The sequence below is a fragment of the Esox lucius genome, chromosome 8 (assembly GCF_011004845.1).
Source record: "Esox lucius isolate fEsoLuc1 chromosome 8, fEsoLuc1.pri, whole genome shotgun sequence".
Taxonomy (NCBI): Eukaryota; Metazoa; Chordata; class Actinopteri; order Esociformes; family Esocidae; genus Esox; species Esox lucius.
In genome coordinates, this window is record NC_047576.1 from 3,754,312 (window position 1) to 3,874,007 (window position 119,696).

The 119,696-nt window shown below is 43.3% G+C and overlaps 4 protein-coding genes across 7 annotated transcripts; 2 read left to right on the plus strand and 2 right to left on the minus strand.

Moving 5' to 3' along the window:
* Positions 1–34,124: 34,124 nt before the first annotated feature.
* On the minus strand, positions 34,125–36,981 carry LOC114839662 (transmembrane protein 275-like). Its single transcript, XM_029121811.2, has 2 exons — positions 36,887–36,981; positions 34,125–36,178 (listed from the first exon to the last, which is right to left on the minus strand). Exon 2 carries the CDS (start codon positions 36,138–36,140, stop codon positions 35,583–35,585), a length of 558 nt encoding a protein of 185 aa, XP_028977644.2. The 5' UTR covers positions 36,141–36,178; positions 36,887–36,981; the 3' UTR covers positions 34,125–35,582.
* A 3,085-nt stretch (positions 36,982–40,066) lies between these two features.
* Positions 40,067–50,158, plus strand: spata1 (spermatogenesis associated 1). 3 transcript variants are annotated; one of them, XM_034293916.1, is made up of 12 exons: positions 40,069–40,393; positions 40,572–40,678; positions 40,967–41,084; positions 41,190–41,243; positions 41,384–41,783; positions 43,828–43,972; positions 45,707–45,767; positions 46,152–46,266; positions 46,370–46,495; positions 46,834–47,012; positions 49,434–49,485; positions 49,686–49,784. In XM_034293916.1, the coding sequence occupies exons 1-11, from the start codon at positions 40,316–40,318 to the stop codon at positions 49,482–49,484; spliced, it is 1,434 nt and encodes a 477-aa protein (XP_034149807.1). In that variant the 5' UTR covers positions 40,069–40,315; the 3' UTR covers position 49,485; positions 49,686–49,784. The 3 variants fall into 3 exon arrangements, with proteins under 3 accessions (XP_028977639.2, XP_034149807.1, XP_028977638.2); XM_029121805.2 differs by lacking the exon at positions 49,434–49,485 and adding an exon at positions 50,013–50,158 and having other exon boundaries at positions 40,070–40,393; XM_029121806.2 differs by lacking the exons at positions 49,434–49,485; positions 49,686–49,784 and having other exon boundaries at positions 40,067–40,393; positions 46,781–47,001.
* Positions 50,155–54,880, minus strand: ctbs (chitobiase, di-N-acetyl-). Its single transcript, XM_010899488.4, has 7 exons — positions 54,650–54,880; positions 54,274–54,412; positions 53,778–53,986; positions 52,880–53,051; positions 52,635–52,732; positions 51,968–52,129; positions 50,155–51,514 (listed from the first exon to the last, which is right to left on the minus strand). Exons 1-7 carry the CDS (start codon positions 54,770–54,772, stop codon positions 51,326–51,328), a joined length of 1,092 nt encoding a protein of 363 aa, XP_010897790.2. The 5' UTR covers positions 54,773–54,880; the 3' UTR covers positions 50,155–51,325.
* Positions 54,881–58,079: 3,199 nt separating this feature from the next.
* On the plus strand, positions 58,080–117,774 carry slc9a7 (solute carrier family 9 member 7). 2 transcript variants are annotated; one of them, XM_013134873.4, is made up of 17 exons: positions 58,080–58,421; positions 63,145–63,347; positions 64,277–64,354; positions 71,917–71,993; positions 72,075–72,187; positions 72,296–72,401; positions 73,847–73,988; positions 74,604–74,709; positions 75,600–75,688; positions 79,211–79,324; positions 80,345–80,456; positions 80,914–81,067; positions 87,588–87,668; positions 90,465–90,528; positions 104,815–104,894; positions 106,561–106,666; positions 114,044–117,774. In XM_013134873.4, the coding sequence occupies exons 1-17, from the start codon at positions 58,127–58,129 to the stop codon at positions 114,302–114,304; spliced, it is 2,181 nt and encodes a 726-aa protein (XP_012990327.1). In that variant the 5' UTR covers positions 58,080–58,126; the 3' UTR covers positions 114,305–117,774. The 2 variants fall into 2 exon arrangements, with proteins under 2 accessions (XP_012990327.1, XP_012990329.1); XM_013134875.4 differs by lacking the exon at positions 87,588–87,668.
* The last annotated feature ends 1,922 nt before the right edge of the window (positions 117,775–119,696 follow it).

A 119,696-nucleotide genomic window follows, 5' to 3' on the forward strand; every position in this document is an offset into this window, starting at 1 on the left:
AAACACCCTGACCTGGAGCCAAACTGCCCATTCATTTACGTTTGTACAAAGGACTTCATTTAATTATATCGTGTAGCAGCGTGAACTCAGTAGAGTGTACCAAGTGAAGAAACGTGAACAGCCATAACTAACAGAAGGGAAATCCTTGTAATGTTGCATTGACCAAGATCGATCTCTTAGGCTATTGTATACCTACAGTTGTTTTTTTGCAGAGCCCTTGGAAAGCAGAGGTACCCTTCTCACACATGGGTGTGGATTCAAACTTAATTTCTCACACATGGATGTGGGTTCAAAACCAAATTTCCTGACCCCATTCCAATTCCAATTTTCTTCTTTGCTCCGTGGCAACTCAAGACAAATCCCAAGTGCAGTGGCTTGGGGAGTTAGCAAGTAAGGGCCTTCCTTTTGTGTTGCTGCCAAAGCATGCCACCGGAGACCTGTGCAGACGATGCTTTGCCAGACAGCAGGATATATGGAGAGCAAGACGGCTTCTCTATTATCCTTGATTATGAACCCGCCTCTCCATTTTGTATCCACTGGACAACGAGTACCTGCGTGATTGTGGCCTCAATCCTCCGGCACTGGACTTTGCATAAAACAGAAACCACAGTGAGACAAGAAAGACAGCAGAAATGTTGACATTAACGAGGCAATACAGAACACAGGACAAACATCTCCCTATTTATCAGATCAACTACAACTGTGAGGACTACGCTTCCCAGAGTGCCCCATGCTGTCCAGAATCAGGGCCTTTACTAGCGTGGGGGGTAATTAGGGGATAATAGGCTGGGGATACTCATCAGGGACCGGGTGATTAGTGATTCATTACTGGGGCTTAGTTAAAACTGGGAAGAGGGAGCGGAGGGAGGGAAGGGACACTGGCCCAGGCTGACAAATTGCCGCTGGATTTATCTGGGGTAATTAAACCATTAACTGGGGGAACGAGGGTTGTGAGAGAACTGCACTAGGACTGGCTGTACCCCAGAGTCTGTCACCCCATCAGGGGGGGGGGGGCGTCCTGTTATGTCATGTTAGTAAGGCAGTGAATTGGGTTTTCGTTACGGGGCCCTTGTTTGTTATCGCCAGTGTTTATTATCACCAGTGTTTATTATCACCTGTGTTTATTATCACCAAATCACATAGTGGTTGATTTGTGTTTTGCCCAGTGAATGTCTATAACTGGGTAAGAAGAGGAATTTGGGAGAAGTGTCCCTAAACATGATTCTGCTTGGGAGAAGTGTCCCTAAACATGATTCAGTTTGGGAGAAGTGTCCCTAAACATGATTCTGCTTGGGAGAAGTGTCCCTAAACATGATTCAGTTTGGGAGAAGTGTCCCGAAACATGATTCTGCTTGAAAGTCTGGAGAAGATTCTAAACAAAAATCTCAGAAGAATATTCTTGAAAATGCAGTCCAGGACTTTAGCAAATGTACTAACTTTTTTAAATTGTATAAACTTGTATTGGGCTGTAAGTGATACATGTTTTATATACATGCAGGTAAGTAGAAGCTCTATCATTTGTCAGCCAGCCATGATATTCCATGTTGAAAGCAAATGGCTTTGAAGACGTTTGGCTCATATTGGCACATGCAGTACATGACTAGTGTGCCATTTCAAGGCACCAGTTGTGTCTTGACACTGATACTTTCACAATGAATGGCAAAAAATTGTGGAATTCATGTTTGGCTTCCAATTCAGATATATATTTTTGGAGCATAATATACCTCCAATGGCCTCGTTTCACCAGCAGGATCTTACTGCCCAGTGGTCAGGCCTCTTTTTCCATTAGACTAACTAGGAAGTACAGGGTACATTAATCTCAGGCACAGGTTCAAGCCTTGGCGGTGAAAGTGTTTGTGGGAAAGATCCATAGGTGATGTAAATTGGCCAGCAACACCCAGGGTGGGGGGAGGCTTTGCCAGCAGGGATTTCCTAGTCTCATTGGTCTTGGGCAACTCCCAAAGGTGGGTCTTTAATTGAGGTCGTGAGGGAAGTGAGCCACACAGATCCAGCATAAGACTTCCGGACTAGAAAAAAACCAGAAAGCTGTTCAGTTTCCCCCCCGTCTGTGGTGGGATGTGTCACGGTTTGACAGGGCCAAATAAATTGGATGCAACTGCAATTGTTTGTATGATAATTGTATGCAACAAAACAAGGGAAAATAAAAATACAAAATATAAAATGAAACTCTCTCTAAAGCCAGTCTACCTGTCCATCGTGATCCTCTGAGGGTGTGTTTCAGCGTCAGGGCTAACGCACTTACAAGGAGAGGTAGATTGTCTTTCTGTTTTCTGATTGGAGAGCACTTGGAGCAATGGGGGGAATTGTCGCGGTGTGATAACAACATCATTCCTGCTTTCCCAGCTACCTCTCTGCACTCAACAGCTGTGTATGTTGCTAAATCTGACCGGAAGTGCTTTACAGCATCATAGGGTCATCTGGTACGAGTCATTTCGTAAAAGTAAGCTCAGGCTTTGAGCTATACTGTGAAGTTGCTCTCCCAACATAAACCACGTTTTGGTCAGAAAGATACAACAGTAGCAGCTCTGTTTTCTTCACACCTGGTGAAGACCAGACACATGGCAAGGTTTTATCTAGTACACCTAAGAACTCTGAGCAAATATGGAATACTACCTATAAGGAATACTCATACACGTGTGTGCATGCAAGCACAAACCCCCCCAACACTCTTAGCTTTGCAAAGTGCTGACACCATCACATCCAAGCAATCCTTTGGATACATGTCCCCTTTACCCTCTTCACTCATAACCCATGAGCATTGTCTCCAACCAGCCAGCTTTCAGAATGTTATCCCACAATTTCCTTGAAACTTCAGAGCCTTAATAACCTAGAGAGTCTAAAGTCTCTTCACAGCCTACAGAGCTTTCGTTGCCTATAGTCTACAGAGCCTTCGTTGTCTATAGTCTACAGAGCCTTCGTTGTCTATAGTCTACAGAGCCTTCGTTGTCTATAGTCTACAGAGCCTTCGTTGTCTATAGTCTACAGAGCCTTCGTTGTCTATAGTCTACAGAGCCTTCGTTGTTTATAGTCTACAGAGCTTTCGTTGTCTATAGTCTGCAGAGCCTTCGTTGCCTATAGTCTACAGAGCCTTCGTTGTCTATAGTCTACAGAGCTTTCGTTGTCTATAGTCTACAGAGCCTTCGTTGTCTATAGTCTACAGAGTCTTTATAACTAACATTCTACAGAGTCTTTGTAACGATGGACCGGTTGGACTGTATAGCAGGTGTTGGTGAGCTCTTGTGGGACAGTCTTCAGAGTCTACAGTCTGCTGAGCCTTCACCTACAACTGGGCTCTTCAACTTGGATCCTGGAGGTCCAAAGTAGGCGTGGTATTGGCTTCAACGTTCAGAGCCTTCTCAGTCTATAACGCCTGCAGAGCCCAGTTATCGGCGCTGTTTATTCAATCCCAACACCCTGTCAGTCCCATTCTGAACAGTGTATTATGGAACAAACATAAGGGATTGTTATATTTTCGTTCACCTAATCTGAGCTTTACGCCTTGTTCTCACAACAAAGCCTTTTCAGAAGGCTTTTACCAGTCTGGTGTGTAGAGACTCCATACACTGCCTTAACCCACTGACCACTGCTTGAAGTAAGGGAGGCAGAACCCGGCCTGTGGCTATAATACAGACCCTGCACACACTCAGACTCAAACCCACCCACTATGCACTACACATGCACTGCAAGGCTTTGTGTGAGTGTGTGTGTGTGTGTGTGTGTGTGTACAGGTTTCACTGTCCTGGACAGACCAGAAATCCCAGCATGGTAATATAAGGAAAGTGTGACCTTGTGTTAATCTTTCTATTTCCTGCTCTGGCTCTTAGTTTACATTAAAAGTTAAAATTATGGTTATAACTTGGTTGGAGTTGGAATATAATTAGGGTTAGGAATAGTTTTTGAGGGATTATAGTTAGTTAGCGTAAGGGGTTAGGGTCAGGGATAGTTATATGGGGATTATCTTTGGTGTTAGCGTAAGGGATAGAGAAAAAGCAATGTTTGGGGTCCCCAAAATGAGACAAATGTCACTGTTTCCTTGTTTCACCATCTATGTGAGCATCCGCAAATAAAAATGGAAATCTGATGAGGAAGAAGTCAATTTAAGGCGCTAAGGTCAGATTTAGGGGTTAAATTTACTAACTGGTCACGTGAGGAGAAAGTTTGGGCTGTTCATTTGTCACTGGGGATACCAGGAGCCTTGCGTTCCAATCGTTACATAATCCCTCGCACACGAAATACACACACATGCACAAAAACACACAGAGACAGCAGCACAGTGGGAGTCTAGTGTGAACACGTGACGGGCATGTACAGCCGATGGATAAAGACACGCGTGTCTACTTATCGTTCCCTAATGATACGTTGATTAGCTGCCCACAGGCCTGGAACACGGTGCTGAATCTCCATGGGAGGTCCTGCCAGGGGACCCCTGCCACCATAAAAATAGAAAGCCAGGGATGTATGTATGAGGGACACAGCCTGTCAAACCACAAGACGTCAGCCGTAATCTATACACAAGAGGTAATTCTACGTAACTGTCGCTGACTGAATTGGTTCTGGGTTTTTCTACTCCTCCGTCGACGTGCAATGACGTGTTGTCATTTGTGATGATTTTGTTTTTTTAAGCACTTAAAAAAAACACAAGAAACGGGTCAACATAATGGGGTACTTAAGCCATTCAAAGGCCCATTAGGCCGTAATAAAAATGCACAGATACACCACACACTCTGTCGGGAATGATTTGTAGGTCCTGGAGTGTATTGGTTGGGCCAGTAGCCTCTAGGGGCCTCCAGTAGAAGGCCCTAAGGGGCTGTAACGCATAAACCTCATTAATATGAATGAAGAGGGAGTTCTCTTGGGAGAGACTGTGCCTCTGATGACAGTGCAGGAAAAGACCAATGGGAATATTACTTGTCAGTCCTCTCAGTTATGACAAAGGCTGACTTGTGCGCATGTGTGTGTGTGTGTGTGTGTGCACGTGCGTGTTTAACAGTTATGCTGCATACAACTGGAATAAAAATTTCAGTTTAAAAACACTTCTCTTTTAAGGTGCCCATGACTGAGCGCTTAAACTCAACCACACTATTAGCCTTGCAGCCTTACAGTTACATTGCTTCCTCATCTACTATGGAATCTACCAGTTTTGTGATTTTTATTCTATGTAAAGCACATTGCCTGTTTTATGTATGTTTTAATTCTAGCATTTGTTATATTCTATATTTGTTGTATTGTATTTTTTTTATACATATACAGCTCCGAAAAAAATGAAGAGACCACTGCACCTTTTTCTTTCCTTTCCAAAAAAGTTGAAAAGGAAGGTTTTGAGTGAGGAACCGAGGCATTCAATTAGCAGTGGTCTCCAAATTTTAACCCTTCTGTTCCTCACTCAAAACCTTCCTTTTCTGGAAAGGAAAGAAAAAGGTGCTGTGGTCCCTTAATCTTTTCCGGAGCTGTATATATATATATATATATATATATATATATATATATATATATATATATATATATATATATATTTTTTCTTCGTAAAGCACATTGAATTGCTGCTATGAATGAATTGTTCTATATAAATAAATGTGCTTGCTTGCTAGGTAACTGTGTGTGTAGCTATCCTTGGTATCCTAGGTAACTGTGTGTGTAGCTATCCTTGGTATCCTAGGTAACTGTGTGCATAGCTATCCTTGCATGCTGATCTGAGTGCATGATAATTAATGCACTGACAATTCCCTGCAGTGTGTTTGTGTGTGTGTGTGTGTGTGTGTGTGTGTACTAGGGTCAGCTGGCTCTGTCACTAGACACACAAACTCACACACACTTGCACCCACACACACACACACACACACACACACACACACATTCTGCCACGCTCCCAAGAGGTGTGGGTGTAGGTTCTCCTGTCATCATCAGTCAAGGAGATCCCACTGTTACCCACAGCTGTGACACGGCGATGAGAGTGGCAAACTCCTCTCTTCAGATCTCATAATTATAACAACACGAAGGCTTCAAATTTGACAAACTCCCACCTAACCCAGCTCATAGTGGCATGAGTTATTTATTTTTTGAAGTGGATAAATTCCAAACTCACACTTTAATAGTTTCTTTATATTTCAAATGTGTCCCTGAAAAGACTCACAGAATAAGCAGAATTAGCAGGGAGTGTAGAGGGAGTATATTATGTTTAAATGAGTTACTCCACTCTTCAACATCACAATGACTGCCGGAAATGTGCAGACTTCACAGGTTGGACATGGGTTTGGGTCAGGGTGGGATGAGATCAGACTTCACAGGTTGGACATGGGTTTGGGTCAGGGTGGGATGAGATCAGACTTCACAGGGTGGACATGGGTTTGGGTCAGGGTGGGATGAGATCAGACTTCACAGGGTGGACATGGGTTTGGGTCAGGGTGGGATGAGATCAGACTTCACAGGTTGGACATGGGTTTGGGTCAGGGTGGGATGAGATCAGACTTCACAGGGTGGACATGGGTTTGGGTCAGGGTGGGATGAGATCAGACTTCACAGGGTGGACATGGGTTTGGGTCAGGGTGGGATGAGATCAGACTTCACAGGTTGGACATGGGTTTGGGTCAGGGTGGGATGAGATCAGACTTCACAGGTTGGACATGGGTTTGGGTCAGGGTGGGATGAGATCAGACTTCACAGGGTGGACATGGGTTTGGGTCAGGGTGGGATGAGATCAGACTTCACAGGGTGGACATGGGTTTGGGTCAGGGTGGGATGAGATCAAACTTCACAGGGTGGACATGGGTTTGGGTCAGGGTGGGATGAGATCAGACTTGGGTTCTGGATGTGAGTGTGAGTCACTGGACCGTCTCCATTCAACCCATGCGTCAGTTTGGATTTAAATCTGACATTCAGCACTCGGGTGTGTGTCTTAAATATGTTTATTGGTGAAACTTTGAATAGTTGCGGACACCCTTCTGGTATGGAATATGATGCAATGTGATGGGTTGTGTTAGATCATGATAGTTGGGGCAGGTTTATGAGACATAGTTGGGTCAGTTGTAGAAATGACGGTTGGGTCAGTTAAATGAAAGACTGTACTTTCCATTGGTTTAAAATCAATCCTCTCCCCGCTCAGGTAACAACTGACACACAATACATTTAGCAAGACTGTGGTTTTGTCAATACTAACATTTTCACACCGTGTTATTATTTTTCATACGGATATTCTCTCTTTTGGATTCCAACAGAGTATCCTGCATCAGTAGGGCATGTGATCTCATCCCACTTTCCGTCCAGTCGCCAGGGGCCAGTTCACCGTGCCAGTTATATGGCTTAAAGGGCCCTTACTGAGATAATCTTTAATCTGACCTGCCACCGTCCCCAGTAGCTTGTTATGACTAAACCCCTCTGACACCTTCGCCCAACGACCTCTGAACCCTGACCCCTGGGACTTGTAGGCTTCTCTTGAGCCTTGAATTGATTTCAGCTTTTTCCATTTCTCAGCTAAAGAGTGTTTAAGTGCAATATACAGGACTTTGAAAGTGATCCTTCAGGGAACTGTTCAACTCTTTCTGTTCAAGCTGAACTGTTCAACTCTTTCTGTTCAAGCTGAACTGTTCAACTCTTTCTGTTCAAGCTGAACTGTTCAACTCTTTCTGTTCAAGCTGAACTGTTCAACTCTTTCTGTTCAAGCTGAACTGTTCAACTCTTCCACTGACTGGAGGAACCCTTATGAATTGTTTGTTATTGAATAAATAAAACATAACTTATTAATATTCTAAAATGTTCAAAACTAATAGCAACCAAAACATGGCACCAATACGTTAGGTGCAAAAAAAAAAAGCCAGGTGTGTTACACATTCATGGACATCCTTGCATACTCACCAGACCACTGTCAGTGTAGTGTATTTAAGATTCGGCATGTACAGGCTCTATGGTGGAAATGGGACAATATATTCTGTGGACTCACAGAAGCTTGCAGCAGAAATGAGAAACATGTGCTTTGGCTGAGTGGAGTAGCCTTGGAACACAGAGCCAAATCCATGATATTGATCAGTGTGTTTCACATTGTTCCCTGCCATCCATCAACCCTATGCGCAGTGGATATGGCTAATTTATATTATCTGAAAGGTGTAATCAAAGATGAATGAACCACAGCGTGATAGAAAAGAATGTGCACTAGGACATAATTTACCAATTTCTTACCATTGTGAGTAATGGTTGTGAAGGATAAATTCAACTTAGACTCAGACTAGTAGTTTGTACGAGTCCATATTAGGAGCTTCTGTCAACTGATTAATTCCTAATATGGATGCCATGAAATGCCAAGACCGTACTGGAACACCATGTTTGAGGCTTTGGTTTGTCATGCTACAGCACACTCTGACCCCAAGATCCTCTTATTTTTAGTTTATTTCTGACCTTTCAGGTCACTAAGGTTTCTGGTGCTGCCTCTCAGTAGTTTCTTCCTGGTTGCTTCCTCGCCTAAAAAAGGTTCCCAAATTAAATTGTATTTCCTGTTTTGGCATGAACTTTGACTTACTGTGTATCTTAAACTTTGGAGCGCCGGCTACTCCCCCAAAACCATGAAGTGAAATATTTCCATGACATCGTTTACAGAACATGGTCATGTAATACAGTTCACTATGCCTGAGGGGTAAAAAATGACAGTTTGGGCTCCTAGACGTGGCTGTGGAGATAGTCAAGGGAGAGTACTCATAGCCATAAATACACTGTATAAATATATATAAATGTTTCCTTTTGAAAAGCCACTTAGGCACTGCAGCCCTTTTAAATAAGGCCAGGAAATAATCTGTTTCCTCCATGGCGGTAGATCCAGCTGGGATTTGCAGAAACATTCGGCGGTGACACAGATCTACATAATCATTTTAAGTTTCTACCCGCTCCTTCGACTGATTCTCCTGCTGTCACTTTAGATACCGCTAAAACTGATTTGGGCTCCTTAATCTCCCAGTATTTCTTAGACTTTTCAAAATCTCTAATATCATAAGGAGATTATTTCATTTGTAATTGATTGAGTGCATTTGCCAGAGTGCCACTTCAAAGTTGTGTGAATTAAAGAGGCATTTAAGAAGAAGGAGAAGCCGGGTGCCGTGAGTCAGGGGTGGGATGGTGAGGTTGTCGAGTGCGGGGAGGGGGGGTGTGGGGGGGGGTAGTAGAGGATGGTAGGTGGCTTGTGAATTCCTGCCGGAGTGAGCTGGAAGCTCCAGTGAGAAGAAGCTGATCTACACATATTGAAGAGAATGGGCTCCAGGGAAGAATGGCACAGGAACACAGCATCGGCAGAAAACCGGATGTGCTGAAGGAGAATATCTGTCCCTTATTGGTTACTTGGACCTTTCAGACAGAGGTTTGCTTCACACTCATTTTTCTCTTTCGGAGCCAAATACAGGGGATATTCTGTCTCACTTCTAGGAATCTATGGTGAAAGAGCCTGTCTGGTGAATCCTACCTGTGAGAGCCTGTGTCCTGAGCCAGCCATGGATATTCCACCTGCTTCTCACTGTGAACCCCCTCTGTACCACCATAAAGTGTGACAATGCTTAGTTTCCAGGAGCCTTATTTTTCTTAAGCTCTCTCTGTGGATTTCCAGCACGGGGACTGGGATATTTCCTCTGGACCAACACAGAAGATTTGAAGCTTCACTATTCCTTCTCTATTCTACCCGTCTCACCCCCCATGTACGCTGCCAATCCTAATCCCAAACCCCAGATCTTTTCTGCATGCCAGGCCAACATCTCTCAATATCGAGCGTCGATTGGACAACTTTTGGGGTCTTCATTAATGCGGACAGGAAGTAAGGAAAATATGCAGGAGGGTCTTCAGAGAAAATCCCCTCTGGCCCAGAATACAATATTGGATATTGACGATAATTGGAGAAGCTCAGGACCCACTGAGTGCTTAGTTCTGACTAAATGAGTCTTGACAGTGAGGAGGATCTTCTCTCTCCCCCTCCTCTTGGTTCTTAACTGGCCCCTGCACACACACCAGCCACCAGCCTATCTGCTTCTCCACACCAACCCAACAATGTAAACCTCAACCCTCTATTCCACCCGACCCTCCACACCACCCCACCCACTACACCACCCCACCCACTACACCACCCCCAACCCTCTACACCAACCGACCCTCTACCCAACCTGAACCCTCTACCCAACCTGAACCCTCTACCCAACCTGAACCCTCTACACCAACTGACCCTCTACTCCACCTGACCTTCTACACCACCCCCAACCCTCTACACCACCCCACCCTCTACCCAACCTGAACCCTCTACCCAACCTGAACCCTCTACCCAACCTGAACCCTCTACCCAACCTGAACCCTCTACACCACCCCAACCCTCTACCCAACCTGAACCCTCTACCCAACCTGAACCCTCTACCCAACCTGAACCCTCTACACCACCCCAACCCTCTACCCAACCTGAACCCTCTACCCAACCTCAACTCTCTACTCCATCTGACCTTCTACACCACCCCAACCCTCTACACCACTCTAACCCTTTACACCACCCCAACTCTCTACACCACCCCAACCCTCTACACCAACTAACCCTCTAAACCACATTGAACCATTTATACCAAACTGAAAATTTATACCCCCAACCATCACCACCCCCCAACCCCTCCTCAAAAGAATTACCCCCACCCATTTGCCCCTCCATTCCATAGCCCAACACCATTATAATCCCTTTAATGCTCTGCTTTATTAACTACTCATCTAGATGACATGAAAGCATGAAGCGACTGGTTAGAGGAGAGAGAGAAAAAAAGAAAATGATCCCCCCGTCCCTTCGAATAAAGTCCCTATCACCATACACTATCACTATATACTATCACCATACACTATCACCATACACTATCACCATACACTATCACCATACACTATCACCATACACTATCACCATACACTATCACTATACACTATCACTATACACTATCACTATACACTATCACCATACACTATCACTATACACTATCACCATACACTATCACCATACACTATCACCATACACTACAGTGCATTTCACATTTGATTATGTGACAAGTGTATCTAAGTCTGCTTGGGTCTCAAGAGGAATGTATTTGAGAGTCCATCAGGCAGACTAGAGAAGCAAGGGAGTATGAAAGAGGGTCCACATTCTCTCCCGTCCACTACACACACACACACACACACACACCCTCAAACACAAACACACACACACCCTCACACGCAAACACACACACACACACCCTCACACACAAACACACACACACCCTCACACACAGACACACACACACACACATACACACCCTCACACACACACAGACACACACACACACACACAAACTCACACACACTCTCACACACAAACACACACACGCACACACACAGAATATGAATTGAATTCCAATTAAAACCATTCCACTGAGGATGAATGGGTGGATGAGCTATTTTCATTTTTTTTCTTTCAATTGAAGAATTTCAGAATAACTGACCCCCCCCCCCTTTTCTCTTTTGGAATCCACTCATTAAGTTCTATTCTAAAATAATATCTTGGCTTCCATTTCCCTCATGTGCCTTTATCTTACCCAGATGCCATCTCTTCTAAGGCTCCTCCTTTTAGAACTTTGTTGCCGTGATACTGGTACCTTTTCATATATTTTTCATCGGACCTTTTCACCCAGCTCCTTTTCCAGACCGGTGATAGAGAGGCCATCCCTGGGCTCCTGACACACCCTGTCAGGTCTCTGGCTGTTGCCAATAGATTTAACAAGTAGGGACATTTAAGGGCTTAAATTAAGGAGGGACATTTAAGGGCTTAAATTAAGGAGGGACATTTAAGGGCTCACGTGCTCCAGAGCTGTTTGATGAAATACCATACTGTGCTGTGTATGTTACAGTACATGGAGTCATTTCTCAGGGACCTGTGTTTCTAAACTGCTTGATTCTGCTCTCAACAAAAAATATAAATTCAGCCACAGATAAATTCAGTGTGATTTTCACACTGTATCAATCACATCTTATAAATATATTTTTTTTTTACTTACACAATTTGCCCCTTTAATTGTAATCAGTTTATTAGATTTCAGATAAAACTTAAAATGTTCCTATTTACATTTAGTCTCTTCTTTAAGAGTAAGAGAGAAAGAGAGTTAAAGGAAGAGAGTAACTCAATCAATCAATCAAATGTATTTATAAAGCCCTTTTTACAACAGCAGTTGTCACAAAGTGCTTTTACAGAAACACCTGGCCTTAAACCCCAAGGAGCAAACAACAGTAGTGTTGAACTCCTCTGTGGTCTTGGCCAGCCTTGTCAACTGCATTAGGTTGCTTCTGAAGACTTGGCGCAGCTCTCACCAGTGTCACTAACATCTGGAGGCTGATCTCTGAGCCCCTCCGTGACTTCTTAGATTTGATCCTGCTGGTTCTCCATTGTTCATTCTCTCCTCGAGGTGAAATGTTAATTCCAAGGTCCTGACAATTTCTGGTGAGAACTGACTGGACAATGAAACCACTTCAACATCTTTTGATTCATATTTGATTTAGCATACTAATCAATACTAATAAAAATGTTCATATAAAAAAAGTTTAATATTTACGAGGTTCAAATAACCTTACGTTTTTGAAGATTTATTTTTCACCTTTTGGGTCTGTTTTTGAATTTCACATGTACTTTCTATCGGTCCTAAGCCAGTTTGGGAACTGTATTATCAGAACCATGTAAGAATTTCACACCTGTACTGCAGAAGTTAGGATACTTCCAATGAGCTTCTATTCTAAAAACCGCTCTACTCCTCACTGACACACATTCAAATCCCCCCACATGCACTCTCATTAATCACATGCACTCTCATTAATCACATGCACTCTCATTAATCACATGCACTCTCATCACTCCCATTATCATTTACTTCACACTAACCCAGAGAGCAGTATAAGAGACACGCCTAAACACAGTGGTATAATATCAGACACAAGAACTAGAAATTATACAATAAATTATACAGTAAAATCAACTAAAAGCACACCTTTTCCCCATGGTTTCATGTCGGTAGCAAGGCCACCATAGATCCCTGCAGGAAACATTTTTGAGTTACATTTCTCAGATTTGTGTTGGACGGACACAGCTCGGCCCCATAAGGTATCCGTGTAGCTTAATGTTCTGCTTCTGACAAAATGAATAGACAAAAAATGCTAATACAACGCTACACTCTGTGCATGAAATACAGCTTTTCTCTATTTTGAAACCTGTTGAGGTTGCGTTGAAAATTGTGTCTCAACTCCCCTCGCCTCTCCTCATCTCTGCTCTAGTCCCTCACTTCACTCCTGTTAAGTTGACCAAACGCACCGTGTCCAGGGCTTTACAGGGGACTTTTTGGCTTGCCCACGTCTTGTTTTCTTGTGGTCTTCGACACTGGTTAAGTCCTTTTCAGGGAGGTTTATGACCAGAGCCTGACTTGTGGAGAGAAGCACTTGACTGTGTTTGCTTTGGGAATAGTGTTCTGGCAGGGCGCTAAAGGAGCGTGTCAGAACACTGCGCCCACAGTGTTTGGGTAAAGAGGGCACGCTACCTTGCGCCACTTGAGGAATCTGCCTCGCCGGGAAAATCTGTCGCACCTCCTTCCAAATAAAATGGGCTCAGAGATTTTTCGCACCAGTCTGTGAGTGTTAATATTTACCCTGGCCCTGAGGTCCAGGAGGAGAGAGTGGAGGAGAGAGAGAGAAAAGGAGAGAAAGTCCACGACGCCAATCCTCTGTGGGTCGTCTGCTGCCATGTCTGTGGCCAGTCCAACCAGCACATGATGTGGAATGACTTGTTTTCCCCTCTCCCCAACTCAGTCCTCGGGACTTCGCAGCAGGCCCTGACAGGGGCTATGTTTAAGCTGTTGTGAAATGAACAATTACATCAATTGAGCCCAACAAACAGACTTACTAGAAAAATGTGGGGTTCTACAATTTTGAACAAGGTCATCAAAGAATTCCTGTATAAATGGTTACACCCCAATATTTTGTGCTTTGACTTAGATGTTTAATCTTGTTCATGGAAATGGCATTCCTGTTCATAATGTTGTGGCCTCGATATTTATTCGCGTCAGGTTTTGTAACATAATATTGTTTGGAATAACATGATGAAAATACAACCGCAGTGATGAGCTGGAATTACATGACTTTAAATGGTGGTCGAAGAATATATCTACAGTGTGCTGTCGAAAAACTTTCAAGTTCTTGGATTTCAACACTCCCATTCTGCTGTGGTGAAGTGCAACGTGGTAAAGCCATAATTGAACATGACAAAAGGTTCCAGCCACACCTTCACTCCCGAGTCCCTCTGGGAACCTGTTAAATGTCCGAGATTTGTCCGAGATCTTGTAAACTAACCAAAGGTGAAAATATGACCCATTTAACAGTACTGGTTCCTTGTGAATCTTTAAGGACCACCTGAGTTCCATGAGACACCAATAATTCGAAGACCAAAGGCCTAGAATCACTGTATGTACGAAAGATCTATGCTGGGATATCATCAGCACAACCATAAAAAATTAAGTTAACTTGCCCTTACTGTCTGCCTGCCTGTCTGTCTATCTATCTATCTATCTGTCTGTCTGTCTGCCTGTATGTCTGTTTGTCTGTCTGTCTCTCTGTCTGTCTCTCTGCCTGCCTGTATGTCTGACATACTGCTTGATGGTACATCTGTCTGTTTGTTTGTCTGTCTGTCTGCCTGTTTGTATGTCTGTCTCTCTGTCCGTCTGTCTGTATGTTTGTCTGCCTGTCGACCTGTCTGTCTTCCTATCTGTCTGTCCCTCTTTGCCCCGCCCAGTTGCGAGGTGCCATGTGTGGCAACAAAAACATGGGAATCATTAATGCAACAGGAACAGGGGAAGGCACCGCGTGTGGAGTGGGTGAACAGAGGAAGGGGAGTTGGGATTTAACGCGGCCAGTCGGAAAAGGCTAATTCCTATGCTGGCGTTGGGAACGCCTCAGCTTCTCTGTGGCTCAGATATTCAGATTTGGGGCAGGGCTGCCATGTGGGCCGGGAGATATTCCTCAGCCAGCTCCACATCCTCAGCACCCCAGCCCCCCCCCCACCCCCCCGCCAGAGCTTCCACGCTCTATTCAGGGTTCGGCGTGGAGCCTTGGGATGGCGTTAAAAAGGAGATTAAGTTTCCTCCAGAGTGCAAAGCTCCTTAAGGGGGTATCTCTGTGCCTCTCAGCCGCCTGGTCAGTGAGCGAGGTGTGTGTGTGTGGGGGGGGGGGGGCCCACTGTGATACGGGGCAGGGTGAGGGAGGGGAGGCCGCGGCTGAACTGACTCCCACCCCTTGATCAACTCCTCCTCTCCCATCGTGGGCCGCTCGAACGCGGCGAGCCACTAAGGTTCACTTCTTATGCTGGAGTCGGGGAAGCTTACGGTGCCTTTGGAACGGCGACGCCTGATAACGGAAAAAATACGCAGAATGTGTGGATTTCCTTGGTTGACACGAAAGGGAGACATAATGCGTTGTGCCTTTTCCGTGTCGGTAAACCCACATGGATGTTGCCTGTGTGCGTGCCTGTGACATGCACAACATCCACGTACCTGCGAGCACATCACGCGTCGCGCACACGTCACACGCGCGTCACAAACCGCCTCCTTCTCGGCCAGGGTTTGTTAGCGTGGACACATGACTCGCTCCTCTGGGTCTGACCCCTGGTCACCAGTCGCTGCTTCACCATTCATCGGCAGATCCCCATGTGCATAGAGGCGGTGAGTGATCTGGATTTAGCCGTACAGCAGGCGCCCATCGCCAGGTTCCCGACAGTCCACCTATCAGATTCTGATAATTAGGTGACTATTTAAAAAAAGAATAATGCTTTGTGTCCTTCACAAACCCACACCAAGGGGTCCGTCTATAGAGCTGAAATCTGCACTTCAAATGGTTCTGATGATCTGCTTTGAATCTGAGACGGCTGAGGCAGATGGGGGAAAAAGCTTACGCATTCCTTTGGTTGATTAGCAATACTGATGACTAGGGTTGAATAAAAGAGGAAATCTAATCACCTCCACACCATTGTGGCTACAGGGCTGCAAAAACCCTTATCTGGTCCTATTAAGAATCAGAGGCTGGTGGGCCGTTCTCTCTCCGACTCTTTCACACAGTCTTCTCCTACAACCCCCCCCCCCCCCCCCCACCCCATCATTTGCTCTGTCCCAGGAGAGGAGCATGATAACTGCTGGCACTATGAGTCTGTCAGGTCCGCCAATAGCCAATAATGGGCTCTAATTCCCCATTAATGCAGTCTAAATGAAGTGTCAGAGGAAGACGGATCTGTGGGAGCGCTGACTTGATGAGGGCTGTCTGTCTGCAGTGAGGGTGCAGATGCCCGGGGCGACGTCTAGTTACCCTTCGTGGGCCCCCTGATGCCCACAGGGCCCCCTGATGCCCACAGGGCCCCCTCCATCCGGAGCCTGAAGGGCAGACAAGTTGGGGTAGGGGTGGGGGGGGGGGGGGGGGGGGGGGTCAGCATGCGTGTGTGTTGGTGGCCCTTGGAGATATCAGGTCAGCAGGTTTACGGCTTGCAGATAGCCTGGTGGTCTGAGCATCGGACCAGTAAGCTTAGGTTGCTAGATCAAATCGTTCAGCAGACAAGGTGGAAGAGACAGTTCTCCGTAATTGCTCCCAGGTTTTTGCAATGTGTTCTCATTCAACTGCCTGGGGAAATTAGGGTACAAAGACAAATCCCAAATACTGTCGTGGTTTCACATGCACATTTACAAAGGTAACCAAACACCCATTTCAGAAAAGCAACTTTCCTAAACATATTACCGCTTAGAGGGAGATGGAGGAACTCTGCCTCTTTCCTTTCATTCATTTCCTGATATTTCCCCAATTTATTTTCTTGAAGGTGTTCCTCCGTTTCCTGTCTGTCTGTGGATAATAATGTCAGCAGGAGCCTTTGCAGCCAGATTCAACACACCTCCCTCCCAATCCACTCCACTCTAGTCTACTCTACACCATTTCTCTCAGTCACATTTCTATCGGCTCATATACTCCTTGTTAAGTGTACGACACACCAAGCATTTAATTTTAGTCAAAAGCACGGAGTGAATTTGACATGGCTCCATGATTCTAGGTAAAATCTAATTTGCCCGATCAATGTTAGTCAGTTTTAGTGTATGAATAATTTGGCCGTATGTCTGACCGACTCACAAGATGAAAACAAGATTTGTGTTAAGAGGGTATGGTTTATTGAGGTCATCATGCCACAAAACCCTGTGTTCTTCCTTCATACCAGAACGTATCCAGAGCGACTTAAGTTGAACGGTTTGTTCCAGGCCACAATGACTGATTTCCCCTCACACTTTTATTAGTTCGGGGATTCAAACCAGGCACCCTTTGGTTACTCACTTGACCCTCTAACACATCGAGTGCCTCCCTGTACCTAAACATCCAGCCATCATTTCAGTCTTTGATCGCATGCGAAGCAGGAATGGAGTCAGCAATGAAGGCAGTCCTGTGGGACGAGCAGTGTGCAGTTGAGGCATTAAGACTCACAGAGGCGGTGGATGTCACAGTTCTCATGCATAAATCTTCTTCCTTAGTTGAGCGGAGAGATGATGGAGAACTTGGTCCATGAGGGCGGGGGGTGGGGGGGGTGGGGGGGTGGTGGAGTGGGGGGGGGTGTCTAAGTCCCTTCCACTCAACAGTGATATTTAACCATGTGACCTAAAGTATTGGATACACTTCCGCAACATCAAATGACGACCGTGGCTGATTTGACCCCGTTAAAAAATAATTAGATTTTGGGTGCGCAGAGTCTGATATTTAACGCTGCGAGATTGTGCCTGTGTGTGTGTGTGTGTGTGTGTGTGTGTGTGTGAATTTATTATTGTGTGTGTGTGTGTGTGTGTGATTACACACTAGGCCCTGGAGGGGGCGTCCCAGGGCGGCCTGGAAGACTGCCGTGTGTGAGGCGGGGTGTGTTTGGCGAAGTCTAATACCGGGGCTTTGGGCACATGCCGTCAGGTTAATGAAACTCAGTCAGAGGGGAGCGTCCCCTGGTTCCCACCCCGCCGCCAAGCTGCAGGTGACGGGATGAGGTTCAGCGGTTCCTCGTCCCCTCCACCAGCCCCAACCCGACCCGCACACCCACCCTCCCGCCCTCCCGCCCTCCCACCCACCAGGGAACAGTCTGATACTCTGGAGGCTTGTCCAAGCTGCTCATGTGTTTCCTACCTGCCCTTTAACCAACTTCTGCCATGTTTTGGGCTGTTTAAAATATTTTAAAAATGGCCCTTGTGGTTTCAAAAAAAAAGAGGACATTCATCCTCCATATAGTAATAGGTAGAAATAGAGCTTTAACATTTTTCTGCAAAAGATAGTGGCCAAATATTTCTGAGATTAAAACGCTAATAAAGAAATGAAATCCTATTACGGACTTGCTCAGGGCGATCCACTGAGTTTTGACATTTGAACTAATTGTGTAAATAACGCACAGAAAAATGTATGAATAATAACACAAATAATAGTATCTAAATACTTCCACCTAAAAATGTGAATAATTGATTAGACTCCGATCAATTGCATCTAGTGAGCATTACCCACTAAATCATACATTTACTGAAGCAACATGTAACAACAATCCCAACAATTCTCACCGTTCAACACATTTTTCATCCTGTCACCTTCCAAATTGACTTTGCTCGAACAACAGAAAAACAAAACCATTGCATGTTCACAGTACTGTCAATAGTAAGCCATTTTAGCAGCCCTCTTAGCATCAGTCTTATTGGCCAAGTATGTACAGACTCTATACTGGAGTTAGCAGTTGTTTAAACACAGGGGTTTGTATCAGGCTACTGAATCATACTATAAACATAGTAAACGCCACATCAAAACCTCTCTCACCCGCTGCACAGGAAGCTAAGAGGAGATTCAACCATTTCTCATTGTCAGGCTGTAGTCTTCGGTACTGTTATTAGATGATAGGTGGGTGGGGGGGTATCAGTACTCTAACACCCCCCCCCCCATATCCACAATGTGTCTGAGCGTTCTTTCTTTATGAAGAAACAGAAGTAGGGCACTCACATGATGCAGAGTCACGTGACTCCCTGTCGATATAACAGGGGCCCTTCCAATCAGCCCCCTTCGATGGAGGCCTGGGATTTATACGTTCCCAGCAATCTGGAATTCTCAAACAAATCCGTCTGGATTCTGAGAGTGTGCGTGTGTGTGTGTGTGTGTTTGTTTGAGAGGAGCACAGGGAGGTGCGGGATGGGCCAGGGGGAGTACTGGGGGGCTGTGGTTTGTTTGTGCTGTCCTTTAGAAAAAGAGCTTACGGGTTCAGCAGAAGAAACGCGGGGAGCTAATGTGAAGATTTAGGACTTTCTCCGAGACTTGGCCTCATCTAAGCTCTGTTTGCTTGAGCCGTTTGTGGGGTCCTGCTCACACTAAACCCAGATTAATATTCCCCCCATATCCAACCAGCCCAGACATCAACTCCATGGTCTCCTCTCACCCCCCCCCCCCCCACCCCCACGACCACCACCACCTCCCTCACTCACCTACCTCCCCTCCCTCACACGGCCATGATTCTCTCCCCCTCCCTCTCTAATCCATGTCCACCCCCTCTCATCTTGCTCTTTATCTCGTCTAAGTAAGCACCTTTCTCATGGCTTCTTCCTGTTATAAGGGGAGGCAAAGGGAGGAGCGTAGATATGTTCCCCCACTCCCTCCACCTCCTCGTGTCTCAGTATCCCCACTCCCTCCACCTCCTCGTGTCTCAGTATCCCCACTCCCTCCACCTCCTCGTGTCTCAGTATCCCCACTCCCTCCACCTCCTCGTGTCTCAGTATCCCCACTCCCTACACCTCCTCATGTCTCAGTATTCCCACTCCCTCCACCTCCTCATGTCTCAGTATTCCCACTCCCTCCACCTCCTCGTGTCTCAGTATCCCCACTCCCTCCACCTCCTCGTGTCTCAGTATCCTCACTCCCTCCACCTCCTCATGTCTCAGTATCCCCACTCCCTCCACCTCCTCGTGTCTCAGTATCCCCACTCCCTCCACCTCCTCGTGTCTCAGTATCCCCACTACCCCCACCTCCTCATGTCTCAGTATCCTCACTCCCTCCACCTCCTCATGTATCAGTATCCCCACGCCCTCCACCTCCTTGTGTCTCAGTATCCCCACTCCCTCCACCTCCTTGTGTCTCAGTATCCCCACTCCCTCCACCTCCTTGTGTCTCAGAATCCCCACTCCCTCCACCTCCTCGTGTCTCAGTATCCCCACTCCCTCCACCTCCTCATGTCTCAGTATTCCCACTGACCTCCACTCAGTGGTATTGTCAAAGTGGCATTGCTAAGCTTTGGGATTGCTTATAGTGATGTTCAACCAGTAGAGGGGAAAATACTTTCTTAACGCATGTTGAGAAAAAGGCCACTCAAGCCTCATAATGAATGGCTTTTCATCCGCCTGTGCGTTAACAGACAAAGCACAATATCGTCTTTGTTCTGAGAGGAAATTATCGAAAATAGTGAACGGTAGACAAATGTCTCGTGAACATCAAACTGTATTAATCAAGTGAATGAGACGCTTTGGGACTTCAATACACACCACGCGGAGGCTCACGTCTTTGGGACGGCTGGGCGTCGCCGGGGTCCCGTTACCGTTAGACCAGCACACACTCGCTAGCTTTCCAACTAACCTGTCGTCATGGCATCCGCAGGCCCAAAGGGAGATCTAACGGGCCCGGCCCAGACAGTTCTGCGGCCCTTTAATGCGTCACACACTCCAGTTGACCACGGACGCCACCTCGCTTCTCCATAAACAAAACCAAACTCTAACCAGACCACAACACTGTTACAATGTGGAGCCCTGGAGGAAAAGACAGACGTTGTTCACTTAACACGCTCACTCCCGATCGCATCACGTCATGTAAGTTTACTCAACCCTGGGTTTCCCCATATAAAATGACCCGTGGTCACCTGTTCAAGGAGTACACAAGGAGACGCCAGCCGATAACACATCCTCCTGACGCTGCACGCGCACAACCATTTCACTCCTTTCAGCAGCATTCTACTGCAACACTTGTCTCACCTTCTCTGCAGCCAGTTGTCACCCAAAGCGTCTCCTCTAGCACTGTCTTTTCTCCCTCCATTTTTGTTTTTTTCCCTTTACATTTTACACTTTCTCCTTTCCAGATCAAGCTTCACTAGGAGAATAACAAGAGACGCATTTGGAGCCGAGAGGTAGAGGAGTACAAGAGAGGGATGAGTTTAGCGTGCTAGCGGAGCGAGGCAGCCTAAACCCATTATCTAAGTGGCCTTTATCTTCCCATATGCTTTTGTTGTTTAATCAGCTTTGTATCTCTTCAAATCCTGGATTGTGATAACAAACAAATGGATGAGCGCAGCAACGTGCCCGAAGGGAGAAAGCCTATTCGCTGGCACGCAGAGAAGGAGAGAGAGATGGGGAGAGAGAAGGAGGGAGAGACAGAGAGAGAAGAGAGAGAGAGATGGATGGATGGAGAGACTAAGTGGAAAATGGACTTGTACACTGGCCTGGATGCCCTTCTATGGACCGCCGGAAAGCGGTACCTACTTTCTTCTTCCTACCTCCTGCCTACCTCCTTCCTGTCACCTCCTTCCTGTCACCTCCTTGTGGTGACAACAGAGAAGTGACTTGTGCATACGGGAGCAGTGGAGGAGTAAAGCCGCGGCACGCAGATTTGCACTCTTTCCCTCTCTCTTCAGCCATGATTCCTCTGGCTTTTTCTCAGTGTGAAAAGGAGGATTGTAGATTATGGCGGGTATTCCAAGCCAGTGAGAGCCAAGGACAGGGAAGTGCTGTATAAAGAGAGGACTTTAAAAAAGAGAAATGGTGTCACAATACTGGTCATCCTTATCTGATTGTATTCAATCCTCGCATGAGGTTTGTACCTTCCTTTGCTTCTGGACCAAAAGACTAAACTTAGACCAGGCCAAAAGACTAAACATAGACCAGGCCAAAAGACTAAACATAGACCAGGCCAAAAGACTAAACATAGACCAGCCCAAAAGACTAAACATAGACCAGCCCAAAAGACTAAACATAGACCAGCCCAAAAGACTAAACATAGACCAGGCCAAAAGACTAAACATAGACCAGGCCAATAGGCTTAACATAGACCAGCCCAAAAGACTAAACATAGACCAGGCCAATAGGCTTAACATAGACCAGGCCTTCTTACTGTGAATGACTTGTGTGTGACATCAACCCCTCTGTTTCAAACACACACATACACACATACACACACACACACACACACACACACATCTCTTCACCACACACCCGTCTTCACCACACCGCACATTATCTGGAAATGTTTTTGAGGAAAATAGACGTCTCTCGTCTTGTTTCCTGCTCAGTTCATCGGGTGTGCAGCCAAAGAACGCCCCCCCCCCCCCCCCCCTCGACGATGTCACACAATTACCTCTTAAGTGCTCAAACAAATAGAGCGGCCCGGAAAGTGACATCAAATCAAAACTGTCACAGGTGATTGAGTCAAGACATCGGGTCGCCCAGCGCCCGCTACACCTGTCAGGAAAATGAGGAGAAGAGGAGAGGTTGAAGGAGAGAAGGAAGGAAAGCAGAGGATGGAGGAGAGGAAAGAAAGAAGGGACGAGAGGCGTGGAGGACACGTAATAATGGGCTCCTCATAATAAAACACTCCCTTTCTTCGCTCAACTCACTTTAAAGTTGGGCACAGTGAGAGGTGGAGGAATACAGTGGCCTTTATAGTCTCTCTCCTTCTATTTCTCCTTCTCTCTCCTCTGCCTCTCCCCTGTTCCCTCTCTCTCTCTCTCTCTCTCGGGACAGAGGAAATGGTCTTGTAATGATACAGAAAATGATAGAGGGCAGATTGAAATTTCCGTCCCCTCTGAACCATGCCGGCTCTGCTCCTGAAAAGACATTGGATACTAATGGGGTTGGATCAGACATGGTGGAGGTTGTTGGACAGAGCCCCAAACTGCGCCCTATTTCCTGTGTAGTATATTACTTTTGACCAGGGTCAGTGGGATGTAAAATAGGGCACTATGGAGGGGGAAGAGTGCCATTTGGGACACTGGAGCTCCACCACAGACACACAGCTAATGGACAAGACAAGAAAACTGTTACGAGGGAAACACAATCAGAGGGTGACTCCCTTATGATCAGATACGATTGTATTTGGTGTGATGTTAATGTGAACGGGAATAAATAGAAAATACGGTCGTGTTCAGCCACAGTTCATTTAAATGCAAGGAATACCCACTGTACATTAGACCAGTGGCTGTGACTGTATACACTAACCTAAATGAAACCCCAACGAAACGCTGCGTTTTATCATTCATTTCACACACACACACACACACACACACACACACAGAACTATAGCCGTCATCCTTACAATGAGCCCAAACCATGGAACTGAGAGGGAGAGACAGACGAGAGTGAGACGCATTAGCAACGACGAAATGATGTTGTCAGAGGCTGATGTAAATTGTAGTGTGTCATAGTCAACAGACACGGGTGACTGGTCTCCTGGAAGCGTTGTGCGGCGTCGCCCCTGACACTGACAGATGGAATATTTTGGGAGAACTTAATCAGAGGAAATGGGCTTCGGTCTGCAGGTGACACCAGTCTCGCTCTGACGCTCACACAAAGAAAACTGATTGCTTGCTTCCAAACACCTCGCCATCCCTCCATCTCCTCCTCTCTCTCTCTCTCTCTCTCTATCACACTATTTCTGTCTATAACCCCCTCTCTTGTCTTCTTTTTCTCTCTCCTGCTTTCTCTCTTTATCCCTCCCTCCTCAGACACACTTCTCTCGGGAGGAAAAGTTTATCGCTCTACTTCTCCCAATGAACACCAAAAAGAGGAAGTCTTGCCTGATGTCTTCACTTCTATCTCTTTTGTCCCTCTAGCCCTGCCGTAGAAAATGTTAAATTCAAAATTGAATATCAACTCTAACATTGTAATAATCCATTCTGAATTGAAGCCCAGACATTCTAGTAACACGTTAGACGTTTGTGTATCCTCAAAAATTATCAATGATCCTCATATGTGCATAGCTGGATAGCTAGTTTACGGTTAATTCCAAACGGTATAATAACACATGCTAAAGCAAGGCCAAGAATGTTAGCCAACACAAGTAAGTTGTCATCCTGAGTGGAGTAGATCATGTTGGCGTTAACTCTAAAAACGTGATGACATATATTAATGCATTTTGTTTGCTCTAAAAAGGCGTAACCGACTAAAAACGAACAGCAAACTAAATAACAATCCATGTTTCGTGTCTGCAGGTGTCGCACCAGTCGAGGCAGCAGGCTTCATGAAAACAAATCATGTTTGCAAGCAGCTATAATTATTAACTGGCTGTGATATTTTCAAACTTCTTGACCATTCCGAACCAGACATTGTGGGTTGATAAAAAATGTCATACTTGCTCATCATACGATGTCAACATTATTTACAGATTTACCGTTACTAGGTTTTATCACCTAATACTGTTGGTCAGCTGCAATGGTTCTCTATGGTCACTCCATGGCAATAGAGAACCATTACCGAATTCTTTTTGGGATAAAAACAGCCATACCATCCTGGCAGTCTTATGTGAAATGGATGTAGGTATGTTCTCCAATTCCTCAGCCTTTACCGTGCCAAGGACTCCCCAACTCTCTCTGCTCCCTCCTCCATTCTGTGCGTGCGTCTCTTTCTCTCACAGTAGATCCGGCACTGTGAGGTCACCTGTGGCTGATCAAGGGACCCAGTGTGTGACACCCCTCACTGTGCCGGCCCGTGCGTGTCATACGCTTGTTTCACAGAGATCCTTTTTGACAAACGACGACGACTCAGAAGCAGACCGGGAAATCATTGTCTTTACCTCTGTACGGTTCCTCGGTCAGCCATGTTCCCTCTCAGGCGGGTTCAGGAAGCCATAACAACGCTCACATAGGCTGATGGACTACGGGAGGAGGATGGTGGCCTGGGCGCCCGGGCAGCCGCGCTCCCCCCCGGTATGAATCACGCAGCAAGGCCCCTGGCTTGGCTTCTGTCACAGCAGCTCCAGATCAATGATAATTACCGCCTTGACACGAGTACGATTATTACTGTACAGGATCAGGGACAGGGACCCCAGGGGCCCGCGAGACGCCGGTGGCCGAGGGGCCCGATCGATACACCCAAGAATAATGGCTCTCCGGGGCCCCAGATTGGGCTTCGGCCACTAAACCAGCCATTATGGTTGTGGCGCATGACAGCTTAGGGTCTGGATGTGTACCAGGACCTCTTACTCCTCCTGCTTCTGGGGCCCTCTCAGAGCTCCATCTGGTGGTCCCCCCATGCTTCGACACTCAATCTTCCCCCAGCCGGGGTGGATGGCGTTGGGGTGGTTGGGTGAACACGCCCTGGGGTTCGGAAATGCTGTGGGAGACATTGTGGCCCTGGATGTGGCTTTGGTCGTGTAATGTGACTTACAGATTGCTAGTGAGCGTTCACATTAAGTTGAAGGCACGCATGGACAGGTACGCAACTTTCAATGAGCAAGCACGCCGATATACACAAGCACACACACACACACGCACAGAAATTCACGCTGATCTGCAAGGTGGCAGGCTGCATCTTCTCCTCTCTTTGAGTACTCCACACTCCTCCTTCAGATCCCCTTGTTCTTCCCCTTGTGTTTTAATCCGGTCACACCTGTAATCAGGCTCTGCCACAGGAAACTTCAGAGAATCAATTAGTCCTCCCATCATCCAGGAGCCAAGACGATTCCCGGGGACTTGAGCCTCAAACTCCTTCTATCAGGAGTCATTCTGCCTTCCTAACACCCAGCCTTCTCTCTTCTGAGCCCGGATAGGTTTGACTCTAAGCTGCTAAAACGTTGACAACCCAAAGCGCCTTTCTCTCTCTCTCCTCTTTCTGCTGGAGTCCCTGCCGCCTGCACGGCTCACCCTGGGCCTTCTCTCCTCGCCCCTCTTCCCGCTTCTCCTGTTTCCATCTGTTGTGGCTAAATAAAGCTAGGATTTGTTTTCCCTTTTTGCAGCCAGTGATAATGGCTGCCATGTTATTTAGCATTTCAACTGCAATTAAGACATAAACAGTCCTTTTGAAAAAAAACTCTGATCACCTTCAAACCCAGTACCCCGCCATCAACCCAGCAACAACACCATCAGCCTGCATACGGTTCTGCCTCCCTCCCGCTTTCCCCTTCCACGCCATCTCAAGGCCTGCTGACTGAAAACTCTGGGGGCAAAGCCAACCACTCAAGCCTTTCCTTTGTCCACCCGGGTGAAATTAGCGGCTGAAGAGGCTTCATTGTGGGCGCCGTTGTTTTTCAACAGCGCAGCGTTCCACAAAGGGAAACGTAAACCTGGAGGCCTCTCCCTCCTCTCCCGGCACTCCAAAGCGAGCCCTCCACCGGGGGAACAAACAGCACATTGAGGGGTCAGCTTTAATCCTCCTCCGCCCCTACCTTTTGTATTCAGATTAGAGAGAGAGGAGGATTTGCAGGAGCCTGAAGCCTCTTGTTAAAAGGCTGTGTTTCCCACTTAACCTGCAATTCACCTGTCACTTAAGCCTCTTGCAATCATAGACAAAGTCCCACCCCCCCCCCCCCCCCACACACACCTCAAAATTGAAAACCCACAGTCCCACACACACACCCATCAAAATCATAAACACAGACACACCTTAAAGTCCTACACACAGTCGCACACACACACCTATCAAAATCATAAACACAGTCACACACAAACACACCCATCAAAATCATAAACACAGTCACACACAAACACACCCATCAAAATCATAAACACAGTCACACAAACATGTACCTCAAAATCCTACACAGAGTCACACAGACACATCCATCAAAATCATAAACACAGTCACACACACACCTCAAAATCCTACACACAGTCACACACACGTACACACATACCTCTAAATCATACACACAAAAATATGTAAAATCTTTAAATCTTTGTTTGCCACAGAACAGTCCGGCAACCATCCTCCAGGGGTTTTTAATGTGTGTTTGACGTCATTGTCCTGCCGGAAGACCCAGTTCCACCATCCTGGCTTGTTTCTGGCCTCCCGTAACTTTCTCTGAGACACTCTATCTACACCAGCATCCCAAATGGCACCCCATTGCCTGGTTAGTGCAGTTCCTTTTGCCAGAGGCCATATCGGGCTCTGAACTACCGCCGGTCCCTACGTAGGGAATACGGTGCCATTCAGGACGTGTCGTATGCTTCGTGTGGCCTGATTAGAAGTGGGCTGAGATGGCCTCCACCATTTTTCACCTCAGAAACAGCATCCATCACTTCCCCCTGGTGAGTCATTCTGTCCCACAGCACCACCGGGTCGCTGCTGGCTAATGACCCCCTGACTGGGGCTCCTCATGTTCACGGAGAACGCCAAGTGGCCCATTCCTTTTCAGTCGCGGAGCCAAATGGGCTTTGGTAGTGGTGTTGCTGAGATAAAGTCAAGGTGTGTCCAAAACCGCATGCTGCTCCCTATCCCCGTTGGGCTTTGGGCAAAGGAAGGGCACTAGCACAGAGGGAACAGGACGTCATTTAGAGTTCACCCGACGCCGGCTGCCAGAGCTCACGTCCAAGCCCCTCCTGCTTCTAGAAGCATGAAGTATCAGGCATCAGTCGATGCCCAGCACCAAACAACCCGATCCGTTTCTGACGGAGCTTTGCGAGAGTCTTTGATTCGCTCTTCCTAATCTCCCCCCAAACTATCCCACTGGTTTTAACTGTAACACCCCGCAGACATTAGCCTATGTCTTATAACTTAACAGTTTATCGTCATGTGGGCTAAATTTAGATACATTTTTTTGTACTTAGGATTTTAAAACTGGGCAGTGTGGCTTGGATGTGCCGTGTGCCCGAATGATAAATCTTCACAATAGAACAACATACTGGGGGGGGGGGGGGCAGCCTTTATTTTAAGCCATCTTGGATTAAAACCATTTAAAACATAACTTCCCTTATAAAATCATCCGGAGGGTGTATAAAATGACCCATCCCTACTGATTAACGGAAGATGCCTACTAGAAGAGATGTTAAAGATAGGCAACACTTAAACACTTCTGTACTAAAGCAGAGTGCCGGCTGTACAGTATCCATGTTTGGACAGTCTGACATAACTAGTCCTTCTGAGACTGATGCCGGCCTTTATGAACACTGCGTGGAGGATCAAAAACAAGGTCATCATCCAGGGAAAAACGCAATTCCTTTCCTCCTGATATTGACTGGGATCAGCAGCTGTTTTATTTTTAGAGCCCCTCTCCTCCTCCCTCCTTCTCCCTGCTCCTCTCTCCTCTACCTCCCCACATCCTTCCCTCTGAGCCCAGAAGACCTGCTCCCGTTCTTGCGGAGGAACCTACCTGTCGGGCAGCGCATCAAGCCTGCTGTCCCTGGTGGGGCTCTCAGCTAAATTCCAGCATTAAAACCCATTACAGAGCTAGCAACCCTCTCAGCCAACTCATTGCGCACATCCCAAATGGCAGCCTATTCTCTACACAGCGCCTTACTTCACACCAGAAACTGTAGACCCGGGTTCAAAAGTAGCGCACTACAAAGGGGATAGGGTGTCATTTGGTAGGTGCCCATAATGCTGTCTAACAACTTCATTTCCCTGAGTGTCGGTGCTGTCAGTCATCGGGAGCTTCGTTGGCCCGGGCCTCCCCCACCAGCCGCCGCTGTCGCCGGCATCTGCCTCCCGTTGGCACCGCGTGGCCTGTCCTCATCAAAAAACGAAACGCTCGATCTGTGGAAATGTGTCAAGGCAAAGCAAATGGGGACTTAAGGGGTTGGGGGAGAGAGAGCGAGAGAGACAGAGAAGTAAGAGAGACTTTGGGCAGTAAATATTACATTCAGCGGTTGGAAATTTCATTTTCCGTATCCACTCTGTTAGTCGGAGCAGCACAGTCAATCAGGTCCCCATTTTGAATTAAACGAAGGTCGGGAAGGAGTGGTGGCGAATTGGGAATGTGGCGGCAAAATGGCTGCCGGTCACAGCCTGGCTATCCTGGCTCAGCCGTATGAGTCGTGAGGAGTGAGTGAGTATGAAAATGGATTATTACGGAAGTGATCAGAACGAAGCTCCATCTCCCCGCCACGGACGGTGCATGCGTGAGCCACGAGTGAAGGAAAGCGTGCGAGCGTGCGAGCCCCTCCCTCCTGCACCGCTGCCTCCGCCCCTCGGCGCCCGGTGAAATGATTCGGTGAATACGCGGAGAAGGCCCTCTAGGCCACCCAGACCCGGACCCTCTTTAGGAGTGGATAATTGACTCTTTTTCCTCCTCCTTGATAATTCATTGCTTGCATATGCTGGCTAATACATCAGCCGGCCCTGTGCCTCCCCTGACACACGGCGCACGTGTGCGCGCGCACACATGAACATGAACACACACACACACACACCACCCCACACCAACCAGGGGAAATCGGTTTGGTGGAAAGACTCGGTCGGCAGAAAAACGGGGATGACAAATGAGAGCACTTCTACATCTATGAATGAATTATGTCTCCTAAATACCTTGAGCAGAGGCAACTGTCAGCCCGCCTCTATACTAATCTGTGGACAGAATATGACCGGTTGGGCATTAAAAGGAGGGGGTAGGGCTGCTAGAGAATGAGGCGAGAAATGAATAGAGCAATCAGGCCATTAGAATACGATGTCGGATTCAGCTTTAGTGGACATTCATGCATCCATCATGAGATGAATAATAACAGTCATATTCTCCTGCCCCGTTCCACTTTAATACTATCTATCTGTTAAAATAGCTGTGGATTATTGGACAAGAAGACGGCGGTACTGTTTGTTTTACAATAGTCAGCACTCCACATCTATGGTAGAGCAGTCATTATGAAGAGGAGGAGGAAGACTAGGGCTTTGCACTGCTCATTATCAAGACGCTGATATTTACATAAGGATCCAGAAACCACACAGATGGAGAAATGAAATACTGTACATTATTTAATTAGTAGACCCATGCATTTGTATATAGAAAAGGCACTCCTGTTCGTTGTTAAATAAGTCTTGTTCCCAGACAGGTCTGCCAGCCTAGGGACAACATTGGTGTTCAATTTCAATTATTTTGTGATAACTTTGTTTAGTTGTTAGGTTTATTTTTTCTGACAAGGGGAATTTTGCAACGTAACAGGAAACTGTAAAAGTGGTGGAATTTTATGATAATTGTCAAAATGATGCTTGTCTTTGAAAATTGACATTGTATGGACTTTTGGAATATATATGTATATTGAGGTCAATTCAAACTCTCATATTCCTGGTCATTCACCTGCAACTGATAGTTTTGTCCAAATATCGTCAAAGACACAGCAATCTGTTCACCTTGCTATTGTTCTGTCTTCCAGAATCATCTCTCATCTGGGTATATTTCCCCTGGGAACAGTATATTTTAGCAACACAAGCTTCTGTACTTTGGGTCCATTGGAGGATAGGTCTATGCCCTCTCGTTCCCTCAGAAATAACGAGGAAAAAAACTGTTTGGGAAATAAGGACAGTGAGAAATATTTGCTTTAATATTCACATTCAGTACTGCACATTTCCATCTGGGATATAAAGAAATCCGCAGGATGTTGCAATTTCTCCCAGACTAAAATAACTTCTAAAAGAAAATAACTTCTAAAATAAAATAACTTCTAAAATAATATCTATCTCAGTACATGAAAGAACAACTCCAATATACATTAAAGAGAGCAATATGCTATGTCCTACATAATTCATCTCTCTCTGCCCTTAGAAAAGTGATTATTTAATCTTTGTATATTATATTAGTACTAACACATGTTCTGAATGTATACAATGTTTCACAAAACTATAAACATACTTCTCAAAACTCACACCACACGGAAACCCCAGACCACTCACACAAAATTTGACCTTATTTTCCAAACTAATTTATCTGGCAATTGAATAAAACTTTGCCCCCAAAAGTCACACGAAGGCATCAAATACAGTGACACTATAGAATACACATTGCATGCTGGTGAGAGGAGTTGAAATCATTATTTAAAAAAGGCATTCATGAATCAACTCTAATGTATACTAGAATTCCCTTTATGGATGTTGCACTTTGCATGATATTAAATAATGTAAATTAGGCCTAGAGAGAATGCTGTAATGTGCAAAGATTTACACAAATTCCACAAAAGTATTCATTTTGTCAGGTGTTTTGTACTTAAATTCGACCTATACTTTAAATGAAGTCTTAGAACACAAGCGAAAACATGTTGAGACGGATTTTAAATACTTTTTTCTGTCTCAGCATCCTGTATTTCACTTGGCCAGGGATTCTCAAGATATATTTTCTGACAATCTTGAAATTATCTTGGAGTATTCTTTTTGACTGGATTTCTATAAACATATAAGGGTGATTTCGAACAACCAACTCATGTCTCTCATTTCTCTCAAGAGAAAGTGCATTTTATAGAATATGAATACAAGTCTCAAGTTCAGGTCATTTTCGTTTTCCTGCGTGTGCTGATGCTGAAAGTGAGGGCAGCACAGCAGTCAGATAGGTTTACAGTAAGTAACCGATTTAACATCTGTAAGCCTGGACAATCAACACAGACGTGAAACAGCTCAGGTTCAAGAACATGGTCAAGAACGGTGTCATTAGAGATCATTGTTTGTCTTCCTCTCCGTTGTCCACCTTCTCTCATTCTTAATCTTCCTCTACCTCAATCTCTGATGTTGTTATCTATTGTTCCAAAACACAATTGAGCTCACGTGTGGCCTTTTCATCCATGCCAACATCCAAATTAATGTTGTTAGTGTTGATATTGATATGCTTATTAGTGTTTACTCCTGGCAGGAATGCTGACAATTTCAGGGCCCGGGACAGAACAGAAAGTTTTAGACTAAAACCACAGGCCCCAAATTAAAAAATATAAATAATGATATACCTGTCCAAAAAACAGGTCATAAATGTTTTATTGTTTAATGTTTTAATTCGTAGCTAGGCCACATTCAAATCACTTTGTTTTCAACACAGATAATTTAATGTCAAGTCTTTTCAATTCATTATCTACTCAGTCATAATCAGCCAAGAATAAACAAGCCACATCTGCGGCTAAATTGCTTCCACCTGTCTGTGCCTTAAGACTCATAAGTACTTCATACAAACAATAAGTGACTAATAAGTAGTTTGACTTGCGCCTGCCCTGTGGGGAGCCTCAACGTTCTTGTTTGTCTCACTTGTCGGGGGCCCTGCCACCTGGGTGTTGAGAGTGTTAGAACTGGAGACTTGTCATTGAATGGCAGTGTTTTCGACATGACAACATGGTCTCAACATTGCTCTACAAAGAGAGCTGTGTGTAGAGTTGTGCAAAATATCAAGTGTAAATGGAAAAGAGATGTGGATGGATAGTGGTAGGCGGCGGGATAGTGCTAATAGGTTTGGGTAAATGGTGTTTGTTCTGAGATTTAGCTAAATATTGTTCATATTCACAGTTTTGGTGCGTGGTCAAAACCTGTAATAGAAACAACCGAGAGCCTTCTTTGATCAAGCTTTGCCGTCACACTGAATGCTTAGAGCTCCCTCTAGTGACAAAAGGACATTCTAACATAAGAACAGTCAGTTGGCCTTTGCCTGATCCTTATACCAATAGATGGAGCCGCAGGCTCAATAAACTCTGACTTTAAAGAGAAATGATGGACTGAGTCATAATAATGATACATGATAGGTTTTTGGATGACAGAAATCACCAGTTCTACATTTACCAAATGTTTTTTTTTGTATTTCCAATAGCTCACTTTACGTCGGTTTTCAATGTATTCTTTATTTACATCACATCTGCATGAAGTTTTGCACTGAGATGGTGTAATGGTCCCGAGCACAAGCTCATGGCCAATGGAGTGCATTCAGGAATTAACCAGCCAATGGAGTTGTGCTCTGCTACTGCAATAACCAATCTAAGCACGGCTGAATCCACATTAAAATGCGCCTCACTAGGCCATGGTTGTCACCAGTGATTTCAAAAAGGGTAACAAATGGATATTACTGTTAATGTATCCTGTTCCCCTGGAGACAGGTGTTACTGTGGAGACATCCTGAATGGCCTATGTGCCCAGGTTGGGAGTAGTGGACTATATGGACTAGGGTACCACTGCAGATGTCCCTGTGGCCAATCAGAAGACACAATCTCCTAGCCAATAAGATCACTGCAACCATGAAACAGCCTACGCCTGCTGTGATAAAAACAAGCGGTAACACTGCATGTCTCATGTCCATGAATGTGTGAATCGGTAAATGGGTATGTCAACTGTGAATTAGTGTCTAAGACATACTTTCATATCTAGCAATTGAAAAGATTGAAATTAATGAGTCCATTAGTTCACAGTGTGTAAATGCATGTCAAATATTGGGGTATTTCATCGCCAAACGTTTGTCTGTCACAAACAGCAGCTTTACTACAAGTAATGGTCTGGGTGTGTGTAAATGTACTTTTGTGCGTAAAGGTGCTTCTGATTCTAAAACAATGCCTGTTGCCAGATTTCTACTGTCTTTTTGAGACACTGTACAGACATTTTGTGTCCACTTGAAGCATCCTCCTACCCAGCGCATGGCCTTGTCTGCTGTGATCTCCGCTCGTTTTATTGTCCTTCCGTGTGGCTAGCTGTGTTTGCTCATGGCAGATGTGTGATGGTGAATAAACAATATCTCCTTGCCACCAGCTGTTGGGTCAAATGCCAACTGGTGGTAGAAAACACACTGTGGGAAAAGCTAAAGGAGCTGTTTGATTGGGCCGACGGGCTCCCAGTGGATAAGACCACATTATTACCATGTCCTACTTGCTCTGGTTTATTCTGTCCTGTGTGAAGCATTCCCAGTGTCTGGTGTCAGATACACAGTCGCCTCATCACCAGGCTATGAGGAGGGATGTGTGGTGAGACCGGACACATTAGACTCCTAGAATGTAACCCTAAAGTCTAGAATTTGATTAATATTTGTTTCCACATACCAAGTCAGGTTTCTAGGGTGAAAACAGTACTTTCTTTATGTACACACATCCTTAACACGTCACACTCACGCTTTTTAACGATTGGACATACTTCACTAGAACCGCATAAACATGTACAATGCATTGCTTTCAACCCATCAAATGTTGTGTTTTACCAAATCTATCTATTATCCCAGTGTATAGAACACATACAGAAAAACAAATACAGTATAGGCACATTAGACAAACCTACTGAACTGTACACTGACATTATAACACAACACAATTAGCTGAATCACCAAGGAAAAGAAGATGACAGCGGTTACCGGGTGCATTCAAACAGCATCCCATCTCCTATTCAACGCAGTACCTTTGACCAGAGCCCGTTTCCACAAAAACAGCTCAACATAGGTGTCGATCAAGGATCAGTCCATGTAATTATACCTGTTATTACCTCAACGGCAAAACTGATCCTGTATCAGAACTATCACTTGCCTTAGACCTTTTTGTGGATACAGGTCATGATCAATATAGGGGCACACTGCATGGGGAAGTGCTGCCGTTCGCGACACAGAAAAACTAAGAGCCAACGACTCAAGCCAATGACTCAGGGGTTCTTACTTTGCTAGACTAAGTTATCTCTTTTACGGTATACAGTAACCTAGGTAACAGGGCTAAATAATAAGCTAAAAATAGATTATCTCAAAACAGAATTTTCTGTTCAGAAGGAGTATGATGGTAATTGAACAGCACTACTTTTAAAGAAAGTGTTTGGTCAAGCAAAACAACAGCACAGACTGCTGAATAACACTTTTAATTGGCCACTTATTTTTTTGAATGTAGGCAAACTGTACCTTTAAGTGCATTAACTGTACTTCACAAGAGTGTCATCTTCACTAGGGAGGGTTTGGCTGTATATGTAGCCATCATCCTCGGCACAGTCCCCAGATCTGAGTAAAACATCTGAGGCATTCAACGAGATTAACAGTATTTATTCTAATATTGAGGACTACTCCCAACCAGACAGGGAGGCCAACAGAATCTACAACGGATAAGAGGCTTAGTTCTCCTCTTTTTCATATTTCTTCATATTGTAAACGTTCCAAATGGCACCTTAACTCCCTTTATAGTGCAATCCCTTTAACCAGAGCCCTATGGTTAGTGTGCCATTTGTGCTGGCGCCATTATCTGACACTGAGGCTGACTGGCGGAGCCTAGTATCTCAGATAATCTGCCAGTCAACACCTCTTTCCACGTTGGAACAAATCCTGTGCCACACACAATTTTCTATTTCTGGTAGCAATTGAGCCCGTGGACAAGATACCGTGGAATATTTCCCGTAACAGTGATATAAAATCAGGCCAATTAGCACATTCGTTTGGTTTTCCTAACATTCACCTGATCACCATTTTCAAGTGAGCCTACGGCCACATTGGCTGCCCACGAGAACAAATCATCCTAAAAACACCCAAAATGACCCTTCTTGACCTGAAACAGTGGCAAGTGTTCATACAGAACCGGTATAGTCCAACCCCACGTTAACCACAGCTGGCGCAGAGCCTTCATCTGGATGTGGTGGTCCTGGGGGACATCAGCGGTCAACACCTGGTCCCTAGATGACCTGGTCACGTGTCAAATCCACGTCACCCTTCTCTGAGGCGGTGAGCTCACAGGACCCTGGGGCTGGGGCGTCCTCATTGGCCCGTGCTGCTACGGTCTCCCTGTGGGCGGAGACACTAGACTTGTGGGAGGAGCTCAGGGAGTCTGTGGGACTGAGCTGCACCGCCGTGGTGTCCTGCAGCGTGTGCTCGCTCGTCTCCACCTCGAACCGGGCGCCCACCCCCACCCTCACGAGCCCCCAGGTCTCGCCCCCTACGGCTTTCCGAGGGTCGCGGGTCGAGGGCCGGCGGCTACACGCGCAGCACGCCGCGAAGAGGGACAGGGACACCAGTAGGAGCAGGGGCCCGATGACAATGGGTGGGTTGCTGGTGGGCACGAGGGACTTGAAGGCGAAGGCCCCGACCAGAGTGATGTTGACGCCTGCCAGCATGACGCACAGCCCGCAGGCACAGCACAGGGCCGGAGAGGGAAGGCTCTGGGGCCGCAGGGCTCGTTTTCTGGGGGCCTTCTTGGGCCCTGACGTCCGGGATGTCTTGTCATGGGGGATCATATCTCCAGGCTTGCTGGCGGCAGTGTTTTACTCAGATCCTTTTCGGGGGAAAAAATATGTTTTTTTAAAAAGGTCTGCTTAATTAGTGGGTTGGGGGGTATCACTCTGTCTACCCTGTTAAACTCAATTACGCCCAGCTGACGTATTTCATTGGGAGTAGTGTTCCTGTCATAGGAAGGGGATTTCCTTCACTTATTGTTATACAGGTCTAAAGGCAAGTGGCATTGGGAGACAAATGCTAATGCATTGTGTCCATGATGACTAATACAACTAATACAGTGCTATACGGACTATAGGTAAATGAGAAATAATTATTATCTTCAAGAACATACTGATGCCAATTCAGTGTTTCTTGGCACAACTCCCAAAAATAAGATGATACAGCATAATGTAAATAAGCACAACAAAATATATTAATAGTAAATAATACAATGTTCAACTAAGTCACATAAACCACCACCTTTACGGTCATATTTTGCAAAGTAGTAACAAGAAAATATAAATATATTACTATACAGACTACAGAAATACATACTTTTAGGTTTTAGACTGAAACAGAAAATAAATTGTAACCTGATGAACATATCACGCTACCACAGCAGTACAAACGTCTCCAAGTGACATTATGTTTTATAGACCAAAATATATTTCAGTTCAACAATTCCTTTAGAACAATTCCTTTTCATAATCTCTTGGTGTACACAACCCTAACACTACGCCTTTTGAAGCACTTGCTTTTTACTTACATGCGATGAGTTCCTTAGTTAAGGAATTGCGCTTTGTAATACCACTATCGCGTCGTCTTCTTCTCACTTGAATGGATTCGTGGACTTCACATTACACTCGCGCGCTCACTCGGTCAAGCAGGTTGAATGGTACGGGAAGTGCGCTCATGAGTTTCATACATGGCTAATGCTGTACCACTAGGGGCGCTATCTAAAACGCACGCCATGGATAAACAGTGATTCATTTTTTTGTACCCTTTCTACCTTTTGTAAAGCAGGTCGGGAAAAATAAAATCCTAATACATTGACGGCCTTTGTACAGTATGGTAGTGTAGTATCTGGAGTAACTGACCATACAAGCAAATTATAAACATGAATCAAAAGAGCACATAAATAATAAAGACTAAATTCCCGAAAAGTGCAATGAACAAAGAAGGCCATACCTTGACATGGCTTTTACAACATTCTATACATGTGTAACCCTCTCAAGGGCATGTCTGTCAGTTCATCAGACGGCTTGTTCCCTGCTAGCGTTTCGGTGGGAACCTAGTCCAATACCCGCGCCTCTTTTTCACTACGTGAGCACGTGAATCATGATCACTCCATCCGTGCTCTGTTCCAATCACAACTCACTCACCATTTTCAGTACAATAAGAAACGGGTGAGTGATGGGCCTAAACTGTGACATCAAAGAAGAGTTTTGCCGTCCAAATAGGGAGAAAAAAAGACCACTAAATGGGGGATAAAAATCGTTTTTATTGGGAAAACTGCATATAATACTGTGAAACATTGTAATAACATATTTTTCCAAAAGAACCACAGCGTGTGAGGTTGAACAACCGAAACTGCGGACATTAGCAGGTATTTGGCTGTCTGGATAGCTTTGCCGATTACTGTATTTGGTCCCATCAAATTTAAGATATGCTAAACAAACTTCCGTTTCAAAAGCCATCCCTTAGCCAAGCCTACACTCGACACTCATTTTTACCAGGGTCCATAGTGCATTTGGGGAAAGTGTGTGATTTAGAACATATGCCACCGCTTGCATTTTGCCTAACATGCCTAACACGACAGTTAGAGGGCTACTGACTGATCTGTGTGTCACACTCTCTGACAGCAATCCACTATTGAGTCGTGCTAGCCTCTGTTGCTATAGTAATTGAGTATCCATGGTAACCGGGTGAGATCCCGTTAGTGGGTACAAGCAGTTTACAATTAGCTGAGGCAATGGGGTGAAGGGAATAACAGGCATCAGTGTACCACAATTTTAAAAGGACAGGTTATTACAGGGGGGAACGGTCCACGGGTAAATTCGTTTTTTTTAAAAGGCTTTTTAAATATTAGAATAGCAGTAGGGTAACTGAGGAGCATTACAGTAAAATGGGGTATTTGAATACATTATGTTGTATCCTGCAGACAGAAATGTCGGTCGGTCTACACTGTAAACCCCAAGCCATTTTTTGTTGAACTCAAAGTTAGTGACAAGTTGTTTTAATTTCAGAATAAACATTTCCCATCATGCTTTACATGTTTATATTTAGGAATTGTTTCATTATCCTTTTTTTGCATGTAAATTGACTGATTTATTAATCGTAGCATCACCAACATCAAACACTTTAAATAGTACAAAAAAACGCACTGAAATGATTGCTAAAATCAAATACAAATTCCCTCTTACTATAAATTATGTTCCTGTGCCTTGCAGTCAGGATTGCACCCTGGATTGCACGCAGTGAACACTGGGAAATTATATTGGAGGTGTGGTTTAGTATATGACACAATTCTTTTAAGCTAATACAAAAGGTTAACTGGTTTAAGTAAATTACTTTCTGTTCATTTCTGGAACATGATTTTATTTCATAGCTACAATTAGATTGTCAATATGGAATTGCAATATCATTTAAACGGTTGTCTTTGTATTAAAGGCAAAAAGGTAATTACATAACGTCAGCAAGGCTGTTCAACAGAGTCCGCGGTCAGTAAGAAAAAGAGCGAGTGCGGGGATTCAGAGTTGACCTTTAACCACTATGCTACTGAATAATGCATGGTTACTGGACATAATTTCAGAATTATTAAAGACATACTATAACCAGATGATGCTGCAAATTCGCGCTAGCTGGACCCTTCTCCCTGTGGAGATTTCTATCAAAATGTTGTAAACTTGTAAGTAGCGAGTCACACATAAATAATGCAAGTGCCTAAACGTATGCTGAATTGTAAAATGTCTAAACATAAACGATACTTATTACCAAACACTTTATTTATACAAGTATGTGCTGTGTAATTTTAAAAGTACATTTTAAACATAGGGGTTCTGGAGACTAAGCATAACCAGAACTGAGAAAGTCCTAATCTGGATCCCGTACGCAACTGATCCGTCAAATGCGACTCACAAATATACCACGCTACTCACAAATATAAAGCAGCCCTCACAAGTATGTGGAGCAACTCACAAACACGTAAGGCCAATCAAAAATGTAATGCAAGTCACAAATCTGTAAGATGCAGGTGACAAATGCTGTAACATTCACCAAACATTTTTGGAACACGGTCTTACAATTAAAAACGGTCTTACAATTATTTGATAATCATAGTTTGTTTTTGATAACGATTCATTATTTATGCATACATTTCTTGAAAGTGATTTTTATTTGACAGTTGCATTATGTAGGCTATTTGTGACTCGCTGTATATATTTGTGAACTGCTACTTGTTTACAACATTTTGATAGAAAACTATCTCCATAGACTACTCTCCCTGAGAGTTGCGTACATAGAGGCAGTCTAACAATTACTTCGAGATTTAAGAACGTTGACAAATCCGACATAGCTATTCGTCGTTATTCCACATTAATAACTTATTTTGTACATAATATCTAGTCACCATTAACATGGTTATCATTATGCTTTGTATTTTATTAGGCGCGGCAGGTGAATAATTTATGCTGCCTATAAAAAGAAATATGTAGTCCCACCCTAGATACATTCACTTACATAAATTACCTTAACAGCAAAAAATAAATAAAATGCTATGCCCAAATGCGACGTAATTTAAAAATGTTGATGTGTACAGGGACAATTTATGTAAATGTTTCGGGTGGGATTTACACTATAAACAGGTAACGGTTATTTGAGCGGTCACTTGCTGTAGTTAATTCGTTCATTACGCCATCTTTCGAGTAGCGCATCAGCAACAGAGCACGTGGCGACCCGGACCAACCACAGCAACAGTTCTTATGTTCTTAGATAAATGAACTGCTTCGACTGGTTACGTTTGCACACAAGAGATTGTTACTTAGCAGTCCACTCCTACAGCACGCTTACTCCCTCAGCAGAACCAGAAATGCTCAATGCGAAATAAATGAGCTGTTGTACTTCTGAGAAAAAGGAAACTACATTTTTGATGGGAAAAACCGGAGATCACCCAATACAACCGATTGTATTTTAGAACATGCCAGGATCGTTGAAAATGGAATACTCGAACGAGTCTATTAGATATTCTAAAGAGAGACGACTACCGAGTTGCAAGGTACGTAGACAAATACGTTCATTGCACAATAATAATTTATTTAACTGTAAACTGGATTTAAGACTATAACCTGACAGTATATCCTTCTTGGTGAATTTGGCATATTGTTAAACCAAAACCTGATTGTGCCAAGTGTAACATACTTTAACGTCTACATACTTACCGTCTTTATTTTTAGTTTTTAGAGCTACATGTTCTATTTGTGCCTGATGAACAGTGGAACCTAAAACTCAATAAAGTGCCAGTTGAAGCCACAGAGAGCTTCATATCTGCCGGATTTATTAGGTGAGTTATTTAATGTGTTTTACCAGCTTTGCTTACAGACTATGTAGGATTATACATTTTTTGAAATAGAGTGATGCGGTAGACCCCCTAGATATACACTTCCATAAGATACCTTGATGGTTGTTGCTTAAAAGGTTTATTATTAGCCGTCCACTATATTGTGATTTGAATATATACTTAAACATTGAATATATGCTTAAACATATCTTAAATCGACACTTTGTATTGAGTTAAAATATTGAATATAGTATATATTGCCACTTGTAAATTATGCTGCTTCCATCATAGGGTCTACCCTGATATAACTCTCAGAGCTCTTAGGAGTGAGCTTGGCAATCTGCTTGGAGCAGAAAGAGATATTCACAGGTTTTCATTTCTAAAATGCGTGGGCCGTAACTTGGCACTGGTGAGTATACTGTAGCTAGCGATACAGTTGCTTATAGTTTGCATTTGATGTGACTGGCACAGGGTGATTTGATTTGTTGCCCCGTTTTATTTACATTCGTTTAAGGTCAAAGCCAAACAAGAAAGAGATCTCAAAGTGAAGTCGTTTGCCCCTCCATACGTATGTACCATACATTCCTCTTTAATTGTTACAGCAGTTCTGTAAAAATGTAATTAAGTGTACAGTGTGTAGGTAAAAGAAACCTACACATGATGAGATTATTACATGTCCTTATGTCACAGTTCTCTTCTGTTCTCCAGGCCCCTCAGCCAGAGCTGTACCTGTTGCCCATTGTGGAGAGTGAAGACAGTGTCTGCTCACAGTCCCTCTCCCTGGACAGCTACAGCACCTCCACAGCCCCCCAGACCTACCGCTCAGCCAGGGGGCAAGGCATGCCAACCGGGACAAAAGAGCAAGTTAAATTACCTCAGATTCCCAAGGGCCCTCAGCTACCCCCTTCTTCCTCCACCAGCCCTAATGAGGAGGAGTCACGGCCGGAGGAGGAGGAGAAAGAGGCGCCTGAGGAAGAGAGTTATAGCTCCACAGAGGAGAATGAGGAAGAGCTTCTGTCCTGTCAAAACCCTAAGTGGGCTAAGGATGAGCGCCTCCGGAGGGAGTCCTACATGGAGGAGACACACGTGCCTGTCACACAGGCTAAAAGTGAGTTAATGGGATAGTTCACTCCAAAGTGAGAGTTAATGGGATAGCTCACTCCAAAGTGAGAGTTAATGGGATAGCTCACTCCAAAGTGAGAGTTAATGGGATAGTTCACTCCAAAGTGAGAGTTAATGGGATAGCTCACTCCAAAGTGAGAGTTAATGGGATAGCTCACTCCAAAGTGAGAGTTAATGGGATAGTTCACTCCAAAGTGAGAGTTAATGGGATAGTTCACTCCAAAGTGAGAGTTAATGGGATAGCTCACTTCAAAGTGAGAGTTAATGGGATAGCTCACTCCAAAGTGAGAGTTAATGGGATAGTTCACTCCAAAGTGAGAGTTAATGGGATAGTTCACTCCAAAGTGAGAGTTAATGGGATAGTTCACTCCAAAGTGAGAGTTAATGGGATAGTTCACTCCAAAGTGAGAGTTAATGGGATAGCTCACTCCAAAGTGAGAGTTAATGGGATAGCTCACTCCAAAGTGAGAGTTAATGGGATAGTTCACTCCAAAGTGAGAGTTAATGGGATAGTTCACTCCAAAGTGAGAGTTAATGGGATAGCTCACTTCAAAGTGAGAGTTATTGGGATAGCTCACTCCAAAGTGAGAGTTAATGGGATAGCTCACTCCAAAGTGAGAGTTAATGGGATAGTTCACTCCAAAGTGAGAGTTAATGGGATAGCTCACTCCAAAGTGAGAGTTAATGGGATAGCTCACTCCAAAGTGAGAGTTAATGGGATAGTTCACTCCAAAGTGAGAGTTAATGGGATAGCTCACTTCAAAGTGAGAGTTATTGGGATAGCTCACTCCAAAGTGAGAGTTAATGGGATAGCTCACTCCAAAGTGAGAGTTAATGGGATAGCTCACTCCAAAGTGAGAGTTAATGGGATAGCTCACTCCAAAGTGAGAGTTAATGGGATAGCTCACTCCAAAGTGAGAGTTAATGGGATAGTTCACTCCAAAGTGAGAGTTGATGGGATAGTTCACTCCAAAGTGAGAGTTAATGGGATAGTTCACTCCAAAGTGAGAGTTAATGGGATAGCTCACTTCAAAGTGAGAGTTATTGGGATAGCTCACTCCAAAGTGAGAGTTAATGGGATAGCTCACTCCAAAGTGAGAGTTAATGGGATAGCTCACTCCAAAGTGAGAGTTAATGGGATAGCTCACTCCAAAGTGAGAGTTAATGGGATAGCTCACTCCAAAGTGAGAGTTAATGGGATAGTTCACTCCAAAGTGAGAGTTAATGGGATAGTTCACTCCAAAGTGAGAGTTAATAGGATAGCTCACTTCAAAGTGAGAGTTATTGGGATAGCTCACTCCAAAGTGAGAGTTAATGGGATAGCTCACTCCAAAGTGAGAGTTAATGGGATAGCTCACTCCAAAGTGAGAGTTAATAGGATAGTTCACTCCAAAGTGAGAGTTAATGGGATAGTTCACTCCAAAGTGAGAGTTAATGGGATAGTTCACTCCAAAGTGAGAGTTAATGGGATAGTTCACTCCAAAGTGAGAGTTAATGGGATAGTTCACTCCAAAGTGAGAGTTAATGGGATAGCTCACTCCAAAGTGAGAGTTATTGGGATAGCTCACTCCAAAGTGAGAGTTATTGGGATAGCTCACTCCAAAGTGAGAGTTATTGGGATAGCTCACTCCAAAGTGAGAGTTAATGGGATAGCTCACTCCAAAGTGAGAGTTAATGGGATAGTTCACTCCAAAGTATTAGTTAATGGGATAGTTCACTCCAAAGTGAGAGGTAATGGGATAGTTCACTCCAAAGTCAACCTTCTTGTAGAGATTCTGTCCTGAAAAATCAAAGCATGCTGTAAAGGTGTCTAAGAAATATTTTAGGTTTAAATAGAGTATCCCTTAAAGCGTTAAAAAGGTTACTGATTACATCCATTTTAAAATTGTTACATTTCCCCAGATACATCACACAGCTTCTTATGGTATCAGTGGCAGGTAGAGCACTTTGCTTTTGTTTCAACTGTTAACTGGCCCTTTAACAGTACGTAAATGTTGTTCCAACTATTTATTTTAAATTATTTTGTACAGAATCAGTCATATTGGAGGCAGCACCAGCTAAAAGTGAAACATCTGTAAAGCAAAAACAGCATTTTAAGAGGCACAGAGCCAGGGATTCAGGGCTTCCAGAGTCCCTTGAAGAACAGGACCCTGTGTTTCCTCCCTCCCAAGACAGGTAATAGAAAAACAGTATCAGAAACAACCCCGGTACCAAAAAAGTTGGGACACAGTGTAAAATTCTAATAAAAACAGAATGCAATGTATCCTTGAATTTAATTGAAGATATTACAAAGACAACCTATCAGATGTTGAACCTGAGAAATTTTATTGTTTTTGGAAATATATATGCACATTTTGAAATTGATGCCAGTTTCTAAAACAGTTGGGACACGGCATGTTTACTACAGTGTTGCATAACCTCTTCTTTTAACAACACTCTGTAAGTGTTTGGAAACTGAGTAGATCAATTGCTGTAGTTTTGAAAGTGAAATGTTCCCATTCTTGCTTGATATAGGACTTCAGTTGCTCAACAGTTCAGGGTCTCCTTTGTCATATTTTTCATTTCATAATGGGGCAAAAGTTTTCAGTGGGTGACAGGTCTGGACTGCAGACAGGCCAGTTTAGCACCCAGACTATTTTACTACGGAGCCATGCTGTTGTATTACATACAGAATGTGGTTGGGCATTTTCTTGTTAAATAAGCAAGGCTTTCCCTGAAAAAGACTTTGCCTGAATGGCAGCATGTGGCTCCAAATCCTTTATGTTGCTCAACATGAATGGTGCCTTCACCAATGTGCAAGTCATCCATGCCACATGAACAAATGCACCCCCATACAATCACAGATGCTGGCTTTTGAACTGTACTCTGATATCAATGGATGATCCCTCTCCTCTTGAGCCCAGAAGACACGGCATCCATGATTCCCATTTGACAAATCTAATTTTGATTCGTCAGACCACAGGACAGTTTTTTCATCTTAAATGAGCTCAGGCCCAGAGAAGGCAGCATAATTACTGGATCTCGTTTACATATGGTTTCTTCTTTGCATGGTAGAGTTTTAACATGCATTTGTGGATGCTGCAACGTACTGTGTTCAGAGACAGTGGTTTTCCGAAGTGTTCCTGAGGCCATGCAGTGATTTCCAATACAGAATCAAGTCTTATTTAACACAGTAACACCTAAGGACCTGAAGATCACAGCCATCCAATATTGTTTTTTGGCCTGCTCCCTTGTGTACAGAGATTCCTCCGGATTCTCTGAATCTTTTAATGATATTATGTACCGTAGATGATGAGATCCCCAAAAACATTATTCTTAAATTGTTGCACTATTTTGCCTGCGCAGTCTTTCACAGTGGTGAACTCCTTCCCATCTTTACTTCTGAAAGTTCTATCCTCTCTGAAATTATCTTTTACTACCCAGTCATGTTACTGACCTGTTGCCAATTGACCTAATTAGTTGTGAGATGTTCTACCAGGTTTTTTTTTAGCATTACACAACTTTTCCAGTCTTTTGTTGCCCCCTCCCAAGTTTTTTGAAACATGTCGCAGGCATCAAATTTAAACTGGGTATTTATTTTTCAAGTAACAATAACATTTCTCAGTTATAACATTTAATGCTGTCTTTGCACTATTTTCTACTGAATATATGTTTAAATGATTCACACATTATTGCATTCAGGTTTTTTACACAACATCCCAACTTTTTGGAAACAAGCTTGTATGTCTATGCAACGCATGTTTACTTATATCACTTTGTGACATTTAGGCACACATCTAGATTGGTGGTACCCAACATTAATGGCATCAGTTTACTTACTACCAACCCATGCCTGATGAGTCGTATGAACCACCTATGGAAAGGCATGGTTGGAAACCATAGCAATTCATTGTTTGTTTTCTTTAAAAGGTTCAGGAAATCTAAAGATGTGCAAACACTGAAATGTATCAGGAATGAACCAAACAATGAGGTAAGAGTTTATTTTTTTCCACTAATGGAAATAGCATTTCAATGCTACCTTTTGTTAAAGCCAGGCCTTTTAATTTTGGCAAGCCTGTTCCAAATGTTTTGCTCTGAACCCCTTGTTTCATCAAATAATGCATGCCAAGTTTTTTTTTTGAGACTACAAGATCTAAGCAGAAAATAACTTAAAATGACCAGCAACTTGTAAGTACCACATAGGGCTTAGTTACTGCTTTTAAATTCAACAGCCAGCAGGTGCTTTGAATTTAAAAGGGGATCTTAGGATTATAGGTCCAAAAGGGTACTTTCACAGTCATCTTAATATGCAGACGGATTTACGTCAACAAGAAAAACAAGGGAATTCAAAACCAGTTGTTCATTTATCATGTAGGTCCCTGAAAACCCAGTTCTGTTGTCCACGCTTACACCAGCCCAGTACCATTTTCCACCCTGTTCCCCAACCCAGTCCAAACGTACAACTGCTGCACCGACCTTCCTGACAAGCAGTAAGCAAACATCTCCAAAGTATTTTTGCAATCATCCATATTGGAGTTGCTGACTTAAAATAAGGAAATTATGATGCAAATGACAAAGTGTTTCCTCTCTTAGGAGATGAACTGATGGAGGAAATTAAGATGGCCAAAGAGGAGCGAAAGCTACTGGAACAGTCAAGGCAAGAGTTGCTAAGAAAAGGCAAGGATTTGCTGGCACAGAACAGGCGTCGTCGAAATCAAGGTGGTGTATATATTCATGTATTACATGAATGTAATACTCTAATGAGTAAAATATACTTTCCACTACTGGGTTGTTGTGGTTATCTCACCCAGATACTACACACTAACTGTAAGTTGGTCTGCATAAGAGCTCCTAAAAATGCTAATGTATTAAAATCTTGTAATGACAGATTAAATAGGTAGCTGCTAGTGGGAACCTGTCACAGAACTTCCTCTAAATATTTTCTTCCATAGCCTTTATCTTTTGTTTTTCAAAAAAAATATTTCTGGCAATAACTGGGTTCAGGTTTGACCCTGGAGCAGAACCCAGTTGCCCTATGGCCTTTTCTGTTCTTCCAGCTCGTGACAGTTGGAAGAAGCAATACTTTGATACCAAGAAGGCCACAGCACCTTTGGAGGTCACACTGAGAAGTCTTCGACAAGAGCTGGAGAAATTCTACAATAAACTTCTACATCAGCTACAGGCGAGGGATGCAAAAGGCAAGACTAGAAGACCTGGAAGAATGTCCAGCACCAAGGTAAAAGGTGTCAGTCATATTCACTGAAGGGTACTCTACTCTACCAACATGTAAACACCTTTCCTTCAGGTAACTGCCCAGTTTTTCAAAATGTCTTAGAAATATGACCCACAACTTATTACATTAAGGTACATAGCGTTATTACCTAATTATTGGAATGTTAAAAGCAACTCTTTTTGTGTTAGAGTGTTGTGTGAGCATATCCCAGTAACCAGTAAGAATATTAAAGCAAGAACACCACTGACTTCCTATCTTCTATTGTACCTACCTCTGACAATCTTCTGATTATTGGCGATTTTAATATTCATGTTTGCTGTCCAGCTAAGCCTATGGTTAGAGAGTTTTTACAACTTGACTTATTTAGTCTCACTCAGTCAGCTATGGAATCTACTCACCAGCTTGGCCACACGCATAGATCTTGTTTTGTCATTTGGTTTTCCTATTTGAATGTTGAGATAGATGATAGTTGTTCGTCTGATCATAAACCTGTTGTTTTCTATGCCACCCTTCCATGCCTAGTCCCTAAACGCAAACTGCCAAGCAATTTCTCTCGCTCTTTTAACCCTTCCAAACTCTTTTCAGAAGACTTCTCCCCTCATCAGCAGTGTTGAGGCTCCCTCCAGCCTGGGCACAGAGGGCTTAGTCACTATGTTTAATTCCACTTGCTCTGACATCCTGGATTCTGTTGCTCCTTTTAAAAAGAGGGGAGCAAAATCTACAACTCAGCCCTGGCTAAATAATGTTTCCCATACTCTCAGACAAGAGTGGAGAAAAGCAGAGAGGAAATGGAAAAAGGACAATTTGCAAGTGTCATGAAATTCTGAGAGATTGTTTAATTCAATATCAACTCTCTGTTATAACAGTAAAAGCCAAATATTTCTCTGATATAATCTCTAACAACTCTAATGATCGTCTTGTTTAGTCTGATAAACAAGGCTTTACATCCGGTTGCTACTGCTTTTCCTGAAGCGACTTCTGAGACTTGTGAAGACTTCCTGTCATTCTTCACTGGCAAGATCTTGCATCTTATCTCCAGATCACGACCCCTCGGATTTAGCCACATGTTCTGCTCTTTTTAACCAGTTTGAACCTGTATCTCTTTCACATATGATAGACATAGTCTCACACATGAAGCCTACTACCTGCCCCCAGGACACAGTTCCCTCACGCCTTTTTAAACAAGTGCTGGATACTATTGGTCCCTGTATATTGTCCATAATAAATAGCTGCCTCATCAATGGCACTGTCCCATCATGTTTTAAACATGCAGTGGTCCAACCCCTTATTAAAAAACCTAATCTTGATTTAACTGTCCTTAATAATTTCCGTCCCATTTCAAAATTGCCATTCCTATCAAAAGTTCTAGAGAAAGTAATTGTTTCCTTTTTAAATGAAAATCATATTCTGCATAAATTCCAGTCATGTTTTAGGGCACGCCATAGCACTGAATCAGCTCTTCCTTAGGTGTTAAATTATTTATTGTTGTTTAAGGACAACGGAAGCTATGCTACTTTAATTATTCTGGATCTTAGTGCTGCTTTTGACACGATGGATCATGCCATCCTTCTAGACCGTTTTAAACTAGAAGTTGGGATTCAGGGTACTGCTCTAAAACTATTTCATATTTAAGAGACAGGACATTTTCTGTAAATATTGGGAACTTCTTCTCTTCTGCATCAATCACCTGTGGGGTACCAGGCCCTATCTTATGCTCGTTCCCTTGGGCGATCTCTTACCATTGCTATACTGATGACACTCAGTTGTACCTTCCCCTGAAAATGTATGAAAAGAAATCCCTGAAGTTAGAGACAGTTATTCATGCGTTCATTTCCTCCCATCTGGACTATTGTAACTCTTTGTATATGGGAATCTGTCAGTCTACCTTGTCCCACCTTCAGCTTGTTCAAAATGCAGCTGCTAGGTTTTTAACTGGTACAAAAAAGGGAGAGCATCACTCCTGTACTGGCTACCTGTTAAATATAGGATAGATTTGAATGTCCTTTGGTTTTTAATACCCTTCATGGATCAGAATCCTCCTATATTTCAGACCTCCTCAGCCAGCACTCTTCCTCAAGGACCCTTAGGTCGCCCAACAAACTGCTTTTGTGTGTTCCACGGTCACGTTTGACGTTTAAAGGAGATTGTGCCTTTTCTGTTGCTGCTCCAAAGTTGTGGAACAGTCTACCTTTATATATTAGGTCCTCTACTAGTAGCAACATTTTTAAATCCCACCTTAAGACCTTTCTATTGTCTTTAGCATTTGAGTCTGCAAATGGGTAGGAAGTTCTGTTTATGTTTGTCATGTCCTATAAATATGTTTAGTTGGCTATATGTTTTGACTGTACAGCACTTTGGTCGACAGAAGTTGTTTTTAAATGTGCTTTATAAATGTCATCCTTCTCTACATCTCTGATTGGTCAGCTCATCAGGAGTATCATTCTCCATGGCAGACTATTTGAGAAGCAAGTTTGAGGTCAGATTTTTTAAAGTGTATTTTCTTCTATGCTTGGGTCACAAGTACAAATAGGACAAGCTTAAAGAATATTTTCCAATAAGGCCATAGCAACAATGCCACAAGTTGGACACCAAAATGTCCACTAGAGGGATTGAAAGACTATATTTTCATCAGGAGTATACCACCGTTAGTAATAGGTATGTTTCTCGCATTTTCAGAATGAGCTCATTATCCAAATATTGACAGAGAGCCATGAGATTGACAACCTAAAGAGGAAGATAGACGATGACAAGATGAAGCTTATCATGGAGACAAAGGTATTAGAACAATATTACTTGTAATTTCAGTAGATATTCTCTCTGATTGCTTGTCTGTTCTTATTTATTTGGGGTAGAACTGCAGTATGTTAAAGCTTAATTTGAAACACATAAAAGCATATTAAAAAAGCAGACATTTCACACACAGGGCTTGGATGGGAGGTGAAGGGATGTTAGACAGAGGGTGGTCAATGTCTTTCATTGATTTTCTCCCTGGTTTATTTCCAGCTCAGGAAGCAGGCTGCCACCGAGCTCAGAGCCCTGAAGGCTGAGCTAGCTCAGAAGAAGACCCAGATGTTTCTCTCTGGACCCATGGGCTTGGGCGGAGGAGTAAAGGATGGGACCTAAACTCAGAGCATACCTACCTGTGTCATCAGCACAACTGTGGCCTTACTCCATAAGAAAATATTTGATTTTCCATTTCCAAACAATTTTAAGTCAGAGAAGTTGCTCTGATATCTACTGGCACAAGCAGTGAAATCCATGATTTGGCTTTTATCCTACATGTTGTTTGGGGTTTCGTAATCTGCCATTTGCTGCATTGAGGATCTTTCCTTGGGTCATTTATCGGAGTTGATACTACGGTCTCATAGCACACTACCAAAGCTTCCGTATCAGCATGACTAGAAGGCCTTTGTTTTCTCCAGAAATCAGATGCCAATATTTTAGGATTTACTTGATTTCTCAAGCACAAACATTTGCATCACATTTTAATTTTAGCTGACACATGTAAATTGACATAAAATCAGGGCTAAAACCGGAACAACTACAACACAAACATTATTCTTAAAAGGATAGTTCGACCTAAATTCATATGTGGGTGAAATTCACTTACCCTGCATAGCTCTTGAAGGCCTAGGAATCATTTTTCACAACAAGCCATTATTCACCTCCATCCCAGCCAGGATTCCCAGGCTGGAATTAGCAGTTTCAATTCATTTTTGGACGATGCTAATAATGCTAATTCCAGGCTGGGAATTAGCCAATCCTGGCTGGGAAAGAGGTGAATAATGTCTGGTTGTGAAAAATGACTCCATGGGCCTTCAAGAACCACTCGGGGTTAGTGGTATTTCACTCTGTTATGAATCTAGGTCAAACTATATCCCTTAAACAATCAACAGGATTTCTACAAAAATCTGTGATAAAATGAGAGAAAACATCATACAAGAGTGAAGTGTTCTTAGTATGTGTTGTTATTTGTTATCTATGTATGTGTCTGTATGTTTTAGTATGCAGTATTATTAAGGGCTTATTCCCGCAGAAGCCAAATCATTTGTAAGATTTAGACAGTAACTTTTTGAGTGCATCTCTGATGGAAATATAAATGTTTCTACAGAACATGGGTTAGGAATGCCCCAACTACTGATTTTACGATTGCAATAAAATAAAATAAAACATGTCATTGAAGTGCAAGTACAGATTCCCTGAGTTCAAGAGGAAGAAGCTTTATGGTTCCTCCGCCCCCTCAGACAAAAGTGTCTATGGACTTAGCAACAAATTAGCCCTGGGATCCGGGGGAGAGACAACCTCAACGCAGTGTCTCATAGACCCATGAGGGCTTCCCACATGTCTTTGGTCTGCTGCTTGGCAACCGGGTTGTTGCTGTAGTCCAGAAGGTTGCCGTTCCACATGCCTGTGCCTCTGAGGCCCTGGTCTCGTACGTAGGCCACCTTCAGGGCAATGCTCTCCGGGTCATCGTACCACACCTGATGGGCCTGTCCACTTTGGTCCTGTGGACAGTGTTTCAGTTCACAAACTCAGTCATGGGCCAAGAACAACAACAACAATGGGTCCCCCTTTAGGAAGGAGGGAAAATACAGCCTTGGCAAGCATTCAACTTTAGCCAGAGTGTTTTATTGGACTGGGGGTGGGCGGGTGTGATTTGTTCCAAGGTGACTTTGTTGGTCTGGGCTGACAACGCCGCAGCCAAACAGCCCCCCCCCCCCCCCCAAAATGGTAGCAGACTGTTCAGTTGTCGTAATTTGTCAGCAACCGCACAGACAAAGGGGCTCACTGTTTCCACAGACTTCCTACACAGCGTGTGCGTGCATACCTGGTACATGTAGTAGGGAGCCAGCTGGACATGTTCCTACACAGCGTGTGCGCATGCGTGCATACCTTGTAGATTTAGTAGGGAGCCAGCTGGACATGTTCCTACACAGCGTGTGCGCATGCGTGCATACCTTGTAGATGTAGTAAGGAGCCAGCTGGACATTGTCCCACAGCCTGCCTGACATGGAGCCGTTGACCTGTTTCATCATAGCGCTGTAAGGTACCTGCCGGCCAACCGCGTCGCTGCAAGGGGCCCCACGGAAGGGGACCTTGGCCAATGTGCACACGCCTTCCTAATAGGACAATGGCATATGGTGAGTCCACCCCGCCCCCCCACGCCGAGTTCGGTGACACGGCAGGGTTATGGAATACAGGCAATCTGCAGGCTGGAACGTGTGATCTTTCTGCAGCGATTCAATTTCGCATGGTGTGCAATGATTTTGCCTAAACTGTCACAGAAACGCACACGCTAAAGCTTGCATGTTAAATGTGCAGCGGCTGGTTGAAATTGTAAGCTCTCTATACTGCACAAATGGGTCTGTCTTATTTGGTAATAATACAGTGATTTGATTATTGCAGTAATGGCTCAAATATGCAAGCTCTCAACATACAGGGATATTGGTAATTTTGTTAAGATTTCTGCAGTGTCAGAATCCTGTAAGGACTGATTATATAATAGCAACTGAGTGTGTAAAATACAATTTTACACACTCCGTTTCCAACAAGCTAAATGAAAAAGCCTATTATACTGTAAATGAAACATTATTTTCCTAATATCTATGTTATTGGGGTATTCACCTGGGAGAGGTCAAGACAAGGATAATCATAGCCATACCATGGGACTCCCATAACAAGCTTCTTTGGATCCACGTTCATCGCTAGATATTGGCGATACGCTGGGAAGAAAACAGAACACGGCAGGCAAGAATGAGTCTGTTCGGGAATGCCAAACAAGCGGAAGGGGACATGTTGATTTTTGTAAAGACTGAATAAGTAGAATAAATGTTGAAATGGCATCAGTGACGTTGTCATAGGCGGCTCACCTGTCAGTGTCTGATTGAATGGGGCGTTCGCCATGGCAACACAGTCGCCCCATATCTGACTCTGCTCGTCGTAGGACATCACGAACAGTAGGTCGCAGGACTCGGCTATGCCGACGTAGTCGTAGCAGCGTTTGTCTATACACTTGGGCGACCAGGCCACGTCAAACGACACCTGAGGACGGGTCAGGATGTAGGTTTGGTGCACGGAGGAAGCTGGGTCTGTTCATTAGGTCAGGACCTTGTAGTAACATGTTTCCGAATTATTTTTTGTTTTGGGGTGTGGCAGTAGGGCAGTGTGTTCTATCTGCACCAAATAAGGGTTTTCGTTATTTTATAGTTTCTTTTCTATTGAGAATACTTGTCTTCAACATTTATTTTCAGAACAATAAAACTTATTTCATGCCCCTCTTGTTGGACAGATTCTGGTATGTAGTTTAGTGCCTAATACATGCTTTCAGTTGAGTTGGGACATCCACAAAACAGTAAGACAGGAGTGGGGATACCCTCATGCTAGCATGCCATCAACACAAAACAAAAGGTATATCATATATTTTTTGGTTGTTTCCATATATACACACACACACCCCCACATATATATATATATATATATATATATATATACACATATACACACACACACACATATATATATATATATATCTATGTCCAGAAAAATTAAGAGACTACTGCACCTTTTCCTTTCCTTTACAAAGAAGTTGAAAAGGAAAGTTTTGAGTGAGGAACAGAAGCGTTCAATTTGCAGTGGTCTCTTAATTTTTATCCTTCTGTTCCTCATGCAAAACTTTCCTTTTCAACTTTTTTGGAAAGGAAACAAAAAGGTGCAGTGGTCTCTATTCCGGAGCTTCATGTATGTATGTATGTATGTATGTATGTTCACCTGGGAACCTGGGATCTCTCTATGAAAGGCTTCAGTGGTCTCTCTGACAAGTGCTGTCAAGGCATAGTACTCTGGGGAGGATTCAGCCACTTCTTCCTCAATGTCTAAGTTGATGCCGTCCATAAACTGTTTCTTGGCCAAGTCCACTTTTTCTGTGACCCATGCTGTCCTGTTGGCAGGGTCCACCATTTCAGAGATGGAAACATCTCCTACAATAGAAAATGAAAAAACCTCAACACTTGACATTACATTAATTGAGCATTAATGCAGACAGAGCTAATTCATTCCTTGATCATTGGCAGTTAGTACCAGCCTCCGTGATGGTCTGGTTGAACCAGTTTGCATATAATCTGAAATTGGTGCTTTTCAGAGATACAACATTTAAAAACATGAGCCTTTGTCCCGATATTCTGTCCTACTTCCTGAAGTGTGTACTCATTCACAACTCCACAAATGCGAATGCATTCGACTATTCGTTGGTTAAAGGGTGGCTAACCTTTTAGCACTAGCCGAGCTCCTTTCGAATGAGCATGGCACATGAGTTCTGAGTCATATTTTCCGAATGCTGCAACAGTTGTCACTTTGTCCCAATCATATGACTTCCATGCTTTCTGGCCCACATCGAAAACCAACACCTGCGAGCAGAGAAACCAATTGCAGATCGTGAATCCTCTCAACTGTTTTCCTGAATGATCACAGTTTATTAGTGAACTGTGCACGCACAAATACGATTTAATTATGCATTATGTGCGAGCCTGTTGGACAGTCAAGTTCAATCACTTCTTAGCCTACTTGTCAGTGAGGATTGCACACCTACATATGCAGCAAAGACATACAGCAGATCTTACGTTATCTTCGTTAACTTACAGTACCTCAAAGTCCTTCTCATCGCGAATTTGTTCACATAATTCCTTGGTGTCACATGGGCAAACTTCTGCTTTGCAAAACAGGCTAACGTTAAACGCCGTCAGAAAGAAAAATAGCCACATTGACATTATTCGCTATTAGTAAAATACAAACGTATTAAAACTTGAACACAGTTAGCGAGGGCACTATTGAAACTGGAACTCCGGTGCACCGGCCACTTTTCAAAGCTATACCGATACTAGATAACAGCACGTGATTCATATGTATAAGAAGCAGTTTTTTGCCTTCAAAATAAATGTCCATTTAAAATAGTTAAAATTGATCAAATATATTATTAAATGAATTAAGGTACGCAGATTATGCTAATCAATTTTGGAAGGTTAATGATTAATTACACTTGATAATTATTTTTTCGGAAGAAATTTTAATTCCACTGTGGATGTAATTTCACTGTGTGGTTTCACTGTGTGATTCAATTTTAATTCTTTTAAATAGGGACTTATATTTTAAAGGCGACAGGAGTAGTAGATTCTTAATCCATTATTATGAATCACGACTGTTGTGGCTGGCTTCTTATCGCTTCTTGTGCGCGTGATTAATGGCGTCCGAAGCTTCGTTTAATCACGTGCTTTTCAAAAGACGCAAAATGTAGGCTCCACACTTGCCTGAGGGCATTTGTTAGTACTTTCAAATACCGACCTCTACTGGGCGCCTTATGTACCAATGTAGGTAAGAAGAAGACTGTCAATATTTGTCAACTGTGACGGAGCATGTAGTGTCACGAAATCGAATCCGGACAAAGTTCAGAAAACGTTTTAGTTGAAAAAGGACTATTAATGTTGTTCAAATAATTCGTTTTATTTAGTGCATCCCATGGCACTTTCTTGTATCATCGAAACACATTACAATGCATGCATAGTTTAAAAAGCTAACTGGAAAGATAAATACGAACAGGTCATTACAGTAGTCAAGCCTGCTTGTAATAGAAGCATGGATGAGTCTCTCCATATCATACTTCGAGAAAATAACATACCTTGGTTATGTCCCAAGGTAATGAAATGCTGTTTTGGTGACATCCTTAACATGTGACAATCTAAAATGACCCCACGGTTTTTTACGTGGTGTGTTATTTTCTCTGCTGAGCAAAGTTGGAAGTTTCTTAAGTGATTATACTTCATAATTATTTCGAAAACAAATAAAATTATCATGTGGCTGTATTGAACTGCATAATTGCACTGACAGCATGCTAATAATAACTAATAATAATATATTGGCTGAACACCAATTACCAATCTACCACACCTTTCGTTTAAAGTATATTAGTCCTATAGACCTATTTTGTTGTTTAATACATTCTACCTTATTCTTGTAAACAATTATGGGTTGATGTTTATGTTTATTTTTCAGGAGCTTGCTCAGGTGTCTTTAATACGAGACCAGCAAATAATTTATTCTCTATTGGCTGAAAATGACTTCTGTTTTTGACTTCGCTCTGAAAAGTACTTTCTATTAATGAATACTGCTTTAAAGATTATTTATGTAATAATTTATTATTATTGTGTATTTTAAATGCAGTTACATTAAACATACAAGGCTCTACAGTATAGGTCAGATACTGAAGTTGAAATTGTTGCTAATGCATATATACATGTGAAAAGGACTAGCATCTATAAAGTAAATCTGCTAATTAGAAAATCGTGCCAGTCTGTCTGTGAAAGGCCAAATGAGATTCAGCATCTTTGTCTTGGCTTTCATGGACAGTCACCTTTTTGGCTTCACCCGTTAGGCAGTAATAGAAGAACCTCTACTGGGCAAACAGATATTCTGCCAAAAGTATAACAAGGGCTAGGATGGTAATATTTGTTCAAACACTTCACAGTCTTATTCTGTGAGTGTCATTGAGTAAGCTAGTACCCCCTTTTAATGGGTGCCCAATATAAAGGTTTATATAATGTCTGTCAGTGTGTAATGTTTCGAATGTCTTTATCCATTACTTCATGACATTTTCATTTCTTTCATAATTTAAAGAAAGCTACTTTTATTTTGAAGGCAAAACTAGGTGAAACTAGGCAAAGCTAGAAATCCGCTACTGTTGCTCATGGCTATTGTAGCTAGCTTCTTATGTGTTGGTCTTAGTTGGTTCGATAAGCCTTGTTGTTCTGTTAGCAACAGGATATTACGCTGGCAGCACAAACACAGATTTATGTTCTTGAACATTAAAGTCCTGATTTCAATGCTTTGCAATATGCTTTGTAATTGTAAAGTATTGTAATGTGAATAGTAAACAAAGGCAATTCATATGGTGTTTGTGAGAAACTGCAAAGAGTAATTAGTGGAAAAATGCATTTCAGATTATATGTCTGAGAAGCTCATCCGTGAGGAACTCGGAGTAGAGCCGCTGCTCCTTTGCGTCAAAAGGAGCCAGTTGAGGTGGTTCGGGCATCTGGTAAGGATGCCCCCAGGACGTCTCCCTAGGGAGGTGTTCCAGGCACGTCCAGCTGGAAGGAGACCTCGGGGTAGGTCCAGAACTAGGTGGAGAGATTATATTTCGACACTGGCCTGGGAACGCCTCGGGATCCCCCAGTCAGAGCTGGCAAATGTGGCTCGGGAAAGGGAAGTTTGGGGTCCCCTGCTGGAGCTGCTGCCCCCGCGGATAAGCGGATGAAGATGAGAGGAGATGAGATGTCTGGAGGCACATTTTTACCCACACATTCCATTAGCACCAATGCAATGCACTACCCGCTAAAGCAGCCTATGCAAATTACCAAATACCAGAAAAGATAGACTATGTGAAGTGGGACATTCAAGAAATACTCAGTAGGGTGTGTACAATCCGTAGATAGTTTGACTTCATGGAACAATACAGATTATTTATGGCAGTATTGCATGGGGCAAATGCAGTGGGCAGGTTACTCTGTATTGCCCCATGAAATAACACTACATACAGATTTCACATACCTTACTGAGTTCTTATTTATCAAATGCCATGTTCTACTTCATATGGAACAGTTTGGGGCCCTGTGGAGTTGGTGGGTTAAAATTGTGCTTCTAGACATATATTCTGTATTGCCACATGAAATGACACTACGTACTACACACCCTACTTAGTATTTCTCAAATGCTATGTTCCATTACACCTTGAACATGGCATATAGTTGCAATAGTTATCGCACTATAATCCGATATAGTTAACAAAGTGATCTGTACATTTTATATCTTAATATTGCACTTAATGTTTTGATATATATACATATATATATAGATATTCCCATAAATCACTCTTTGTATTTGCTTAAAAACAGCATGAAAAATCGCCGTGTGTTACAATTGACTACCTTTAATTAAACACACATTGCAATGAATTGACACGAGGGCTTTTATTTTCAAAGTTTCCTCATTACCATACGAAAGTGACGTCATTGTTAGTGTTGCTGCCTGAATACTAGTCCGTTAGGCTCCAGTAGCAGCATCTACTCTGCACCATGAACGCCGTTGCCAGAAAGCCAAAGCTATGGAGATTCTTCTTTCTGTTGGAAAAACAGATGATGTTTTTCCCCATTTTAATTCTGCTCATAAACCAGGCCTCTAAAATGAACGCGGAGGACGGCGCCATGGAGGAACTGGCAACTGAGAAAGAGGCTGAAGAAAGTCATCGACAGGACAGCGTGAATTTATTGACATTTATTTTACTGCTGACATTAACAATTCTTACCATTTGGCTTTTCAAACACCGAAGGGTTCGTTTTCTCCATGAGACGGGGTTAGCAATGATATACGGTAAGATTCGACACATTAATTAGCCAGACGTTTTCAAAGCATGTAGCCCCCCCCCCATCTTAGTATCAATGATCCTAGGTCGCTAGCCTCCCACGTCAGTCATTCTTTAGTGCGACGCTACTGCTACGTTAAACCATGACGAGTGAGTTACAATGTATCAAAATTGTAATTACATTGTGTACAGTTACTATGTTGCGGTATTACATGATGCGCCATCATGATTCGTTGAATTCCGCTCTCATTCCTTCACCTAATTGGTTCAGTGGGACTGACAATCTCTCTGGAATGTACTATACACTATTTCGAATGGGCATCAGTTCCCTGCACAGATACACACCGAACCATAATGACACAAGCAATAGCCTAAATGACAACGACCATTATATAGACGACTGTTATGTATATAGCCAATTTCTTTATTAGGCTACTAAGTCTTTTCATTTCTCTTGTCACAGATTCGTTCTGTAATGTCATAGCCTGTGTACAACTGTCAGAATAGCCTGATTATTTTTTTTGCAGCAGCTTTTGTTTGTTCCAAATTACCTATTTAATCTTTATTAGCAAAATCTTTTTGTCCCATCTGCCTGGCACAGGTTACATTATGACCACCTTTGTGAAGCTAGCCACTATGATAGTGTAATTTATATTTTGCCTTAAGAATAAGAATACCATCCTTGAAGGGAGGCCAATGGATACAAATTATTAAATATATATTGCGAAGAAGCTCATATATGGCAGGACTGACTATGGGAAATGATTTCCCTAGTAAGCTAGCTGTATCGATATCAATATCAAACTGGGCAGTTCCAAAGTAATGGAATTACTCTTTCATTTAAATGTTTAACATTCTACAACTAGACCACTTTTTGCACAACTTTTGTCTATTCCAATTTTGTTGAACAACTCTCAATGGATGTTTTTGTAAAACATTGTAAAAAGTGTTTAGATGGTTGCCTTTTCCAAAAACTCAGTGACAGATCTGATGAGAAATAAGGTTCTTCAGATAAAACAGTGTTAACTGTGACACCTTGGCTTAGAATAATTTTGGTTGATGAACTACAGGAAGAGCTACAGTAAGTTAGTTGGATTTATTTGGGTACCCCGGTTAGAGTGAGGTAACAAGACCCCTCCTCTGGTTAGAGTGAGGTAACAAGACTCCTCCTCTGGTTAGAGTGAGGTAACAAGACCCCTCCTCCGGTTAGAGTGAGGTAACAAGACCCCTCCTCCGGTTAGAGTGAGGTAACAAGACCCTCCTCAGGTTAGAGTGAGGTAACAAGACCCCTCCTCAGGTTAGAGTGAGGTAACAAGACCCCTCCACTGGTTAGAGAGAGGTAACAAGACCCCTCCTCCGGTTAGAGTGAGGTAACAAGAGCCCTCCTCCGGTTAGAGTGAAGTAACAAGAGCCCTCCTCCGGTTAGAGTGAGGTAACAAGAGCCCTCCTCCGGTTAGAGTGAGGTAAAAAGAGCCCTCCTCCGGTTAGAGTGAGGGAACAAGAGCCCTCCTCCGGTTAGAGTGAGGTAACAAGAGCCCTCCTCCGGTTAGAGTGAGGTAACAAGAGCCCTCCTCCGGTTAGAGTGAGGTAACAAGAGCCCTCCTCCGGTTAGAGTGAGGTAAAAAGAGCCCTCCTCCGGTTAGAGTGAGGGAACAAGAGCCCTCCTCCGGTTAGAGTGAGGTAAAAAGAGCCCTCCTCCGGTTAGAGTGAGGGAACAAGAGCCCTCCTCCGGTTAGAGTGAGGTAACAAGAGCCCTCCTCCGGTTAGAGTGAGGTAACAAGAGCCCTCCTCCGGTTAGAGTGAAGTAACAAGAGCCCTCCTCCGGTTAGAGTGAGGTAAAAAGACCCTCCTCAGGTTAGAGTGAGGGAACAAGAGCCCTCCTCCGGTTAGAGTGAGGTAACAAGAGCCCTCCTCCGGTTAGAGTGAGGTAACAAGAGCCCTCCTCCGGTTAGAGTGAGGTAACAAGAGCCCTCCTCCGGTTAGAGTGAGGTAACAAGACCCTCCTCAGTATTTGAGGGTATAGCTTACAGCAGTGGCATCCCGGGCTACTGGAGGTCGGCCTTCTGTGGGAGAAAAAATTATATAAGAAACATTTGTATCTTTACTGAATTATCAAAAAAAGAAATCACAGCATCGCTTTTACTTTACGTGTCCGACAAGTAGAATCAGTGTTCTTTTTGATGACATCCTAAATGAATCCAACAGGCCTGAGCCAGAGTAGGACCCCAGTGGAGTTGGGGGGGAGCATGTGTAGTTTGGTTAGAGCGCGGAGTGGCTAAATGGTCTACTTAATCACCGGCATAGCCTATGACTTGCTGTTAAAATGTTGAGTGCTTTTTCTCCACATTTGATTAAGATTAGATGATTAAGATTGTTAGCCGAGCGGGGATGTTGCACACCTAGGGAGTAGTGTGAATACAGACCGTTTCAATTTGCTCATATACCCTGCTATGGCCTGTGCTTTGGGTGGCAAGGCAACAGATTCCTACCAGCTCAGAATTGTCAGACAACTTGCAACATCCACAAGGCGTACTGACCAGAGTCCTGAAGTGAACATTGCAAACATAAATGATTAAAACCGAATGCAACACTGCCTGTCTTGCATGGTCAGATGTTATTATTTTTTATAGAAAGCTAACAGCAAGCAAGCTGAAAAAAAAAGAACTTGTACACCAGATTTTGATAATTTGAAACGTAACGTCCCGCTGAAAGTTCAATTACTTTTGGTGTCTTGGAGTTTTGTTTTAATTGCTTAATAGACTCACACTTTACTGGACACAGACCACAGACCGCACAATCTTACTCCCACATCATGGCACTGACCATAACTGTGTCTGTGGCTATAGATGTTAGTGACAACCAGGTGACAGATCGCCAGGTGACAGATCTTCAAGGCGTGGTGTTTCCACTACCTCATTGTGTGCTAGGTAGTCCTCATGTACACAGCGTGCACTCTGCTGACTGTTAAGGGGCAGGATTAGGTAGGGTAGGTTGTTCATGTGTTCCTCTACAGAGTGCTTTCTGCTCCAAATGGCTGTGTATGCCGCTGTTACCTCATGTCAGCCTGTGTGATGTGAGAACATATTTCTGAGTTCACATGGGGACAACAAATTACATGTTTGACCTGGGAAGGAACTTTCTGAAGTTGAGTTGGGTAATAATGTTTGTAGTGTCTGTGGGTAATAATGTTTGTAGTGTCTGTGGGTAATAATGTTTGTAGTGTCTGTGGGTAATAATGTTTGTAGCGTCTGTGGGTAATAATATTTGTAGCGTCTGTGGGTAATAATGTTTGTAGCGTCTGTGGGTAATAATGTTTGTAGCGTCTGTGGGTAATAATGTTTGTAGTGTCTGTGGGTAATAATGTTTGTAGCGTCTGTGGGTAATAATGTTTGTAGCATCTATGGGAAATAGTGTCTCTAGTGTCAGTGGGTAGTAGACTGTTTGCTCTGTGGTTGGAGGTACTTTCCTACCTGGAATTTTCCTTTCATGCTGGTGCTTTCCTGGCCAGTAACTGGTCAATGTGACCTGTTTGAAGCTGGGTGTTTCTGTATCAGTAACACCAGACGCTACTGGCACCAAAGGTCCGTAGCGGTGGCTGGGTGGGAGTGGTTTACCATACTTGTGAAAACAAAAACTCCTCGGCAGCATAGTAACCCCTAGCAAATTTGGAAACTTTGGACTTTTGTCCGGTTCTCACTAGTGAACATTTCTTTTTTAGGCTTGGGTTTAGGGTTATATTTAGGGTTAGTGCTTGGATTAAGGCATAGGTTTAACCGTTAGGAATTTATATTTAGTCTATAAGCGCAAAGGCAGTGCCACTGAGGACGTCCACCATTTTAAAGTTGAAGTCATATGACTTCATGTTGTCAGGAAGGAGCCGCCAATGAAGTCCGACGTTCCACCCTACGTTAACGGACAACATTAAAGGAGCACTCAAGTGCACAAAATGTGACCTTGCCTAAAAGGGACCGATATCTCCCCACTGATCACAGTCACTGTCCAAATGAGGTTCAGGTGTGCAACAGGTCATTTGGGGAGGGGGATCCACTGTTCTCTGTTATAATTGGCCAGACTTTTCAGCCTGTAAGAGATTTTAGATGGACGATCCAATGACCGAAGTGCCCCTTTAACATTGTGGAAGCACTGGATGGTGAAGTCCGCATTAGACTCCCTTTTTGTTTAGGGTTAATGTTTCTCTGTAAAACCGCAAAGGTTGAATTTCAATTCTGAGTGAACATGAGAAGTCAACTTAACTTTCACATTTTGTTTGGTAATCCCCAAAAAGCTTGAATGAGGAAGTGCTCCTAAAAACCCTGGAAAGGGTGTTGTGAAAAGAAGTCAGATTCTCATGAATGACAAAATAAGTTTGTGTTATTCATGCCAATCCACCAAATGTTTAATAGCTAACATTAGCATCGCCAGCTGTTCTTGACGAAATCTGCTAGGCATTGACAACATCACCGTCAAAGTAAATGTGATAATATGATGTCAGTGTCCTTTTACAAAATATTAGCCTACATCAGCAAGGCTGTTGTATTTCCAAGCCCCTATACTGTAATTTGGACAAATCCATTAATTAGCCCCTGTTCTACTTCTGGTCATCAATATGGCTTGTCAACAACGTAAGTGACCGTGGCAACTACGCGGCCTAGTGACTTGAGGTGCAACTCTATGAATAGTACTTTACTGTAGTTCTATCCTGGTGTTACCTGGATGCCCCTTTTTGTCCAGGTCTTTTGGTGGGTGTCATTCTGCGGTATGGGATCCCAGCTACAAGCTACCACAACAAGACCCCACCCAGCTGTTCCCTGAAGGAGGGACCAGTCTCTACGCTGTTACTCAACGTCAGTGGCAAGTTCTTTGAGTACACACTGAAAGGGGAGATCAACTCCAGAGAGATACACAACGTGGAGCAGAATGACATGCTGCGCAAGGTAAAACGAGCAACATGTCGATACGCTGTTCGTGATTAGTCCATCCCACCTCACCTCTCATCCAGGCCTTCGGTTAAACTTTCAAAGCCACCACAACTGAACCTGTCTGAAAATATCCCAGCCAAACCTGTCTGAAAATATCCCAGCCAAACCTGTCTGAAAATATCCCAGCCAAACCTGTCTGAAAATATCCCAGCCAAACCTGTCTGAAAGTCTCCCAGCTAAACCTGTCTGAAAGTCTCCCAGCTAAACCTGTCTGAAAGTCTCCCAGCCAAACCTGTCTGAAAGTCTCCCAGCTAAACCTGTCTGAAAGTCTCCCAGCTAAACCTGTCTGAAAGTCTCCCAGCTAAACCTGTCTGAAAGTCTCCCAGCTAAACCTGTCTGAAAGTCTCCCAGCTAAACCTGTCTGAAAGTCTCCCAGCTAAACCTGTCTGAAAGTCTCCCAGCTAAACCTGTCTGAAAGTCTCCCAGCTAAACCTTTCTGAAAATATCCCAGCTAAACCTTTCTGAAAATATCCCAGCTAAACCTGTCTGAAAGTCTCCCAGCAAAACCTGTTAGAAAGTCTCCCAGCAAAACCTGTTCGAAAATATAATAACTGAACTTGTCTGACAGCCATATAAATATACCATGTTTTATAGTATCACAACTAAACCATTCTGATGGCCTCATGTCTGGTTAATGGCTGACAGGCAGCCCAGGGTACCTCACAAATTGCAAACATTTCCCTTTTTAGTACACTACTCTGGCCAAAGTTTCATAAATCTCTGGCTTAAAGGTAGTGTGACAACTGTTTGCTATATGCTTTACTGAGTGAAACCAAATCACCAGTCGGCATCTCAGTAATAGCATTACCTGGCAACAGTGTCACCTAGCAACCTGGTGAGGATAGATCTTTATGTTCAATCAGGATATGTTTTCCTCTTTCTAGGTGACATTTGACCCGGAGGTTTTCTTCAACATATTGCTCCCTCCAATCATTTTCCATGCTGGATATAGTCTGAAAAAGGTAAGTGGAACATTTCACTCATTGCATTTCATTGTGATTATGTGTCATTGCTTTGGATTGGCCAGTTGTATTCCTAACCTTCAGTGGACAGGGACCTTAAGTGGACAGGGACTTTAAGTGGACAGGGACCTTAAGTGGACAGGGACCTTAAGTGGACAGGGATTTTTAGTGGACAGGGATTTTTAGTGGACTGGGACCTTTAGTGGACTGGGACCTTTAGTGGACTGGGACCTTTAGTGGACTGGGACCTTGAGTGGATAGGGACCTTGAGTGGATAGGGACCTTGAGTGGATAGGGACCTTGAGTGGATCGGGACCTTGAGTGGATCGGGACCTTGAGTGGATCGGGACCTTGAGTGGATCGGGACCTTTAGTGGATAGGCTTTACTGGCATGATTGTCTTTAGATGCGGCCAAAGCAGCATAATTGTCATTCGTGAATGACATTGATACAGTTAAACTGACTAACGTTTCTTACTAAGTTCATCTCCACCACAAATAGCGGCTATGTATTGCATTTGCCACTGGCCGTTTTAACAGCATATTAGCCAGTAATAAGCCTTACCGGTATCTACTAACTTACTGGAATAGTCATAAGAATTGAGCAATTGCTAGCGAGTCTGACAAAGCTATTTCATTTCATGGCATAAGAACATACTTTTTTCTTTAATTTGTGAATGACATTTATACAATAACTACACTGAACAAAATTATAAACGCAACACTTTTGTTTTTGCCCCCATTTATCTTGAGCTGAACTCTTTGTACACAAAAGGTGTTTCAGAGAATTTGGACACGTCACCCATTGAGCATGTTTGGGATGCTCTGGATCGGCGTATGCGACAGCGTGTTCCAGATCCTGCCAATGTTCAGCAACTTCGCACAGCCATTGAAGAGGAGTGGGCCAACATTCCACAGGCCACAATCAAACATTCCACAGGCCAAACCTGATCAACTATATGCGAAGGAGATGTGTTGCACTGCGTGAGGCCAATTGTGGTCACACCAGATACTGACTGGTTTTTGGAGCCCCCCCCCCCCCCCCCCGAACAACCTCAATACAGTGTAACTGCACATTTTAGAGTGGCCTTTTATTGTGGCCAGCCTAAGGCACCCCTGTGCAATAATCACGCTGCGTAATCTTAATATGCCACACCTGTGAGGTGGATGGATTATCTCGGCAAAGGAGAAGTGCTCACTAACACAGATTTAGACAGATTTGTGAACAATATTTTAGAGAAATAGGCCTTTTGTGAACATAGAGAAAGTCTTAGATCTTTGAGTTCAGCTGTTGCGTTTATAATTTTGTTCAGTGTATCAATATAGGCGACAATAACAAACTTTTTCATCAAGTGAAAAGACAAGAGAATCGTGGAATCTACCACAAATAATTAATAAATGTCATTGCTCTCAGTAGATTCAAACTTAGGCCTTCCACATGAGAGAGACTTTCTTTAACCACAACGCCACGGCATTACATTTCAGCACTCGCTAGACTCTATTGAGGATTGTGTTAAACTGACTAATGTTTCTTATTAAGTTTACCTCCACCATAGTCTATGAACTGTATTGCTTTTGCCACTGGCCATTTTAAGAGCTTATTAGCCAGTAATAGGCTTATTAGTATCTACTAACTTCCTAGGAATAATCATAAGAATTGAGCAATTGCTAGCGAGACTAAAGAGTAACTTTTCCATGCCAGAAACAGTCGCAATATAACCGTATACAGTTTCAGTTAAGGCTTACTATAACGTAACTACTGTATGCTAAGCCAGCAAATGTTTGTCTATCCTGACCCAAAACACATGCACAGATGCGTACCTCGAAAATCCACCAGAAATAACCGCATAATTGTAAACTTTTTTATTTCAGGCTTACTATAATGTAGATACTAAGGGTTTTAGCCAGCAAAGTTTTTGTCTATACAGAATAATTAATAATGCGTACTTCGCTTCGCCTGTGAGGAGATACAAACTCGGGACCTATATGTCACAAGTCTGCTTCTCTAACCACTACGCTATTTAACAAGAGTCAGTCAGTCAGCCATTAATCACTCAGTCAGTCACTCACTCAGTAAGAGACATTCGCTCTTCTTGGCCAGCTCCGCTTAGACTTCTCCCTCATCTAGAATATCACATTATTTGCATCTGTAAATGCATAGAATTAGGAATTCGATTGAAATTTGTCTTGAGCATTTTGTTTAGGAGTATTTCTGTCACAGTATAGGTATATATAGGTGTGTGTGTATATATATATATATATATTTATATATATGTATGTATGTATATGTATGTATGTATATGTATGTATGTATGTATGTGTGTGTATATGTGTATATATATATATGTATATGTGTATATAGGTATAGGTGAAAGCATGTACTGGTCCATCTTCGAGCGCAGTGAATACTGTTGATAAAGGGTGAACTGTGAGTGAATACTGTTGATAAAGGGTTAACAGTGAGGGTATACTGTTGATAAAGGGTTAACAGTGAGGGGATACAGTTGATAAAGGGTTAACAGTGAGTATTGTCAAATAAAGGGTTAACAGTGAGTGGATACTGTAGATGGAGGCTTAACATTGAGTGAATACTGTAGATGGAGGGTTAACTGTCTAGGATGACGCTCAAGGGGAAACTTGATTGAGCAACAACAACAAGCCCTCGGATTGGACCAACTGTAGACAAGGGATACCTTTGATTGGTCAAGCTGTGAGTTATCAACAGTTGACTGAAATAAATAGCCCATCTGCGGGAAGTGCAGATCAAATATCTATGATAGTGTCCCAAATAACATCTGCTACTCTATATATAGTGCAATAGCACTCTAGAAAGTAAATAGTGAATATAATAGGGACTATGGTGCCATTTGTGATGCATACTTTCACTTCCTGTCTTTGGTTAACTTGATAATATACATACAGTCCTGCAACCCTGAACCTTCTGGGCATTCATGCATGGTACAGGCCTCCACTTTTAGAATTAGGTGCACATAACAAAATTATGAATGATTAGAAAAACATCAGAGTAACTTAGGAACTCGATCTGGTTTGGTCTTAACCATTTGGGTGCGTGGTAACACATCATACCAAGATCAAAAGAAATATCTCAGACCTTCAGAACAGAAAAGGTTATTGGTGTCCATGAGTCTTTAAGGGAGTACAAAACAATTTACAGGCAGTTGGAAGTACGTAATTCTACTGGCCAACAGATCATCTATAAATGGACAAATGTCCAGGCCACTGGCAATCTACATTGGACAGTTTGTCCCAACATATTCAGACTAAGAGCTGACCGAAGTTGTTTGGTGACAATGCCAGATGCTAACACAAAACAATGCCTTTGAACAGAAGAACGTCATACTCAACATAAATCATGAAAGAGGTAGAATTATGGTTTGGGGCTGCTTCAGGGCCTGGACAACTTTTTGTTATTGAGTCAACCATGAATTCCATTCCAGAAATGTATTGAGGAGAATGTCAGGCCATTTGTCAAAAAGCTAGGGTTGAACCAAACATCTATGAACTGGACAATGATCCAAAACACGAAAAGAAAGCTACAACAGGGTACCTCAGAAATATGTGGCGGGTCATGAAATAAGTCAAAGCCCAGATCTCAATCATATCGAAATGCTGTGGGGGAGGACATGAAGCAGAAAGCCCTCTAACATCACACAACTGAATCAGTACTGTAAGAAATTGTGGCCAAAAATGATTCCCAGTCGATGGAAGAGACGGATAGACAGTTACAAGAAATGGCTACATTGTTATTTCAGCCAATGATTTTTTATACATAAATGACTGCTAAGTAATCTTTCAGTATCATTTGTCAAGTTACATTACCTTTATTTTTCAATAGTCTTGAAGTTAAGTTTAGATACCAATATGTCCAAAAACTTTTTTTTTTTTACCTTTATTTAACCAGGAAAATACTTGTTGAGATTAAAAATCTCTTTTTCAAGAGTGTCCTGGCCAAGACAGGCAGCAGTACAACCATACATACAACACAGAATACACAAGAACATAAAACAACTAAATTAGCAAATCCATCAACCACAAATCCTTAAAATATCATGCAGAACAACTACAGCCAGATGTGGCTTCTTCCAAGTCAATTAATATCCTCTTAAAAGCAACTAATGGGACAAGCTTATTAAGTTTCAAATGTTTCTGTAACTTGTTCCATGCAGAAGGAGCAGAAAACTTAAACGCCTTTTTTCCCAGCTCAGTTCTAACATTTGGTACAGACAGAAGGAAAAGATCCTGGGAACGAAGATTGTAAGTCCCAATATTATTTGCACTGATGTAGGTCAGAAGGTAGGATGGAAGAAGACCTAAAATAGCCTTATATATAAAAACATACCATTGTTGAAGTCTCCGTGTTGATAGAGAAGACCATCCAACACGTTCATACAGTTCACAGTGGTGAGTGAGAACTTTAAGACCAGTGATGAACCTCAGAGCTCCATGGTATACAGTGTCCAGTGCATGTAAACTTTGAGACGAAGCATGCATATATAAAACATCACCATAGTCAAGAATAGACATAACAATACCAGCAACTAAACTCTTTTTAGATTCGAATGTGAGACAGGATTTGATTCTAAAATAAAACCCTAGTTTAAGTTTTAATCTATTTGCCAGCTGCTGAATATGAGAAGTAAAAGAAAGCGATTCATCTATTAAAATATGTAAAAGTATAAGTAAAAGTATAAGTACTTTTCCACAGGACTGCACAGCTTGTCATAGTAACTATGTGATAATTTACATTGTTTGGCCTGGGAAAGTGTGATTAAACAAGAAAAGGAACCAGGCAGGACTAGTTCGACCAGCCCGCGATCAGAAGTAATGAATGTTGTTGCCATCGCTGGATTCTAACCTGGGTCTCCTATGTGACAGACTGTGTCTTTAACCACAGCGCCACTAATCTATGCGTGTGCAGAATGTTCTGCTTTGTTAAACCAATTAGTTGAAACTCCAATGGTTCTCAAAACTAGTTCCCTACATTAGCTAAGACCCAAACCAACAACAGGTAAAACAGGGTTGATACACTACATTCACGCATTAAATTAGAAAGAGATAATTGTAGGGACCAATTGGGACCTACTTCCTCGTCATTAAAATGTAGTCTCGAAATTAGGTCATTTTGTCATGCATTAATATGAAACTAAGTCTGAATGTTTAGCTAGACACCATTAAGCATTGTTAAACTTACTAAAGTTTATTACAAGTTTTACTTCTACCACAAATAGCATCTATGAACTGTATGGCTTTTGCCACTGGCCGTTTTAGCAGCTTATTAGCCAGTAATAGGCTTACTAGTATCTACTAACTTACTGTTTGGAATAGTCATAAGAACTGAGCAATTGCTAGCGAGACTGGAGGTGAACTTTACACTGCCAAAGCTATTTAATTTCATGGCACAACAACATTTGTTTTTCTTTCATTTGTGAATGAATCATGTAAACCCCTCCTCGTTTACTGTGCAAGGGGTTGTGGTCTATATTACCCCAAAAAGCATGCACAGATCCGTACTTCGAAAATAGTTGCAATATAACCGTAAACAGTTTTATTTTAGGCTTACTATAACGTAGCTACTGAAGCTTGTAGCCAGCAAGGTTTTTGTCTATCCTGAACAAATCCTTATGCGTACTTTGTCCTGTCGGAGGCGAGGATTGAACACCGGGCACCCGCTTGGCAGTCTGCGTCTCTAACCATTACACTTTTTAACAATGGATGGATAGTCAGTCAGAAAGCCAGCCAGTCAGTCAGTCAGTGACATTTGCTCTTCTTGGCCAGCTCTGCCAAAGCGGTGTGGCAAAAAGCAGAACACACACGTGAATGGTAACCACCCCTTAGTGCTACCAAAGAGTTGGGCAGGCTTGTATTGTACCATATATCGACATATGATATGATTGTACGCCTTGATATTAAGAGCAAAAAAGGCTGGAACATCACAAATAGGATAGGAAATCTGCATACGTTCAGTGCCAATAGAAAGTCTACGTCCCCCTTAAACTTTACACATTTATAATACTGAACATGCTGCCACAGAAGATGTAAAATGTGAGATGTCCTGGGGGACAGGGTGAACAGAATGCTTTGTTCTAGGAATTATTCTTGAAATAAAAGGTTGATTTTGTGACAATAAAAGCCTGAAAATAAGCATGTTTTCTGCCACTTCACAGTTTTCTGTTCTTTCAGTGCTAAATAAATTGATAAGCATTTTTGCCCTTCCTGTTTGCATCCAGACTCTTCAATGTTTAAAACAAGAGTGAAAGGATGTAGAACAGATAATAGACCTATACATAGTTTTTATTGCTGCCTTTTATTTTATTGTATTTTATTTACAGTGAATTTAGCCCTTAATCCACTTTCCCCAGTTCAGCGGAACTCGAGGAGACAATATATCTCCACATTCAAACAATTTCAAACAAAAGTATATCTACTTTGTAACCGGTTTTCTGTCTCTGCATTCAAACAATTTGTATGGCAGCATTCAGTTTTGAGGAAGTTGTAGGTTGAGTTGGAAGTAAATGCTATTGTTGGCGCAATGACTAGGTTACAACCTGCTTGCTGTTTCTGTAGGCCTTTCGTTATTGCACAAATATCAATGTGTTCCATCAAGTCATATCTGTTGTGTTCAATTCCGCTTTAAACAGACAAGTGTAGTTTCCGATTTACTACAGCACTGTCCTTGGACTGTCCTGTTGTGGAAGGGGCATGTTGTTCTCTGTTGATGGGAAGTGACTGGCAGAACACTTCCTGTACACCAAGATCCTCTTGTGGAGGCATCAAACCAATAGAGCTTATGGCTTAGATCAGTGTGTTACAATACAGTCTAGACACTGCTGTGTCTTTACCAATATAGTCCAGTGGTCCTGACATCCCTGTGTCTTTACCAATATAGTCCAGTGGTCCTGACATCCCTGTGTCTTTACCAATATAGTCCAGTGGTCCTGACATCCCTGTGTCTTCTTCAATATAGTCCAGTGGTCCTGACATCCCTGTGTCTTTATCAATATAGTCCAGTGGTCCTGACATCCCTGTGTCTTTACCAATATAGTCCAGTGGTCCTGACATCCCTGTGTCTTCTTCAATATAGTCCAGTGGTCCTGACATCCCTGTGTCTTTATCAATATAGTCCAGTGGTCCTGACATCCCTGTGTCTTCTTCAATATAGTCCAGTGGTCCTGACATCCCTGTGTCTTTATCAATATAGTCCAGTGGTCCTGACATCCCTGTGTCTTTACCAATATAGTCCAGTGGTCCTGACATCCCTGTGTCTTCTTCAATATAGTCCAGTGGTCCTGACATCCCTGTGTCTTTATCAATATAGTCCAGTGGTCCTAACATCCCTGTGTCTTTATCAATATAGTCCAGTGGTCCTGACATCCCTGTGTCTTCTTCAATATAGTCCAGTGGTCCTGACATCCCTGTGTCTTCTTCAATATAGTCCAGTGGTCCTAACATCCCTGTGTCTTTATCAATATAGTCCAGTGGTCCTAACATCCCTGTGTCTTTATCAATATAGTCCAGTGGTCCTAACTCCTCTGTTTTCCTCCAGAGACATTTCTTCAGGAACCTGGGCTCCATCATAACCTATGCCTTCCTGGGAACAGCCATCTCCTGCTTCGTCATCGGGTGAGTCAGGGGACCGACGGGACTGATTAAATCTTGTCTGGTATTGATCTCCTCGAATCTGAAGCCTACGCCTCTCCACAGGAATCTGATGTATGGAGTGGTCAAACTGATGCAGTTCGTAGGACAGCTCACTGACAAGTTCTACTATACAGACTGTCTGTTCTTTGGTGCCATCATCTCAGCCACAGACCCAGGTACTCACTTTAGCCAGACTGACTCCGCTCAGCCACCATACCCATCTACACTACCATCGCACCAAAATGACACCTGCTCTGCCAGCACTAAGCGTCTGTGTGTTTCAGTGACGGTGCTGGCCATCTTCAATGAGCTCCATGCAGATGTGGATCTTTATGCTCTGCTGTTTGGAGAGAGTGTAATGAATGACGCGGTGGCCATCGTCCTCTCCTCGTGAGTTACTGTCTCCCCTCTCTATCCAGCCTACTGTCTGTATGTCTGTCTGTCTCTCTGTCTGTCTGTCTCCCCTCTCTATCCAGCCATCTGTCTGTCTCTGTCTCCCCTCTCTATCCAGCCCACTGTCTGTCTCTCTGTCTGTCTGTCTGTCTCCCCTCTCTATCCAGCCGTCTGTCTGTCTCTGTCTCCCCTCTCTATCCAGCCCACTGTCTGTCAGTCTGTCTCTCTGTCTGTCTGTCTGTCTGTCTCCCCTCTCTATCCAGCCGTCTGTCTGTCTCTGTCTCCCCTCTCTATCCAGCCCACTGTCTGTCTGTCTTTCTGTCTGTCTGTCTCCCCTCTCTATCCAGCCCTCTGTCTGTCTGTCTGTGTCTCTCCTCTCTATCCAGCCCTCTGTCTGTCTGTCTGTCTCCCCTCTCTATCCAGCCCAGTCACTCTGTCTCTGTCGGTCTCTGTCTGTCTGTCAGACTGTCTTTGTCTTTCTCTCTTTCTGTTGGCCTGTCTTTGTCTTTCTCTCTGTCTGTCTGTTGGCCTGTCTTTGTCTTTCTCGCTCTGTCTGTCGGCCTGTCTTTGTCTTTCTCGCTCTGTCTGTCTGTCGGCCTGTCTGTCTGTCTGTCGGCCTGTCTGTTTGTCTGCTCGTCGGTCTGTCTTTGTCTTTCTCTCTGTCTGTCTGTCGGCCTGCCTTTGTCTTTCTGTCTGTCGGTCTTTGTCTTTCTGTCTGTCTGTGAGCCTGCCTTTGTCTTTCTCTTCGTCTGTCTTTCTGTCTGTCTGTCGGCCTGTCTTTGTCTTTCTGTCTGTCGGTCTTTGTCTTTCTTTCTATCTATCTGTCTGTCGTTCTTTGTCTTTCTGTCTGTCTATCTATCTGTATGTCCATCTGTCTGTCTATCTCTCTCACTCTCTTCTCTCTCTCTCCCTCTTCTTTCTGTCTGTCTCACTGTTTCCCTGTCCCTCCAAATCCCGTTCTCTCTCTTTGTCTCTGTCTCTCTCCATCTTTCTCCGTCTCTGAGGGGCTTTAATGGCATGGGAAACATATTGCATGTTTACATAGCCATGCCAAACCAAGTAGATACATAACCAAAGCTCTTTGATACACAGAAGTGAAAATACTTGACATTTTATATTATTGGTATTGTTAGGATGAATGACAAGGGATAGTTAAAACACTCAAATTGGTGTTATTTACAGGTTTTTTTGTACTCCACTGCTTCATTAACGTTGTCCATCTGCAGCATGATGCTCTGGTGACCCCTACTGGACCCAATAGGCAAATGCTTTCAGTTACTGGTAATACCGTGATCTGACCAGCAGGACCAGATCGGACGAGAAATCAGTATGCGTTCTGTGGGAGGGATGCCCGTTACAAGGTTTTAAACACAAGTGGAAGACGATATCTGGGGGTTGGATGACAGTTTTAACATTTCTTCACGTGTTCTCGTTTGTTTCAGATCTATTATGGCCTATCAGCCAGCGGGAGCGAACACGCACACGTTTGACACAGCCGCCTTCTTCAAGTCTGTGGGGGTTTTCCTGGGCATCTTCAGTGGCTCCTTTGCCATGGGGGCTGTTACAGGGGTGGTTACTGCTCTCATATCCTTTTGCTGAACGAGGCTGTTCAACACGCCACAACATTCACTGGGAATCTCTGTGAAATGTAGTGAAGAAATGCTGCCATCTTGTTTGCGATGTTGAAGGGGTGGAGGGAAGCTAGCCTAGCATGGTCTGTTTCGGATCGGATGGTTTTGACAACTCAACAGTTACAGTGACGCAGACAATCGGGTTAACATATAGGACCCAGCTGTCAAAGTATAGTTCCTTTAATAATTATCCTCTGTCAGTGTTGTTCCTTTAATAATTATCCTCTGTCAGTGTTGTTCCTTTAATAATTATCCTCTGTCAGTGTTGTTCCTTTAATAATTATCCTCTGTCAGTGTTGTTCCTTTAATAATTATCCTCTGTCAGTGTTGTTCCTTTAATAATTATCCTCTGTCAGTGTTGTTCCTTTAATAATTATCCTCTGTCAGTGTTGTTCCTTTAATAATTATCCTCGGTCAGTGTTGTTCCTTTAATAATTATCCTCTGTCAGTGTTGTTCCTTTAATAATTATCCTCTGTCAGTGTTGTTCCTTTAATAATTATCCTCTGTCAGTGTTGTTCCTTTAATAATTATCCTCTGTCAGTGTTGTTTCTTTAATCCGCCCTCCACGTAACCAAGTTCACCAAGCTGCACTGTTTTCCCCTGCTGGAGACGGCACTCTTCTTCCTCATGTCCTGGAGCACCTTCCTATTGGCCGAGGCCTGTGGGTTCACAGGTCAGAACTAGGTTCATTAGTAAAGAAGGGCTAGTTTCTCTGGATATCTGGTCTCGTCAGCACACAGTCAATAATCACAAACATATATAGAGATTACACAGCTATATTAAAATTAAGAGGATTATACATATGCTAATCCTAAATATTTTTAATGTGGGGGTGGGATGACGAGACACTAGGTGTCTGGGACGCCTTCAATATTGCATGCTCCTCACATCCTCTGCTTGTTTACTCCCCTCTGGCCTGGCCTCCACTTCCAAAGGCGTGCAGAGAGGGGATGTGTGGAGCGTGCAGTTGAAATCCTGCCAGAGTTTGCAGTCAAGTGTGATAAGCTGTGCAATGTGCTGTGTTTGTGCCAGTTTGTTTTAGTTCTGTCCTTGGTTTGATTGTCTTTGCTTTGTTTATGCTGGGCTATGCGTGTTCTGTCCTTGGTGTGATAGCTCAGTGTAAATAAAGCAAAGACAATCACACCACAGACAGAACACACATAGCCCAGTGTAAACAAAGCAAAGACAATGTGTGTTCTGTCCTTGGTGTGATTGTCTTTGCTTTGTTTACACTGGGCTATGTGTGTTCTGTCCTTGGTGTGATAGCTCAGTGTAAACAAAGCAAAGACAATCACACCACAGACAGAACACACATATCCCAGTGTAAACAAAGCAAAGACAATGTGTGTTCTGTCCTTGGTGTGATTGTCTTTGCTTTGTTTACACTGGGCTATGTGTGTCCTGTCCTTGGTGTGATTGTCTTTGCTTTGTTTACACTGGGCTATGTGTGTTCTGTCCTTGGTGTGATTGTCTTTGCTTTGTTTACACTGGGCTATGTGTGTTCTGTCCTAGGTGTGATTGACTTTGCTTTGTTTACACTGGGCTATGTGTGTTCTGTCCTAGGTGTGGTGGCTGTGCTGTTCTGTGGGATCACTCAGGCCCACTACACCTACAACAATCTGTCTGAGGAGTCCACTACGCGCACCAAGCAGGTAATAAAATACACCCTAACTGCTAGAACCAGGCTGGGCTCCAGGCATAAGCGACATAAGCGGTCGCTTAGGGCTCCCGACTGCTAGGGGACCTCCGACTGCTAGGGAGCCCCCCAACCGATGGGGGAGAGGGGGCCCCCAAATAAAATGTTGCCTAGGGCCCTCAAAAGGCTAGAGCTGGCACTGCCTAGAACCCTACACCCTAAAGATTTGTTGTGCTAAAGGTTACGGGTTGACGTACTAGGTGTAAAGGTTAAGGGTTGATGTGCTAGGTGTAAAGGTTAAGGGTTGATGTGCTAGCTGTAAAGGTTAAGGGTTGATGTGCTATCTGTAAAGAATAGAGGGTTTGTATGCTAGCTAATAAAGGTTATGGTTTGTATGCTAGCAGTAGTGATTAGCTGTAAAGGGCCATCTCTCCTGGAGGGCCAGATGGCCCAGTAATCAGGCTGCTGTGACCTTAATCACCCTGTCCTTCTGGTGACTGTGACTGGTAGATGAGATACGGGTCACTGCGGAGTTCAGGCTCCCAGCAAACAGTAGGCCATACTATCTGCATGTGGGCACAGTAGATCCGTCCAAGTTGATCCGTATTACAGCCTGTGTCTGTGTGTTTTTCTGTTTTAAAATGAGCGATCTGACAACAAGCTGGATGAAGTCGGCGGCCCTGCAGTGCCTTCCTGCAGAAAGCCTTGCGATGTGTTGCGTTTCCGTAGAAATAGATACAGCCATAGCTCTGTAACCATGGCACCCTGGAAGCTCAATCAAGGAGCTTGCATCTCCGTTCCATTAGGGAAAACGCTGGCGTCATCAAAGCCTCTCCCGACCCGTCTGCCCCCTTCAGAGGGAATGGATGAGCGTTTTCCGTTCCCTCACTCAGGGGTGTTGAAACTGAGAGAGATGTTTTTGGAGATGAGAGGAAGTGAGAGATGATAGAGGGAGGTTTATGTTTCCTTTTTACTCAACCAGGCCGGGACCAAGTCGATTAACAACTCGTTGTAATTTACACTGAAATCCTGGCCTCTGTAGGGAAACAGACTGGGATAATACTGCTTTTCTCTTGCCATCACATTAATCTATCATCTGTCCATTACATATTTATCCAGATTTTTGCAGGCAGGGTCTTATGAACCTTTTATGTCATCCTGTTTTTGAAGCGGACTGTATTTTTGCCCCTTACAGTCTAGCATCTGTAGTTTTGCTGGTGAGTTTTTCGATTGGTTGGTCATGGCAAACAAATCAGCACCTACCTCCTGCAGAATGTTCCTGATCTGTCTGACAATTATTTTTGTTCCTTTGTTATGGTGAGCATTCTTCCGTCGCCCTGTTTAGAGGTCTTTGGGCATCCACTGTAGAGGTCTTCCTGCTAGGCTTTTTAGATTGCTGCGCTCATTGGTTTCCTTCTTTTTAATGATGTTCGAAGTAGGGGTTTTTGGTAAGCTTATGGTTGTTACGGTTCTGTTGAAAGGCCCTTTTGTCTCTAGAAATGCTCCCTCTGGAATGCAGAGTAATTCAACAACGGACTCCACTGAGAAACATATATATGTACAGTGGGGAGAACAAATATTTGATACACTGTCGATTTTGCAGGTTTTCCTACTTACAGACTTTACAAAGCATGTAGAAGTCTGTAATTTTTATCATAGGTACACTTCAACTGTGAGAGACGGAATCTAAAACAAATTAATTTGCATTTTATTGCATGACATAAGTATTTGATCACCTACCAACCAGTAAGAATTCCGGCTCTCACAGACCTGTTAGTTTTTCTTTAAGAAGCCCTCCTGTTCTCCACTCATTACCTGTATTAACTGCACCTGTTTGAACTCGTTACCTGTATAAAAGACACCTGCCCTCACACTCAATCAAACACTCCAACCTCTCCACAATGGCCAAGACCAGAGAGCTGTGTAAGGACATCAGGGATAAAACTGTAGACCTGCACAAGGCTGGGATGGGCTACAGGACAATAGGCAAGCAGCTTGGTGAGAAGGCAACAACTGTTGGTGCAATTATTAGAAAATGGAAGAAGTTCAATATGACGGTCAGTCTCCCTCGGTCTGGGGCTCCATGCAAGATCTCACCTCGTGGGGCATCAATGATCATGAGGAAGGTGAGGGATCAGCCCAGAACTTCACGGCAGGACCTGGTCAATGACCTGAAGAGAGCTGGGACCAGAGTCTCAAAGAAAACCATTAGTAACAACCTACTCCGTCATGGATTAAAATTAAAAGGTCCCCCTGCTCAAGGCAGTGCATGTCCAGGCCTGTCTGAAGTTTGCCAATGACCATCTGGATGATCCAGAGAAGGAATGGGAGAAGGTCATGTGGACTGATGAGACAAAAATAGAGCTTTTTGGTCTAAACTCCACTCGCTGTGTTTGGAGGAAGAAGAAGGATGAGTACAACCCCAAGAACACCATTCCAACCGTGAAGCATGGAGGTAGAAACATAATTCTTTGTGGATGCTTTTCTGCAAAGGGGACAGGACGACTGAACCGTATTGAGGGGAGGATGGATGGGGCCATGTATTGCGAGAACTTTGCCAACAACCTCCTTCCCTCAGTAAGAGCATTGAAGATGGGTTGTGGCTGGGTCTTCCAGCATGACAACGACCCGAAACACACAGCCAGGGCAACTAAGGAGTGGCAAGCATCTCAAAGTCCTGGAGTGGCCTAGCCAGTCTCCAGACCTAAACCCAACAGAAAATCTTTAGAGGGAGCTGAAAGTCCGTATTGCCCAGCGACAGCCCCGAAACCTGAAGGATCTGGAGAAGGTCTGTATGGAGGAGTGGGCCAAAATCCCTGCTGCAGTGTGTGCAAACCTGGTCAAGAACTACAGGAAACGTATGATCTCTGTAATTGCAAACAGGTTTCTGTACCAAATATTAAGTTCTGCTTTTCTGATGTATCAAATACTTATGTCATGCAATAAAATGCAAATTAATTACTTAAAAATCATACAATGTGATTTTCTGGATTTTTGTTTTAGATTCTATCACTAACAGTTGAAGAATAACTATGATAAAAATGACAGACTTCTACATGCTTTGTAAGTGGGAAAACCTGCAAAATCGGCAGTGTATCAAATGCTTGTTCTCCCCACTGTGTGTGTGTGTGTGTGTATATATATTTGAGGGATATATATATCCCTCAATTAGCTTAGAAATGATCACTCGTATGATTTGAAAAAAAAGTTATATAGATCTTTCATACTTTAATGGTACTACTTATAGCTGCTTTAGTTCAAAGGTTAAATTCAGTAAAAGTTGTTAGATTCTATCCACTTTTGATCCATGAGCAAAATCATAAAACCGGAAGTCAGGGGAGAAATTCATTATCTTTATTAGCATGAGTCCATAATCTCACAAAGTGCAGAGTTTGCTTTGCATACACTTTGAAAGTTACTCTGATAGTGATTTGATGGGATGAACCATAATGACAAGCCCTCTCAGATAGCCTTGTGTAATTAGATTGTTTGTGTGGAAATGTTGGCTGAAGTACAATAATTAATCTCTCTGTTACAGCTGTTTGAGGTCCTCCACTTCTTAGCGGAGAACTTTATCTTTTCCTACATGGGACTGGCACTGTTCACCTTCCAGAACCACATCTTCAGCCCAATTTTCATAATTGGGGCCTTTGTATCCTTTAACCCAGAGCAGTCACAGAGTACTAGAACGTTACTCCCACTGCTCAGGTTTTTATGCAACCTCCTCCATGTTTCACTGACACCTCCTCCATGTTTCACTGACACCTCCTCCATGTTTCCTAGATACACTCTTGTCTGAGTCTTTTTCTTTATATTTGTTTTTGTATTGTCCAGTTTGCTCTCCTTAGGTGTTGTTTGTTTTGTACTTGTTCTAAAGCATCTTTGGGTCCCAGAAAAGCTCTATATAAGTTTAATGTATTCTTTTTATTATTATTATTTATGAAATTCTCCATGTTTCCCTGCTACCTCCAGCCCATTTCCCCTTCTACCTCCTCCATGTTTCCCTGCAAATTCTTACATGTTCCCTGCTAAAAAGTCTTTATATTGCATAGTTCTCTTGATGTGATGATAAACTGACATTGTTTATTCTGGGGACAGTGTGTGTGCTGAGGTTATAACCTAGCTTAGTATTTATTCATGTAATCAGTTCCCTCCTGATCAGGATAGTTAAGCTCCAGCGGCACTAATAAGCTCTAAGACTTCCTTCAGGCCCTTTAAATTGTATGTCTGTGTCGCCTAACCTGCCTCCTCACTTGGTTTACCTCTATATCAACAGACCACCTTTCAGCCACCTGTAGGGTAAAAAGGAGGCTGCTGTATTTATTTAACCTTTTTGATGGTTACACTTTAAGGGAGCCTGGTAAACTTGGATTAGGTTACAGTAACCTGATAAACTCTCTGGATAGATTACAGTAACCTGATAAACACTCTGGATAGATTACAGTAACCTGATAAACTCTCTGGATAGATTACAGTAACCTGATAAACTCTCTGGATAGATTACAGTAGCCTGATAAACTCTCTGGATAGATTACAGTAGCCTGATAAACACTCTGAATAGATTACAGTAACCTGCTGGTTGCATTGGCATTGTTCCTGTCTGTTCATCACAAGGATTGTGATATATTTCAGATTTTCCAATATAAAGTGGCCTCCTTAACCCATCCATCAGTTAGCCATCTTTATTGGACGGGCCTCCAACATCTACCCCCTGTCCTTCCTGCTCAACCTGGGCCGCAGACACAAGATCGGGGGGAACTTCCAGCACATGATGATGTTCGCAGGTAGAGAGACATGATCTTTGTGGATGTCTGTGGTGATTAACAGCCTTTAATGCATTCAAGATATACAGTAGGAACTATAGAGATTTTGGGAACCTCCAGCTTGTTGTCTGACTATAGCAAACTTTTCTGCAAACTATTCTGTACTGATGGGCACTAATATGGCAAGTCTGTATTGATGTCTGTTGCCACAGTTATATTAAGGTTTCAATTCTTTATGTGCCAAGCAAGATCTGAACTGAAATGGATAAAACAAATCAGCTAGCTGTGGCTGCCACTTTAAGAGAATATTTAACTAGACCTGTATATATAAAATATGTGCCTGTTCCACCTCTGGATCAAACTCTTAAGCAGTGAATTGTCTCCTTTATCTTTACTAGAGAGAAGGCAGTTTGTTGCCACTGCTTTTGTAAATGTGGCTTTATGAAGACGATTGATTAATTGGTTTGTGTTCATCCAGGCCTGCGGGGGGCGATGGCATTTGCCCTGGCCATTAGAGACACAGCGACTTACGCCCGGCAGATGATGTTCACCACCACCCTCCTCATCGTCTTCTTCACGGTCTGGGTGTTTGGTGGAGGCACCACCCCCATGTTGTCATGGCTACACATCAGGTTAGAACATCCTTCACTTCTGCTCCTCCATTTAAGCATGTGTTCTAAGGAAAACCCTATTTCAGTGGTAGTTTAAGCCTGTGTTCTAAGGAAAACCCTATTTCAGTGGTAGTTAAAGCTCCTCTGTCTAGGCTTGTTTTCTAAATAAATTCCTATTCCGGTGGTACTCACGCCTTTTCTTGGGGACCCCCAGACTGTTCACTTTTATCTCCGAACTAGCTCCCCAAAATCATCTTAAGTGCTCACTGAAATGTTAGCTAATGTTTCCTGGTCCCTGGGAAAGCAGAATTATAGTCTGGTGTAATTTTGAAGAGGCTGTTTAAGTCTGTCCCTCCATGTGAAATTGTCGAATCATACAAGGAAAAGTTGGGATGAAACTCTATTCTTTTTGTTCACTGATGGAACCGGGTTAGTTGCAGTGGCCCTTTTTAATCAAGATTACAGTGATATTTTTTGTTTGTAATCAGCAGTTACTTATTGCCTGTCAGTGTGGATGAGCTGTGTGTTGTCCAGGAGGTGGGGATAGAGAGCACTACTACAGCTTTGCCCCTCTTTCACCTGTCTGATTGCACCTCCATATCCATCCGCCTGCTAGATAGTTCCCTGTCTGTCACTATGGGAACTGCTGGGTGATTGGAACAGTACAGTGTTCACTGTAGTACCAGCTGAACTGAAGTACATCCACTTCACATTGTTGTCATTCCTGAATCCAAGTCCTTTAAAGGATCTGGCAGTGCCAAGTGGAGTGTTGTCAGGTCACTTTGCTGACAGGCAGGGCAGGGCTGGCTGTGTAAACCTAATGAGATATGGCTAATAGTATGTCTGTTCCCTCTGTACCTGTTACTGAAGGGGATTGTGGGTAGTGATGTGTTCCTTTTTAATGACTAATGCTGTCTCAGTAACCTGCCTCAGCACACTTGGGGCTGTGTGTCCAGTGTGGGTTTAATCTGCGTAACAGCATGTGTTTTCCTGGTATGAACAATTAAGTTGTTAGTCCTGTCATTAGTGGTGTCGTTGCTAGCGCAGTTAGTAGGCTCGTTTGTAGGGTTGTTATTATGGCTGGGTTAGGGTTGTTAGTTGGGCTGTTAGTGTGGTTGTTAGTAGCAGCCCCGGTGTCACGAGGGGGCGATTCATGTTCTGCCCCCCCCCAGTTTCAGTTTTAAATACTCCATAGAAAAATAGCAAAAAAAAGATTAGCCCCCTCGCCAGTATTATATGCCCCCTCAGTCACTTCGTCCTTGCGCCGGGCCTGGTTAGTAAAGTGTATTGGACCATATTTTACTATCCGAATAGTATGTGTTGTTATTCGAATAGTATTTGGTTAACCGAAATACATGTTTTTAAAAACTACAGATACCACATGAGCGCTACTTCAAAACGCACGAAGGACTGGGTTTGTTGTTCTCATGTAACATTGGCTCAATGACCTTCCGTGTAACAAAAAAGCGACTGCGTTTATGGAGGAAGCCGTGTGGTTGACACGCAAAACTACAGAACTAGAAGACAAAATTAATCAACACACAAGACTGAGATTATTATATGGAAGAGTCTAGAGAAGCTAGTTAGCTAAGCTAGCCAGCTGTATGCTATTTGCTTAACTCACCGGTTTCTGCACTCTCAACCGCCTTTCGATTCCACAGCTGAACTTGACGTAGCGTTTTGTGGCCAAATATTTTTTCAGGAGGTAACATTAATTCAGTAAATATATTATATCTTACATTGAATTAGTTGACTTTAATCCCCTTGCTAACAGTAGGCTAAGAAGTATATATTGCGTTATTCTGACCGACTGAGCCCGACCTACCGCTTTGATTGAGGAACGTAAACAACAAACACGTGCGCATGTTATAAAAACGACTTAAAACGGTATACTTTTTAAAATGTCATGGTATATCGTCGTCGTATGTAAAAATTTTAGATTGGAATTTTAAATGTATTTAGAAAAATTACATTTCGGGTATTTGAGTATTCGACCATCCGTGCCGTTCCACAGTGGGGATGTTATTAGGGCAGTTAGTGGGGTTGTAATGTGGGGCTATTAGTAGGGTTGTAATGTGGGGCTATTAGTAGGGTTGTACTGTGGGGCAGTTAGTAGGGTTGTACTGTGGGGCTGTTAGTAGCGTTGTACTGTAGGGCTGTTAGTAGGGTTGTACTGTGGGGCTGTTAGTTGGGTCCTCATCTGTTCAGCACCAGCTCTCTGTGGATCATATGCTCTGCCCATCTCCTGGCCAGGACCGATGAGTGAGTGTTTAGTGTGCACATCCCAGAATCCCTGCATGCATGGCTGAGACTGGTGCCAAGGGACACTTTATAAAGCTGAGTGCTTATACTGTTTATTGAACTGAGTCTATAATCCTCCCCCCATTACCGCAATAGAAGTGTGGTTCTAGATAACGACCTACAGCAGCGCACTGAGGATAATGACCAGAGATGGTAACCATAGACACGATCAAATTTAATTCGCTGAGATCAATGACCAGAGATAACATCCATAGACACCACTTGTTCCTCAAGTGGACCAGGGATGTTTAACATAGAACAAAGTTGCCGTCATTGATTATAAAGGACTGATTTCTTATGGGCTGTTTCTGTGCGACTGGGTTCATCTGGGCTGTTTCAGTGCAACTGGGTTCGTGTGGGCTGTTTCTGTGCGACTGGGTTCATATGGGCTGTTTCAGTGTGACTGGGTTCATATGGGCTGTTTCAGTGTGACTGGGTTCATATGGGCTGTTTCAGTGTGACTGGGTTCATATGGGCTGTTTCAGTGTGACTGGGTTCATGTGGGCTGTTTCAGTGTGACTGGGTTCATGTGGGCTGTTTCAGTGTGACTGGGTTCATATGGGCTGTTTCAGTGTGACTGGGTTCATATGGGCTGTTTCAGTGTGACTGGGTTCATGTGGGCTGTTTCAGTGTGACTGGGTTCATGTGGGCTGTTTCAGTGTGACTGGGTTCATGTGGGCTGTTTCAGTGTGACTGGGTTCATGTGGGCTGTTTCAGTGTGACTGGGTTCATGTGGGCTGTTTCAGTGTGACTGGGTTCATGTGGGCTGTTTCAGTGTGACTGGGTTCATATGGGCTGTTTCAGTGTGACTGGGTTCATGTGGGCTGTTTCAGTGTGACTGGGTTCATATGGGCTGTTTCAGTGTGACTGGGTTCATATGGGCTGTTTCAGTGTGACTGGCTGAGGTGCGGTTGTTATTGTTAGATGATCAGCTCCATGCTCGGTAATCTGCTTCTCAATCTGGGTCAGTGTGGTATCCAGCAGGGGGTCCAAAGCTTTTTTATATCTCTGACCGGAGCACATGCGTGGCCATGGACAAGAGCACAGCTTTTTATTGCCACAGTAGCTAATGTGTCACAGCTCTCATCAGCCCTAAAAGCTCATTCCCAGTTACCAGCAGGAAAACCTCACCAGTGAGAATATTAAATGCATTTCAACTGACCATTCTTGGCTCCCTGTTGCCAGCTGGCTGGCTGATAGTGGTTAGCAACATTACACTTAACCGCAGGCTATTAGTTACCGCCGTTCAGTTTGAAGTTCTAATGGAAATATAATAATCTAAAAGATAAATCATGTCAATGGAAGCTTGTCACATTCACAGGCACACTGACTCACCAGCTGGCCGTTGCCATGTCATGTTACTGCCCATATGTGCATTCTACTGGCAGCCAAGTCCTGATGTCCCTGTGCCAATCTGAGGGCATCCCTGGATATCATGTGCCACACGGCATCCTGTTAACCACAGACTTACGTTGACAGGGAAGTCACAACTTTTTAAAGGTCCGCCTTGTTGTTGTGAAGCAGAAACCAAACATGAAACCACACTGGCGTAGCTTTGTCACGACATTTCTCAACAGATAACTAGATTAACTCGGTGTGTCAAAACTAAAAAGAGGCTAGTAATCAATTCCACTAACGTGGGGCTCAATATGTCAGGTCGTGCCTCTCCACAGGGTGACCCTCTCTAGATAAAATAAAAGCTGGGCCCGACCGGGTGTCCAAGACTCTCAGCCAACAGAGCTCTGCAGTGGACAGCGTTCTGTGTTGTAATCTGCCCCCATTGAACTGAGGGACCTGAGCATAGAGGAATTCATGACTGCCTGCTGCATGCATGCAGGTTATATAACCACGGTTAAGTACTGGAAGGAACCAAGCGAGGCAGGATTTATTTCTGTGAACAGTAACCACCGTTTTTTGTTTTGATTGAGGTTTCTGTACTGTTTGTGTTCACTAAAAACACATATACATTAACCAAGCTAAACATCATGAATGGACAGCTGGTCGACCATGGCGAGGCCTGTTCTGAGTGGAACCTGTCCTGTTAAACCGCTGGATGGTCTTGGCCACGGTGCTGCAGCACAGTTTCAGGGTCTTGGCAATCTTCTTATAGCCTAGGTCATCTTTATGTAGAGCAATAATTCTTTTTTTCAGATCCTCAGAGAGTTCTTTGCCTTGAGGTGGCATGTTGAACTTCCAGTGACCAGTATGAGGGAGTGTGAGAGCGATAGCACCAAATTTAACACACCTGCTCCTGATTCACACCTGAGACCTTGTAACACTAACGAGTCACATGACACCGGGGAGGGAAAATGGCTAATTGGGCCCAATTTGGACATTTTCACTTGGGGTGTTCTCACTTTTGTTGCCAGCGCTTTAGACAATAATGGCTGTGTGTTGAGTTATTTTGAAGGGACAGCAAATTTGCACTGTTATACAAGCTATACACTCACTACTTTACATTGTAGCAAAGTATCATTTCTTCAGTGTTTACAAAAATGTGAGGGCTGTACTCACTTTTGTGAAATACTGTATATCACATTGCATCTGTAGCAAAAGAGAATGGTCAGCGGGGTTGTGTTGTTTACATTTACAATGTCCAAAATTGTAATCACAAACTTAATTTTTTAGAAGGTGGTGAGCTGCGATCCAATCTTTTGCAGGAGAGAACTTTCTTAATGGCTGCCTAGTTGTCCCATCTAAAATAATGAATGAACATGTATAGACGGTCTGACCAAGATGTGTCCGTAGTAGATACCTACACTGTATTTTCTATGAATGTTTTTACTGGTCAAAACTGTAGGGAAGGAAATAAGTGCTTCTTGGTCACTTGTTAAAATTCACTCCATTCTGATCAGGTCTCCATACAACACAGGAACCAAGCCACTTTTGGTTGTGAAGCACAAACAATATATTTTTGGAGATTCATGTATTACAATAATGTAGGCTTATGTCAGAAATCCGATAAAACATGGAGCTTTGTCGTTGTACATGCTGATCTTTTAAAGTGAATCTGACTACAGTGATTATGTTATTGTTCACTTACCCTGATGGCCAAGAGTGTCAAATGCTTTTGAGAAGCCAATGCTGATGGCTGCATAATGCTGCTTCCTGTCCAGTGAATTAGCTAAGACATTTAAATATGCTGTACTGTTTTGCTTTATTCAACTGCATATTCAGTCTGACAGTACAGTGTTGTGTGAAAGTATGTGAATAACTTGTGCAATTACACTGTAGATCTTCTTTAGTGTTGACCGTAAACTCTTTATTTAATTTATTTATTTCAGGACCAGTATTTTTTATCTGACATAACAGGTTTATGAATACAAATTCCATCTGTTGGTTTAGAGGTATGTGTGCGTGTGGTAGAAAAACTAAATTAAAAAGGAATTCGTGCTGGTGAGCAAATAAGTAATTAGGTACCAAATGAACCAATCGGTGGTGAGATTCTTTGAAAAAAGTTTGGGACTTAAGAAATCAAGACGTTGGGGTAAATGGCTTGTGAGGCACTGCTGCATGTCAGCAGACAGGATGAAGAAAATTAACCCTCTGTTTCTATAGGTGTTGAGAAACTGTATGTGTCCAACAGACATTGGGTCCCTTATGCTATTCAGGTGATTTGGAAATTTAAATAAAGTTTAACTAGGCATAGTTTTGGGTAGAAGTCTGTTTTATGCCCTCGGTTCCTCCAGTGTTCTACTATAAATCCAGCTTTATACCCGCTGTTCCTCCAGTGTTCTGCAATAAATCCAGCTTTATACCCATGGTTCCTCCAGTGTTCTGCTATATATCCATCTTTATACTCATGGTTCCTCCAGTGTTCTGCTATATATCCAGCTTTATTCCCATGGTTCCTCCAGTGTTCTGCTGTAAATCCAGCTTTATACCCATGGTTCCTCTAGTGTTCTGCTATAAATCCAGCTTAATACTCACGGTTCCTCCAGTGTTCTGCTATAAATCCAGCTTTATACTCACGGATCCTCCAGTGTCCTACCATAAATACAGATTTATACCCACGGTTCCTCTAGTGTTCTGCTATATATCCAGATTTATACCCACGGTTCTTCCAGTGTTCTGCTATATATCCAGCTTTATACCCACGGTTCCTCCAGTTATCCGCTATATATCCAGCTTTATACCCATTGTGCTGGATAACACTGTGTTATTGGGTGCATTTGGCGAAAACTTTGACTGACTTTATATCCATGGTTCTACTGGAGTGTGGATGTACCTGTCGTTCTAGAGTTGGGGACATCAACAATGCCTCTGCAGAAGACAAGGAGATATTACGTCATCGACACCATAAACTTTGGCAGTATGTCAGGTGACGTGTTCTTCTTCACCTCTCACAGTGGTCTGCTCAGGGTGGTGATGGGATGAGGTTACGGCATCACAAGGTCACCTATACTCAGTCTGTTTTGTCACTGGTTGACATTGGTGTGGGGTGTAGCTAGTGGGCTTGTGGTTTTCACTGTGCTAGTCTCAAACCAGTGAGACCAAAACTGAATCCAACATCTGTAAGGTTACATAATATTTGCAGTATTGTAGAAAACAGAACCAGCTATGAAAGCATTGTGCAACATTGACCACATTTTCATGTCAATCAAGCAACAGATGGATTGACATGATTGATTGACACTCGAGGTGGGGTAGTTGGCTGTTAGTACCACACGACGTGAAACAGGGTTTTATGATCCCGCCCACTCAGTCAGCTGTTCCTGAGCCTATCACACGGCAGCATCATGGAGACATCACACCCCATTCCCTGGAAGTTAATCAATAGACCAGTGGGAACAGAGCTGAGCCGTGGAGAGAGGAGGGGATTTAACTCTCCGAATGTGAGCGTTTCAAACCGATCTTTTGCGTTCACTGATCAGTGCGATAAGGTCATGAAGGCCTCTGCTCCTCTCTCCTCCCCTCAGAACAGCAGCGTGTCGGCCTCTCTCCTCCCCTCAGAACAGCAGCGTGTCGGCCTCTGCTCCTCTCTCCTCCCCTCAGAACAGCAGCGTGACGGCCTCTGCTCCTCTCTCCTCCCCTCAGAACAGCAGCGTGATGGCCTCTGCTCCTCTCTCCTCACTTCAGAACACCAGCGTCATGTCCTCTGCTCCTCTCTCCTCCCCTCAGAACACCAGCGTCATGTCCTCTGCTCCTCTCTCCTCCCCTCAGAACACCAGCGTCATGTCCTCTGCTCCTCTCTCCTCCCCTCAGAACACCAGCGTCATGTCCTCTGCTCCTCTCTCCTCCCCTCAGAACACCAGCGTCATGTCCTCTGCTCCTCTGCTCCTCCCCTCAGAACACCAGCGTCATGTCCTCTGCTCCTCTGCTCCTCCCCTCAGAACACCAGCGTCATGTCCTCTGCTCCTCTGCTCCTCCCCTCAGAACACCAGCGTCATGTCCTCCACAGCCACACGTGCTGTACTCATCTCAACCCTGGTTCATATGCTGGTCAGCAATGCACTTCTTAGAGAATAGGGTCCAGTGTGTCTCCGGGATCGGAACCTGACACCCCAGCCTGGACAGACAACCGGGATCATTATCTGAGCCTGTTTCATATAACAGGCCCTTTCCTGAGGCGGCCGCGGGCCCCAGCATGCATTGCTGTTCCTCTTTGTTTTGAGGGCCTCTGACATCAATACGACCTCACCTCTAAAGAGCCGTGTGCAGCCACCTCCGATCGTTCCGTTACCCCCTCTCTCCTTTTGCCCTCCTCCACCGCAGGGGCTTGTGGATGGCCAGTAGTGGGAAGGAGAGAAACGGGAGGTAGATGACTGGCTGGATGGTAAAATGGATGATTGGGTGGATAGATGACGGGCCGGCCTAAAGGTTCTGTGGCTGGCAGTGTTTGGGGTTGTCAGGGGCTGTTTTTACAGTTGCTGTCCTAGCGAACAGACTGCTTCCTGTTGAACCGAAGAAGATGTATTCGTTTTTGCAACCTAGTTCTCCTCCACACAAAAGACATGGGCTAATATAGAGAGGAATGTAGAGAACTGAATGTGTTCTAGCTCTCCCAGTAACAGAAGACATAGTTTGATGTACACTGGAATACAGAGGACTTTAATTTCATGATGTCCAATTTGTTACTGAACCTCTGCTTCATTGCATCAATTCCCACCGGACTCACGTCAATGTCGTGATATGGCTTCTAAGGCACATATAATCACTGTGCTGGTTCGTGTCATGCTGTTTGCTCAATCAGGAAGTTTAAACCCAAAACATCCTTAGGTATCAAAAGCAACGCACTCTCCGTCTTCTACCGTGATTGAGCTGAAAGTTGCCCAAGCCGCCACAAGGAGTCGCTACAGTGCGCAGAGGCAAGGCAACCATATTCAATAAGTAGCCCCCGCAAACCTGGACAGTGCTGGCCAACTGCACCCTGAAACACCTGGGCTTATTTGTGAGCAGTATTCAAACCTGGGTCTGATACCGCTAACTGAGCAGCAGTGATTTCACCACTGGGCTGTTCACCACTTGGCTGTTCACCCCTGGGCTGTTCACCACTACCATGTTCAGCGGCCTCAGAGTGTCCCTTCTACGGTCAGATACAGCAGATGATACTCATAGGGGTTTATTTTCTTTGACCGTGTTTTGTTGTATTCTTCATTCTTAAGTGTTCTCCGTTCTATTCCTTTTCATTCTAATCCTTGTTATGGTGTGAATCCGACTCCATGGTGTAATTACAGACAGGTTCATTCTACAGTAATTACAGAGGAAACACTGTTAATCAGTTAACAGTTTTTTTCCCTGAAAACAACACCTGCTCTGTCTGTGGTTTAACTCTACGTGCAGCCTTTCACAGCTCAAGTTTCCATACACTTCTTTAAACATAGGACTACAGTGTTTTTCTTTTGTCTTTAGGAGGTACCGGACATTGATATCCGCCTGTCTTTCTTGTGTCTCTGCACGAGTGGTTGTTGGTGTGTACTTGTGGTTGATTTTAGCTGAGTAATTGTGGTGAACTGTTAATGCGAGACACTTCTGCAGCTCTTCGTTTGAACATAACTGTGTGTGTGTGTGTTTGTGTGTCTGTGTGATGCTATCTATTCACTGTTGGCCAAAGGTGTGTTTATACAATATACGTTTTGACCTTTGAGGCCTTCTAACTTATTGTATCTACCTGCAGGGTTGGCGTTGACCCAGATCAAGACCTGCAACAATGTGGAGATAACTTCCTGGTCTTACAAGGGGTGAGTCTGTGGTTATGTACTCCCAATGTGCAGGTTCAAGTAGTCTGTGGTTCTGTAAAAAATCCTACAATGTGATTTTCTGGATTTTTCCCCCTCATTTTGTCTCTCATAGTTAAAGTGTACCTATGATGAAAATTACAGGCCTCTCTCATCTTTTTAAGTGGGAGAACTTGCACAATTGGTGGCTGACTAAATACTTTTTTGCCCCACTGTATTTAAAACCTTTGAAATTCAGCTGCAGTGTAATAAAGTGTAATAAAAATATATGTTATTGTGCTTTTAATTAGTGAAGAATAAGGGATTTAGATTACTCTGATATGACTTCCCATTCCTCTGCCAGAAATGACTACTATGCTACAAATGTAAGGTCCCTTATTCAAATATTATATTTCAAGCATGGATTAAACCATGAAGACCACGGCACCTATTGTTTTAAATTCTCATAGGACAGTGATTGGTGAATGGGTAACAATAACCAACCAGTTATTTGGTGTCTCTTTAAGCACGTCCAAGCTAATAATTAAGCTGTGGATGATGTATTAAACCACCCAGAAACATTGAAGACACCATGGTCCTTCTGAATTGCTCTTCAACAGCAACAGAGTTCGGTTGTTGAGATGTGAACTGAGGATGGATCAGCCACATTTTAGCGCTCTAAAAAAAAAAGACAGAAGACTCCTTCAGGTGCACTCTAATGCCCCGCTCTAATGCCCCGCTCTAATGCCCCGCTCTAATGCCCCGCTCTAATGCCCCGCTCTAATGCCCCGCTCTAATGCCCCGCTCTAATGCCCCACTGTTGTCCCCGGCCAAGTGACATCCAAGTGACCTGTATAGAGAACTACTCTTAGTACTCACACAGGGTTAAAACACACAGAGTACTCAACGTTGTGCAGAACAAAACAATATGAGTATTTCCTGAATTTATATATACTACAAAACTGTATTACATCTCCAAGAACTGTGTATGTTGTGTGCGTGCACCTGTGTGCGTGCACGCGTATGTGCGCGCGTGCTTGCATGCGCGCACAGTCCCGTTGTGCCCAGAGGTCTTGGTTTTTCTGTCAGATTGTGCTGCTAGGTAGTGTTATCTGCACCAATCAGAAAGAGATTTATCTTTCTCGATCAGATAAGAATGTGTGAGAATGCTGTTTGTATACTTTCTCAGCATTCTGTGCATTTGACTGACATTACAAACTGACTCTAGTAGCACTTGTTCTGCTTGTTGTTGGATGTTTCTACAGTTCTGGTTGATTTAGGGGTCGTGACCTATCTAGGCAGGCATCAATGGGAAAAGACTCCTCTTTAAAAATCCGCTTCAGATCACAAAGCCATCTTCCGTGTTCGTGGTTCACGGTAAGGTGATGCTCCGAAGTATTTTTCTTTTTATAGATTGCTGACGTGCTTTGTAATTTGGAGCCAAGAAACCAGTGCACAAATTACATGATTATATATATTTTTTACATTTTAATAATTTAGTAGATGCTCTTATCCAGAGGCCGTTCATCTGTGTGGATGTATTTTCGTAGTTAATTCATATCGGCCCCCGTATGAAACCAACACCGGACCCTGGCTGGTACCTTGCTGCATTCCAACATGTAGTTGACCGATATGGATTATGTTTGAGCTGATGCTGATTGTATAGAATTTGGTTGTCGATGGCCAAAATCTACTGCTGATAATCAATATGGGATCAAGAATAAAAATGAATGACAATTACACAAAAGTTTTTTTTGATTTAAGTAGTCTTTTTACAAAAAAAAAAAGAAGGAAAAAAAGGAACTGTGATTCAATAGAAAGAACATGTTGTATAAGTAATATAAAATAATACATAACCAATGTAGAAAGTGCATAACAGGGGAAAATGTAATTACTGATCTGAAAGTCCTTTTGTTATAGTACCATGCGTACCTAGTCGTGTACTTACTGAACTGTAATGAATAACTTTAATCATCCCAATTTAATAATCCCAAATTTAATAATCCCAAATTAGAAATGTTGCCTTAAGGTATTTGGAAAGGAGGAGGTTTGGTCTTTGACTGACTGCTTTGCAAAGTCTGATGTATTCAGTTCTTACATGTACACATTTACGTCTGGAACATCATTGCTGCTATCCCTGGATTTCAGTTGCCCATGTTACCTTCAATTTGTCTTCATTGCACATCTATACAACCCACTTGCAACATACATTATACTTTTCAATACTTGTAAATTTTTGCCCTCTTCTATTTTGCACTTCTGGTTAGTTGCTCACTGCATTTCATTGTACTGTACTTGTACTGTTCAATGACAATACAGTTGAATTTGGATGATTGATGATGATTCCAGGATCTAATGCTGAAAATAATCTAATAATCTCTGTTTCAAAATGCGTAGTTGTGTTCTGTCTTGAGGGTGTAGAAATGAAAGAAGTCAACTGTCAGTTCTCACCTGCGATTCCAAACCTAAGAACGCAAAATGGAAAGTATAGTATTGTCATTTTCTGTTTCCCGGAACCGGCTGGAACTCGTTTCTTTTCCTGACCTGACCTGACGCGGCTATAACGTCTCAGACAGAACATCGCTGACTCTGCAGCCCACAAGAAATTTGAAATAACCCATTTGACAACTTTAGCTGTCTGAAGACATATTGAATTACAACTGTAGTTGGCTACACTCAACTCTTTTAGAGCGCTGCTGCTGTCTTTGTTGCAAGAGTCTTTTAACAATCATAATTAGAAAAGACTATGAAAAGATGCATACTGTAGCATACCAACCTACAGCATATGCGTCCTGAATGACCCCAGTATATTTATAAACAACAGTGTGTGGGCCAATAGAAATTCAGTTCGGGCCAGTAGTAATTTTGGCCAACTGAGCCAGTGAAAGGAAAAAAGTTGATGGTGACTAGTCTTATTAGCTGCTATGGCACAGATGAGAGTACGGTAGCATTAGTTTGGTCTGTTTGACAGGTTGATTTCTTTCAGTTTGTTGAATAGCTCTGTTTGGTTTGCCATGGCTTGGACGGGTCTGTCCCTGAGCACTACGTCAGCCGTGCCCGACCCAGGGAGGCACCGTTCTCTGCTGCAGGGTCATGGGAACATATGGGCCGGCTGACAGACACAAGGCCCCGATTCCTGAATGACTCAGTCTCAGCGCGCACACACACGCACGTCTCTATTAGACACATTCACAATACATTAGGCTCGGGGGGTGCGCTATGTGGCCTGTATAACACGGGGCTAAGAGCTGTTCTCAGGCATGATGAATGGCGGACCGCCTGGACACAGCACTTACATGTGTTATGTTGGCCATTCACCACAAACCCCTGAGACGCCTTGTCCTGCACACCGCTGTCCACGCAATGTGATGTCATACCCCTGATGTCAACCTGCAGTGTGTGTGTGTCTAATGTCAACCTGCAGTGTGTGTGTCTAATGTCAACCTGCAGTGTGTGTGTGTGTCTAAGGTCAACCTGCACTGTGTGTGTGTGTGTCTAAGGTCAACCTGCAGTGTGTGTGTGTGTGTCTAATGTCAACCTGCAGTGTGTGTGTGTGTGTCTAATGTCAACCTGCAGTGTGTGTGTGTCTAATGTCAACCTGCAGTGTGTGTGTGTGTGTCTAATGTCAACCTGCAGTGTGTGTGTGTGTGTCTAATGTCAACCTGCAGTGTGTGTGTGTGTGTCTAATGTCAACCTGCAGTGTGTGTGTGTGTGTCTAATGTCAACCTGCAGTGTGTGTGTGTGTGTCTAAGGTCAACCTGCAGTGTGTGTGTGTGTCTAATGTCAACCTGCAGTGTGTGTGTCTAATGTCAACCTGCAGTGTGTGTGTGTGTGTCTAATGTCAACCTGCAGTGTGTGTGTGTCTAAGGTCAACCTGCACTGTGTGTGTGTGTGTCTAAGGTCAACCTGCAGTGTGTGTGTGTCTAATGTCAACCTGCAGTGTGTGTGTGTGTGTCTAATGTCAACCTGCAGTGTGTGTGTGTGTGTCTAATGTCAACCTGCAGTGTGTGTGTGTGTGTCTAATGTCAACCTGCAGTGTGTGTGTGTGTCTAATGTCAACCTGCAGTGTGTGTGTCTAATGTCAACCTGCAGTGTGTGTGTGTGTGTCTAATGTCAACCTGCAGTGTGTGTGTGTCTAAGGTCAACCTGCACTGTGTGTGTGTGTGTCTAAGGTCAACCTGCAGTGTGTGTGTGTCTAATGTCAACCTGCAGTGTGTGTGTGTGTGTCTAATGTCAACCTGCAGTGTGTGTGTGTGTGTCTAATGTCAACCTGCAGTGTGTGTGTGTGTGTCTAATGTCAACCTGCAGTGTGTGTGTGTGTGTCTAATGTCAACCTGCAGTGTGTGTGTGTGTGTCTAATGTCAACCTGCAGTGTGTGTGTGTGTGTGTCTAATGTCAACCTGCAGTGTGTGTGTGTGTGTCTAATCCAACCTGCAGTGTGTGTGTGTGTGTCTAATGTCAACCTGCAGTGTGTGTGTGTGTGTCTAATGTCAACCTGCAGTGTGTGTGTGTGTGTCTAATGTCAACCTGCAGTGTGTGTGTGTGTGTCTAATGTCAACCTGCAGTGTGTGTGTGTGTGTCTAATGTCAGCCTGCGGTGTGTGTGTCAAATGTTTGTGTGTGTAAGTGTGTGTGTGTATATGTGTGTGTGTGTCTAATGTCAACCTGCAGTGCGTGTCTAATGATAGCCTGCGGTGTGTGTGTGTGTGTGTGTGTGTGTGTGTGTGTGTGTGTGTGTGTGTGTCAAATGTCAACCTACAGTGTGTGTCAAATGTCAACCTACAGTGTGTGTCAAATGTCAACCTACAGTGGGTGTGTGTGTGTGTGTCTTATGTCAACCTGCAGTGTGTGTCTTATCCCTGTCTACGTACTGTATGTCTGTGTGTTAGTGTGTAATGTCAACGTGGAGTGTGTCTGGGTCTGATGTCAAAGTATTGTGGCATGCACAGGTAGATTCTCAGAGATAATGGAGTGGAATTAGACACAGTATTGCAGAAACTCTGAACATCGCTGTTCTGAAAAGCCACATGTACAGGAAACAACTCAGTCTGTGGTGTTACAGCAATGGTGATGTATTTCATGACCTGTGAACAAACCTCAGCAACTGCAGCTCACAACAACAAGAGCAGCATGTAGAGCAAAGGCTGACTGATGAAGAAGACCGGTCTCCCTGACAGATAATGCCTTCCTAATACAGTCTAATTATATGACCACCCCCCAAAATATTTAAACAGGTTTCATGGCGTCTCCCTAACCACTAACAGAAAGTTTTCTGGTGCACTTAGTTTTTATTTATTTATTTTACATTTTGTCTCTTACGAAATGTCTTGTCCAGTTCCCTGTTATGGTCTTCCTTCATCTATGGAGACTCACAGATAGAGACGTGTCCTCCAATGTGCAGTTGTGCTCATAAGTTTGCATACCCTGGCAGAAATTGTTAAAGTTTGGCACTGATTTTGAAAATATGACTGATCAGGCAAAAAAACTGTCTATTATTTAAGGATAGTGATCATATGAAGCCATTTATTACCTCATAGTTGTTTGGCCCCTTTTTAAATCATAATGATAAAAGAAATCACTCAAATGGCCCGGGTCAAAAGTTTACATACCCTTGAATATTTGGCCTTGTTACAGACACACAAGGTGACACACACAGGTGAAAATGGTAATTAAATGTGAATTTCCCACACCAGTGGCTTTTTAATTTGCAATTAGTGTCTGTGTATAAATAGTCAATGAGTTTGTTAGCTCTCATGTGGATGCACTGAGCAGGCTAGATACTGAGCCATGGCAGAAAAGAACTGTCAAAAGACCTGCATAACAAGGTAATGGGACTTTATAAAGACGGAAAATGGAATAAAACGATTTCCAAAGCCTTGCAAATGCCAGTCAGTAATGTTCTATCAGTTATTAAGAAGTGGAAAATCCGTGGATCTCTTGGGAACAAGCCACGGTCAGGTAGACCAAGAAAGATTTCCGCCAAAACTGACAGAAGAATTGTTTGGGATATAAAGAAAAACCCACAGATAACCTCAGGAAAATGGCTGCTCTGGAAAAAGACGTTGTGTTTGTTTCAAGGAGAACAATACGAAGATACTAAACGATACTGAACAAAAATGAGCTGCATGGTCAAGTTCCGAGAAAGAATCCTTTACTGCCACAAAAAAGCCCGGTAACAATATGCCCGACAACACCTTTATACGCCTCACAGCTTCTGGCACAGTGTAATTTGTTGTGACGAGACCAAAATAGTGCTTTATGGTCACAGCCACAAGTGCTATATTTGGAGAGGGGTCTATAGTGAACAGAATACCATCCCCACTGTGAAGCATGGTGGTGGCTCACTGTTGTTTTGTGGGTGTGTGAGCTCTAAAGGCACAGAGAATCTTGTGAAAATTGAATGCAGCATGTTATCAGAAAATACTGGCAGACAATTTGCATTGTTCTGCACGAAAGCTGTGCATGGGACGCTTTTGGACTTTCCAGCCCGACAATGACCCTAAACACAAGGCCAGGTTGACCCTCCAGTGGTTACAGCAGAAAAAGGTGAAGGTTCTGGAGTGGCCATCACAGTCTCCTGACCTAAATATCATCAAGCCACTCTGGGGAGATCTCATACGTGCACTTCATGCAAGACGACCAACAACTTTGCATGACCTGGAGGCATTTTGCCAAGACAAATGGGCAGCTTTACCACCTGCAAGAATTTGGGGCCTCATAGACAACTAATACAAGACTGCACGCTGTCATTGATGCAAAAGGGGGCAATACACAGTATTAAGAACTAAGGGTATGCAGACTTTTTCGTTTTTTTCTTTGTTGCCATGTTTTGTTTTATGATTGTGCCATTCTGTTATGACCTACAGTTGAATGTGAATCCCATAAGAAATAATATAAATGTGTTTTGCCTGCTCACTCATGTTTTCTTTAAAAATGGTACATATATTACCGATTCTCCAATTCTCCAACTTTTGAGCACAACTGTACATCCCGCCCTTTTCTGCTTGGAATTCTAACCCTAACCCTCAACCAGGAAGAATGACAGATTTACAGAACCCAGTGCGTGAAGTCGCTGGAGGGCAACGAGACAAAAAATAAAACTTTCTGATGTTTGCCCCTCCAACATCAGAGTCATTTATCACTGCCCCATGGGAAACCCCTGGGTATTGTCTGGGTACCCGTGGGTACAACGCCAACAGGGTTCACACCCTGGTTGCCCAGTGTTAGTGTTAGTGTTAGTGTTAGTGTTAGTGTTAGGTCCAATATGACCACCAAACATCAAGCCACCAAAACGACTGCAGTGGCCCTCAGTAACTGAACATTCCCACAGCTTATTAATATGATGTTCATCGCACCAAACCACCCGCAAATGATTCAAGAAGAATCTTAATTATCCTCTTTCTAAATACGTATCCATACAACTGAATAAATATAAATATGTACATGAACTGCAAACTCAAGTCTAGAATAGTTTCACCGCTAATATCCAATCACCTTGTGTGCTCACTGCCCATTGTATAGTTGTGTGTCAGTATTATGTATATTTTGTCTATTCGGGTCCGTATATGTTGTTATCACCAGCAGCTCCGTTACACAAGAACTAGTTCTGGATTTTTTTTTTATGTGCTTATCAAAGAGAGGTTACAGTGATTCTGTACTTGACTAGTAAATCCACTGATGGCTGGTATCCCAACATGCTATGAACACTAGACATACCTGAATAGCAGCACCCCTCAACCGGTAGGGCAAGAAATGCAACTGTTTTTAACACAACGTACAGTAACACAACGTACAGTAGCCTGACAAGGTGTTTACAAACCATTCTCATGCATTCTACATTTGATGCCTGACTCAACACTGGTGTGTGAAAGAGTTATTCTTCCATGTCGCCTGACCAAATTGACGGTCCAGAACCATGCTGTAATGCGATTTGTCCAATTATTTTGGGATTTGACATTTAGGTTGAACCCTGTGGCCACGCCCATCAGTGGAAGCGTTGAAATGAGTATGCACATGCAGGAAAAAGAAGCATCTAGACCTACTGTAAAATATGGTGATGGGTCTTTAATGTTGTGGGGCTATGGAGCTGTTTTCAAAAGCCTGGGGTTTAAATTGAACCGCAGGTGAATACTGACAAGGATCTGGAAAGATACAGAATGATCGACTATAACTCCCGATGTGTTCTCCAACTCAAACATTTTAGATCCGGCCTCTATGCTGTTTAGTGCTGCAACTACTTCACCACAAATTGTTTGCAACAAATGTATTTATTAATTAGTCGTTAATAAGCAGCATGCAGCCGCGAAGAATTTGCAGTGTCTGGGGCTTGAGCAGTGAAAAGACAGTTCTTCTGGACATTTCAGACTTGTTTGGGAGAACATGCAGAGCTGGAGCCCCATTGCATGGGACTGATGGTTCTCACGCCAGGGGAACGCACTGGAGCCATGACAGCAGAGGTTAAATGGTGCATAGCACGATAGATATACGCAAATCAAAAACAAGCATTCCTCTGTCCGCCTTTCAGAGCAGGCCTGTTAGTTTGGCCTCATGGAATGAGTTGTGTTTTGAAAAAAAACAAAGCATTGTTCATCTTGAACGCAAGTTCGCGTGAAATGTTGCCGCCACTAAACCAGTAGTCTACTTGCGCGCATGGAATTTGTTTATAGTCAAACCGTCCTAAATACCTAAAAGTGTTATCTCATTGATGGACCAGTGAGTGTCTGAGTTTGCAAATTATATATCTCCCAGCAATAATGAGTCAAATTATATATCTCCCAGTAATAAAGAGTCATTATATATCTCCCAGCAATAATGAGTCAAATTATATATCTCCCAGCAATAATGAGTCAAATTATATATCTCCCAACAATAATGAGTCAAATTATATATCTCCCAGCAATAATGAGTCAAATTATATATCTCCCAGCAATAATGAGTCAAATTATATATCTCCCAGCAATAATGGGTCAAATTATATATCTCCCAGCAATAAAGAGTCAAATTATATATCTCCCAGCAATAATGAGTCAAATTATATATCTCCCAGCAATAATGAGTCAAATTATATATCTCCCAGCAATAATGAGTCAAATTATTTATCTCCCAGCAATAATGAGTCAAATTATATATCTCCCAGCAATAATGAGTCAAATTATATATCTCCCAGCAATAATGAGTCAAATTATATATCTCCCAGCAATAATGAGTCAAATTATATATCTCCCAGCAATAATGAGTCAAATTATATATCTCCCAGCAATAATGAGTCAATGCATCACAATCCCTAGATAACCTAGCCGCATTCAGAGATTCACCTCACCGTGAACCTCTAACCACCGTGTGATAAAGAGGACTGTTCACCCACTGACGCCGTTACACTGAAAGGACGTGAACCCCACGTCACCCTGAACTACATTGACATCCAACAACCAGTAGAGCAACCAAGTGCTACTCGAGTCAATTTAGGAAGATGAACAGTATGTTGGGAAACAGTCTGTATCGCGTTCACAGGCATTCTCATCTCAATGATAAGGGTTTTTCCTTCTGGTGTGAGTCGCAAACCCTGGCTAGCAGCACAATCTGATTTTAAAAACAACACCCCAGGGCACAATTTAATTCAAGTTTATTTAGTATATATACTCTTATGAGTTATACAGAGTCTTTTTATTCAAGATCATGTACAACCCTGTTTCCAAATAATTTGGGACACTGTGTAAAATGGAAGTAAAAACAGAGCGCAAATATGTTTAATTACACACAGTCAAACATTTCAAGCCTTTTTATTAGCATTTTATGCAGTGTCCCACTGAGTTATATATATACTCCTATGAGTTTTAGTCTTTTTATTCATAGTTATTTAATATATAATCATATGAGCTATACCGTCTTTTTATTCATACTTATTTAGTATATATACTCCTATTAGTTATACAGTCTTTTTAGTCATAGTTTAGTATGTATAACCCTATGGGTTATACAGTCTTTTTATTCATAGTTATTTAATATAGATAATCCTATGAGTTAGTCTTTTTGTCCATATTTATTTAGTATATATACTCCCCACACAGTTGCAGACGGTGAGGCTGTTTATAACAGCATCATATAAAGGCCAGCTGGTGTTGTTCTAGACCAGGGGTGTTAAACTCACTCCACTGATAGCTGAGTGCCATTTTTCCCTTTTAATTGCTTCCCACTTAAGACCTAGACACTCAGGTAAGGGGAATGAGTTGCAACCCTCTGTTCTGAATAGAGATCGACCGATATATTGGTGTCGATTGGGTCTTTCTTGTAAGTCCGCTATCAGCCCTGTTCTATCAGCCTCTGTCCGATAGTCCCCCTTGTTATCAAACCAGAGCACGCCCTCTATTTTTAATTTTAAAATCTTATTACCGCCACCAGAGTGAGCCATCAGAATGTGTGCATGCTCTTGTTGTACTCACCCACAGTAAGGTTACTGTATTAAAAAATTAATTAGTTGCCACAATGACTTCAGAGAGCTGGCAGTGTGGTGCCAAGAAAACTTCCCCCCTCAACGACACCAAGAGAAAGGAGTGGATGGTGGACTTGGAGAGGGTAGAGAACATCCCATCATCCATGTAGATGGAGCTGAAATGGAGAGGGTAGAGACAAGTTCCTTGTTGTCCTCATCATGAACAAACTAGCCTGGTCCCGACAAACACAGACGGCGGTGAAGAACAAGAGTTATAGAATTAATTCATAACATATTAAGTAAAGATATTGTTGCCATCTAAAAACGCACAATATTTCACAATGGGGTATTTTGTGTAGATTTTTGGGGACAATTTTAATTTAATCCACGTTAGAATAAGATTGTAGCATAACAAAAAATGACAGATATTTATGATTAATTTAGATATGATGCAAAAGAAAATGCTAGTGTAGGTGTACTTTTGAGAACAGTGCTGGGAAACTAAACCAGAAACATGTATTTCTGTTAAAATGTTTGCGTAGCCTGCTTAAAGGGTTAGGGCATCAATGTACCATTTGGCTTTCTGGGTGAACTATCCTTTTAAATCTATAACACAGCAAAATGTGGAAAAGGGAAGGGGTCTGGATACTTTCCAAAGCACTGCAAATATCAGTGCTGCATGCGCACGCACACACACCACACACACTCACAAACACTCACGCACACACTCACACACCCACACTCACACATACTCACGCACACACTCACACATTGCTGCTAACTGTATCCCTTCCCTCCAACGGTCCTACTTCCTTACGTGAGGTGTGAATGAAACATTTCTCAACAAGCTGTTTCAACTGTATAGACAAAGGTGTGTTTGGACACTGAACTGGGGGGGGGGTGTCACTACTATGTTTACCCACAGGCACTTCACCCAAACAAATAGCACCCTTTGCACTACCTAGAGAGATGTATCATTTCACACAAGTCTACCGTCTCCACTCATGTAGCCCTCCGTTCAGTAGTTTTCCTCAGTGGAAAGGGGTGTGGGGGAGTGAACCCTGGATGGCTTCACTTGTAGCACCATGGAACATTGTCGCAGATTCAGGAGCACCAAAGCTCTCCGTCTGTTCCATGCTTGTTCTTTTCTTTGCTGGTCTTCCAGGTCCAATTACACACACACAAGTCTCAAAGAGTAAAGGCATTTATTTTATTTGTTTCCCGATTCTGTTTTGCGGATTAGCCTACAGGTCCCACAGAGCTTTGTGCAGTTGGCGCCGTCCGGGTTGACCATGTACAATGTCTCAGCCATGTGTAAATATTTAAATTATGAATAGGTGGATACAGTACATATTGGTTTACAGTGTTGTCTGTGCTGCACTGCTTGCGTCTTTCTCATGGCAACAAGCCAGGAATCCTGCTGTCGTGGTTGTACACATTTTGCCCAACTGACATGTGAGTTTGAAAACGTTTCATTCATTTGTAATTGTCAGTGGGGTTTAAGTGTGTTTAATAAGAGCATAACAAGGCCATGCTCACTGAGTCAATACATTATTTAAGGTTTTTCTTTTGTCTCGGTGGTCAGGTGTACCTCTGCTTTACGGCAAGGTCGCATTCCATTTTAATCCGTTTTGTGGGTAGACTCTTTCCGACGTGTCAGATGGTTGTCTAGGTTTTTACATGATCTGGTGTGGTCTGTCATTTGTGATTTGTGTTACTGTCCAGGGGCTTTGTGGGGTCTACCATTCAAGGTACCACACTAACCTTCTGAAACCGCCTGAGTACTCCAGTGTGAAGAGACATTTATTTTGTATGCAACTTGCCGACTACAGAAAATGCAAGTGTCTACATTTCTTTTAGTGCAAACTTTATTTTTGCCGGACTGGTAGGCGGAGCCGGCCAAGAAGAGTGAATGTCTCTTGCATTGCTCTCGATTTAGATAACGTAGTGGTTGGCTATTCAACTGTCATTGTTTTCTAAAGAAACAAACCAGCCATGGAGTGATTGGAGTCATTGTTTTGGTAGGACATGAGGTCTTGGCCCACACCTCCTGAGTACCATGCTCTAAAGACTCGTTACTGCCACTGTCTAAAGTCCTCCTGGCTGTGTTGCAGATCAAGGCGATACCTGACGATTTCAGCTGCCAGTCTGATAACCCCCCCCCCCCCCCTCCACTCGGTTGTCCCGGTCTTTGTCCTTCTGGTCATGCTCCTGACCTGGCTTAGGATTTATAGACTCTGGACACAACCCAAATGCATTTACTCATTATTACAACTTCTACTCTTAAAATGTTCATCCGGCAAAGCCAGAAGAGGACTGTTTACCCCACTGAGTCTGGTTCCTCTCTACGTTTCTTCCTGAATTTCAGCCACTCTTATGGAGTTTTTCCTAGCCACTGTGCTTCAACATTGTTGTTGCTTGCTCTTTGGGGTTTCAGACTGGGTGTTTTATAAAAGCCCTTTGTGACAACTGCTGATGTATAAAGGGCTTTATAAATACATTTGATTGATTGTTTTGATTATAGCTACTGGATAGCTATTAGCTAGCCATCTACAGTCATCTCTTTCTAATTTAACGCAATGAATATATTGTCGTGACCCTGTTATACCTGTTATTGGTTTGGATTCCAGCTAATGTAGGGAACTAGTTTAGAGAACCATGGAGTTTCGAGTAATTTGTTTGACAATGCAAAAGTAAACAGACACCACATCTCTACCGAGGTATCACCTGCCAAAACACTCACTGTTTAAATAGCATAGTGGTAAAAGACACAGTCTGCCACAAAGGAAACAGAATCCAGCCTGGGACATTCATCCCTTCTAATCAAGGGCTGGCCAGAACATGGCGTGCCTGGTTTTTAATAGCTTTCTTCTACCTTCATTTCAGTCAGATTCAGACAGTGTTGTTGCTCGGGGAATGTATGAATTGGCAACGTTTGACAGGTTCTCCTTGTAGTTGGAGGAAAAAGACACTCCTTAATTAGCTCTCTGCAGTGAAGATGTGAATCAGTTAGTTTATTCATCTGCAAAAAAAAACACAATTCATCTGTAAAAAAAAAATATTTCTGCCCTGTCTGACCCTTGATAATTGCGTAGCAGCAATTTGGCTTCCAGCTGGCAAATAAGGACACATTCCCTGTCTCATCCATAGTTTAAAAATGAGGCTCTGGGTACTTATGAAGCTAGCGTGAATTGCTGAAAAACAATGTCACTTCCTCAATTAAAATGTTGTGGCCACATAGACAAAACGACACATAGAGATCAATTTAGAGTTTATTAGTTCAGCCGGGACATCTTGAAGAAGCGTAGCTGGAAACATGGGCGACGTCTCTATGGTCTCCTCGAACAGAGAGTCTGACTCATGGATCATTCCTGATTGTAAGTATCATGTAGATTAGTAGGAGAAAATGAAGTCTGCTTTTTTTGCGAGACCTGTGACAATGAGTGCAAGTGACCGTGAGGCAGGGCGGTGTGGATTGGGCTGGTGTCCATGCCAAGTTGTTCTCCCAAGCCCTGAGGGACCATCTGTCTTTAGTGCCAGTGTTAAATCACTGGTTGTGTATATTGACTTTGTGTCACTTTGTGTTTTCTCCCTTTTGTTGCTTTCTATTCATTAGTACACTCTCTACTGTTTTGCTTTGTCCAGGGTGCATACATGGTCTGTTTATCTGTGTTTTGGTAGGAAGAAGATTAGCCATTTTGCCCAGAGTATTTTTTTCCCCAGAGGGAATGTCCAAGTCTGCTGTTGATGATTCAACAGTCAGATTTCTGTATAAAACTATAAAATTAACCAAAGTGATATTGTATATTATTAGCTATTTACAGTGTTGTAACAATCCCTACTCTCTCTCTCTCTTGTCTCTCTCCATCTGTCTCTCTCTAGGATGGAACAGTGCCAGATGGAAGTAAGACCAGACAGGAGAGTGCCTGGTTGTTCAGGCTGTGGTACACCTTCGATCACAAGTATCCTTTCACCATCACACCCCAATACTTGAATTTACACCAACACACCCAGAGAACTACATTCAAACTAACACACCCAGAGAACAACATTCAAACTAACACACCCAGAGAACTACATTTACACCAACACACCCAGAGAACTACATTTACACCAACACACCCAGAGAACTACATTTACACCAACACACCCAGAGAACTACATTTACACCAACACACCCAGAGAACTACATTTACACCAACACACCCAGAGAACTACATTTACACCAACACACCCAGAGAACTACATTTACACCAACACACCCAGAGAACTACATTTAAACTAACACACCGAGAACTACATTTGAACTAACACACCCAGAGAACTACATTTGAACTAACACACCCAGAGAACTACATTTAAACTAACACACCCAGAGAACTACATTTACACCAACACACTCAATTTATTACATTAACACCAACACACCTAGAGAAATAAATGTACACCAAGACAGCCAAAAAAGATAATTTACACCAACACACCTGAAGAAATAAAAATACACCAACACACCCAAATAATTCCATTTACAACAACACACTCATATAACTAAATTCACACCAACATCCAGAGAATTGCATTCATACAAACACACCCAAGAAATGAAATCCACACCATCACACCCAAATTATTAAATTAACACTAACACGCCCAAATAATTACATTTTACACCAACACACCCACTGTGCTATCTTTTCTTCCCAGCCCTTCCTCTCTCACTATCTTTCGCCCTCGCTTCCTCATTTAGGTGTGTGTTGCTGTGAAGACTGTCCCAATGGCGACAAATGCCAGACACCACAGGTGTGGCGCTAGACTCGTAGAGGGGAGAGGTTAGAGGTGTAGGATTCTGTATATTGTACTTGAAGATTGTTAACACAAATATAAACCACAGGGTGTTGAACTGGGACAGTTCCAAATATGCCTTTACAGTTCCTGTACTGTATATAGAGTCCAACCTGTGATCAGGACGTGTACAACTGGCAAAGTAGTACACTTTATATTGTTTAAGTTTGAGGCAGCAAATAACCTAGGGGTTAGAGTGTTGATCTAGTAACCAGAAGGTTGTTAGATGAAATCTCAGAGCCAACTTGTATGAAATCAATCTGTCAATCTGCTCTGTGCAAAACAATTACACTTATTTCCTCCCCAGACACTCAAATGTGGCTTCGGCTCCACACTACACATGTCCTCTACACCTCTACACTACACCTCTACACTACACATGTCCTCTACACCTCTACTCTACATCTCTACACTACACATGTCCTCTACTACTCTACACTACACCTCTACACTACACCTCTACACTACACATGTCCTCTACACCTCTACACTACACCTCTACACTACACCTCTACACTACACCTCTACACTACACCTCTCATCTACACCTCTCATCTACACCTCTCATCTTCACTACACCTCTACACTACACCTCTTCACTACACCTCTCCTCTTCACTACACCTCCCCACTACACTACACCTCTACACTACACCTCTACACTACACCTCTCATCTACACCTCTCATCTGCACCTCTCCTCTACACTACACCACCCCACTACGAGGTGAAACAACTCAAGCTGTCCGGGTGTTCTAAAGGGCATGTGTTCCTTAACGGCGTTCCAGCTACCTGAAGCCCCTGCTCACTCACAGCGGTCCACCCCTGACCAGCACCCTGCCGGCTTGCTGTGGTCCTCTGGCACGATGCCTCACCAGCCCGCAGGCCTACGAGGTGAGCACCCGACACTAGCGTTCCTCGCGGCCCCTGTGGGGATCATTTAGACATGTACTCATTCTCCCAATGATTTGAGCACCTAGCACGCGCGTTCTTCACGGGCCCCACGCGCGTTCTTCACGGGCCCCACGCGCGTTCTTCACGGGCCCCACGCGCGTTCTTCACGGGCCCCACGCGCGTTCTTCACGGGCCCCACGCGCGTTCTTCACGGGCCCCACGCGCGTTCTTCACGGGCCCCACGCGCGTTCTTCACGGGCCCCACGCGCGTTCTTCACGGGCCCCACGCGCGTTCTTCACGGGCCCCACGCGCGTTCTTCACGGGCCCCACGCGCGTTCTTCACGGGCCCCACGCGCGTTCTTCACGGGCCCCACGCGCGTTCTTCACGGGCCCCACGCGCGTTCTTCATGGGCCCCACTCGAATAACACCACAAATGCAGTCATTTATGAATAAAGAGGACAGAACCTTTCATATATACATACATAAACAACTAATCAATATTTTCTTTACAAACATCTCAAAAGTTATTGCAATTAAAAAGCAAACTGTACTTTATATTGAACAGTTTAATAAATAATATTTATTTATTTTTTTGACAGACCATTAGTTGACTTATGTTGTACAATGATGTCTTCATATATTCACATACACAATTTGTGGGGCATGGACTATAGAGATGTGGGAAAATACTTTTATTAAAATCCTGCAACTCTGTGGAATTCAAACAACAATGAGAAAAAGTTCATAAGGGCAGCATTTTCTGTGGGCATATGTTCATTCATTCACACATATTGTTGAAAAATAGGTTTTAAATGATGTTTTGTATATCTTTAGTTTTGAGAGAACGTGCAAGTAAACATTTAGTTGAATGCTCCATGTTCATCCTGTTCATATTCTGTTCAAACATGAAACTTGAACCGATATATAGACACGCTACAAATATACACAGACAGACAGACACATGCTTTACATGCTTTGTGTCAATTTGAAAGACTGAAATGTTTGAGATTGCTGGGTGGAACAATACCTGGTCATCAAACAATGCATGGATTTCCACACCCATTTCAGCTGTTATGACCATTACCACATGCAGTGAAATCCAAACTGGGCACTCCATCCTGTTCAGAAGGATCAGGTTAAAAGCCAGTTACTAGCACAGTGGGCAGCATAGCAGGATCTAGGTCTGCTAAATAGAACTGTATGATACAATGCCTTTGGACAGTCTGCAGACCCCCTCACATTCTCCACATTTTGTTGTGTTATCGACTTCATTTATAACTGATCTCATTTAATTATTTTGCCATCAATCTACAGGCAATACACAAGAATGACAAAGCGAAAAAACAAGTGTTATGAAATTTGTACCAATTTATTGAAAAAGAAAAAACTTGAAAAAAAATGTTCCCTGTACTTACACCAAATTGAGCTCAGATGCATCCTCTGTCCTTTGATCATCCATGATGATCCTTGAACTTGAATGGAGTCCACCTGTGGCGAAAATTGATTGGACATGATTTAGAAAGGCCTGAAGACCTGATTCAGCCTTTATGGTGGAGTGGCTAGACAGAAGACAGTCAGTCTGAGGGAGAGATTCCATGGTCTTATGAGACCAAATCTAAGCAAAAGGCTTAAAGACCTGATCCGGATCGCACAGGACCTTAGACTGGGGCTAAGATTCTTCTTTCAGCACAACAACAACCCGAAAGCACACAGCCAGGACAGCACTGGCGTGTCTGTGGGGCAAGTCTGTGAATGTCCTTGAGTGGCCCAGCCAGAACCCAGACTTGAAGCCTGTTGAACACCTGAAGGTCACAGTACACCAATCTGACACAGCTTGATAGGATCTGCAAGAAAAGTGGGAGAAACTGCCCAAATCCAAGTGTGCAAAGCTGATAGAGGCACATTCAAGAAGATTTGAAGACCTGATCACTGACAAAAGACCTTTTTACAAAGTCTTGGATTAATGACCTGAATAATTATGTACATTGAAATTGCAGTTGATTTAGTTTTTTTTTATGAATTAGCAATTTCTTGAAACATCCTTTTTGCTTTGTAATTATGGGGTATTGTAGATTGATTACAAAAAGTTGATGTAAGTCGAATCCCCAAGTGAAGAATCTCTTGTTCTATCCTTAGTCAATACAGTAAAGGCCAATTAATTTAATATAAATGGTTGTGTATAATATGACACAGAAAAATACGCTAATTTGGTCACCTAATAAAAAAGGTTCTGTCTATATCATGATCAAACGAGAATTGGCAAATATTTCTGGATTGAAAAAAGTTTTCCCAATTCCATAGCTGTGTTGTGTCCTTCAGTCTTGGTAATAACCCTAGTTAGTAGGACGGAGCTTGATGTGAATGGTGACGACACAAACTCCTCATCGCGCCCTATTCTCTGCATAGTGCACATAGGGCTGTGGTCAGAAGTAACACACTAAATAGGGAATAGGGCGGTGTTTGGGTCACATCCAAAGGCTTTTAGCTAGGAACCAAATGGAGGAGGAGGAAGCCTTGTACATTTGGTCAACAAAAGCCTTTTCAGCGACATGGCACAGTGGATCAGGCATCTGAAAGAGATTGTGTCCCAATAAAAGACAGAGACAGAAAAACATCCATTCACTAGCCAGTCCGTCACACTCCAATCCACTTTCGTTGATTCTTTTATTCAGGGCAGTTCGAACACTGACTCTGTGCAAAATAATACCCTATTCCCTTTATAGTCCACTACTTTGGCCTCGGGCTTACAGGTCTCTATCGATGGGAAATGGCGTGCCATTTAGGATGCGTACACAGTCACATGGGTCAGCCAGATTCCTCACCATTTATCACAATCAGCTATTATATAATGTTTTTATGGTTCCTGCTACCCAGCACCGACCTTCTGTACAATATGCAGTGCCCTCTTAGCTCCATGCAGCTGTTTATGCTCTCGGGTGAATTGTGTAAAAGTTTACTCCTGTAAGTCGCATACTTTGAGGTCAGGGAAGCTGTTGAAGGCATTGAATTAAGTTGGATTTGGGTTTAGCCATCCATGCAAGCGGCCAGGACCATTCCATCTTCAAATGTAATTGTAATTATTATTGTGACTGAGAGCAAGAGACTGAGACAGAGATGGGGAATGCGAGAGACCAGCAGAGAGAGAGACAATGTTATTTGTGCGCATATGCTTGCTTTTTTCTCTTGGAACGAGTCAGAAATATTGCTGCTCTTTTATAAATTGCAGTTTTTCACCTAACAAATAGGGGAGTGTTTCAATGTTTCATTGTCCTCCAATTCTCTGCGGGTCTGTATGATATTTGGTAAGTATGTGTTTCTAATGTTGTCACACATTAGGCAGGAGGTCAGGAAGTGCAGCTCCGTTTCCACTTGGTTTCTTTTGTTCAGTGTACATTGACAGACCTGGCTTATGAGAGAAGACGATGTCCTCTTCTGTTGATAGGAAGACCATGATAACTGGGTTCGTATGATCCGAGGGAAATGCATCTCTAACGTTGTGCTATATTTGGCAGCTGGTCTCGATCGGTTTCTCTCTCTGTGTACTCCAATTAAATGTCAGCAATCTCACCCTCAACAGATATGTGGATAACATGGCCCTAGTTTCTTGCTTGAAGGAGCACGTTTAGCTCAACCCGGTTTATATATAGTTTTTGTCAGTTTTATCATTGTGTGAACCTAATGGTTGATCAATTGTTATTGGGTTTTTTTTTTGTGTTATGTTGTGTTTCTTACTAGCTAAAAATACATTCTGTTCTGCATGACACACCACAGTATTTGTGAATAGTTGTGGCTTATTCATTACAATGAGTTTTACTATGCACATTGATTCTGGATATACAGGCTAGGTGATGAGCCTTCAGGACAGATATGGGACATTGGATAATAGGAACAGACAACAACATATGCAGACATTTACTAGTAGGAATTATTTACATGGTTTGTTTTTTTGTGATTATGACCATGTTTTCTTTGCTACTGATATGACCCAGCCGTTCGTTTGATTAGTTCTGAAGGACTGTAGCATCCGAAACATAGGAAAGCATAAATTAATTAATGAAACATGTAAAATTAAAACATGTAAATGAAACATTAATTAACGTGAATAGATTAAAACATACTTTCTACTAGTAAATGTTTGCTTCTTTTGTTGTTTGTATACTGTGGTGTGATAGGGACAAATTCTTCCGTCCTGTACATTACTTTGGAAAAATGAAAATCCCCGCCTTGTCCATTATTTTAGTTAATGTACGGAACTTTGGTGTTTATCCCTCTCATATAAAAGGAGGGTGGACACCAGGATTTAGTCCCTGGCGAAACACATCCAATTCAAACTCAGCCAACCTAGATCTATTTGGAATGTAATTACCCTGAAGGAAAATCCACACCAAATTCAATAGGCTTGATCAGTCAATGGAAAAACAAGTATTACAGCGGTTTGTGAACTGGGTGTGGCTGACAGTGTAGGTATGGAGGAGAGAGAGAGGAGACACTAGTGATCAGAGGCCTGGAGGGGGCTAGCAATAAGGTCAGTTGACAGATATAGTCTAGTAAAGATGCAATCATGCACATTTCTTGCCATGTGATTAGAGGGTGAGTGGGAAAGTGTACAGTCAAAAGAGGAGGGGTGGAAAGATTTTATCGAACGCAGACGACAGACGGTTGTAGTGACACGTTATTAATATACAGTTGTGGTCATAAGTTTGCATACCCTGGCAGAAATTGTGAAATTTTTGCATTGATTTTGAAAATATGACTGATCATGCAAAGACACTGTCTTTTATTTATTCATATGAAGCCATTTATTATCACATAGTTGTTTGGTTCCTTTTTAAATCATAACGATATCAGAAACCACCCAAATGGCTCTGATCAAGAGTTTACATACCCTTGAATTTGTTTGGCCTTGTTACAGACACACACAGGTGAAAATGGCAATTAAAGGTGAATTTCCCACATATGTGGCTTTTTAAATTGCAATTAGTGTCTGTGTATAAATAGTCAATGAGTTTGTTAGCTCTCACATGGATTGACTGAGCAGGCTAGACACTGAGCCATGGGGAGCAGTATAGAACTGTCAAAAGACCTTCGTAACAAGGTATTGGAAAAGCCTTGCAAATAACAGTCAGTACTGTTCAATCACTTATAAAGAAGTGGAGAATTCAGGGATCTTTTGATGCCAAGCCAAGGTCAGGTAGACCAAGAAAGATTTCAGCCAAAACAGCCAGAAGAATTGTTCGGGATACAAAGAAAAACCCACAGGTAACCTTAATAGAAATACAGGCTGCTCTGGAAAAAGACAGCGTGGTTGTTTCAAGGAGCACAATGTGACGATGCTTGAAAAAAAAAATGTTGCTACATGGTTGAGTTGCCAGAAAGAAGCCATAAAAAAGCCTAGTTACAATATGCCTGACAACACCTTGACACAGCTCACAGCCTCTGGCACACTGAGTGACGAGACAAAAATAGAGCTTTATGGTCACAACCATAAGCGTTATGTTTGGAGAGGGGTCAACAAGACCTATAGTGATCAGAATACCATCCCCACTGTGAAGCATGGTGGGGGGCTCACTGATGTTTTGTGGAGAGGGTGGGCTCTAAAGGCACGGGGAATCTTTAGAAAATGGATGGCAAAATGAATGCAGCATGTAATCAGAAAATATTGGCAGACAATTTGCATTGTTCTGCACGAAAGATTCACGCTTTTGGACTTTCCAGCACGACAACCCTAGGTTGGCAACACACATGGCCAATTTGACCCTCCAGTGGTTACAGCAGAAAATGGTGTGGCCATCACAGTCTCCTGACCTTAATATCATCGAGCCACTCTGGGCAAATGTGTTGTTCATGCAAGACGACCAAAGACTTTGCATGACCTGGAGGTGTTTTGCCTCGAATGGGCAGCTATACTACCTGCAAGAATTTGGGGCCTCATAGACAACTATTACAAAAGACTGCACGCTGTCATTGGTGCTAAACGGGACAATACACAGATTTAAGAACTAAAGGTATGCAGACTTTTTTTCTTTGTTGCCATGTTTTGTTTTATGATTGTGCCATTATGTTAGGACCTACAGTTGAATGTGAATCCCATAATAAATAAAATATGTATTTTGCCTGCTCACTCATGTTTTCTTTACAAATGGTACATATATTACCAATTCTCCAAGGGGTATGCAAACTTTTGGGCACAACTGTAAACTGCTCAAAAAAATTAAAGGAACACTTAAATCACACATCAGATCTTGATGAAGGAAATATATTAAAGATCAAAATCTTTAGTGTTCATTGTGTAATTCATTGAGAACAAATTGACATAACAACCAAAATCACCAACTGATTGAGGGCTTGATTCAAACCAAAAATCTAAGTAAACAATTGAAAGCACAGGCTGTTCCAACTTGCGAACATCTGACAGGAAGGTCAATGACCCCTCAGAAAACTCCCACATATTGCCTTCTAGAGATCAAGTGCCTAAACAAGGAGTTTTGCAGTTTTATTGGGGGCATGAATGATTTATGGGGTCCCAGCCTGATAAATGTTTTGAAAATTATTTGTTTATCATTTTGAAAATGTTAGACCAAAAAAATCTGTTATTAAAATGAAGACGTATAATCATAATCAGATCAAGCATCTCTACCCAACCATCCATTTTGAAATTTGAGTTAGGAGTGTTGATAGCTACCATTAGCAACGGGCATTTAGCCAACCTAGCTAGACAGCTGGGCAAGCTAATACTGCATATACTAAAATTACAGTGACATATTTTGAAGATACACTCAGTTTAGGGTTGATTGAACTGGTGAAAAGAAACGTTCCTGTTCTGTCCTTTACGAGGTGCATTCAAGTTTCTCTTGATCTGTGTTTACTTCTGGGGTTTCCCAACCCAGCCTCAATGTTGTTTCAAGACACAGCTAGCATGACAACAGTGTATGTGGAGGTTTGAGGGAGCTCTGACTCTTCTCCCCTCCCACCTCTCTCCTCCCTCCTCTCTCCTCCCTCCTCTCCTCACTTTTCCTCCCTTCATATCTAACTCTTTCCATGTTATTTTGTCACTCATAGTGTCCTTCATGATCCTCTGTCTCTCTCCTCGTGTCTGTCTGTCCTCGTGTCTGTCTGTCTGTCCTCGTGTCTGTCTGTCCTCGTGTCTGTCGGTCCTCATGTCTGTCTGTCTCTTCATGTCTGTCCTCATGTCTGTCTGTCTCCTCGTGTCTGTCTGTCTCTTCATGTCTGTCTGTCCTCGTGTCTGTCTGTCCTCGTGTCTGTCTGTCTTTCCTCGTGTCTGTCTGTCTTTCCTCGTGTCTGTCTGTCTTTCCTCGTGTCTGTCTGTCCTCGTGTCTGTCTGTCTGTCCTCATGTCTGTCTGTCCTGTGTTCCAGAACCATGAACAGCTGAGAGACAACGACTCTGACCTGATCCTGAATGACGGCGACCTGACGCTGACGTACGGTGACACGGCCATCACGTCTAACGGGGCGTCCAGCAGCGGGGGGGACGCAGCGGGGGGTTCTGATGGGGGTCGGGGGGTCAACGGGAAAAGGAGCGGCAGCACATCTGAGGAGGCACTGGAAAGAGAGATGGACCAGGAATTCCTGTCCCGCGGGACACGCCTCGTCTTCCCCATTGAGGACCATGCCTGACCCCTGACCCCTACATGAAGACCCCTCACCCTCTACTAAGCACACTTCACCCCTGCAGACTAGAGGGAGAAAAGGGGAGCTGGATTGGTTTTCCTCCTGTCCTGAGGGAGGAGCATAGGAAAGAGGCATTTCATTCTCATATCTGACCTCTGACCTGTAGCTGAGGAGGGGAACGGGATGACGCGTCGTCTCCTCAGAGAGAAGCGGTTAAAACGCCACGTGATGCTGTGATACTGTGACTCCATTTTGTTTCTTTACTCCACTGTGCTTAACAGGAATCCCTGCTTAGGTTATACGTTGAGGGAAATGCAATCACTGTCTGGAGTGAGAAGGTTTAGTTGAAATGACAGTTGACAAGTTGTATGATGTCAATATGTCTGTCATTGTATTGTGTTTGGTTTTGTGTCTGTGTCCATCATGGCTGCCAGAAGGCTGAGTGGTCACAGGGCTGACTGAATAAATGCCAAACTGACTGTCTGATTAAATAATTGTCTGACTGACAGAATAACTGGCTGGCTAGCTGATCAGCTAATAACTGTCTGTTTGACTGACTGTTCGGGTGACGGAGTGCCCACATCCACTGCCAGCCAGTCAGTTATTGAGTCGCGTCTAGGCTTCACATTGTCTCAACTCTCACTGTTAGACCAGAGATTTCTTCAGACTTCAACTTGTTATTGTCTACATCAGTGTTCTGTCAGTAATGAAGTAAAACAGTGAAACATCTGTGTGTGTGTGTGTGTGCGCGTGTGTGTGGACAGCTGAGAGTTATGTTACACTGAATGCTTTGTTTTTTGAGGGGGGGTACTAGGGGCTACTAGCTAGTAGTGTGTGTAGGGGGGCACAATGACTGCCTCTGTTTCAATCAGTTCTCTACTCTAATCTGCAGTTCACTAGATCACATGACAGGAAATCATTCTATTTGTGTTCTTGGTGATCGGTCGAGCCCAAGCATCATCCATCCAACGTGTCTTTACTGAGCGGATCTTTAGAAAACAGGCTGGACCAAGCTGTCTGTCTTCACTGGACTGTACTGTTCCACAGCCAGGCAGACAGACAGACACTGCTCTCCCTCCTTCCTCGCAGTTCTAGAAACAGTCGAGAGCGTTCGTCATTACTCAACCCTTCCTGTCTACTACTAATATTAAGTTTAAAGGGGCCAAATAGTTCCCCCTTCCTCCAGAAGTGTGCACTTCTCCTTACTAACGTGAAACCATCTCGTTCACTACTCCCCACTAGTCTTATGGGCTGGGTGCACTTCCATGTCCCTGGCAGAGCTCCTATCAGCTGTGAACAGTGGCGATATCGCAATGTACGAGGCAGCTGTTGCATTCGTCTCTTCTTTACGGTGAGCCTGGGGCATGTCCTAATAATATACCGGTATTCTCCTGATGTTTGCACTCGCTTGCTTCTTCCCACAAACCTAAAAGCATCGGGTTGGTTTTGGCACAGGCTAGAGGAAGTCTCTATATTTCACATTAAAGTTTCCGATTAGTGAAGGGAAGTGAACAATTTTGGGAGGAACTAGAGAGTATTGCTCGTGGTACTGTCCAGTTTTGCACCAGAGGAGACAAATGTAGCCAGGACGTAAGCATTGTGGAGCTGGGCTCATCAGCATGTCCTGTGGGGGTTCTGTTTTTAGCAGGATCATTGGTCTTATTGCCTCCAATTATATTGCTTGGGAAAATGCTAGTTATGTGAGCTTTTTAATAGTTAAAATCAAACAAAATCCTCCCTTTTGAAATTCGCTGGTGTTTTTGTGTGTGTGTGTGTGTGTAATACTGCATGTCAGTATAAAGGGGTGGGTGGAGGAAACCTGGGGTTGTATGTCAGTATAATAGCGTGGGTGAAGCAAGGCGGGGTTGCGGACTGGATGACAGCCACATTGTCCCTGTTTAAGCTGTGAGGAGAGGAGGAGGACAGCAGTGCTGTTGCACAGTATGACGTCAAAACAATCTCAGATGGTCCATTGTTCCCTAGTGTGTCCAAAGCACTGGTAAGAAGTAGTGAACAGCTCTGGTTGAAGGCAATGCTACATAGGCAGTCTCAGCTCAGTTATATGGGGGTTATAGAGAGTTTGGGGATCTTTACAGTCTTATTGGTTTATAAGGTTGTAGAGGTTTATAAATGGTTGGGGGGGGTTATACGGTTGTAATGTTACAGGGGCTTATGTAGTTGTTTAAGGTTATATGTTCGTAAAGTATTGGAGTGTTATAGAGGGTAATGGCTCTGCAGGGTTATAGGGTATCATAGTGGTATTGGGTATTTACAGGGTTATAGGGTCTTTGACCTGCTATAAGGAGGGTTGGGACGGAGTGTGACGCGTAAAACTGAGCTGAGAAGGTCTGATCACAACCCGAAGATGTGAAGTTTCACGTGTGCTTGATTGGTCCTCGTCTGTCTCAATTTGCCAATGGAATAGACCAAAAACGTAAAAGCCCCAGCATCTTGGCCTGCTCGCAGTGGTTTAAAGAGCACAATCAACCATGACTGTGTTTACAGAGAATGATCCTCTCATCTCAGCATCTCTGCCTCTCCCTGTCTAACCACCTAGGAAGCTGGTGGCTGATCGGTTGGTTAGTTGGCTGACAGATTGGTTAGTTGGCTGACTGCGTGAACCTCAGAATGCCTGCTTGCATGTTAATGATGTCAAACAACCTTCCCCCTACTGCCCGGGTTTAGAAAGGCAGGCTAAACTATGAAGATTCCCAGATGTTAATTTCATCTGTATATTCATTGTGAAAGGACAGACATTATTTTCCTAGAATGCCTGTTTAAACTATTAATTAAGTGGAAACTATATGAATGTTGAACCAGAACAGCTGCTGACAGCAGACCCGGCTTGGTTGGAGAGGCCCCATTTACCACTGAGGGGTACTGATCTGTGGGTCGGAGGGGTCAGGGCTGAGGCCAACACTGCCCTTCACCCATGGATCCAGACGAGTGCTTTATTGTGCATGGCTGCAGAAAGAAACGGCAGATTACACGTGTGGCACTTTGACCCTGAGCAGGACTGACGGACGTGCCCCCTGTGACACCAGAAGTGGTGTCCTATCATGGGGAATAGGGAGCTGTATTTGATGGCCAATAAGTCTGCCTCAGAGCACCACAGTCATGTGTCCTCCTTCCCTCTCTCTCCCAGGCCTGGAATCTCGTTAGAAGGGCTGGCGACAGATCTAGGATCTGTTTGGCCTTACAGATATTAATATGTGACGTGTACATGAACAGGCTGGATCTGACCCTGGGTGAGCACTTTTTGAATGTGTTAAGTCCTGTATAGTCTAAGAGTCCCTCTGGCTTCTCTTCACTTAGTCTGTCTGTCCGTCTTAGACACACTATCATGTAGCTAACTGTAAATATCATTATAATAATGAAACTGTTGTCTGCAATAGCAACACATGGCTGCCAAGTTTTACTTGCGATGTTCTGCATGTTGATCTGTCAATAAATTACAATTGTAAATCCTTTAGTAATCTTTGTCCTACTGGTGTCATTATTATAACAATGTAGTCCTTCTAGTATTATTATTATTATTATTATAACTATGTAGTCCTATTAGTATCATTATTATTAATATTATAACTGTGTAGTCATAGTGTCATTATTATTAATATTATAACTGTGTAGTCCTACTAGGGTCATTTTTATTATAACTATGTAGTCCTACTAGTGTCATTATTATTATAACTGTGTAGTCCTACTAGGGTCATTATTATTATTATTATTATTATTACAACTGTGTAGTCATAGTGTCATTATTATTAATATTATAACTGTGTAGTCCTACTAGGGTCATTTTTATTATAACTATGTAGTCCTACTAGTGTCATTATTATTATAACTGTGTAGTCCTACTAGGGTCATTATTATTATTATTATTATTACAACTGTGTAGTCATAGTGTCATTATTATTATTATAACTGTGTAGTCCTACTAGGGTCATTTTTATTATAACTATGTAGTCCTACTAGGGTCATTATTAATATAACTATGTAGTCCTACTAGGGTCATTTTTATTATAACTATGTAGTCCTACTAGTGTCATTATTATTATAACTGTGTAGTCATAGTGTCATTATTATTAATATTATAACTGTGTAGTCCTACTAGTGTCATTATTAATTATTATTATTATTAGCAGCGCTTGTGAATAGTGGCTGGCTGCATGTCGTTTGTCGCTCCTCATCATGGCTTTGTGTCTTGGCAGCTAGCTGTTCCGTCTCTACACCTGGCGAGGGCTGGCTTGAGTCATCAGCAGTCCCGTCCGCATGGCATTTCCCACCAACGTGTCGTCAGTAACAGTGCGGCTGGTTAGATTGCTGTGGTAAGGTGGGGGGAGGGTGGGTGGATGCGGAGAGCTGTTCTACTTCGGTGGAATTGTTTGGCTCGTCCCCTCTCCTCTGAGACTCATTGGTTGAATGGACTAGGTCAGGGCTGGGGTTGAAGGTCATCTATGTGGCTAGCCCTCTCCCAGACCCAGCACAGCCAGGGCGGGACATGGCCCGGCCAACTAGCTTCCAGACGGGCCATCTTGAGTGAGACTAAGGCTCATAATGACCCTACCTCTTGGCTCTGCCTGGGACTGAAGAGGGATTAGTGCCGATGACTGGGACAGATTGAAACATCCTGGCTGATTGGCCAGTGGAATGAAAGGGTTCGCCCGATTGGGTAAAAAGACACATGCTGACCAATGAGATGATAGGACAGGGACTGGCTAGCCTGCAGGATAGAAGGCCTCAACCTATCCACGGTGTCTCTCAGAAAGCTTACATATTCTGTCTGGCCACTGACTGACTTCAGATCATACAGACTGAAGAGACCCAGACTGTCTACGTATCAGTCCCTCTTTTCACTGCACCAGGGGAAAACTCCCAGCTGTGGCAGACTGGTTCGTTTCTCCATTCCCCTGAAAATGAAAGGAAAAGTCTCTTAGGGTCCGTATCCTACAAAAATAACAGTGTTCCCTGGTGCTGTCGTAATATAACAGCTGTGCAGACAGAGATGTGTCGCCCCCCCCCCGCCTCCTCTCTCCCCCTGATCTGGTGATGGTTTCCAGGCCTTGTGGTTCTAGCCTGGCCTTGCCCCCGCCCCCCACTCCTCCCAGCCTGAACGCTGTGCTTGTCAGGAGGCCTGTATGGTGACAGGGTGAACCCAGGCGACTCCATCCCTTCTCATGGACTAACTCAGACAATGTTCCCCCTGTTCTGTCATCCAACAGCAGGCCTGTACAGTGTGGGATGGCAGGCTGTGTGGTGGTGTGATTCAGTCACTGCCAGCCCAGCTAGCAGCAGCCCATCCCTCCACACTAGACAACCCCAGTAGCGTGCAGCAGGTCCGACCTCTGCCGCGCCCCCCATCCCTGTTGCTGCCAAGAACGGGCCTAAACAACGAAGC

What these genes read in the sequence shown, in the direction of transcription:
- LOC114839662 (XM_029121811.2), bottom strand. Translation starts at nt 36,140, where the DNA reads ATGATCCCCCATGACAAGACATCCCGGACGTCAGGGCCCAAGAAGGCC.
- spata1 (XM_029121805.2), top strand. Translation starts at nt 40,316, where the DNA reads ATGCCAGGATCGTTGAAAATGGAATACTCGAACGAGTCTATTAGATAT. An exon ending in GCCTGTCACACAGGCTAAAA is followed by an intron (nt 41,784 to 43,827) that starts GTGAGTTAATGG and finishes TATTTTGTACAG; the next exon opens with AATCAGTCATATTGGAGGCA. An exon ending in TTTCCTCCCTCCCAAGACAG is followed by an intron (nt 43,973 to 45,706) that starts GTAATAGAAAAA and finishes TTTCTTTAAAAG; the next exon opens with GTTCAGGAAATCTAAAGATG.
- ctbs (XM_010899488.4), bottom strand. Translation starts at nt 54,772, where the DNA reads ATGTCAATGTGGCTATTTTTCTTTCTGACGGCGTTTAACGTTAGCCTG. An exon ending in GCGATGAGAAGGACTTTGAG is followed by an intron (nt 54,413 to 54,649) that starts GTACTGTAAGTT and finishes CTCTGCTCGCAG; the next exon opens with GTGTTGGTTTTCGATGTGGG. An exon ending in CTCCTTACTACATCTACAAG is followed by an intron (nt 51,515 to 51,967) that starts GTATGCACGCAT and finishes CACTGTCCACAG; the next exon opens with GACCAAAGTGGACAGGCCCA.
- slc9a7 (XM_013134873.4), top strand. Translation starts at nt 58,127, where the DNA reads ATGAACGCCGTTGCCAGAAAGCCAAAGCTATGGAGATTCTTCTTTCTG. An exon ending in CAGGGGTGGTTACTGCTCTC is followed by an intron (nt 73,989 to 74,603) that starts ATATCCTTTTGC and finishes TCCGCCCTCCAC; the next exon opens with GTAACCAAGTTCACCAAGCT. An exon ending in TTGTCATGGCTACACATCAG is followed by an intron (nt 81,068 to 87,587) that starts GTTAGAACATCC and finishes CTGTCGTTCTAG; the next exon opens with AGTTGGGGACATCAACAATG.